This window comes from Coregonus lavaretus, assembly GCF_964263955.1.
Source record: "Coregonus lavaretus genome assembly, chromosome: 22".
Lineage (NCBI taxonomy): Eukaryota > Metazoa > Chordata > Actinopteri > Salmoniformes > Salmonidae > Coregonus > Coregonus lavaretus.
Window position 1 is genome coordinate 15,162,199 of NC_140009.1, and position 144,179 is coordinate 15,306,377.

Genomic DNA, 144,179 nt, shown 5'->3' on the forward strand with positions numbered 1-144,179 from the left:
GTCCCAACGCTCTAACCGCTAGGCTACCTGCCACAAATATAGTATAGTGATAGTACTAGTATAGTACAGAAAATCTCAGCAGTTTGCCCTTGTATAGAGACACAATGAAGATGGCAAGCTTTTTCATTTTCAGAAATCACCTAACTCAGGCTTCACTGATTTAACCTCCACGGGATCGGTGCTATCCTGTAACTGGGTAAAACATTTGCCCCATAGTCTATCTTGCCAGCATCCATTGATGTTGTCCAGTGCAGGTCAAGTCCATCCACCCACATTGTGTCCACTTGTATTGTGACTGACTACATACCATTGTCGTGACCGCCCAGGGAACAAACACAGTGATTTTCTTCTGGTCCAGAGCTCAGAGCTGGACTGTGATCTCAGCCTGGGCTGTGCCTGGCAGCCAGGCCGTCTCTGGTGTTTTAATGACCTGAGCCCATGAGCTAACTGGCTGTGGAGCTCACTAATGCCGGGGGGAGCCTGCATGGTGTCACTCTGCTCCTTGCTCCAGACCCTGGCCGCAATTAAAACCAACACCAAATGCCTCTCAAATACCCTGCTATTCCCCAAATAGTGTACTACTTTTGACCAGGGCCCTAAATGTGGCTATGGTCAATAGCAGTGCACTACTATATGGAGAATAGAGTCCGTTGTGACTTGAGACACAAAGGGAGGGATTTGAGAAGTAGGAACTGTTTAGCCTCATAATGACACAAATGAAAAGGCACACCAGGGGAGGAAATGAAGTTTTAAGTCTGCTTTTGCTCTGGAGTCGTGGTACATTCAATACAGATTATATAACACAAGACCACCTACTATTTGTGTAATGAAGTCTAACTGGACTTTTGTATTGCGAACAGACTTAAAGCAATATGTAGCCCAACCCCCTAAAGACTTCATGCTCCTTCTCCATACTTCATCAGGCAAATTACCTTTACCGGGGTGGATCCCAAAATAAATGTGTCAAGTGATAAAAACGAATTAAGTTAGTTGTGCAATACATTTTATAGATAAAAGGATAAGAAGCACATCGTTTTTAAATGTGTGCATGCTTTTCTCCTCCGACAATACAACAGTTGATTCAAAGGGGTGTGGCAGATATCAAAACTCTCCCGAGGTAGGATACACTTGTGCTTTCTCGCTAAATGGAGGCTATTGAGAAGGGGAGGACCGTCTTCCATTTGCCTACTAACGAATTGACACACTCCTCGACGCCGAGGACGGAGGAGAGCGGACAGAGGATGGACTTTTCTCCAAACAAATGTCTTTGTTGTAAATGTTTTGGTGCCAAACTGGTGGCAGTTGTGAAAAAAGTCACTAGTTGAAAGAGTTGCAGAGTTAATTGAAAATAATGCCATTGTTAATTAGATGCTTTTTAAATTAATTAAGCTATTTTCTCTTGAACCATATGGTCTATCCAGTAGAAACTAATGGACAAAATGGACACAGATATACAAAATGTATATTATATATGAAAACATTTTTTAAACGTTATATGAGTATAAATAACTAAAGTTACCATAGATTGATTACCTGTTAATTACCAAAATGACTGAAGATTCCGGACATTTAACCAAATCCTCAAAATAACCTTGACATCCTTCAGATTTATCTAAGCAAGTTTGCGACCTTTGACACATGTTACTTGTGAAAGACGTCATAATTTAACAGGTTGTGGCAAGAGAGGCAGGCTGCTCCACTGTAGTTGACCTTTGAGTGCTCGTCTGAGGCTCCCAGTGGGCGACCTGGCTGCCGTAAAGTCTCTCAGCGCAGGGTAACCTGATCTGACACAAGGCTGATTCGGGAAAGGTAATTGCACCCCGCTCTGTTGTTATTACCCAGTCATGCATGTCTGAATGGTGACTTCTGCCAATACTAATTCACCCACCCTACCGCCTTCAGTCCCTGCCTCTTAATAATCCACCTAATTGGGCCAGTTTACTCAGGGATCCCTCCGGAAACTCTCCAGCGCTTTCCACCATTACACATTTCTCAAAGAACTTTGGGAGGGGTTTATCACCTGTTTATAACAACTTTCTTCTGACCAGAGTTAGGTCATTCTCACCATGTACAGGGCAGAGCTGGGCTGGGTTGTGTAGTATCTGTATATTTACATTATTTTAATTGAAGTAGACATCATTGACTGTGACATCATTGTCTGCTAGGGGCCCCCTGAGTGCAGCAGGTGTTAATGTTATCTGCCCATTGCGAGACACAATGTGCTGACCTCCCATCTCTGTTTGAACAGGTGGAGAGGGGATCCCCAGCTGCAAGTCCACAATAGTCACATATACTGTCCGGTTGTAAGATGTCTATTGCCTCATCCTTTTAGTGTTGTCTATTATCACCTGACTGTATAGCTAATGCCACTAGGCCCTATTGAGTGTGCAGAATCTGACTCATGCATACACAGTGTTTACACTGTACTATTTTTGAAAAACACCCATGAAACAGTACAAATCATGAATATTAACATAAGTAAATGAGATAGGTACATCAAAATCCTAATACTAGTGGGCAATTTAGGCAGCCACATTGCCACACACAGCTGTAGGCTATTGGTCAATACAAATGTTAGAGTCCCTCGATCTGTTCTAACAGCCAGCCCTCCTGCCTATCAGAGAGAGAGCAGGTCTGTAGGTCAATGATGAAGTGAGGGGAGGAAGTATTTAATGCAGCCCAGCAAAGACAGAGTATTGTGGCACTGCAGGGGGCTACACAAGGGGAAATTAAGAGTGACTATAATTTACAGGATGTTACAGTTTTACAAAAGGTTTAATCTTCTAACTTAGCCCATATTAGTCTGTTTATTTCTGTCAAAAGTGACAGAAATATAAAGTGTGATATTTCATCCAGTCTTAATAGTAACAATGAATATATTTGACTGAATGGGATGAACAGAATGAAAACAGATAGAGGGCAAGATAGAGACATAGGCCTGTATTCTACACCGCATCTAATATAAACCACAATATTTTCCCAGTATTTTTTCAGTGTTTACCTCTGATACCTCTATGTGAACTACTATATCAACGCAGATGATGTCACGGATGCCGCCGAGGCTGCTCCTCCTTGCTCGGGCAGGCTTCGGCGTTCGTCGTCCCCGGAGTACTAGCTACTACCGCTCGATGTTTTCGATGTTTGTTTTGTAATGTCTAGTTGGTACACCTGTTTCGTATTCTGTATTGATTATGTTACATATACGTTCCCTTGTTTTATGTTTGCCTTAGTGTGTTATTGTCCGCGTGTCCTGTATGTATGGTTGGCATTGATCATCCTGTTTATTACGCACTCCGCGTATTATCCTCCTCTTGTGTTTTGGAGGCTTTTGTTTTGTGCGTATTTTTGGAAAGTAAAGCAGTCGTTACTGATCTTCTGTGTCCTGCGCCTGACTTCACCGCTGCATACACTTCAGCATTTTGACAGAATAACACACCACCCATGGAGTCAGCAGGAGCAGCGGCGGTGACCGAGTCACTGGAGGATCGGGTCAGCAGCCAGGACGCCATGATCCATAGACTCGGCTCCGCCATGCAAGACGTGATGGACACCCTGCGCCGATGGGAAAGAGGAGGCTTGCCCACACCTCCTCCTACATTACCACCACCATCGGCCAGCCCCATCGTACCATCTCCGGAGTCCAGTGGGATTCGGCTCTCGCTCCCGAGGGCATATGATGGCACCGCAGCCGGGTGTCAGGGGTTCCTACTTCAAGTGGAACTCTACCTGGCAACCATACACCCGGCGCCCTCGGGATACGAGAGCGTTTCCGCCCTCATGTCCTGTCTATCCGGCAAGGCGTTGGAGTGGGCCAATGCCGAATGGAGGGGAATAGACGCCGCCACCATCAGCTACGCGGAGTTCTCCCGCCGCTTCAGGGCTGTTTTCGATCATCCCCCAGAGGGTAAAGCGGCGGGGGAGCGTCTGTTCCACCTCCAACAGGGGAAGAGGATCGCACAAGAGTTCGCCCTGGACTTCCGGACTCTAGCGGCGGATGCGGGGTGGAATGAGAGGGCCCTCATCGACCACTATCGGTGCAGCCTGCGAGAGGACGTTCGACGAGAGTTGGCCTGCAGGGACACCAATCTAAACTTCGATCAGTTGGTGGACAGGTCGATTCGTCTGGATACCCTGCTGGCTACCCGCGGACGTCCGGAGTTGGGGCCGTCCATTCCATCCCCCAGCACCTCCGAGCCGAGCCCTATGGAGCTCGGGGGTGCTGGCGCTAGAGAGAGGAGGAGAGAGATCCGGAGGGAGGCCGTCCTCTGCACCAACTGTGGCCGTAGAGGACACACTGCGGTTCGGTGCTGGGGAGGGCCTCCAGGGGATCGAGGCAACAGGTCACGCACTGGGGAGTCATTCCAGGTGAGTAGGCTCCCAACTCACCCAGAGCTCTCTGTTGTTCACCTGTGTATACCAGTAATATTTCCCCAGGTTGCATCTCATTCCCAGCATAAGGCGCTAGTCGATTCAGGCGCAGCTGGGAATTTTATTGATCGTAATTTTTGTGTTAAGTTAGGGATTCCCCTCCTACCAGTAGATGTGCCCTTTCCTATTCATGCCCTAGATAGCCGTCCGTTGGGATCTAGGTTGATTAGGGAGGTCACAGCGCCACTAAAGATGAAGACGCAGGGGGGTCATGAGGAGATCATTCAGTTGTATCTGATCGACTCTCCTGCGTATCCCGTGGTGCTGGGACTTCCTTGGTTAATCTCCCATGACCCCACCATTTCGTGGCAACAGAGGGCTCTCAAGGAGTGGTCTGACCAGTGTGTCGGCGGTGTCTAGATGTTTCCGTAGGGGCGACCACGGTGGAAAGTCCGAACCAAGTGCCCGCACTGCACATTCCTCCTGAGTATGATGATTTGGCACTTGTGTTCAGCAAGACGAGGGCGACGCGATTTCCACCTCATAGACAGGGGGATTGTGCGATAGACCTCCAGGCAGGTGCTGCACTTCCGCGTAGTCATGTGTATCCTCTGTCTCAAGAGGAGACGGCGGCTATGGAGACATACATAGCCGAGTCTCTGAGACAGGGATACATACGGCCCTCCACTTCTCCTGCGTCCTCGAGTTTCTTTTTTGTGAAGAAGAAGGATGGAGGGTTGCACCCGTGTATTGATTACCGTAGTCCCATTCAGATCACTGTTAAATACAGTTATCCTCTCCCTCTGATTGCGAGTATGACGGAATCATTACACGGAGCGCGTTTCTTCACAAAACTGGATCTCAGGAGCGCCTACAACTTGGTGTGCATTAGGGAGGGAGATTAATGGAAGACAGCATTTAGTACCACCTCGGGTCACTATGAGTATCTCGTCATGCCATACGGGTTAATGAATGCTCCTTCAGTCTTCCAATCCTTTGTGGACGAGATCTTCCGGGATTTGCATGGGCAGGGTGTAGTGGTGTATATTGACGACATTCTAGTGTACTCTTCTACACGAGCCGAGCATGTAGCCCTGGTGCGTCGAGTGTTGGGTAGGCTGTTGGAGCATGACTTGTATGTCAAGGCAGAGAAATGTCTGTTTTTCCAGGAGTCCATCTCCTTCCTGGGCCATCGGTTGTCCGCGTCAGGGGTGGAGATGGAGATTGACCGCGTTTCAGCCGTGCGTAATTGGCAGACTCCAACCACGGTTAAGGAGGTGCAGCGGTTTTTGGGTTTTGCCAATTACTACCGGAGGTTTATCCGGGGTTTTGGACAGGTAGCAGCTCCCATCACCTCCCTGCTGAAGGGGGGCCCGGTGCGTTTACAGTGATCGGCTGAGGCGGACAGGGCGTTTGGACAACTGAAGGACCTGTTCACCTTGGCTCCGGTGCTGGCGCATCCGGACCCCGCTTTAGCATTCCAGGTGGAGGTGGACGCGTCAGAGGCCGGTATTGGGGCTGTACTGTCTCAACGCTCAGGCACGCCTCCTAAACTCCGGCCCTGCGCTTTTTACTCTAAGAAGCTCAGCCCGGCGGAACGTAATTATGACGTGGTGGACAGGGAGCTGCTAGCCGTGGTTCAAGCCCTAAAGGTGTGGAGGCATTGGCTTGAGGGGGCTCAACACCCTTTTCTCATTCTGACTGACCATCGTAACCTGGAGTACATCCAGGCAGCTAGGAGACTGAACCCTCGTCAGGCTAGGTGGGCCATGTTTCTGGCCCGGTTTGTTTTTAAGCTCACTTCCATCCCAGGGTCCCAGAATGTTAAGGCAGACGCCCTGTCCCGGCGATATGACACAGAGGAGAGGTCCATTGAGCCCACTCCCATACTGCCGGAGTCTTGTCTGGTGGCACCGGTGGTGTGGGAGGTCGATGCGGAAATCGAGCGGGCGTTACGTACCGACCCTACTCCTCCAGAGTGTCCAATGGGGCGGACATACGTTCCGCTCGAGATTCGTGATTGTCTCATTTATTGGGCTCATACGTCACCCTCCTCTGGACATCCTGGTATTGGCCAGACAGTGCACTGCCTTAGTGAAAAGTACTGGTGGCCAACATTGGCTAAGGACGTGAGGGTTTATGTCTCCTCCTGCTCGGTGTGCGCTCAGTGTAAGGCGCCTAGACACCTGCCCAGGGGGAAGTTACAACCCCTACCCGTTCCACAACGGCCGTGGTCTCACCTATCGGTAGACTTTGTCACGGACCTTCCCCCCTCCCAGGGGAATACCACTATTCTGGTCGTTGTGGATCGGTTCTCTAAGGCCTGTCGTCTCATCCCAATGCCGAGTCTCCCTACTGCCCTACAGACTTCTGAGGCTTTGTTTACCCACGTCTTCCGGCACTACGGGGTACCCGAGAATATAGTGTCTGATCGGGGTCCCCAATTCACCTCTAGAGTCTGGAGGGCGTTCATGGAACGCTTGGGGGTCTCGGTTAGCCTTACCTCGGGTTTCCACCCTGAGAGTAATGGGCAGGTGGAGAGAGTGAACCAGGATGTGGGTAGGTTTCTGAGATCTTATTGCCAGGACCGGCAGGAGGAGTGGTCGGGGTATATCCCCTGGGCAGAGATTGGCCAGAACTCCCTTCGCCATTCCTCTACGAATCTGACCCCTTTCCAGTGTGTGTTGGGGTATCAGCCGGTTCTGGCACCATGGCATCAGAGCCAGATCGAGGCTCCTGCGGTGGATGAGTGGTTTCGGCGCTCGGAGGAGACATGGAACGCTGCGCATGTACATCTGCAGCGGGCTATCCGTAGGCAGAAGGCGAGCGCCGATCTCCACGGCAGTGAGGGTCCAGTGTACGCACCTGGAGATCGAGTCTGGCACTCGACTCGAAACCTGCCCCTTCGCCTGCCCTGCCGGAAGCTGGGTCGGCGGTTTGTGGGGCCATTTAAAGTCCTTAGGAGATTGAACGAGGTATGTTACAGGTTACAACTGCCTAATGATTATCACATTAACCCCTCGTTCCATGTGTCTCTCCTCAGGCCGGTGGTAGCTGGTCCACTCCAGGACAATGAGATACGGGAGACTCATCGAGGGGGCTCCGGCGTACTCAGTCCGGTCCATCGTGGATTCGAGACGTTGGATGGGGGGTCTGCAGTATCTCGTGGAGTGGGAGGGGTACGGTCCGGAGGAACGGTGCTGGGTGCCTAGGAGGGACATTTTAGATCCCTCCCTCCTGACGGAGTTCCACCGGAGTCATCCCACGCGCCCTGCTCCGCGTCCTCCTGGCCGTCCCCGAGGCCGGGGTCGGCGCACGGCTGGAGCCGCGCATCAAGGGGGGGGTACTGTCACGGATGCCGCCGAGGCTGCTCCTCCTCCTTGCTCGGGCAGGCTTCGGCGTTCGTCGTCCCCGGAGTACTAGCTACTACCGCTCAATGTTTTCGATGTTTGTTTTGTAATGTCTAGTTGGTACACCTGTATTAGCGTATTAACCCCCTCTTGTGTTTTGGAGGCTTTTGTTTTGTGCGTATTTTTGGAAAGTAAAGCAGTCGTTACTGATCTTCTGTGTCCTGCGCCTGACTTCACCGCTGCATACACTTCAGCATTTTGACAGATGAAGAAATACATCTCCTGGGTTTTTAAATATGTTAAATAAACAAAAGTCAGAATATATCACACTGGGAACAGTTTTAGTGAGATTATCCGCTATTGTCCATGATTACGAGTGCATGGAGCTGCAAAATACAAACGCTTTTCAGCTATTTCCACTTAATGCCTGCACCATGGAAATAGTGAGGGAATTCAAAGCATGAAACTAAGTACATGTAAAGGGATTTAACAACTTGAATGCAGCTCTCTAAATCTATTTAACACCTTGAATGCATCTCTCTAAATCCACCTTTCTGTCCCAGAGAATCCAGCTTCACATTACAACAGCATGTGCACGGTTTTGAGCCTTGCAGTATTTGGTTTGAACGTATATGTGACAATCAAGATGTAAACTCTTTGTTGCCACAATCAGCATTTTGATGGATGTGCAATCATCTTTTATTGGCTAAAATCTATGTCATATCTAAAATCAAATCAAATTCTATTGGTCTCCTACACTTATTTTTCTGATGTTATCGCAGGTGTAGCGAAATGCTTATGTTTCTAGCTCCAACAGTGCAGTAATACCTAACAATACAAAACAATACAAACAAATCCCAAAAATAAAATGAAAGAAATTAAGAAATATCAGAACCTCTTCATTGACCATTGCCATTGGTTTATTGGTGATCGCCTATGCTACTGTAGTCCCACCTCTTTACCCTGTTTAGCTTTTCTTGGAACACACAGAATGCCTCCCTGATGCAAGACCTGATTTTACAGCATTTCAACACCTTTAATGAGGTCTACACTCTTTATTGTGCCTCACAGCTAGATGACACCAAAACGAGACTCCAAAAAACTATTTGGTTTTGCGACCAATCTAAAGCCCTCCAGTAGATTCCGACCCCTCATAACCCGGGAACGCCTTCTGAAAGTAAACAAAGCATGGTAACCAATGACAACTACCTGTTAACACCAAGAAGTGCAGGGCAGCTGTTGTGATAGGGGACACATATATTTTTATTGTCAGTTTCACACACAAGGTCCAACCGAAACATGACTTCCACTTCTAACCCCTCTGAATAGGAGAGGTGCAGGTAGCTGCCACATTGGGCACCCAGGGAGCTGTTGTTGTGGGGGTTTAACTCCCTTGCTTAAGTGCAGAAAGACAGATTGTTCACTTGTCAGCTCAGGGATTCAAACTGGCAACCTTTCGGTTACTAGCCCAAAGCTAACCACTAGGCCACCTGCCCTACCTAGACACTCTCCACAGTGCCCTATTGATGTTTTCTCTCATGGACTGACAAAGTCCTATAGGCACCCCAGCTACAAATGCCAAAAGGAGCTAAATAATCATGTAGTTACAATATCAGAATGTCCAATATGAGGGTGGGTGGCCTGTGGTTTGAGGCTGTATTAGAGAACATTTGATTTCTGCGGTGCATGTAATTTAAACAAATCCAAATATTTGTCCAAAATATAGAATTTCAATCATAGTGCTCCCAACCCACTCTCCACATTTGCCTCTGTGACAGACAACCTCTTACAGTTTACAAGACCAGCCTACATACATTTTACAGAAACTAGGAACCATGCCATTTGTAGAAGTTATACCCCCAATTCCCCTCCGAAAACGTTGGCAAAAACACAGGAAACTCATTGCTTTTTTCCTGCCATTTGAGACCTCCCCCTTTTTTTGTCCTTGGATCTAGTTCATGGCAGCTTAGTTGTGAACACTGCCAAGCAGAATGGGACTGAGGAGATCACAGGCCAATCTCTCCAAGGCAAAGAACCAGCCCCACATCACAGGCCCTATGAGTTTTTTCATGAGGTCTGTCTGGTACTCAGCTCTATTGTTGTCTAGACGTGAGGGGCAGTCCATCTTGGGAATTGCTTACAGATACACTGCATGACTTTCAGATATTGTTTTCCTGTTGCTAAGACGTTACATCAGCTGCACTGTACCAGACCTCTGCACCAAAACTGTCCACGCACACCCCTCAGAATTGTATCTTCACAAAGATGCCAAGTCAAACAAAAACAAGATGTTTTACCATCCTCTAAGGTGTCACTATACCTCTATCAACTCTTGCCATACTGTCTAGAGACCATTCAAAGTGTTCCCTATTCAGTCGGAATACACAAATATTTAGAAGCAATAAAGTCTGGTCATGATCAAAGTTATGTGCCCAAGGATACAGTCCCACAGCTGTGCTTGATTGGTGCAGTTCTCCCCTGATAGATGTAACACTTAAAGGGGCAATCTGCAGTTGCTACATCCATCTATAGACTTTTAATGATATATATATATATATATATTGATTATTCAAGAGTATAACTTATAGATGCCTCATGAACATAGTTCAACTGTCGAACTCCATCAAAACCCAAAATATAAGTTGTTTTATTTGCTATTTTCTTAGTAAACAATGCAAATTGTTTACAGTAAACACTGTATAGCCTCGAAACATGGTTAAAACTAAACATTGTATATCCATGAGTTTGAGAGTGGTTAGATTTCTCCAGCCCCATGCCTCAGCTGTTTACCAAATCAGTGGCGGGGTGTTTATTTTTTTATAGTCTGAACTGCAGATTGCCCCTTTAAGCATGCATTGGACTGGAGGATTACAATCTCACTAACCATTTTGACTGCAACGCAATGACGACACCAGGGCCAGCAGTCAGCGATGTGATCTCATTGTTAATGCTCTCTGACTACTACAATATGTCACCTTTGGCACGGCACGACATTATGTAAAACACATCAAGTCAACTGTTGCTGTTAATCACACTGTGCATCTGTCAGTGTCCAAGAAACCAGCAACACAATCTGGGCTGAATGTTGTGGTAACAGGATCAAAGAGAAAGAAGATACACTTTGGAATCAGAGGAGAAAAAGAGAGATGAATTCAGACTGAATTATAAAAATCTGGTATCAGTCCATGAGTGTTAACTCATGAAGTCATAAGCTGCATTGCCAACAAAAGAGTTCACATACAATGAACACATGTAGTATTGTGACCTTGTGATTAAGGTTAAAGACAAGAACAGTGGTCTCATCTTGGTGTATTGAGGTAACAGATATTATGATTAAGGTATGTAGTATTGTGACCTTGTGATTAAGGTTAAAGACAAGAACATTGGTCTCATCTTGGTGTATTGAGGTAACAGCTGGCTCATTGTTTATTCCCTAAGTCAAGACATTGTTTAACATGATGTCATTTTACTAAACCAGTTCTGTTTTCATCCTCTCTGTCATACTCAAGTTAATTGATGTGATAAGATACAGTCCCCTCATTTGAACTGTACCATCATCTCTTCCAGTGTCTTGTCATTTGACTGATATTCCTTGGAGAGAGCAGGTACTGTGCATGTATGATAGCATGCACAGTACCTTAGACAATTAGACACTGTGATCATGTCTCTGTTTTCGACTGTACAGCATTGCATTATCCAGCATTGCATTATCCAGCATTGCATTATCCAGCATTGCACTCCATTGCCACTGCTTATCGTTATTATTGTTATTATTTTTCTATTATTTCTCTTTTTTTCTCTCTTCATTGTTGGGAAGAGCCCGTAAGTAAGCATTTCACTGTTAGTCTACACCTGTTGTTTATGAAGCATGTGACAAATACATTTTGTATCCCTAGAATTGCTAATCTCTTGCCTCTCCTCCAATGTATAGCCCTTGGCCTGATTTGCATAAAAAAATGAGATCTCTTAATTGCGCCCCCCTAGTAAAATATAAATAAGTAAACAAACCCATAATTACTGCTGCCACACAGATTAATGTTGCCCGTGATTAGTGAGTCTGTTTTCTCCTGAGAATTAGTATTTTCTCCTTTAGGGGGTGTGGAAATGAACTGTCTATTAGATATATAGAATAGAATAGAATTGAATAGAATAGAATAGAATTGAATGGAATAGAAGAACAACAATATTTCAAAGCACCCAATTTCAGACAAAATAGTTTATAATATAATGGTATATCTCTAGATAGTATATCAACATAAAAATGTTACTCCCAAAGAGTACTGAATGACCCATTCCTGCACATTTGGAGGTTCTGAAGAACACAATTAAAATAGCTGTCAGTGACATCTAGGGGTGGAAAGGGGAGGCTTCTGAGGGGTGGACGGCTCATAATAATGGCTGGAATGGAGTCTTTAATACCATTCCATTGACTCCATTCCAGCCATTATTATGAGCCGTCCACCCCTCAGCAGCCTCCACTGTTGTGTATACTATTATCACTAACCTTGCCATGTATTTTACCAGGTCCCTGTATATAGCCTCACTATTGTTATTTATACTGCTGCTCTTTAATTATTTGTTACTTTTATTTCGTATCATTTTATATTGTATTTTTTGGTGGGATTGTTTTTGGTATTCTTTCTTAAAACAGCATTGTTGGTTAAGGGCTTGTAAGTAAGGATTTCACTGTAAGGTCTACACCTGTTGTATTCGGTGCATGTGACAAATAACATTTGATTTGATTTGATGTATCCAACTTCATGCAGTGCACCCCTTTCCACCCCTAGATGTCACTGACAGCTATTTTAAACATGTTCAATTCCATTATTATACCAATCAGCAGCCTCCACTGGTACACAAGGTACTTTACTTAAGTCTTTTTCTTCACCTTTGCCTAGTAATGAAAGGGGAAAAAGATATACTTTTTGCTATACCTTTATCCTATAACAATGACTATGCAGAGCCAAAGGTTGACTAAGATAGTTCAGTGATTATTCAAAATGACATTTTTGTACAGTGTTAGTCAGATTGCCTCTTCATGTTGGCCTCCTGTAGCTCAGTTGGTAGAGCATGGCGCTTGCAACGCCAGGGTTGTGGGTTCGATTCCCACGGGGGGCCAGTATGAAAAATGTATGCACTCACTACCTGTAAGTCGCTTTGGATAAGAGCGTCTGCTAAATGACTAAAATGTAAAAAATGTAATGTTGCATTAAGAGTGTGGACACATTCTCTTAGTTGAGGATCTAAGAAGATCAAATTTGACTTCCCTATGGGGCCATCAATGGGAATTGTCTTTCTTGGCCGTGATTCAGTTAAACTGCAGTACTGAAGCAATACTGTAGGTGCTGTCAAAAGTGTGCTTCCAGACCGGAAACCTGGCCAGGAATTGATGGACGGTCAGCTGACTGACTAGGGAGATGGAATTAAGTCAGGATGCTAGCAAAGCCGGAAGAAGAGGAATATTGGGACAGGGACACGGACACGGAAAGGTGGATTTCGGAGGAGGAATGGAAGAGGAAAAAGAGGAAGAAGAGAATGGAAGAAAAGGTTGAATCTGAATTTGATGAAGATGGTGATTAAAAGGGGAGATGGTGTGTCGAAGAAGACTGGGGTCAAGTACAAACAGAGTGAGATGTCCGCCAGACTGAGCTCTGGGGGTGAAATGGAAGTGAATGAGGGAGATTTAAGTGAGGTGGAAGGTGTGGTGAGGAGCTCAGAGCCCGAGCCTTGCATCGATGGACATGGTTATGATAAAGATGAGTTTGGCCCAGTGGGAGTGAGATTCTTGGAGAAAGTGGATCCAGGCCTTTTGGCTGATCCATATGTGGTATCAGGTTGGGTGGAAAAGATGTTGGGTACTGTTAAATGGGTGAAGGTAACCCGAAGTGGACTTGTGATGTTTGTTTGTGTTTCTTCCGCCCAGAGGGAGCAGGTGCTACGCAACTCAGGTCAAGATCTGTTTCTTGCTTTGCTCTTAGGAATAAGGCACCATTGAAAGGAGTGATTTCTCGGGTAGCGTTAAATATGAAGGTGGAGCAATTGAAGTTGAAGATTCCTAGTGTTTGTGACACCCATCGTTTGGTGTGACACATGCCAGGTGGGGAGTGTGGTGAAACAGAGGTGTGACAGTCTGTCCTTTTGAGTTCTGAATCAGTCTTTACCCGACAAAGTCGTGTTAGGATATATCAGTTATCCTGTTAGAGCTTTTGTGCCGAATCCACTGCAGTGTTTCAGGTGCCATGTTTATGGTCATGTCACAAAAGTGTATTTGGAGAGAGATTCCAAGATGTAGAAAGTGTACAGTAGGGCATGGGACAGAGGATTGTGCAGTTTCTGTGGGAAAAGTTGTGTGTGTCAACTGTAGGCGTGCCCATGTTGCTGGGGATTGGAAGTGTCCGGTGAGAGAGGCAGGTTGAGGTGGCCAGAGTCAGAGTAGTGCAGAAGGTGTTGTATGCTGAGGCAGTGAAGAATGTAGAGGAGGATGGGTCAAGGGTGAGAGATCCTCACTGGTTCCCTCTCAGGAAGTTCTTGGGTGTACGAGATTTGACTTCAGAAGAGTTACAGGGTGTGTTGAGTGCTGGTGTTCTGTCCTCCCAGGCCGTTGGCACTCTAGTCCAGTTGGGGACCACCGTTAAACCCCACCGAAGAAGCAGAAGAATTATCCCTCTTTCAACCAAACCAACATATAACCACAGAGCATCGTTCATTGACAATGAGTATTGTATGAATGCGGTGTGGCGGCCAAGGCAAAGTTATCCTTTTATATTGTTTCTAGTTACCTCCTGATTTAATAGTGCTAATTTAACCTTTATACCTTGATGTTAAGTGATTGTTTCCTCTGTTTGTTCCTAGACAAACCATCTTTCATCAGCTGTGACATTTCTCATAATTTGAAGCCTACAAAAGACCAACAAACCTGTTTCAATAAAAGGTCAAAAGGCTACACTCCCCTTGTATTCTTGCAAACATATACCTATTGTGTTACCTCCCACCCATCCTACCCAGACTTTAAGCTATTTTACAAATACTAAGTCATACATCTGACAGCGCAGCTGTTTGGTTTAAATTAAACCCAGCAGAACTTAAGGCGTCAGCATGCATCAGTTCGGCTGGCGCCTAGCCGAAGTCGGCAATTTGACATCTAACTAAGACGTTTGGAGCACTATTTCTCAATGAAAAAATGTGCATGAAAACGAGTCGTCTCTCGTTGAATGACAACAAAGACTTTATTAAAGAATCCTTACTGTTGTCCAATCACAGACGAAGCGGCGTAGACTTCGGCTACAGAAATGTAGTGTGCCCGAGCAGCCAGAAAAACCCCTTACCGAAGTCCAAAACAAACAGAAACGTCACAAAATGTCATCATAATATATGCACAAACTCTTCCGAACTGTTTCATCTGGGAAGCATGCAAAGGCCTTTAAGAGGTCTGTGTTTGATCTTCCTGAAGTACTTGCTCCAGTGGTGGCTGGTGGCACCTTAATTGGGGAGGACGGGCTAATAGTAATGGCTGGAACGTAATGAATGGAATGGTCTCCAATCTATTCACTGCATTTCCTTCATTATCTTCCCTCTCCCGTCCTGCCGCTGAAACCCTCATACATGCATTAATCTCCTCCCGTCTTGACTACTGCAACTCACTACTCTCCAGCATCAACTCAAGCTTCATCCATAAGCTCCAAATGCTTCAAAACTCTGCAGCCCGACTCCTTCAGTCCCCCCCCCCCCCCCCCTCCACATACATACAAGCAAAGAAATATACTACAAAGACAGCACCTAACCCAAACTATTACCCTACCCCTTACCTTAAATCGGGTTCGTATCCTAACCCCAATCCCGCCCCTTACCCTAAACCGGGTTCGTATCCAAACCCTACCCTCCCCATACACTGACTCATCACACTCTTTCCCTTCCTCGAGCCCACCCCTCTCTTTATTTATGTTTTGACTTTGGGTCCTTGAAAGTGCTATATAGATCCCATGTATTATTATTATTATTATTATGAGCCGTCTTCCCTTGCTCCCAGCTGATTTACTCAACTCGTCTTGTCGTAAGTGGTTGGGGCCAGCTATATAATGTTCCCATTTCAGTGTCAACCAACTCCATGGTTTAGATTGGCACCAATTAATATAAATGGGTAATCCATAGGACATGCATGCACTTAACTCAGTCCTCTGCTGGTGGTGACTGGTGAGAAACAGAGAGAGAGGCTGGTAGTTAGCGGAAGAATTGGGTTGCTGAGAATCATTTAGACCTGCGGACCTCATGAACAACAATCACATTGATGAATGGTTCACTACTCACTCACTAATGTTGTACAGTGAGCCTCAGAAGTCTGGGGTCAAAGAGAAACGGACATGAGTACAATATGTGTTTTGAAACCACACTATAATTGCTTGTATCAGTAGGACTCTATGTATCAGACTACCAGTAGTTTAATATCTTGAGATTGGCTACACAAGGGATATGGTAACCCGTCCCAGTCACACCTGTGTACATAATGGCAAGTTGTTATAACAAACATGCATAATTCACCTGATGATCAAACTGATTGAGCTCTCCCTCAATAGGCGGCTCTGCTGCATAGTCAAATCAAATTTCATTTGTCACTTGCTTCCTAGATAACAGGTGTAGACTAACAGGGAAATGCTTACTTACAGGTCAATTTCCAACATTGCTAAAGTTAAAGATAAGATAAATAATAATAAATAAAAACAATTGTGACACAGTGAATAACGAATAAAAAGACTGAGTCAAAATAACATAGCTATATACAGGGAGTAGAAAATAACATGGCTATATACAGGGAGTAGAAAATAACATGGCTATATACAGGGAGTAGAAAATAACATGGCTATATATATATGGAGTAGAAAATAACATGGTTATATACAGGGAGTAGAAAATAACATGGCTATATACAGGGAGTAGAAAATAACATGGCTATATACAGGCAGTAGAAAGTAACATGGCTATATACAGGGAGTAGAAAATAACGTGGCTATATACAGGGAGTAGAAAATAACATGGCAATATACAGGGAGTAGAAAATAACATGGCTATATACAGGGAGTAGAAAATAACGTGGCTATATACAGGGAGTAGAAAATAACATGACTATATACAGGGAGTAGAAAATAACATGGCTATATACAGGGAGTAGAAAATAACATGGCTATATATATGGAGTAGAAAATAACATGGCTATATACAGGGAGTAGAAAGTAACGTGGCTATATACAGGGAGTAGAAAATAACATGGCTATATACAGGGAATAGAAAATAACATGGCTATATACAGGGAGTAGAAAATAACATGGCTATATACAGGGAGTAGAAAATAACATGGCTATATATATGGAGTAGAAAATAACATGGCTATATACAGGGAGTAGAAAGTAACGTGGCTATATACAGGGAGTAGAAAATAACATGGCTATATACAGGGAGTAGAAAATAACATGGCTATATACAGGGAGTAGAAAATAACATGGCTATATACAGGGAGTAGAAAATAACGTGGCTATATATATATGGAGTAGAAAATAACAAAAGATAGAAAGTATGTGTCAGTGGTGATGATGATAAACGCTAGGTTGCTGCATGTTGCTGGTGGGCTAAAAGCAGAGCTCTACTGCATCTTTAAGACAAAGCGTCATCATCGCATCACATCCACTACTTTACTTTGTAAATGACGTCAACTGACTCCCAGCCAAGATGCACGCTGTAGCTCCAATTATTTGTAATGGCGGGTATTTCTACATAATTTTTGTTTAAATTACTTTTTATCCTAAACTTAGACGTTAGGGGAAGGTCTGTTGTATAATTTGTCTAAGAGCTTTGAAGGGTACTTGAATTGAAGGCGTACATTTTTAGGAACCTGCGAAATTATCATAGTAATGCGGCTGCCGCTCTCCGTTTGTGTCAGAAATTGAAACTAAGGTTACGTATCAATGGTTCGAATGTATGCTGAAGGAAATGGTTACAGTAGTCATGTTAGTTCATTGTAACGCTTAGGCTACCTCGTGGTGATCACTCAGTGTCGGAAATGTTAGGCTAATTGGGGATGAAAGAAATATACAATTATTGCACTTTAGGCTAATGGTCTATAAGCTCTAACATATTTTATTTTGCATTTTTTTCTATTGATAATAGCAGGATCTGCAATCTATCTGGCTGTCGGAAATGGCGATTTTTGCGCTGACCACACTATCAGTGTTTTTGTTCATATCAAGTTCAATTCACACCACAAGTGTCTCATCAAAGTTGAATATCCCCAAAGTGTTATTACCACTTACCCGAAGCACCAGAATAAACTTCACATTGGAGGCAACTGAAGGCTGTTACAGATGGTAAGTGAATATCTGTAAAAAGATAATATCTTTCCTAGAATTACCCGCCTGGAAACAGACAACTGTATTGCTTGGTACCCCCATGTATCCTCTTTCATATCCTAATAGAAAGTCAAGTTTTTTATTGAAGCTATAGTTTTGGGATGGATATAATCGAACACCCATGACCATGCATTGAAAATAGCCTACTTGTGATCATGCGCACCATGAGCGCCTGCCACATGCCCCCCCCCCCCCCCCCCCCAACCACATGCCCCCCATAAACTGTCCAGTGTCCAAACTTTTTCACTCAGGCCCCCCTTTCAGCATTGGGGATCATCCCGCTCCCCCCCTGCGCACGCCACATCTATTTATATGGGCACAAGCACTGTTCATGACACAAACTGTTCACACCCCTCTTGTTGGGGGAGACAATTTTGCAGGTTTAAAGCTTATTTCCTGCAATTCTACACATTTTGTCATGTGGTGCAGAGAACATTTTGCAGTTTTAAAGCTCATTTTCTTGCAATTCTATACATTTTGCCATGTCTAATGTTAAGTTGCGTCAATTCAAATCTGGTATTGGAACAAAAAGAGGTCAATACACGTCTTCTAAAATAGACTAGTATTTTAATTAATGCAAAACACTTCAATGGTAAATATGATGTTCGTATATACGGGTCCACTGAAATACCACGCAGGGCAGACAGAGAACTGGTCCATTGTTATAAGTTCTTCTTTAAATACTCTGACAGAGATAGTTCCCGCTCCCTGCTGGCCTATCAGAGTAGAGACTGAGCGTGGTTTAGACTTACTCAGCCTATCGCACAGGCTGGTCCCAGCCCCTTGGCGCTTCACTGTTGCCAGGTGTTTAGTTGTTTTGCAACTTGTCCAGAGAGTCAGCACTTTTGCAGTACACATGTCCTTGAGCGGTCTAACAAAGAGGCAGTGTGTGTGTATGTGAGACACAAGTCTTATCTCGGCCTACCCCCTAATGGTTCCTCACATTAATCACAGCTTGTTGTATTAAACAGTCTATATCAGTACAGCACAAACCTATTATGTTTAATCATGAATGTATTCTTTCTAAGCTAGGCATCACATCTAGTTATAAGAAAATAGATCCCCACAATCCCCCTTTTCACACCCACTGGGTGTGAACCCAAAATATGAAAACCCAAAATAAGAAATTTCAGGGAAATTTAGGATTCCCCCTTTTGACACCCACTAGGGTGTCACTCATTTAAAATACAATACAAACAAAAAGAATCACACTTTTATTAATAGGCAATAATGATAATAAAAAGGCCTTCAGTCCAATGGTTAACTTGATGAATAAAGCATAAAACATAAACAGGGAAGTAAACTTTGGCCCCCTTTAGACACCCACTAGGGTGTCACTCCACCACCTCACCAATAGCAAACCAAGGGTCATCCTTTGTCAACCCCATCTCAGTGTCTGCATCCCCTTCTTGAGCACCTAGGAGGGGCATCATACTAGCCGCATGCACGACATCTGTAACAGACTTTCTCAAACAAGGAATTACACAGGCAGTACAGCACATTAATATTAGAAACACAACTACTAGGGTCAGAAATCCAGTAACCACCAATGATGCGAACTTACCAAACCACTCCCCCAACCAGGAGAACAGTCCGTTTCCCTCCATTCCAGCCATGCTCTTCATTTCAGCTGATAGTTTATCTAAACCAACTAGGGCTTTAGAGATACTCCCGTCAGGACTGGTATTGTTAGGGATAAATGTACAACAATGGCTTTCCATTCTATAGACATCACCCCTTTCTGCCTGATCTAGAGCCAACCTCTTTTTTACTAAGTCATAGGAGTGAGATGGCGGATAATTGTTCAAAAGATCCCTTCCGTTGCATCCCCAGTCCAGCCAATAAATCGTTGTTGGTCGTAATAGATATAATTAATCACAATTTTGTTTATTGTCACCCACCAAAAGAACGTGGTAGTAAACCCTTCCCCTAATTGTTTCATAGCTCGGTATCCATTCGATACCTCCCTTGGTATCCCAATCGCATCCATCTAAATAGGGCTATTCTCCTTCTTGTTAAAACTCCTCCTACATCTGTTTAATCCTTGGTTCCTGGTGACTAATTCTAACTAGTTGAACCAGTATAACCCACGTATCTAGCCACCCTTTGGAATTCTCTGCCTTACACTGCCTTTACTGGCACACGCCCACCACACATTGGTTACAGGGGCTGTAAGGTTCAAAATTCTCTCCTGTGCTTCCGAACTTAAGTCCGTCACATTACTACTATCTCCAATTGATAATTGGTGATGTCTTTGTTTCTCTTTACCCCCCCATCTGGATGCCAAGCCCCCTCGGTCTCATATCCCCACCCCCAAGTGTATTTAAACACTTGAGTCTAGGAACAATCCGCCGTGGGGTCCGAACACGAATATAATAGGATTTTATAATCCCAATTTGCTTATTGACATGTACCCCACCCGTTGGCTACGTCCCTAACCCTTATTTTGAATCTGACAGTCTGCCCTTCTCTGACTCCCATTTTGTAGGCCACTCGTCCTTGACGGTCAGTATGTCGGGTCGCTTCTCTTCTCTTTTACTTCTTAACAATGGTAAGGGCATAGCATAATTGGTGGTGGATCTTGACATATCAAGACCATTACCGAGACTATGATACAACTCAAGTTATCCATATTCCCCAAAACCGCCAACCCTCTCCTGTCCTCAGACTTTCTGCTTGGTACTACCCCATACTCACACCCTGAGAACACACTACAGTGATGATAGGTCGGGGTAGGAGATCTTCGTTAACAGAGGTGATCCCCAGACCCTATTGGTCCAGTTCTTCTCTCTAACTCTGCATGTGTTCAATGGTGCTTGTATGTGTTCTTACCTTTTTGCAGTGGGTAACGTGGACCCAGGTTGCTCTTTCTGCTATTCTAATGGCAAAGGCAGTGACCAATATAACCTGATAGGGCCCTTCCCAACAGGCCTGCTTCCATGTTTTTCTTCTTTAGGGACTGGATGCTCACCAGTCACCTGGTTAGATAGTGGGTCACCTTCTCCTTTAGTTCACCTGTGGGGCACAAAACCTCTGACATACGGGTGTGGTTAATAAACTATCTTCACACATGTTCAGCTCTCAATTTCTATTTCTGACTGCATTCTCTTTCTAGACTGTATCAATTTTTTTTTTTTTTTTAAGTATTTTGACCTCTCCTTCGTATATATTTATTATTTAATCCTACCATCTCCTACCCATCTCCTACCATCCCCCTTTTGACACATGTTTTGCCCATGTGTCAATAGTACCACCTACCTAAACAATCACTTAGGTAATTGCCATCCCTTATTTTTAAATACTGCCTAACTTCACTACTGCTCCCCCTAGCCCTGGGCAACATTCCAATGAGATAAACTAATCTCTTTCTCCTGGTTATACATTTTGTTAACCTTCAATTACCATCAGTAATCTAAAGATGGTAGTACACACAAAACATGATACAGATATCCCCAGTCCTAACCCATCAATAATTGTTTGTATCAATCTAATTCCTCATAACTAATCCATAAAACCACTCAAAATTCCTCGAGTATATAATTATTATTTAATTGATTACCCTAAATCTGCTACATGTGATCTCATCTCAAATGATCCATTATCAATTATTTGATCAACCCCCTAGGAAAATCTGTCTCCCCTTCTATTGTTCCTGTCCCCCCTGTAAATGTCATATTTCATTTTTTAGCCAATACAATCACGGTTACATCAAATGTTCCCTCCTTTGGCCATTTAGTTACTATCTTTCTGGTCCTTTTTCTCATTTGTTAGAGATATTACCAATATCTTCACTATTTTCTGGGAACCTTCTCCTCATGATTGCTACTGGTGATCCTGCCATCTCTACTTCTGGTGTGGTCTAATGTCTATATTAGGGTCTAAGGTAAATTATTCCTGTTGTATTTTTCAGCTAAACGTTTTATATCCCTCAGTTAATGGTATTTTCTCCCTAATATATCTTCATACTCTTCCTCCTTCCCTAAATGAGATTTAATCCCTTGCCTTTCCTCTACTATCCTATCATTACTGGATCAATGATAATAACTGTAATAACTATTAATAATAATTGTAATAACTATTTCACATTCAATTGTGCCTTTTTCTGATAATGTTATAATTGTAGCCTATTGCATTACTTTAGTTTAAAATATAAGTTTGTTTATTTAACAAATCTAGAACCCACTATAGGTTGATGCTATTCCCTCAGCATAATAGCTAAAGCTACTTGCATCCCCTGGTCCCCGTAACGAAAATAAATTATCGTTCTAGAATTTACCAACTATTTGCATACACCACTGGTGTTAAGCAACCTATCGAATAAAGTAATAACAATTAGAATTCATCAAAGCACTGCCTTTCAGTCAAGTATTTAGACCTCTACTTGAAATCTTACAGCTCAATCTAACTCGCTTGACTGTCTATATTTTTTCTTTCGCTAACCAGAGCCATAAATTATTCTCCTTTGTCCTCAACTCAATTTTCACAGCTCTATCGCCATTTCAGTTCGCTATTCAATTTCTTTAACTGTTCTCTCTGATTAGGCCCTAATTAATTAAACAAATACTTGCTATCGTTGATAAGCATACATATAATGATATTCCTATCATTTGAACTATCTCTCACCCCTCCCCTTGCTCCTTCCTACACAACGGGGAAGGCACGGGGACCTTGTAACATATTTTCATAGACCTTTCTAAAATACTTCTACTTAAGCTATCTAATTCAACCTTTCACATTTCTCAATCCACGTAGTAATCTAGGTCTATAGCCCAATGCGAAAGCTTTACCCACTGTCCCTACCTGTGTTCGAACCAGGGACCCTCTACATACATTGCCAGTCACCCCACACATTCCGCGATGCTTTCAAAGTAAATACTTCCAGTTCATAGAGCAAGTGACGTCACCAAATGAAAACCGCACTAGCTCTCACCTCATTCAGCAACACAAAAAAAAACTCTCTCCCTTCACCCATTCCCTATTGAATAAGTGAGTCTTTCTATTTAACCCCAACCACGCTACAAATCTTCCATTCAACATCAACAAACCAAATACTCAGTAGTATCCGGTCACCACCCATACCAGCCGCCGAATTCACTCATACACACAGACCCCACCCCATGCCACCAAAATTCCCAACAAAACATAAAAGTTCAATGGAGCCCCCTATTGGCTCTCCACTATTTATACATTACTTCCATAACCACACCAGTCATGGTCCGATCACCCATCAAACCCCATCACATGATCAAACAACGGTACAACCTTAAACTCATATTCTCTACTTTCTCACCCATTACGTACGTCTACGTTCGGGTGAGCAAGTTCATATACGTATATATCGTTAGAAATGTATAGGTACCTCTCAAATAATTGCTTTGTGGTGTTTTTAGCCAATTCTTAATCGACACAAATCACTTCTTAGTCTTTCCTGACTCTCCAAAAGCCATACTCTCGCTGTCTCTAGCCCCTCCCCTCGCGGTTCTCCCTCCTGTGTCCAGTCGGAACAGGTTTTGTCTGTTTTTCGTTTTAGCATTTACAATATTCTGCCGGGCTCCCCTTCAACTGGGAGTCCATCGGGTGAATTAATACTAACGTCTTTTATCCATTTCTTATATAATTTCTCCCCCTCGTTTCCACTCCTTTCCATCTTTTCCTCCTTTTGTTTCAAGGGTGGACTTCAGTACTTTCAGCACTCGTTCCGCCTCTGTGTGTCCTGCCATATTAATGTACACAACGCTTCCTTCTTTTTATTTATATTCTAAAAGTTTTAAAATTTTAGGTTCAAGTTTCTATTTCTCACTTTTAATACGTTTTATTTTAATTTCTATTCACAATTATCATTCACAAATTATACGGTTTAAACAACCACAAACCCAATAGTTATTCACAAATTATACAGTTTGGACAGCCACAGACGTCTTTAATTCCTAATTAGTTTTCTATCAAGGTATACAGGTTTATTAATTTTAATAACCCACATTCACTCTTTTATTACACTGGGATCATTCGCACTCTCATTCATACAATCACCCTATACTCTAAAGTGTCCCTCTGATCCTAGCCGTATCTAGCCCTCTGATACGTGTCAGTAGCGTAACACCTTTAACCAATAATTCCCTACGCCTCCAGTTCTCACCACTGGTGATCCTAGCCTGGAGTCGACTAAAATGTAAGTGCCCCTATGATCCTAGCCGTATCTAGCCTTCTGATACGTGTCAGTAGCGTAACACTTTTAAACCAATAATTCCCTATATCCCACAGTTCCCACCCCTGGTGGTCCTAGCCTGGGGATTTCAGTATTTTCCCCGATCCTAGCCATACCTAGCCCTCTGGTACGTGCCGGTGGAACAATACTCTATAATACCATGGTTTAACATCACATTCACCACAGGTTTGCATGTCACAATATGGTGCTTATCTACTCATAATAATTTGTATAATAATTCATAATTTAGTTCACTTACATCAGACAGGTGTTTCACAAAATTAATTTGGATAAAGCCAATGTGCAGAACTTTAGTTATATAACAATAGGTGTCTGCTTACCTGTTTTTAGTAGTCCGGACTCTTTGTGAAACACACCGTCCAATGACAGAGATGTCCAATGGGCCGGACAATACCCAGCGAAGTCCCTCTACCAGATCACGTCGGGGTCACCAATTGTTAAGTTGCATCAATTCAAATCTGGTATTGGAACAAAAAGAGGTCAATACACGTCTTCTAAAATAGACTAGTATTTTAATTAATGCAAAACACTTCAATGGTAAATATGATGTTCGTATATACGGGTCCACTGAAATACCACGCAGGGCAGACAGAGAACTGGTCCATTGTTATAAGTTCTTCTTTAAATACTCTGACAGAGATAGTTCCCGCTCCCTGCTGGCCTATCAGAGTAGAGACTGAGCGTGGTTTAGACTTACTCAGCCTATCGTTGGCGCACAGGCTGGTCCCAGTCCCTTGGCGCTTCACTGTTGCCAGGTGTTTAGTTGTTTTGCAACTTGTCCAGAGAGTCAGCACTTTTGCAGTACACATGTCCTTGAGCGGTCTAACAAAGAGGCAGTGTGTGTGTATGTGAGACACAAGTCTTATCTCGGCCTACCCCCTAATGGTTCCTCACATTAATCACAGCTTGTTATATTAAACAGTCTATATCAGTACAGCACAAACCTATTATGTTTAATCATGAATGTATTCTTTCTAAGCTAGGCCCCACACTAATGTTTATTCATGTGATATTTGAGTGACTTAAACATTACAACAAAATCTATGGGATAAAAACCAAGCTAAAAAACGTTAGCTGACATGGGCTAGTTGATCTGGACATTTCTGACAAGTTATAAATAGCTATCTAAGGTATGCAATGACTGACATGACATGACAAGAGAAACTGATGATGCATTACCCAATTTTGAAATTGCACCTTGTGCGTTCTACTATTACAACTTTGAAGAGTAAGTTGAAAGCCGGACTGAGTTACAAACAAAAAAATGTTTGGGAACCACTGCACTAGAGTGTGATGGTCAGTGGCACTTGTTCAGCTCTGCCTAGTCTGCACAGTGCACACAAACCCCCATTCAGAGCTGACAGTACAAGTTGATAAACACTAAATCAACTTTATGCCTTTCATTTCATATACATTTCCTGTCAAAATAGATTGTATTATTTCCTGTCATTAGATAACAGCTCCCAACATGTCCTTGGGCAAAATAGGATTTATTAGACCGATTTATAGGTCTCCTGTATCTCAGTTGGTAGAGCATGGCGCTTGCAACGCCAGGGTTGTGGGTTCGTTTCCCCTGGGGGGCCAGTAGGAAAAATGTATGCACTCACTAACTGTAAGTCGCTCTGGATAAGAGCGTCTGCTAAATGACTAAAATGTAAATGTTAATGTTCACCAGGTTTTGCTGAAGAGGACAGAAAGCAACCAGATGAAAGCAAATGCGTTGGTTTTGAATAAATAAGAAGTATTTATCTATAAACTTAAATTGTCCCCAGAGTGTCTGAATACCTTTCGTACATCCAGGTCTTCCACCAGACCGGAGGTGGCCAGCATCGAGGCTATAGAGGCTGACCGCAGCAGACAGTGTTCCCAGAAAGCTGTTCTCCAGGCCCGCTCCACCCATTCCTCCAGACTCACCAGCATCATACTGGCTGAGGATGTCGGTGAGTAGAGCAGTGGTTTCCAACCAGGTGTAGTAGGAACCCTGGGGGTACTTGGCATATCCACAGGGGATACTTGAAGACTCATGAAACCACAGTCTTACTGGTAAAATGCATATGAGGGGGTACATCAGGGGTACTCCGGGCAGAGCAAACTTCAGTTGATGGTACAGTAACTGAAAAAGGTTGGGAACCACTGGAGTAGAGTACCTACTTGGATGAAGAGACAACGTCTGCTTACTTGGTGTCAATGCAAATGTCCGTTTATTGTGGCTAAACTTTTGGTCAAATAGCCTTTGTGGCCTTTTGAAGCGGCATGATATGAGGCTAACATGAACGGGTGAAATGGTACTACTTGCTCATCTACTAGTTCATGAGGGTCGAATTGAGATAAGAGCTGCATAGATTCTCTAAACTCTTAATGATAAGGACTTGTTATTGTTCAGTCTTTGGAAGTTGAGGTGATTTAGCCTAAAGGTCATCACCAGATAATCTACTCGGTGTATTGCACAAGTCGACCCTATTAACTATATGTTGAAACATTTCCCTTGATTAGCTGAATCAGGCTTGTTAGTGCTGGGTTAGAACAAAAAAGTGCATCCCTGTGGGGCTCAGTAAAAGGAATGAAGAACATTGGTTTACAGCATTGTGCAATACTGTAAACCAGCTGTTTACTCCAGTGCTATAGACGGGTTGGGTGTTTAGCAACAAAAACGACACATGCGCAACTATGGGGAAAATAGACGGGGTTGGCTTAGATTGTTGACCACATGAACTACACTGCTCAAAAAAATAAAGGGAACACTAAAATAACACATCCTAGATCTGAATGACTTTTTTCTTTACATAGTTGAATGTGCTGACAACAAAATCACACAAAAATTATCAATGGAAATCAAATGTATCAACCCATGGAGGTCTGGATTTGGAGTCACCCTCAAAATTAAAGTGGAAAACCACACTACAGGCTGATCCAACTTTGATGTAATGTCCTTAAAACAAGTCAAAATGAGGCTCAGTAGTGTGTGTGGCATCCACGTGCCTGTATGACCTCCCTACAACGCCTGGGCATGCTCCTGATGAGGTGGTGGATGGTCTCCTGAGGGATCTCCTCCCAGACCTGGACTAAAGCATCCGCCAACTCCTGGACAGTCTGTGGTGCAACGTGGCGTTGGTGGATGGAGCGAGACATGATGTCCCAGATGTGCTCAATTGGATTCAGGTCTGGGGAACGGGCGGGCCTGTCCATAGCATCAATGCCTTCCTCTTGCAGGAACTGCTGACACACTCCAGCCACATGAGGTCTAGCATTGTCTTGCATTAGGAGGAACTCAGGGCCAACCGCACCAGCATATGGTCTCACAAGGGGTCTGAAGATCTCATCTCGGTACCTAATGGCAGTCAGGCTACCTCTGGCGAGCACATGGAGGAAGAAATGCCACCCCACACCATGACGACCCACCGCCAAACCGGTCATGCTGGAGGATGTTGCAGGCAGCAGAACGTTCTCCACGGCGTCTCCAGACTCTGTCACGTCTGTCACGTGCTCAGTGTGAACCTGCTTTCATCTGTGAAGAGCACAGGGCGCCAGTGGCGAATTTGCCAATCTTGGTGTTCTCTGGCAAATGCCAAACGTCCTGCACGGTGTTGGGCTGTAAGCACAACCCCCACCTGTGGACGTCGGGCCCTCATACCACCCTCATGGAGTCTGTTTCTGACCGTTTGAGCAGACACATGCACATTTGTGGCCTGCTGGAGGTCATTTTGCAGGGCTCTGGCAGTGCTCCCCCTGCTCCTCCTTGCACAAAGGCGGAGGTAGCAGTCCTGCTGCTGGGTTGTTGCCCTCCTACGGCCTCCTCCACGTCTCCTGATGTACTGGCCTGTCTCCTGGTAGCGCCTCCATGCTCTGGACACTACGCTGACAGACACAGCAAACCTTCTTGCCACAGCTCGCATTGATGTGCCATCCTGGATGAGCTGCACTACCTGAGCCACTTGTGTGGGTTGTAGACTCCGTCTCATGCTACCACTAGAGTGAAAGCACCGCCAGCATTCAAAAGTGACCAAAACATCAGCCAGGAAGCATAGGAACTGAGAAGTGGTCTGTGGTCACCACTTGCAAAACCAGTCCTTTATTGGGGGTGTCTTGCTAATTGCCTATAATTTCCACCTGTTGTCTATTCCATTTGCACAACAGCATGTGAAATTTATTGTCAGTCAGTGTTGCTTCCTAAGTGGACAGTTTGATTTCACAGAAGTGTGATTGACTTGGAGTTACATTGTGTTGTTTAAGTGTTCCCTTTATTTTTTTGAGCAGTGTATATTTAATCTCCAATGTTTATTGAAAACATTAATACATTTGCACAATGAGCACTTGTTTATCAAATACATTGTTACAGGGAATTTTAGCCATATTATCATAGACGTGACATCAGTAAAAAAAAAATATAATTTTATTGGTTATATACACATTTAGCAGATGTTATTGCGGGTGTAGCGAAATGCTTGTGTTCCTAGCTCCAACAGTGCAGTAATATCTAACAATACACACAAATCTAAAAGTAAAAGAATGATATATAGAAATATTAGGAATAGCAATGTCGGAGTCCGGAGTGTGTATACATGACCAAAGGGATGTGGACACCAGCTCGTCGAACATCATGGGCATTAATATGGAGTTGGTCCCCCCTTTGCTGCTATAACAGCCTCCACTCTTCTGGGAAGGCTTTCCACTAGATGTTGGAACATTGCTGCGGGGACTTGTTTCCATTCAGCCACGAGCATTAGTAAGGTCGGGCACTGATGTTGGGCAATTAGGCCTGACTCACAGTCGGCGTTCCAATTCATCCCAAAGGGGTATGATGGGGTTTAGGTGAGGGCACTATGCAGGCCAGTCAAGGTCTTCCACACCGATCTCGACAAACCATTTCTGTATGGACCTCGCTTTGTGCACGGGGGCATTGTCATGCTGAAACAGGAAGGAGCCTTCCCCAAACTGTTGCCACAAAGTTGGAAGCACAGAATCGTCTAGAATGTCATTGTTTGCTGTAGCGTTCAGATTTCCCTTCACTGGAACTAAGGGGCCTAGCCCGAACCATGAAAAACAGCCCCAGACAATTATTCCTCCTCCATCAAATTTTAGTTGGTACTATGCTTTTGGGCAGGTAGCATTCTCCTGGCATCCACCAAACACAGATTCTTCCGTCGGACTGCCAGATGGTGAAAGGGTGATTCATCACTCAAGAGAACGCTTTTCCACTGCTCCAGAGTCCAATGGCGGCGAGATTTACACCACTCCAGCTGATGCTTGGCATTGTGCATGGTGATCTTAGGCTTGTGTGCGGCTGCTCAGCCATGGAAACCCATTTCATAAAGCTCCCGACTAACAGTTATTGTGCTGACGTTGCTTCCAGAGGCATTTTGGAACTCTGTAGTGAGTGTTGCAACCGAGGACAGACTATTTTTTACACGCTATGCGCTTCAGCACTCAGTGGTCCCGTTCTGTGAGCTTGTGTGGCCTACCACTTCACGGCTGAGCCGTCGTTGCTCCTAGACATTTCCACTTCACAATAACAGCACTTACAATTGACCGGGGCAGCTCTAGCAGGGCAGAAATTTGACGAACTGACTTGTTGGAAAGGTGGCATCCTATGACATTGCCACGTTGAGTCACTGAGGTCATTCAACTGCCAATGTTTGTCTATAGAGATTGCATGGTTGTGTGCTCGATTTTATACACCTGTCAGCAACAGGTGTGGCTGAAATAGCCAAATCCACTAATTTGAAGGGGTGTCCACATACCTTTGTATATATAGTGTGTGTGTTATGTATGTGTTGGGATGGGACATTATAGACAGTATGTGGATAGAATATGTAGTATAGCTGAAGAATACGTGGAAAGAATAGTATATGTAGAGCAATAGTTGAATAGGATGGCCTTGACTAGAATACAGTATATACATATGAAATGGGTAAAACCGTATGTAAACATGATTAAAGTGACCAGTGTTCCATGTCTATGTACATAGGGCAGCAGCCTCTAAGCTGCAGGGATGAGTAACCGGGTGGTAGCCGGCTAGTGATGGCTGTTTTAAGTCTGATGGCCTTGAGATGTATGCTGTTTTACAGTCTCTCGGTCCCAACTTTGATGCACCTGTACTGACCTTGCTTTCTGGATGATAGAGGGGTGAACAGGCCGTGGTTCGGGTGGCTGAGGTCCTTGATTATCTTCTTGGCCTTCCTGAGACAACGGGTGCTGTAAATGTCCTGAAGGGCAGGCAGTGTGCTCCCGGTGATGTGTTGGGCTGACCGCTCCACCCTCTGGAGAGCCCTGCTGTTGTGGGCGGTGCAGTTGCCGTACCAGGCGGTGATACAGCCCGACAGGATGCTCTCAATTGTGCATCTGTAAAAGTTTGTGAGGGTCTTAGGGGCCAAGCCGAATTTCTTCTGCCTCCTGAGGCTGAAGAGGCGCTGTTGCGCATTCTTCCCCACACTCTGTGTGGGTGGACCATTTCAGATGGTCAGTGATGGGTACACCGAGGAACTTGAAGCTTTTCACCTTCTCCACTGTGGATGGGGGTGTGCTCCCGCTGCTGTCTCCTGAAGTCCACGATCAGCTCCTTTGTTTTGTTGATGTTGAGGGAGGTTATTTTCGTGGCACCACTCCGCCAGGGCCCTCACCTCCTCCCTGTAGGCTGTCTCGTCGTTGTTGGAATCAGGCCTACCACTGTTGTGTCGTCTGAACTTGATGATTGAGTTGGAGGCATGCGTGGCCATGCCGTCATCGGTGAACAGGGAGTACAGGCGGGGGCTGAGCACGCACCCTTGTGGGGCCTCTGTGTTGAGGATCAGCGTAGTGGAGGTTTTGTTTCCTACCTTCACCACCTGGGGGCGGCCCGTCAGGAAGTCCAGGACCCAGTTGCACAGGGTGGGGTTCAGACCCAGGGCCCCAAGCTTAATGATGAGCTTGGAGGGTACTATGGTGTTGAAGGCTGAGCTGTAGTCAATGAACAGCATTCTTACACTGGTATTGCTCTTGTCCAGATGGGATAGGGCATTTTTTTACCTTTATTTAACTAGTCAAGTCAGTTAAGAACAAATTCTTATTTACAATGACGGCCTACACCGGCCAAACCCGGACGACGTTGGGCCAATTGTGCGCCGCCCTATGAGACTCCCAATCATGGCCGGTTGTGATACAGCCTGGAATCGAACCAGGGGGTCTGTAGTGACGCCTCAAGCACTGAGATGCAGTGCCTTAGACCGCTGCGCCACTCGGGAGCTCCAAGGATCTATTGAAGCGGTATGCAAATTGCAGTGTGTTTAGGATATTGGGTAAGGTGGAGGTGATATGATCCTTAGTTTGCCTCTCGAAGCACTTCATGATGACAGAAGTGAATGCTACTGGGCGATAGTAATTAAGTTCAGTTACCTTCGCTTTCTTGGGTACAGGAACAATGGTGGGCATCTTGAAACAAGTGGGGACAGCAGACTGGGATAGGGAGAGATTGATTATGTCTGTAATCACTCCAGGCAGCTCACAGAACGAGAGCTCAGTCCTCGGGAGCGGCCTGTGTCGGCGGCACTGTGTTATCCTCAAAGGGGGCGAAGAAGATGTTTAGCTTGTCCGGGAGCAACACGTCGGTGTCCGTGACGTGGCTGGTTTTCCCTTTATAATCCATGATTGTCTGGAGTCTCTGCCACATACAGTATATCTTGTCTGAACCGTTGAATTGCGACTCCACTTTGTCTCTGTACTGACGTTTTGCATGTTTGATTGCCTTACGGAGGGCATAACTGGATTGTTTGTATTCGATCATATTCCCAGTCACCTTGCCGTGGTTAAATGGGGTGGTTCGCACTTTCAGTTTTGCGTGAATGCTGCCATCTATCCACGGTTTTTGGTTTGGATAGGTTTAATTGTCACAGTGGGAACAACATCCCCTATACACTTTCTAATGAACTCAGTCACCGTGTCAGTGTATACGTCAATGTTATTCTCAGAGGCAACCCGGAACATATAACAGTCCGCGTGATCACAACAATCTTGAAGCATGGAATCCGATTGGTCAGGCCAGTGTTGAATAGACCTTAGCACGGGTACTTCCTGTTTGAATTTCTGCCTATAGGAAGGGAGAAGCAAAATGAAGTCATGATCTGATTTGCCGAAGGGAGGGCGGTGGAGGGCCTTGTAGCCATCTCAGAAGGGAGAGTAACATTGGTCGAGAGATTTTGAAGCGTGAGTACTACAGGCAATGTGTTGATAGAACTTCGGTAGCGTTTTCCCTCAGTCCCCAGCTATAATAAATGTGGCCTCAGGATATGCGGTTTCCAGTTTGCTCTAGGTCCAGTGTAGTTCCTTGAGAGCTGTCGTGGTATCAGCTTGAGGGGGAATATACACAGCTGTGACGATAACCGAAGAAAATTCTCTACGGAGATAATGCGGTCGGCATTTGATTGAGGTATTCTAGGCCGGGTGAATAAAAGGACTTGAGTTCCTGTACGTTACAACAATCACACCATGAGTAGTTAATCATGAAACATATACCTCCGCCTATCTGCACGATGTATTGAGAACGCAGCTGGCTGTATGGACGGGGACAGTATATCCGGAAAGAGCCATGATTCCGTGAAACAGAATATGTTACAGTCCCTGATGTCTCTCTGGAAGGAGACCCTCGCCCTGAGCTCGTCTACTTTATTATCCAGGGACTGAATACTAGCGAGTAATATACTTGGAAGCGGTGGATGGTGTGCACGCCTCCTGAGTCGAGCTAATAGTCCACTCCGAATACCTCTTCTCCGCTGGCAGTGTCTTGGAGCAGCCTCTAGGATAAGTTCAATCTCTTTGAAAGTTGCGAACAAAGGATCCAATTCAGGAAAGTTGTATTCCTGTTTGAAATGCTGGTGAGTTACCGCCTCTCTGATATCCAAAAGTTATTTCTGGCTGTATGTAATAATGCAAAGAACGTTCTGGGCTAATAATGTGAGAAATAACATTTAAAAAATACTGCTAAGTTGCTTAGGAGCATCTTCACCTCAAAACAAGACATGGTATCAAGAACAAGATAAAACTAGCTGAAATGAGCCACCTACAATTCCCCACATGGCAGCTTCTTATTATTGTTGCTAGCTATCTGGTCCGATCCTATATGTAGCCCATCACTCATCACAGCATGACCTATCAAAACTCAGCTGAGTTAGCCACAAACTGATTCCTGACTTTATTTGAATATACACTTCTGGTTCTGTAGAAATGTTGATACAGTACCTGTGTGTGTGACTCGTCTCCCCTCCCCTTTCCTCTCCTCAGTAACGGGACAGGTACTGCGCTGTGATGCCATCGTGGACATCATCAGTGAGATCCAGATAGTGTCCACCACCAGAGAGCTGCACCTGGAGGACTCACCACTGGAACTGAAGATCCACGCACTGGACTCTGAGGGTGAGGAGTGTTCAAGGATACAGTGTTACTCATGTGTTACTGGACAGTTTGTGTCATTGGTTCTCTTTTGGTCAACAAAGACCTGTCATCATAACACCTACCTATGTAGTAACACTGTAATTACTCTAGTAACATTGAATCACCATTGTATCATAAAGTCCTGATATTCCACTTTTTTTTAACAGTATACTTACTCAATTGCTATGTAACAACATGTTAATACAATGTTACTAGAGTAATGACAGTGTTCCTACAGAGATATAAGAACAACTGAAAAGTGCTACCCGCTTCAGTATAATGCGTGGAGAGATCCACATTGTTGTGTGCACTAGCCGGCTTAACGACTTTTCCAGTAGTGATGATTGTGATGTCCTGAGGCAGGCCTTCCCTGTCCTGAGGCAGGCCTTCCCTGTCCTGAGGCAGCAGTTAAATGTCCCTGTTTGTTCTGTCTCACTGGTTTCATTTTGGCCAGGCACAGACACTATTTTAAATGAGCTGGCGCCACAACCTGATTCTGTTTGATGACGGCCCCTAAGGCGCATTGCATTTTGGTGTTTGTTTTGGCCTTCATGTGTACTACTCTCAGATCTGTCAAATGGAATAGCTAAAATATCGTGTTGAGAGGATTATTAGTTTTGTTTGGGCTTATGTGACTGCAACCTTTAGGGACTTGTCAAACTAGTGTGCTGTATTTGCAGTCTTGTCCACAGGGTTTTCTCCTTTTATATGGGTTGAAAATGGCACTGATAAGCGCCTAAATTGGAAAGCAATTTCGATCTTGTCTCATCTCTGCCTCCGGACCCGTTGGGGATTTGCAAAGGTCAAGTCATGCGTCCTGCGAAACGTGACCTGCCAAACCTTGTCCAGCTTCTTCACCCGCAAGCTTAACCCGGAAGCCAGCCGCACCAATGTGACGGAGGAAACACCGTTCACCTGACTACCGAGGTCAGCCTGCAGGCGCCCGACCCTCCACATGGAGTCGCTAGAGCGCGATGAGTAAAGCCCCCCCGGCCAAACCCTCCCCTAACCCGGACTACGCTGGGCCAATTGTGCGCTGCCCTATGGGACTCCCGATCACGGCCGGTTGTGATACAGCCCGGGATCGGACCCGGGTCTGTAGTGATGCCTCTAGCACTGCGATGCAGTGCCTTAGACCGCTGCGCCACTCGGTAGGCCCCCATATAGGCCAATTCTTACAAGTATAAATGGTTAAGTCCTTTCAACACTTCACATCAAATTCACAAGACAATGTTTTGCATGTCACATGTAATATATATTTTTACGTTGAAATTAAATTGCCCCATCTACATTTTTATGTACATTAAATCAAATCCCAAGCAATGGGAGCATGTGTTTAGCCATGTCTCTAACCCCCAAATTGTTGATTTTGCAGGAAACACCTTCAGTACTCTAGCGAGCTTGGTGTTTGACTGGACCATAGTGAAAGATGCAGACATGGATGGATTCCCTGACTCCTACAATTCATTACGGTGAGTTCCTCCACGTTGCCATGCACTCAACCCTGGAGAAAAGAGCCTGCCTGTTGGAGTGAACGTAAAAGTAGATGGTCAACAACATAATTATAACAACAACTGGGTTAAGGATGGCAGTTCAATACAAATTCAATCTAACCTGTGATTTATCAGGTTATTTGAATACATTTGTTTATTATTTGCCTTGTGCCAGAATACCTTTTAAGGTACAGTATATGATGGACCTCAGATTATCTTATCACAAGTTGAATATATTACTTACGTCAATTGCAAGATGTCAGTTTGTCACTGTCAATAATAGGCTTGTTATGCATTTTCCGTCCCTCAAGGGTTCTTAAATTCTCTGAGTCTACGTACACCCCCTCTGGTTACATCTCTGAGATGGAGAGAGTGGGGAAACAGGGAGATATCATCTTGGTGTCAGGACTGAAAACGGGCCACGCTAAACTCAAGGCGAAAATACAAGAATCTCTGTATAAGGTATTCCGTTCATTTCATTTCCTGAATTTCTTACCTTGTTTTTGAAGTAGTCTGTAGATGGATTATCATACTATATAATTAAGAATCAAATACTGGCTCAAGGACCGCAATCAGATGTATTTTTAGGAGCGAGGGAAGGGAACATCAGAGGAGTAGAAGAACTCTAGCTCAAATTAAAATAGTTAAAATAGTTTCCTTCTATCATCTCAGCTCGTGGCAGACAGCAGCCCTCAAGGGGTATAGACAGCTATAAATAACAGGCTGACTTGCGTTACAGTGATGTCTCCTCTCCAGCCTTATCTGTGATGTCACAGCTAGTAAAGTTAGTCTAGCCATCTGGACCGTCGTCAGGCGATGACCTGTTTGCCATGAGGTCACCTGTCTGAAATGAAAAAACCTCCAGGGACATAAAATGGGCCTAATATTAGTTAGAGATTACAATACCACTGTGGGATGTAGTAGAACAGTCAATTATAGTTAGCCTAGCTGTTATTAGTGTTGGGCCAGTAACTGAAAGGTTGCTGGTTCGAATGCCCGAGCCGACTAGGTGAAAAATCTGTTGACGTGCCCTTGAGCAAGGCACTTAACCCTAATTACTACTGTAAGTTGCTACGGATAAGTGTCTGCTAAATGACTGAAATGTAAATATAATGATGCAAAATATGATTGCAAAGTTGACTAAATGAAATTGCATTTGTCACATGCTTCGTAGAAAACAGGTGAAGAGTAACAGTGAAATGCTTACTTACGGGTCAATTTCCAACGATGCAGAGTTAAAGATGAGATAACATAGAAATAGTGACACAAGGAAAAATACACAGTGAATAACGAATAAAAATAACGAGTAAAAATAACATGGCTATATACAGGGAGTAGAAAATAACGTGGCTATATACAGGGAGTAGAAAATAACGTGGCTATATACAGGGAGTAGAAAATAGCATGGCTATATACAGGGAGTAGAAAATAACGTGGCTATATACAGGCAGTAGAAAATAACGTGGCTATATACAGGGAGTAGAAAATAACGTGGCTATATACAGGGAGTATAAAATAACATAGTTATATAGAGGGAGTAGAAAATAACATGGTTATATACAGGGAGTAGAAAATAACGTGGCTATATACAGGGAGTAGAAAATAACATGGCTATATACAGGGAGTAGAAAATAACATGGTTATATACAGGGAGTAGAAAATAACGTGGCTATATACAGGGAGTAGAAAATAACGTGGCTATATACAGGGAGTAGAAAATAACATGGCTATATACAGGGAGTAGAAAATAACGTGGCTATATACAGGGAGTAGAAAATAACATGGCAATATACAGGGAGTAGAAAATAACGTGGCTATATACAGGGAGTAGAAAATAACATGGTTATATAGAGGGAGTAGAAAATAACATGGTTATATACAGGGAGTAGAAAATAACGTGGCTATATACAGGGAGTAGAAAATAACATGGTTATATAGAGGAAGTAGAAAATAACATGGTTATATAGAGGGAGTAGAAAATAACATGGTTATATAGAGGGAGTAGAAAATAACGTGGCTATATACAGGGAGTAGAAAATAACGTGGCTATATACAGGGAGTAGAAAATAATGTGGTTATATACAGGGAGTAGAAAATAACATGGTTATATAGAGGGAGTAGAAAATAACATGGTTATATAGAGGGAGTAGAAAATAACATGGCTATATACAGTGAGGGAAAAAAGTATTTGATCCCCTGCTGATTTTGTACGTTTGCCCACTGACAAAGAAATGATCAGTCTATAATTTTAATGGTAGGTTTATTTGAACCGTGAGAGACAGAATAACAACAAAAAAATCCAGAAAAAAGCATGTAAAAAATGTTATAAATTGATTTGCATTTTAATGAGGGAAATAAGTACAGTGGGGAAAAAAAGTATTTAGTCAGCCACCAATTGTGCAAGTTCTCCCACTTAAAAAGATGAGAGAGGCCTGTAATTTTCATCATAGGTACACGTCAACTATGACAGACAAAATGAGAAGAAAAAAATCCAGAAAATCATATTGTAGGATTTTTAATGAATTTATTTGCAAATTATGGTGGAAAATAAGTATTTGGTCACCTACAAACAAGCAAGATTTCTGGCTCTCACAGACCTGTAACTTCTTCTTTAAGAGGCTCCTCTGTCCTCCACTCGTTACCTGTATTAATGGCACCTGTTTTGAACTTGTTATCAGTATAAAAGACACCTGTCCACAACCTCAAACAGTCACACTCCAAACTCCACTATGGCCAACACCAAAGAGCTGTCAAAGGACACCAGAAACAAAATTGTAGACCTGCACCAGGCTGGGAAGACTGAATCTGCAATAGGTAAGCAGCTTGGTTTGAAGAAATCAACTGTGGGAGCAATTATTAGGAAATGGAAGACATACAAGACCACTGATAATCTCCCTCGATCTGGAGAGATCGCAAGATCTCACCCCGTGGGGTCAAAATGATCCCAAGAACGGTGAGCAAAAATCCCAGAACCACACGGGGAGACCTAGTGAATGACCTGCAGAGAGCTGGGACCAAAGTAACAAAGCCTACCATCAGTAACACACTACGCCGCCAGGGACTCAAATCCTGCAGTGCCAGACGTGTCCCCCTGCTTAAGCCAGTACATGTCCAGGCCCGTCTGAAGTTTGCTAGAGTGCATTTGGATGATCCAGAAGAGGATTGGGAGAATGTCATATGGTCAGATGAAACCAAAATAGAACTTTTTGGTAAAAACTCAACTCGTCGTGTTTGGAGGACAAAGAATGCTGAGTTGCATCCAAAGAACACCATACCTACTGTGAAGCATGGGGGTGGAAACATCATGCTTTGGGGCTGTTTTTCTGCAAAGGGATCAGGACGACTGATCCGTGTAAAGGAAAGAATGAATGGGGCCATGTATCGTGAGATTTTGAGTGAAAACCTCCTTCCATCAGCAAGGGCATTGAAGATGAAACGTGGCTGGGTCTTTCAGCATGACAATGATCCCAAACACACCGCCCGGGCAACGAAGGAATGGCTTCGTAAGAAGCATTTCAAGGTCCTGGAGTGGCCTAGCCAGTCTCCAGATCTCAACCCCATAGAAAATCTTTGGAGGGAGTTGAAAGTCCGTGTTGCCCAGCGACAGCCCCAAAACATCACTGCTCTAGAGGAGATCTGCAGGGAGGAATGGGCCAAAATACCAGCAACAGTGTGTGAAAACCTTGTGAAGACTTACAGAAAACGTTTGACCTGTGTCATTGCCAACAAAGGGTATATAACAAAGTATTGAGAAACTTTTGTTATTGACCAAATACTTATTTTCCATCATAATTTGCAAATAAATTCATTAAAAATCCTACAATGTGATTTTCTTTTCTCATTTTGTCTGTCATAGTTGACGTGTACCTATGATGAAAATGACAGGCCTCTCTCATCTTTTTAAGTGGGAGAACTTGCACAATTGGTGGCTGACTAAATACTTTTTTTCCCCACTGTATTTGACCCCCTCTCAATCAGAAAGATTTCTGGCTCCCAGGTGTCTTTTATACAGGTAACGAGCTGAGATTAGGAGCACACTCTTAAAGGGAGTGCTCCTAATCTCAGTTTGTTACCTGTATAAAAGACACCTGTCCACAGAAGCAATCAATCAATCAGATTCCAAACTCTCCACCATGGCCAAGACCAAAGAGCTATCCAAGGATGTCAGGGACAAGATTGTAGACCTACACAAGGCTGGAATGGGCTACAAGACCATCGCCAAGCAGCTTGGTGAGAAGGTGACAACAGTTGGTGCGATTATTCTCAAATGGAAGAAACACAAAAGAACTGTCAATCTCCCTCGGCCTGGGGCTCCATGCAAGAGCTCACCTCGTGGAGTTGCAAAGATCATGAGAATGGTGAGGAATCAGCCCAGAACTACACGGGAGGATCTTGTCAATGATCTCAAGGCAGCTGGGACCATAGTCACCAAGAAAACAATTGGTAACACACTATGCCGTGAAGGACTGAAATCCTGCAGCGCCCGCAAGGTCCCTCTGCTCAAGAAAGCACATATACATGCCCGTCTGAAGTTTGCCAATGAACATCTGATTGATTCAGAGGAGAACTGGGTGAAAGTGTTGTGGTCAGATGAGACCAAAATGGAGCTCTTTGGCATCAACTCAACTCGCCGTGTTTGGAGGAGGAGGAATGCTGCCTATGACCCGAAGAACACCATCCCCACCGTCAAACAGGGGTGTTTTTCTGCTAAGGGGACAGGACAACTTCACCGCATCAAAGGGATGATGGACGGGGCCATGTATCGTCAAATCTTGGGTGAGAACCTCCTTCCCTCAGCCAGGGCATTGAAAATGGGTCGTGGATGGGTATTCCAGCATGACAATGACCCAAAACACACGGCCAAGGCAACAAAGGAGTGGCTCAAGAAGAAGCACATTAAGGTCCTGGAGTGGTCTCCAGACCTTAATCCCATAGAGAATCTGTGGAGGGAGCTGAAGGTTAGAGTTGCCAAACGTCAGCCTTGAAACCTTAATGACTTGGAGAAGATCTGCAAAGAGGAGTGGGACAAATTCCCTCCTGAGATGTGTGCAAACCTGGTGGCCAACTACAAGAAACGTCTGACCTCTGTGATTGCCAACAAGGGTTTTGCCACCAAGTACTAAGTCATGTTTTGCAGAGGGGTCAAATACTTATTTCCCTCATTAAAATGCAAATCTTTTTATAACATTTTTGACATGCGTTTTTCTGGATTTTTTTGTTTCTTATTCTGTCTCTCACTGTTCAAATAAACCTACCATTAAAATTATAGACTGATAATTTCTTTGTCTATGAAAATAATGTGGCTATATACAAGGAGTAGAAAATAACATGGATATATACAGGGAGTAGAAAGTAACGTGGATATATACAGGGAGTAGAAAGTAACGTGACTATATACAGGGAGTAGAAAGTAACGTGGCTATATACAGGGAGTAGAAAGTAACGTGGCTATATACAGGGAGTAGAAAGTAACGTGGCTATATACAGGGAGTAGAAAGTAACGTGGCTATATACAGGGAGTAGAAAGTAACGTGGCTATATACAGGGAGTAGAAAATAACGTGGCTATATACAGGGAGTAGAAAGTAACGTGGCTATATACAGGGAGTAGAAAGTAACGTGGCTATATACAGGGAGTAGAAAGTAACGTGGCTATATACAGGGAGTAGAAAGTAACGTGGCTATATACAGGGAGTAGAAAGTAACGTGGCTATATACAGGGAGTAGAAAATAACGTGGCTATATACAGGGAGTAGAAAATAACATGGCTATATACAGTACCAAGTCGATGTGCAGGGGTACGAGGTAGCTATGTACTATACATATAGGTAGTGGTAAAGTGACTAGGCAACAGGATAGATAAGACAGTAGCAGTTATGTGTGGGTGTATGCAGTGTGTTTGTTGGGGTGTCAGTGTAAGTATATGTGGGTAGAGTCCACGGTCAATGCAGGTAGTCCGGGTGGCCATTTGATTAGCTATTTAGCAGTCTTGTTTAGTAGTCTGATGGCTTGGGGGTAGAAGCTGTTCAGGGTCCTGTTGGTTCCAGACTTGGTGCATTGGCACCGCTTGCTGTGCAGTAGCAGAGCGAACAGTCTGTGGCTTTTTTTGGCCTTCCGCTGACACTGCCTGAGCAATCGGGGGAGAAGGGCCTTGGTCAGGGAGGTGACCAACAACCCGATAGTCACTCTGACAGAGCTCCTGAGTTCCTCTGTGGAGATGGGAGAACCTTCCAGAAGGACAACCATCTCTGCAGCCCTCCACCAATCAGGCCTTTATGGTAGAGTGGCCATACGGAAGCCACTCCTCAGTAAAAGGCACATGACAGCCCGCTTGGCACCTAAAGGACTCAGACCATGAGAAATGATTATCTGGTCTGATGAAATCAAGATTGAAGTCTTTGGCCTGAATGCCAAGCGTCACGTCTGGAGGAAACCTGGCACCATCCCTACGGTGAAGTATGGTGGTGGCAGCATCATGCTGTGGGGATGTTTTTCAGCGGCAGGGACTGGGAGACTAGTCAGGATCGAGGGAAAGGTGAACGGAGCCAAGTACAGAGAGATCCTTGATGAAAACCTGCTGCAGAGCACTCAGGACCTCAGACTGGGGCAAAGGTTAACCTTCCAACACGACAACGACCCTAAGTACACAGCCGAGACAACGCAGGAGTGGATTCAGGACAAGTCTCTGTATGTCCTTGAGTGGCCCAGACAGAGCCCGGACTTGAACATCTCTGGAGAGACCTGAAAATAGTTGTGCAGCGACGCTCTCCATCCAACCGACAGAGCTTGAGAGGATCTGCAGAGAAGAATGAGAGAAACTCCCCAAATACAGGTGTGCCAAGTTTGTAGTGTCATACCCAAGAAGACTCTAGGCTGTAATCGGTGCCAAAGGTCCTTCAACAATGTAAAGGGTCTGAATACTTATGTAAATGTGATATTTCATTATTTTTTTAGAAGGACGTTTTTAAAAACCTGTTTTTGCTTTGTCAAATGGGGTATTGTGTGTAGATTGATAAGAAGAGATAAAAAAAAAAAAAAGGCTGTAAAGTAACAAAATGTGGGTAAAGGGGTCTGAATACTTTCCGCATGCACTGTATAGATAGATAGATAGAGATATCTATCTCGTTTATCGCCCATAAATTAGATTTTTAAGCCATATCGCCCAGCCTTAGGACTATGGTTGTCTGCTTGAAACATGTAGGTAATACAGACTGGGTCAGGGAGAGGTTGAAAATGTCAGTGAAGACACTTGCCAGATGGTCAGCGCATGCTCTGAATACGCATCCTGGTAATCCAGCTGGCCCTGTGGCCTTGTGAATGTTAACCTGTTTAAAGCTCGTACTCACACCGGCTTTCTTATAAGTGTCTGGGGTAGTGTCCCGCTCCTTGAAAGTGGCAGCTCTAGCCTTTAGCCCAGTGCGGATGTTGCCTGTAATCCATGGCTTCTGGTTGGGATATGTATGTACAGTCACTGTGGGGACATCGTCGTCGATGCACTTATTAATGAAGCCGGTGACTGATGTGGTAAACTCCTTAATGCCATCGGATGAATCCCAGAACATATTCCAGTCTGTGCAAGCAAAACAGTCCTGTATCTTAGCATCCGCTTAATTGGACCACTTCCGAATTGAGCGTGTCACTGGTTCTTCCTGTTTGAGTTTTTGCTTGTAAGCAAGAATCAGGAAGATGGAGTTTGGTCAGATTTGCCAAATGGAGGGCGAGGGAGAGCTTTGTATGCATCTCTGTGTGGAGTAAATGTGTTTGTACGCCGTGCCTTAACTATGGTATCTACCCTTCACACAGGATGTGGGTGCAGCAGAGGTGAAACTGCTGATTCTGGACAACATCCTGCTGAGCCCTGCACGTGATGTCTACCTGCTGGTGGGCACATCCATCCAATACAAGGTCCAGAAGATCAGACAGGGAAAGATCACAGGTGGGTCTGGACTTACACTATACAGTATATCATTCTATGCAATTACAAATCCAATGATGTAACGACAATAGTTGACACAAAAAAGTGGGTCTAGAAAAGTATTGAATTGTGTCATTGGATACAGCATTGTAGTATCAAGAATGATTAGATGGTATTCGTATCACAGTTCAGGGTGTATACTGTCCATCCCATCTATGTACGAAATAGTTAATGAAGACAAATCATGAAGATCTAACCCAGGGTAATGTTGTGTTCCAGAGTTATCCATGCCCTGTGATCAATATGAGCTGCACGTCCAGAACAGTGTGGCTGGTGCTGATGGAAACACTGACCTGGCTGTGGCTAGTCTGGATCAGAGCACCTCCACTGTCAACGCCCTGCAGCTGGGACACGTCAACGTGGTGCTGGATCACAAGAGTATCCTTTTAAGACAACATACACTTCATATGATCTTGATTAGTTTAGGTCTGAGACTACTCTACAGTGTTATAACATTAGTTGGTAGTTAGCAGCAACTAAAACAAATATATTTTTTTAATTGGGTAGTGCATCAACAGTTTTCCTCTTGTCATTGCAGACCTTGGAGAGCTATTTATAAGAAATATTCAAAGAAATGTTCAGATCAACTAGCCCATGTCAGCTAATGTTATTTAGCTAGGGTTTTTAGCCCATTGATTTTGTTGTAATGTTTGAGTCACTCAGATGTCACATGAACACACAAGACATGGCTAAATGTGTCAAAAATGCAAGAAATGAGCTTTAAAACTTCTACATTTTCTCTCCACCCCATGGCAAAATTTGTATAATTGCAGGAAATTAGCTTTTTAAATAGCAAAAAATAAATGTGCGCTGGATGTTCCCCAATGATGGAAGGGGGACCCGTCTGAAAAAGTTTGGGAACCACTGGTTTATGTTAATGTAATGACATGCAATGGTGTGTACCATGAATGGTGTGTATGTAGTTATTAATGATAAATTGAGTGTTCCGTTCTCTCTCATATCATTCTCAGTGGATTGCAGAGACAGGCAGTAATATAACAGGACTTGACAGTCTGGGGGGGAACATGTCTAGCTAAAGCTCACTACTTAAGACTAATCCCAGCAGGTTGTATTGTGCATTTGACAAACACAAGATTTAAACTGTGTTTAAAATGGTCCCTGTATGCCTCTTTTTGTATACCAAACTTTATTATCCTTAACAATTGCTCAGGCCTTCGCATGCAAGGGGTGTCTCGCATGCCCAACGGGACTCTGTATGTTGTGGAACCGGGATACTTGGGTATGTTTGCATGTGTTTTGTTCATCCTTGTGCATTAGTGAAGCATTTAAAGTAAACCATTGTCAGTTTTTGAGTAATTTCTGAACTACATATCCAGTTCAAATTATAACTTATTTTGCTTTTCTCTTTTACTACCAGGATTTAAGATGAATCCTGTAGAGAGCTGGGTTCTAGTAACAGGACGAGTGTATGATATCCTTATCGAAGTGTTTGACAAGTCAAGCAATAGGATTTACTTATCTGATGTAAGTAAGCTCAGCCTAAGTTGTCTTAATTCTACACACCATTGTTTGTTATATTTGTCAAAACACTGTCGTTCTCCCTAGTCTTCTCCCTCTTATAAAATGGAAACTAGATTTCTTAGCAAAATAGTTTGGCATATCCCTTTTGATGTTTAATCAACTGCAGACTGAAATACAGCTGGGAGACATTCAAATACTGGAAAGGAAGATTTTGAAGATATTTTATGGAGTTTCTATCTTATCATCTTAGCCAGATTGTGTGCACTGTCCTCTCTTTAATGGTTATGTTTTTTCCACACTTTAAAGGTCCAGTGCAGCTGTTTTTATCTCAATATCAAATCATTTCTGGGTAACAATTAGATACCATACTGTGATTATTTTCAATTAAAATAGTCAAAAATATACAAAAATAGCTTCATAGCAATGAGCAATTTCTCAAGCAAGAATTTTGCTAGGACTGTCTGGGAGTGGTCTGAGTTTGAATGACCTTTTATTGGCAGAGCGCTTTCTTATTGGTCTATTAACAAATTTACTGCCTGGTGATGTTCCCAGACAGGCCAAAACTCCACAAATTCAGGCGCTCTTTTCAAACAGCTCTTACACTAAAAGGGCGTTATCATAATTTTCACAGTATTATTCCAACTTAATAGTGTGGAAATATATATAAATCGTAGGAAAATTACGTTTTTAGACTGCACTGGGCCTTTAAAACAGTTATTCACGGTCTCATTCCCCTCTGTATTTTTAAGTGCTACTATCTTGATTGTTTGTGCTTGCAGAACATTCGAATCGAAGCTGTGTTCCCAGATGAGTACTTTGAGATTCTAGAGTCCTCCCTGAATGGGTCTTACCACCGTGTCAAGGCTTTGAACAACGGGCTAACACTAATTGATGCTACACTCAAATCTGTAGTGGATCAAGTGAGTTTTGTAGTAACCTTGAATTAGTTTCTTTGCAGAATTTTGAGTAGGCGTTAGCATAAAGTATTAAAGTAAGATATCTTATAGAAGTGAGAGAGATCATGATCATTAGTTAGAAATAGCCTGTCTATTTTTTAACAAGGTTGTTTTTGTGTTCTAGGATGGAGGAGTCCATGAGCTGGCAAACCCAGTCCACAATGAACAGGATGTAGAAATATACGATCCCATTGTCCTCAGTCCCAGTATCCTCACATTTCCATGGCAGCCTAAGGTTGGAGCCTACCAGTACACAATACAGGTATTTGTCCCTGTTTAATACAACATATGTTCACTGTTCTTTCTGTTGGAACCCATGCTGAAGAATCTCTTAACATCAGCCACAATGAATTACACTTCACTTGCATCAAGTTCTTTGTTTGTGTATCATTTATATTTATACATTTATTTTGTGAATCTTCTTTCATTACTTCTTATAACTATCTTCTAATTTGTATAAGGCCAGACTGGCTCAGAATGACAGATACAAGTTAGTGTCTCTCGATTTTGGTGAATAGCAGATGCTCTGTGTCAATATTGCATTATGTCCCAGGCAGCTGGAGGCAGTGGCAATTTCAGCTGGTCCTCCTCTAACCTAGCCGTTGCCACGGTGACCGTGAAAGGAGTGATGACGACCGTCAGTGAGATTGGCGTCAGTGTGGTATACGCCCATGATGTACGCAACCCAATGCACTATGGAACGATGAAGGTGAGACCGTATAGCCCTCCCCTAACTCATTTTACAGGATGTGAAGGATTAATGGTCAATGCACTGAATAGCATAATTACAGTTGAAGTCAGAAGTTTACATACACTTAGGATGGAGTCATTAAAACTTGTTTTTCAACCACTCCATTTTTAACAAACTATAGTTTTGGCAAGTCGGTTAGGACATCTACTTTGTGCATGACACAAGTACTTTTTCCAGCAATTGTTTACAGACAGATTATTTCACTTATAATTCACTGCTACACAATTCCAGTGGGTCAGAAGTTTACATAAACTAAGTTGACTGCCTTTAAACAGCTTGGAAAATTCCAGAAAATGATGTCATGGCTTTAGAAGCTTTTGATAGGCTAATTGACATCATTTGAATCAATTGGAGGTGTACCTGTGGATGTATTTCAAGGCCTACCTTCAAACTCAGTGCCTCTTTGCTTGACATCATGGGAAAATCTAAAGAAATCAGCCAAGACCTCAGAAAAAATATTGTAGACCTCCACAAGTCTGGTTCATCCTTGGGAGCAATTTCCAAACGCCTGAAGGTACCACGTTCACCTGTACAAACAATAGTACGCAAGTATAAACACCATGGGATCACGCAGCTGTCATACTGCTCAGGAAGGAGACGCGTTCTGTCTCCTAGAGATGAATGTACTTTGGTGCGAAAAGTGCAAATCAATCCCAGAACAACAGCAAAGGACATTGTGAAGATGCTGGAGGAAACAGGTATAAAAGTATCTATATCCACAGTAAAACGAGTCCTATATCGACATAACCTGAAAGGCCGCTCAGCAAGGAAGAAGCCACTGCTCCAAAACCGCCATAAAAAAGCCAGACTATGGTTTGCAACTGCACATGGGGACAAAGATTGTACTTTTTGGAGAAATGTCCTCTGGTCTGATGAAACAAAAATAGAACTGTTTGGCCATAATGACCATCGTTATGTTTGGAGGAAAAAGGGGGTTGCTTGCAAGCTGAAGAACACCATCCCAACCGTGACGCACAGGGGTGGCAGCATCATGCTGTGGGGGTGCTTTGCTGCAGGAGGGACTGGTGCACTTCACAAAATAAATGGCATCATGAGGAAGGAAAATGATGTGGATATATTGAAGCAACATCTCAAGACATCAGTCAGGAAGTTAAAGCTTGGTCGCAAATGGGTCTTCCAAATGGACAATGACCCCAAGCATACTTCCAAAGTTGTGGCAAAATGGCTTAAGGACAACAAAGTCAAGGAATTGGAGTGGCCATCACAAAGCCCTGACCTCAGTCCTATAGAAAATGTGTGGGCAGAACTGAAAAAGCGTGTGTGAGCATGGAGGCCTACAAACCTGACTCAGTTACACCAGCTCTGTCAGGAGGAATGGGCCAAAATTCACCCAACTTATTGTGGGAAGCTTGTGGAAGGCTACCCGAAACGTTTGACCCAAGTTAAACAATTTAAAGGCAATGCTACCAAATACTAAATGAGTGTATGTAAACTTCTGACCCACTGGGAATGTGATGAAATAAATAAAAGCTGAAATAAATCATTCTCTCTACTATTATTCTGACATTTCACATTCTTAAAATAAAGTGGTGATCCTAACTGACCTAAGACAGGGATTCTTACTAGGATTAAATGTCAGGAATTGTGAAAAACTTAGTTTAAGTGTATTTGGCTAAGGTGTATGTATACTTCCGACTTCAACTGTACATATCATACGTCTTTATGAACTGATATTACAACTGTACTAGTTAGTCGATGTTAACATTCTTCAAAACATTATACGTCAATTAAAATAATTAAACAAATCCATAGAAAATTAAACAAGAACATTGTCTGGACCTAAGCTGTTTCTTCTGACCTGTCTCACTATCCTAACCCCAACCCCCAGGTGTATGTGGTGGAGCCCGTGGGGATGGATTTCTCTCCCTGCCCGGTGGAGGCCCGCGTGGGCCTGGTGCTGGAGCTGCCCCTCCGGATCTTTGGCCTGCTAGGGGAGGGGGGAGGAGAGGAGCGGGTGATGCTGAGCGACTGCAGCCACTTTGACCTGCTGGTGGAGGAGGAGAACCAGGGGGTGTTCCAGCTGCTGGAGGGTGAGAAACACCCCCACACTCGGGTCATAAAAACCTGCAGTAAAAATCCTGACAGTACTGTACCTGTGGCGGCAGGTAGGCTAACAGTTAAGAGCGTTGGGCCTGTAACCGAAAAAAGTTACGAGCCGACTAGGTGAAAAATCTGTCTGTACCCTTGAGCAAGGCACTTAACCCTAATTGCTCCTGTAAGTCGCTCTGGATAAGAGCGTCTGCTAAATGATAAATGTATACACTGCTCAAAAAAATTAAGGGAACACTTAAACAACACAATGTAACTCCAAGTCAATCACACTTCTGTGAAATCAAACTGTCCACTTAGGAAGCAACACTGATTGACAATACATTTCACATGCTGTTGTGCAAATGGAATAGACAACAGGTGGAAATTATAGGCAATTAGCAAGACACCCCCAATAAAGAAGTGGTTCTGCAGGTGGTGACCACAGACCACTTCTCAGTTCCTATGCTTCCTGGCTGATGTTTTGGTCACTTTTGAATGCTGGTGGTGCTTTCACTCTAGTGGTAGCATGAGACGGAGTCTACAACCCACACAAGTGGCTCAGGTAGTGCAGCTCATCCAGGATGGCACATCAATGCGAGCTGTGGCAAGAAGGTTTGCTGTGTCTGTCAGCGTAGTGTCCAGAGCATGGAGGCGCTACCAGGAGACAGGCCAGTACATCAGGAGACGTGGAGGAGACCGTAGGAGGGCAACAACCCAGCAGCAGGACCGCTACCTCCGCCTTTGTGCAAGGAGGAGCAGGAGGAGCACTGCCAGAGCCCTGCAAAATGACCACCAGCAGGCCACAAATGTGCATGTGTCTGCTCAAACGGTCAGAAACAGACTCCATGAGGGTGGTATGAGGGCCCGACGTCCACAGGTGGGGGTTGTGCTTACAGCCCAACACCGTGCAGGACGTTTGGCAGTTGCCAGAGAACACCAAAATTGGCAAATTCGCCACTGGCGCCCTGTGCTCTTCACAGATGAAAGCAGGTTCACACTGAGCACGTGACAGACGTGACAGAGTCTGGAGACGCCGTGGAGAACGTTCTGCTGCCTGCAACATCCTCCAGCATGACCGGTTTGGCGGTGGGTCAGTCATGGTGTGGGGTGGCATTTCTTTGGGGGGCCGCACAGCCCTCCATGTGCTCGCCAGAGGTAGCCTGACTGCCATTCGGTACCGAGATGAGCTCCTCAGACCCCTTGTGAGACCATATGCTGGTGCGGTTGACCCTGGGTTCCTCCTAATGCAAGACAATGCTAGACCTCATGTGGCTGGAGTGTGTCAGCAGTTCCTGCAAGAGGAAGGCATTGATGCTATGGACTGGCCCGCCCGTTCCCCAGACCTGAATCCAATTGAGCACATCTGGGACATCATGTCTCGCTCCATCCACCAACGCCACGTTGCACCACAGACTGTCCAGGAGTTGGCGGGTGCTTTAGTCCAGGTCTGGGAGGAGATCCCTCAGGAGACCATCCACCACCTCATCAGGAGCATGCCCAGGTGTTGTAGGGAGGTCATACAGGCACGTGGAGGCCACACACACTACTGAGCCTCATTTTGACTTGTTTTAAGGACATTACATAAAAGTTGGATCAGCCTGTAGTGTGGTTTTCCACTTTTAATTTTGAGGGTGACTCCAAATCCAGACCTCCATGGGTTGATACATTTGATTTCCATTGATAATTTTTGTGTGATTTTGTCAGCACATTCAACTATGTACAGAAAAAAGTATTTAATAAGATTATTTCATTCATTCAGATCTAGGATGTGTTGTTTATGTGTTCCCTTTATTTTTTTGAGCAGTGTATTTCCCTTTAAGCTTTCTTGATCCACAGAGGAACATAAGATCTACCGCTTCAATCGCCTCGCTTCATACATTTTATTGCTTGCCTGGGACATCTTATTGTTGTATGTCTGTGTTTGATGAGAGATGTGTAGGAAAGATGGCAGACTTTGGTCCTCTAGGACTGGGATTGCAGCCATATGACTCTCTTTCTCCCCCTCCCTCCTTCCTTCCCTACAGGTAGATTGGCTCCAGGGCAGGACCACTGCAGTGGGGTAATGGCCCAGGCTCTAGCCCCAGGATACACGGCCCTAACGGTCAGCTACACCCACGGCAATGTCTACCTCAGTGCCAAGATCACCATCGCTGCCTACCCACTACTCAAAGTGAGTCTATGCCCCCCTACCTGTACCTGCTGGCATGGCCTATTCACACACATTTATTTCATATTGGTCTACTTCCCCTATCAAAGCACACAAAGAAACTCAAGCTTAAAGGGATAATCCATCCCCAGAAATAAAAGTCATGAAACTCCTGTCAATTTGGTGAAAGCTTATGTACTGTCAGTGGGTAAAATAAAACATTTCCCCATGATTTAACTTCTAAGTGGTCCATCTGTGAAAATCTGAAAATCGTGTAGGAACGCGTCATAGCTACATAATTCACATCGCTGGAGATAAAGCACATCACATTTCATAACGCTTTTAAAACGATAACCTGCACTCCAGATTGCCAAATCAACCAATAGATGGTATGGGCATACTTCTCTAGAACACATCCATGCATTTATATCGTCATGAAAAAGTATATATTTCTCTTAGATGTGCTCAATCTTCCTCCTTCAAGTACCATGTCGCTATGCGCCCTGTGTCTGTGGGAAACGGAGATATTACAGAAAGGAGGAGATAGGAATCTCATTGGGCAATGAATGGAGAAACGCCCCACCCAACTGACTGTTGACCCATCGCATTGACCTTGTCATGCAGCGTCACGCGGTTGCTAAACTAATCGTCATACAATCCCTTCTCAAAGTCAGGGTATACATTTACATTTACATTTTAGTCATTTAGCAGACGCTCTTAACCAGAGCGACTTACAGGAGCAATTAGGGTTAAGTGCCTTGCTCAAGGGCACATTAACGTCATTTAGCAGACGCTCTTAGCCAGAGCGACTCACAAATTGGTGCGTTCACCCTATAGCCAGTGGGATAACCACTTTACAATTTGGGGGGGGGGGGTTAGAAGGAATACTTTATCCTATCCCAGGTATTCCTTAAAGAGGTGGGGTTTCAAATGTCTCCGGAAGGTGGTGAGTGACTCCGCTGTCCTGGCGTCGTGAGGGAGCTTGTTCCACCACTGGGGTGCCAGAGCAGCGAACAGTTTTGACTGGGCTGAGCGGGAGCTATGCTTCCGCAGAGGAAGGGGAGCCAGCAGGCCAGAGGTGGATGAACGCAATGTCCTCGTTTGGGTGTAGGGACTGATCAGAGCCTGAAGGTACAGAGGTGCCGTTCCCCTCACTGCTCCATAGGCAAGCACCATGGTCTTGTAGCGGATGCGAGCTTCAACTGGAAGCCAGTGGAGTGTGCGGAGGAGGGGGGTGACGTGAGAGAACTTGGGAAGGTTGAACACCAGACGGGCTGCGGCATTCTGGATGAGTTGTAGGGGTTTAATGGCACAGGCAGGGAGCCCAGCCAACAGCGAGTTGCAGTAGTCCAGACGGGAGATGACAAGTGCCTGGACCAGGACCTGCGCCGCTTCCTGTGTAAGGCAGGGTCGCACTCTCCGAATGTTGTAGAGCATGAACCTGCAGGAGCGGGTCACCGCCTTGATGTTGGCGGAGAACGACAGGGTGTTGTCCAGGGTCACGCCTAGGCTCTTCGCACTCTGGGAGGAGGACACAGCGGAGTTGTCAACCGTGATGGCGAGATCATGGAACGGGCAGTCCTTCCCCGGGAGGAAGAGCAGCTCCGTCTTGCCAGGGTTCAGCTTGAGGTGGTGATCCGTCATCCATACTGATATGTCTGCCAGACATGCAGAGATGCGATTCGCCACCTGGTTATCAGAAGGGGGAAAGGAGAAGATTAGTTGTGTATCATCAGCGTAGCAATGATAGGAAAGGCCATGTGAGGATATGACAGAGCCAAGTGACTTGGTGTATAGGGAGAAAAGGAGAGGGCCCAGAACCGATCCCTGGGGGACACCAGTGGTGAGAGCACGTGGTGCGGAGACAGCTTCCCGCCACGCCACTTGGTAGGAGCGACCGGTCAGGTAGGACGCAATCCAGGAGTGAGCCGCGCCGGAGATGCCCATCTCGGAGAGGGTGGAGAGGAGGATCTGATGGTTCACAGTATCAAAGGCAGCAGACAGGTCTAGAAGGACAAGAGCAGAGGAGAGAGAGTTAGCTTTAGCAGTGCGGAGAGTCTCCGTGACACAGAGAAGAGCAGTCTCAGTTGAATGACCAGTCCTGAAACCTGATTGGTTTGGATCAAGAAGGTCATTCTGAGAGAGATAGCAGGAGAGTTGGCTAAAGACGGCACGCTCAATAGTTTTGGAAAGAAAAGAAAGAAGGGATACTGGTCTGTAGTTGTTGACATCAGTGGGGTCGAGTGTTGGTTTTTTGAGAAGGGGAGTAACTCTCGCTCTCTTGAAGACGGAAGGGACATGGCCAGCGGTCAAGGATGAGTTGATCAGCGAGGTGAGGTAGGGGAGAAGGTCACCGGAGATGGTCTGGAGAAGGGAGGAGGGGATGGGGTCAAGCGGGCAGGTTGTTGGGCGGCCTGCAGTCACAAGTCGCAGGATTTTATCTGGAGAGAGAGTGGAGAAAGAAGTCAAAGCATAGGGTAGGGCAGTGTGAGCAGGACCAGCAGTGTCATTAGACTTAACAAACGAGGATCGGATGTCGTCAACCTTCTTTTCAAAGTGGTTGACGAAGTCATCCACAGAGGGGGGGGGGGGGGGATTCAGGAGGGAGGAAAATGTGGCAAAGAGCTTCCTAGGGTTAGAGGCAGATGCTTGGAATTTAGAGTGGTAGAAGGTGGCCTTAGCAGCAGAAACAGATGAAGAAAATGTAGAGAGGAGGGAGTGAAAAGATGCCAGGTCGGCAGGGAGTTTAGTTTTCTTCCATTTCCGCTCCGCTGCCCGGAGCTCTGTTCTGTGAGCTCGCAATGAGTCATCAAGCCACGGAGCTGGAGGGGAGGACCGAGCCGGCCGGGAGGATAGGGGACACAGAGAGTCAAAGGATGCAGAAAGGGAGGAGAGGAGGGTTGAGGAGGCAGAATCAGGAGATTGGAGGGAGAAGGATTGAGCAGAGGGAAGAGATGATAGGATGGAAGAGGAGAGAGTAGTGGGAGAGGGAGAGCGAAGGTTGCGGCGGCGCATTACCATCTGTGTAGGGGCAGAGTGAGTAGTGTGGGAGGAGAGTGAGAGAGAAAAGGAAACAAAGTAGTGGTCGGAGACTTGGAGGGGAGTTGCAGTGAGATTAGTAGAGGAGCAGCATCTAGTGAAGATGAGGTCAAGCGTATTGCCTGCCTTGTGAGTAGGGGGGGACGGTGAGAGGGTGAGGGCAAAAGAGGAGAGGAGTGGAAAGAAGGAGGCAGAGAGAAATGAGTCAAATGTGGACATAGGGAGGTTGAAATCCCCCAAAACTGTGAGGGGTGAGCCATCCTCAGGGAAGGAACTTATCAAGGCGTCAAGCTCATTGATGAACTCTCCAAGGGAACCTGGAGGGCGATAGATGACAAGGATATTAAGCTTAAATGGGCTAGTGACTGTGACAGCATGGAATTCAAATGAGGAGATAGACAGATGGGTTAGGGGAAAAATTGAGAATGTCCACTTGGGAGAGATGAGGATTCCTGTACCACCACCCCTCTGACCAGATGCTCTCGGGGTATGCGAGAACACATGGTCAGACGAGGAGAGAGCAGTAGGAGTAGCGGTGTTTTCAGTGGTGATCCATGTTTCCGTCAGCGCCAGGAAGTCGAGGGACTGGAGGTTGGCATAGGCTGGGATGAAGTCAGCTTTGTTGGCAGCAGAACGGCAGTATGAGTTGAGAAACCTGCCTATTTTCCTCAAAAGTACCTAATGTCACGATTCTGAAGCTATACAATATTACAGAAAACAAGTTAATTATCTCACATCTTGGAAAATATTTGCAATGTTGTACATCTTGTTCACGAAATTCCTGCTAATGTTCGGTTTTTAAGCTAGCGCCCAATTGACTCCCCTTCACTCCTTGAAGGAGAGCTCTCCTTGTCCCAGAATCACCCAGAATGCACCGTGCTACCCCATTGATGACTTATGGGCAACGTACACGATGGGCGTTAATATGATTCTAAAGGAGTTTCCCATCTCCTCAAAAGTATCTCTGTGGGAAAGCAACGTTACTCTGCTCTCGCACTGGGCAGAGACGCCGTTTATAGCTCAGTAGCAGAGACGAACTGCAAGTTGAAGTCAGTGAGTAAGATTCCTAAATTGATAGTGCAGTTTGTTTAGGCGATTTTACAGCTAGCTAGCTACTTCACTTGCTGATATTGACTTTGGTATTATTGTGTGTAGCTATCTTTTCTAGCTAGCTTGCAGCCAGCCCAGAGAGAGAGCATTGCATTGTGGGTTTTGTAGTAGACTTGAGCTGCACCAGATTTCCAAAAACTATTTTCACATGTTTCTACTTACCTTGTTATAATGACAAAAAGAAACATTTGTTCACAAAAATTGTTTTCACATATTAGTGTTATTTGAAGGAAAATTCCAACCAAAAACTATATTTTGGTATTTGTTTCATTAGTCCATTGTTCACATAGTCTCAATGTTTTGCTTGTCAGCAATCAAGTTTTCAAGATATTTAACTTTCAAAATACAGAAATCATCCCCGTATGATGTATTCCTACTTTTTTATTTATAAATATTGTAGAGCTTGTTTTTAACCCCAGCACCTACACACCCTGATGAGTGGTCCTTTACCTGTGCTCTGTGTTGTGAATTATCCTGTCTAAAGTCTGCCCAGTGATCTTCACTCTACTCTCCTTGCCAACTCTCCCCGGAGCAGCAATTAGCCTTTCTCTTAATCAGCACAAGATTGGGACACACACACACACACCTTTCCACGCTTACACACACTTTCACAACACACACACACACAATTTCTCTCTCTCTGCAATCAGTACAGAAAGTACAAGGATGAGCTAGTGTTACATTACCTCTTCCTGGGTTTCCTCAGTGTTCTGTGCATTTTAATTATGCCCTCATGCACTGGATACACTTATTTAGTTTTCTCTCCCGCTGCTTTGTCTCAAGTATTGCACTGTAATGGAATTGTTGTCAACTCGGTCCATAGAATGGACAATTTATGTCAAGCTAAGCGTCATTATGGAGAGCGGCATCTCCATTCCCATGCATGAATAATTTAGTCATGCATGCTCTATTCCATGGCCATGGGTTTTCATCCCATTAACCTGAGTGCATGCTAAGACAGTGCTCAGTACACTAACTCTAACAGGAAATGGTTTTATTTTGGGATGTAAAGAGAAGCAAGTTGGGCAGACTTGTCATTACTCTTACTCCGAGAGCTACAGCTCGGCTCTGGCAGTTCACGCTCCCTTCAAATAAATATTGTAGCATTTACCAACCTTTTACCATGTGTCTACCTCCTTGACCCAGTTTGGCTGTCTGACTTGAACACATTCATCCACTGTCCCCAGAGAGGCTTGAAAAGCCTCCCTGGAGTTGAATCATTTAGGATTGGCAGTGACCTCAGGGCTTTATCCGAAAGACATCTAACAAATGTGGAGGCGGACCAGCAAAAAATAAGCAATAAATGTGCTTCTCTATGAAATATACCACTTCTCCATTCACTAACCTGTGATTTACCTGTTGTCGTGTCCAGGCTGTGGACCCTGCCTCTGTTGCCTTGGTGACCCTGGGTTCCTCTAAGGTCATGCTGTTTGAGGGCGGCCCCAAGCCATGGGTTCTAGAACCCTCCAAGTTCTTCCGGAACCTGAAGGCTGAGGATGAGAATGGTGTTAGCCTGGCTCTGACCAGGCCCACCTCCCGTAGCTACCTCCGACACTGGGTCAGAGCCACCTGTAGAGCCCTAGGAGAACAGGTGAGGGAATGGGCTTTTCCTTGTTCGGTGCCTACTTGATACCTACTTGTTCAGTACCCTGGGCTTTAAACAGACTTTCTAGCTCTTTAAGATACACTGTAGATGAAATGATGTGACAAACAAGTAATGTGTGTTATGAACAGGTAATAAGCGTGTTATAACCATCTCTCCAGGTATTGGCTGTAACCGTGGGGAACCAGCCCAGTCTGACCAATCCCTATCCTGCGGTGGAGCCGGCGGTGGTGAAGTTTGTGTGCGCCCCTCCCTCTCGCCTCACCTTGGTGCCTGTGTACACCAGTCCCCAGCTGGACCTCACCTGCCCTCTGCTGCAACAGAACAAACAACTGGTGAGAAAAAGAGAGCGAAAAAGGCAGTGTTTGCACAGCACACATACAAACACATTTGGCGCAGGAGCTAGCGAGACAAAAAAAAACTAAAGACCGAAGGTCAAGTTTGTCTTTCTGCCTTTCTTAATTGCTCCTGAGGGGATAAATAAAGTGTATTAAATTGAATGTCTGCCTTACTGACCGTACATTTTACACAGTGCTTCTATGTTTACTGTAACTTAGAAAGAAATACAATGGAAAAAATGAAAACTACATTGGAACATTATTTGTTGCAGGTGCCTGTCTCAAACTACCGCAACCCTGTGCTTGACCTGGCTGCCTTTGACCAGCAAGGCAGAAAGTTTGATAACTTCAGCTCTCTGAGTATCGTCTGGGAGTCAACCAAGGTATCCCTGGCCAGCATCGAGCCCACCATGCCTATGGAACTGGAACTACTAGAGGACAGCAACAAACAGAAGAAACTTCATGGTACGGCTTTGATCATGCTCATGATGGTATCCTTGTTTGCTTTTGTCGTTATTCTTTCATCCAGGTGAAATCAGGTAAAATACCAGGTTTTTGCAGGCTATTTCAATAGTTTTGACCAACAGAAATGTCCTCTTATCTGTCAGGTCGTCAGGCGTTCCTTGTCCACCACCGGTCTGGGATTACTGCTATAACAGTAACAGCTCTGGGTTACCAGGTCCCCCACCTTGAGGCTGCTAAGGTTCTCAGTCCGGTAAGACAGAAACACAACCTTTAGCAGAGAAACAGCACCTTTATCTTATGTGGTTAGACAAGCAATTACTTTGAGAGCCATTGTGAACATTTTGAGGCTTTTTCACTTCCTCCTGTGACTGGCAAGCAGGAAGGATGCCATTGGCTGAATGAGACTGTCTCTGTGACCACAGAAAATAAACATTTTAATCAGCTTAGAGGTTGCTATAAAAACACAAGACATGAGAGGCAAAAGTCAGATCTTCAAAGAACTGTACAAATATTAAATTACAGCATTTCATTTAGCCGTTTACACTAAGACGTCTCCTCCTATGGAGACTTATGATTTCACTTGACTTTAACCACAGAACTCAACTTTGTAAGAACACCGTCATGTAGGGTAATCTCATCTTTTTGTCACTCTGTTGGCATGACATTTACACCTGTAACCATGGCACCCGTCCTGTTTTTATCTCTCCCTCTTCCTGGCAGTTTGACCCTCTGACCCCTGTCTCAGCCACTCTGGAGCTCCTATTGGTGGAGGACTTGACAGTCAGTCCTGAAGCCATCACCATATACAACCACCCTGACGTGCGGGTAAGAACTGGGGCCTGTGTGAAATGTTCAGAAGTGTTGCAGATAGAAATGTAAGTTATAGAGCTGACAGAATACAATGTGACCCATCCCATCCGTCACTGTCAAAGGTGATATCTGCTCCATGTATCCCATTTCAATGGTCCTCCACTCTTCCCTCACTGGGCCCCGCTACTATCTTAATCCTGTCTGACCTTTGACCCGTCTCACGCTCTGTAATCCTCTTACTGAGGTCACTACCTGCCATGTAAACCCCTCATTCAGTCTCCATCCATATCACTGACTGCTCACAGATACCATCTAGCTGATAGCACTGGATTATGACGCCTTAAAATATTACACACAGCTGGCCCTTCATCACAAGGTTTTATCAGCATGGCTTATCTCACTATTATGATGTGAAAAACATGTGCATGTGAACCTCAATGTATTGATGTTACACTTCATGGCCTACAGTACATTTCAGCTGATATTGTGATGGGCCTTGGGCTGCTTGTCCATTGTGGTATCACTCTTTCATCTACGGCTTCTCCTCCTTCCGTGTGTCCTGCAGGCTGACCTGGCCCTGAGGGAGGGATCTGGGTATTTCTTTGTCAACACCAGTGTTGGAGGGATAGCAGACGTGGTGTACCAAGAGGCCCAGCGATCTGCTGAGGTGAGGAGAAACATGGAACACTCAGAATGACAATGCTGCTGAACATACCACTCTGTTTCTGAATGGACTTCTTTAGGATTAGCATACCATGGTTACAACTGCCTTCCTAGATCCTACACCTCTTTTGGCCCCTTAACATCTTACTTTCTAACAATATTGTAAATGACGTGATACTCTGAATGAATGCAGCATTGATGAAAGCACCAGAACATCCTTGTGCCTTTGTTTTAACACAAAGACATGTTCAGTGAAAACATGTCATATAAAACCTTTCATCACTGTGGTCTCTCCAGGTGCTTCCAGTCCAGCCGGGGACGGTGCAGGTGATGGTTCATGACCTCTGCCTGGCCTTCCCAGCCCCTGCTACGGCTACGGTCCACATCTCAGACGCCCTGGAGGTTTATGTCCGAGTGGTTGACAAGGTCAGTGGTCAGCCTCAATACTTTATCCTGCAGGGCAGACACCCAGCTTGACTGTTATCCCTGTTATCGCTCACACATTCCTCTGGTCTTAACTGGCCATTATAAATAAATAGTGTCATGCTAAAATTCACTGGTTTGCCATGGAACAGGAAAGACTTGTTTTCTGTGAAGTGTGTATTCAGGAAATGGAAATAGAATTAAGATGCTGTGAATGTTGGTTGATCCTTTCATGCTAATTAAACTAATTTGAATTTGAGTGTAGCTGCTTATATACTTAGTAAAAAACCCACATTGTTTTATGCAAGTTACTAATTAAATTAGAGCCCCAAATAGTGCTTTTCATATTAACACAACATTGACTGGTTTCTTGCAGGTGGAGATTGGTAAATCTGTACGAGCCCATGTCAGGGTTCTGGATGACCACAAGAAGCCCTTCCTGGCCAAATATTTCCGCTTTATGAATTTGAAACTCAGTGCAGCGTCTGCCATCGTCTCTCTGCAGTAAGTTACCATTACATGATTCAATCATATAAGTATAAAGTTATTTTCTGTTCTTAGAGCAAATATTATTACAAACACACACCATCACATTGCCTCTGTCTGTGCAACTGGTAATGGAAAAACAGATTAAAATTACTCCTGCATCCACCTCGGCACGTATATTATGACTAGGTTTCTGTGAAGTTGACATCGAGTTCACCATTCATGTTGTGTTTACCCCAGAGCACTGTCAGATCTCTCAGAGAAGGACACAGCCACCTTCCTGGTCAAAGGCTTAGCTATTGGACAGACCAGTGTTTCTGCAATGCTAGTAGACAAAACTGGAAGGAAGATTGCATCTGCTCCTCAGCAAATAGAGGTAGGGGGTTTTCATAAGTACGTAACTCAAACATGTTGTCCAATCGTGTTGTGTGTTGACAGTCATTTTTGTTTTGATCTTTCTAGGTGTTTCCACCATTCAAACTGATCCCCAGGAAAATGACTCTGATAATCGGAGCAATGATCCAGGTAAATTGGATTGTACAGTTATATGGATTCTTGTGGAAAAACCCTGGCCTCTGCAAAAAACCTTATCCTGTCTGGATAATTTCCTGTTGGGAAGATGATTTGTATCACCACATGCTTTCAAATAGGTATTTCTAGCTTACCTGTTGAACAAATTATAATAAATAAAAAAAACATATTGTAAAGTGGTTATCCCACTGGCTATAAGGTGAATGCACCAATTTGTAAGTCGCTCTGGATAAGAGCGTCAGCTAAATGACGTAAATGTAAGTTCCTTTGAACAGGGTATGGTAGTAGATGCCAGGTTTGTGTCAAGAAATGCAATGCTGCTGGGTTTTTCACGCTCAACAGTTTCCCGTGTGTATCAAGAATGGTCCACCACCCAAAGGACATCCAGACAACTTGACACAACTGTGGGAAGCATTGGAGCCAACATGGGCCAGCATCCCTGTGGAACGCTTTCAACACCTTGTAGAGTAGAGTCCATGTCCCAACGAATTGAGGCACAACTCAATATTAGGAAGGTGTTCATAATGTTTGGTATACTGAGTGTACAAACCCTGTGAGTGACATGTTGATTTAATCTCCAGTGTTGATTATTCTAACAGACCATGGATGATTTGATTGACTTGAGCAATTTAAAGACCTCACATTGACAAGCGTTAAGGAACACGCTGTCAGTATCCTCAAGGCTAGTCATGTGAAACTGATAGTCTGCATATTTATGACAGACACACAGCCACACACACCACCCCTTACCTCATCTCTCCATGTTGTAGATCACATCCGAGGGAGGCCCCCAGCCCCAGTCCAACATCCTCTTCTCCATGGCCAATGAGGAGATAGCGTCTGTTAACGGCATAGGTCACGTCAGGGGCGTCGCCATTGGCAACGTCACCGTGACAGGACTGGTTCAAGCTGTCGATGCCGAGACTGGGAAGCTTGTCGTTGTCTCTCAGGTAAAATATCTGTACATCATCATCAGGTGAAACCCAATGGGTTTTTAATCCTGTTTTTCACCAATTGAAACTGATGTAATTCTATGCTGGTGTTTTCTATGAACAGGATCAAGTAGAGGTTGAAGTTGTACAGTTGAGGGCCATTCGCATCCGAGCCCCTATTACCAGAATGAAGACTGGTACACAGGTAACTCATGATAAATTAACTGTAATCTCAAATTGTCTCTGACAGTGTCCACAAGATATTCTTCAATCCAAGTAAGATGCATTACATTGTGAATATTAGGACTTGTATAAGAGATGTGTGACCTGCTCTTGAGTTGACTCATCCTATCCCCTCTCCTAGATGCCAGTATATGTCATAGGGCTCACCAGCAGTCAGACCCCCTTCTCCTTCGGCAACGCCCTGCCTGGCCTCACCTTCCATTGGTCCACCACCAAGAGAGACGTCCTGGAATTCCAATCACGACACGCTGAGGTGGGAACCACTTTTCTTTTTTTTTTCTAGAGTTTAGAGTTTTTCTCCTTGATGAGTGGCAAAAGGGCCCCTGAAGTTACATTCGGGTCCACAAACACCATCGTTTTCAACTGAAGCCATAAATAGTGTAATGGAAAAACTGGTATGATTACAATTATAGATGAGTCAGATAAGACGTCTTGGTTTTGAGCTCCTCTCATCCTTTGTATCAGACTGAATTAGGACAAAATGTTGCTCCACCTTCACTAGAGAAACAACATCTGATATTTCTACTGTCTCATTTCTAACTCTATTTCTGCTTTCATTCACTGATAAAACACCTGTCTCTCTTCAGGCCTCTGTCCAGCTCCAGCCAGAGCATAACTTTGCGATGAGTGTGACAGGGAAGACTAAAGGAAGAACAGGCCTCAAGGTGGTGCTAAAGGTCACTGACCCAAAGGCTGGACAATTGGAGGGGAACCTACTGGAGCTCATTGATGAACTCCAGATCCAGGTACTATACTTATGCAGATACCTATAATATGCCAGAGGAACTCAAATACCAGGTCAGGCGTACTGCTGGTTTTCTTTTCTCCCTGGTACTTATTTGACTGATTGGCCAGAGATCCCAAGCTCCTGTTGGCCTAGGTCTGAGTCAGTCCCTGATTACAGGGGAAGAATACAAGTCAGCAGTACTGCTAGCCTAGAGGTCTGGATTTAGGGTTCAGCTCAGGACACCGCATTGTGATGGGTCACTCTGTGTGGCTGGATCACATCGTCTCAGAAATATATGACACGACGACTCAAGATGCTTTATAGTGCTTGTTTATGGACCTCCGCTTGTCCTTGCGTTCCCTTCCACCTAAAAACAAACTGAACATGAACCAACATCGCAAGAGAGAACATGCTGAGAAGTCCGACTGTAAATCATTGAAGTTGAGTGTGGTCCTTCAGTCTCTCTGTGGTAGTTAACTTTGTAAAGTGATAAGAAGGACAGATTAGCCTGTGATGAGTGGTGCATCCCGCTTCAAACTGCATTAGACTATGTGTCACGAAAACCCAAACATCAAAGGATGGGGAAAAATCTCTGTTCATTAGACTCTCAACTCTTCCCTTTGATCAAGGTTTATGACAAGTTGCACATGCTTAACCCAGCCATGGAGGCTGAGGAGATACTGATGGCTCCCAACTCTGGGCTCAAACTCCAGACTAGCAGGTAACGTTAGAGAGGCCTACCAACACCCTTTTGACTTAACCGAAGACACTTTGAACACAACATTTTCCATTGAACACTGAACATTACACATGAACTCTTAGGTTCCATCTCAAATTACACCTTATCCTCTTTATAGTGCTCTACTCTTGACTATTGAAAAAAACCGTTTGAGTTGTCTCCAGAAGATAGTAGTCTACTAACTGGTGTGTTCTTCCATGGTGTGTGTGAACAGGGACGGTGTGGGTGCTCTGTCCTACCGGGTGCTGGATTGTCCCAACCAGGCTACCATTGTCCAGGTGGATGAGAAGGGCCTCCTGTCCTCTGGGTCTCTCACTGGCTCCTCCTCCCTGCTGGTGACCTCACAGGAGACCTTCGGTGTCAATCAAACCCTGGTCCTCGCAGTGAAGGTGAGACCCAGTGGCTCCTTAATTCAATTCTATTGATCTTTGTCCCTATGGGAAATAAACACAGTGCAAGGAATGAGAAATAACAGTGCACTATAATCCATGAATAAATCAATAGACATTCGTACATGTCAAGTTTTTCTTTCACAATTTCTGGATTAAGTTGGCTTTATTTTGTTTAAAAAATATAAGTTCTATCCATATCATCTTAAATTGACCGTATCTCATAAATGTTGGCACTGTCGTCTTACTTCATGCCATTATAAAGTCATGACAAATGGCATCACATTTTAAGACTATTAAACGAGAGATGGAGTGCTTTGTATTTGACTTATCATTGGTTGAAGCATATTCTCTTATGTTGCTCTCTATAGCTAGGTTTCCATCCAATTGGTGACAGATTTTCATGCGAATATTAAAAAATCTGCATAAAAACAATATGCTAATTTTCCCACCAGAGATGTGTTTCCATCAAATGGACTTGTTGCAGATAAAAGGCTGTGCATGATGATGTAGTGAACATAAAAATACCTTTTTGCGGTTAAATTCCCATGTACCCAATAAAAAACAAACAATTAAATGAGTTTCCATTGCATTTTAAACTCTAGTGATGGTTTTCTCACCAAAAATATTTTGTTATATAGCGAGTGTTGGCATGTGCGCTCTAGCCAACAACGCTATCTGCGCGCTGTTGGCTAGAGCGCACGTATAGCCTACATGATAAGATTATTAGCATGGACAAACGGCAGCCAAGCATCGATTATCATGTCACCAGAATAAGACCATCAATATTTATTGGAAAGGAGCATCAAGCTCATCACCTTGCACTTTCATCACCCTCTGAAGTTGATCTTATTTAATCTGTAGCCTAATAAACTGCATGGTTTCCCGAGTTGTAGTGGGAGGGCTACGCCACATGCCATCGCGTGACTCCAAGTTTACTTCGATATAATGGTTATTCTATCAATATTTGCCCATAAAAGCATTTCCACTGACATTTCTCGTATAATTCATTTTACAGACACAAAAAGATCCCACCTTGTCTAGCGTATTTTGTTTTGTCGACATTTGTAAAGTTTACGGAAAAATGTTCTGTTTCCATCAGGCCGGTGATGACATTGTTTTTATCCAACATGTACTTTACTCGCATAAAAAAGGTTTGATGAAAACCTGGTTTATGGCAGTCTCCCTCTCTGTGGTTTCTCAGGTGGCCCCAGTGTCGTACCTGCGTTTCAGCACCAGTCCAATTCTACACAGAGACAGCCTGTCTGCTATTCCTCTGGGCATGGTCCTTACTTTCACTGTTCACCTCCATGCTAACACTGGAGAGGTCCTTCACAGTCACAACTCCCTGCTCACATTCACCACCAACAGGTAAGTTCACACATGTTAGTTCTGGTTAATTATGGTTGCTTTCTGTGTATTTCCCTATGAGTATTCATTTTCAGGTTACAAAGGACCCCACAATAATACTATTTTGGGCAGATTTGAAAGTCAAATGATTTTACCACTTTTGGGGTAATAAAGATAACTTGTACTTGAGATATGAAAGTACAGGATTCAGAATGTGTACAAATTGGGGAAGAAAATAAGAACAGGAAAGGGAAAAGCAGCAAGACAGACGATTGAGATGGGATGGTGGGGTTCAAGGGATGTCTGTTTGGTTGTTAGCTGTGTGGACCAAGGCTGTGGAGCCATCATTTTGTCATTGTGAGCTGGAAAAGAAGTGCCAAGGCTGCTCTCGGAGTGATCTGTTGGTACAAACTCTTCCAGCTTTCCTCAAGCTAATGTCTCTCACACTCCACTCCAAACTGTTCTGCCTTTACCAGTGGAACAGAACATTTAATTTAGCACTTCAATCTCTCAGAATACATTTATTCAATCAGTTCTTGTAGCCCTCGCAGCAAAGTAAACATTGTAAATAGTGACTCCCTGCCTAGTATTGATTTTCTGAATTAAATTCGAATGCTCTGTATGGGGTGTACTTTTTATGATATTGACCTGTACAAGATATGTACCGGACATTGAGATCTGTAGAAGTGGAAGCACTGGTTCTTCTGTGTTTTGCTGTTTGAGTACAACACAAAGTATGTGTATGTGATTATGACTGCACGTTGCACAGCCCCAGTCTGTTTATCTGGAAGCTGCAGCAGTACAACTACAGCAAATGAGTGCACCCATAAGAGTCTAAGCCGGGGTGGGGGGGAGATACTACTAAGCTATATGGAATTGTTTTAAGGTCATACCAAGGATCATTTTGCTATTAGATTTTGAATTTTAAGACCCCTTGAAGTATGAAAAAAATTGATATAAATATTATTTGATGACAATAACAATTGGGCCTGACTGCTATTAGCTCATACAACCGCATTGAATAACAGATTCACTACATGGAACAACAGATGTATTTAACGGCTTATTTTTGGCACTAAACAGTCTCCATATATACTTCCATAAAAAATGTTGACTGGTACCAGGGGGACCTTCAGACAAGTCTTGTGAGGCCTGTGGGCGTCCTAGAGCAAAACAACTGACGCACGTGTTTGTGAGAGTCTCACCTTTACACAGAGGGGTCATTAGTGTGTAGCCCAAACTGTTCGGACGCTACAGACAGAAGTTGGCAGATCGGCTATACCGACTTCAGACGAGTCCCAAGACGCTTGTGGGGGTTGTAGAGCAAAACGGAAAACACCCTTGTGTTCCATAGATGGGTCCTAATAGTTTGTAGGCCACGATTTTGTGAGGACTGATTTTTGGGACGTTTCATGGTCTGACAAACACCGCTCTAGCTCTGTCACCTTTCACCGCAGATGCAGAAGTGTTACTTGGGCGGATGCGGTCGATTGAGACGCATCCAATGCAAAAAAAAAACTTATCTCTAGCTTAAACTGGCAGATTTTTATGGGGATTGGTTTTATTGTGCTAATTAGATTTCCACGGGGGCGCAGATATCGACCTTTGTTTTTGTTTTTTAAGCCAGCGCGTCTCTCCCAAGGTTCACAACATTAATTTAGCTGGCTGTTGCTTCCTTCCCATTTCAGAGTGAGTTGTTTCCACTTGAGTGAGCTAAATGAATGGGTGAGGGTGACGAGGGGAGGCTGTGCTACTCAATCCTGCTTGTAACTCCTTCATTCGCCTGCGCAAAAAATGTATTCCATTATTTTGTTCTCAAGTTGCTGACAGACTTCTTTAGAAGAGATGTGTCCAAATAAGAGTAAGTAAGATGGTGGGGTAGTAAGGGGCTCTGGCTGTGATGGGGCCCTATAGCGCCACAGGAGAGTCACTTCTGGTCTTGTGTCCAGGCAGAGGTAGTTGATTACTGGTTATGCAAGGAAAGCCATTGGGAATTAGTACCAACCAAACTCATGTTGACCATTTCCTGTCTGTCTGTAGGGATGACCTGGTGCAGATTGGCCGAGGCCCAGGTAACAACAGCCTGACGGTGCGGACAGTCAACGTGGGTCTCACCCTGCTGGCCGTGTGGAGCGAGGAGCATACAAGGATGGCTGACTACCTGGCGCTGCCAGTCCAGCACGCCATCCACCCAGAGGATGCCACGATGCTGGTGGTGGGAGACGTGGTTTGCCTGAGCGCCCAGCTCCTCAGCCCCCAAGGTGAGAGGTCAGAGGGTTTAATGTGGTGTTGTAAAATAACAGGTCCACTGTCACTAGTAGTACAACCAAGATGTTCAGACAATTTTGGAGTGAAATGTATGTTTCATTGGATCGAATGGTTCTTTGATGTTACATCTTTAATACGTTAACTATGAGATATTGATAATTTTTGCAATTTCCTTGTTTGTGTTTATGTACTTCTGAATGGAGTCATTTTTCTGCTAATTTATTTTTAGCTTTTTTTCAAAGCTAGAAATAAGACTGTTTTTAAATTGGAGATTTGCAAACATTACCATTGTCAGCCCTGCATGAAGCAGTGTGAAGTGTAAGACAGTCTTCCAGTAAATGAAGTGTGAATTTTCTAGTTGAGAGCATTGAGCTTTGTGTAATGTTTCAGCTCTTCTCTCTTCCCTACAGGTGTCCTGGGTACCTGGAGCTCCTCATCCACTGGCGTGCTGCAGGTGGACTCTAAAACGGGCGTGGCCGTGGCCAGAGATGCAGGCACCGCCACTGTCTACTATGAGATCCCTGGCCTGCTGAAGACCTACAGAGAGGTACTATACTTGTTTCATACAATAGCTATGGAGATCAGATGATATCTCCATCAAATCTGACTCCATGTGGATGCATCACAAATACTTATCTCATCATCACCATCATGATCCCCTGTAGCTCAGTTGGTAGAGCATGGCGCTTGCAACGCCAGGGTTGTGGGTTCGATTCCCACGGGGGGCCAGTATGAAAATGTATACACTCACTAACTGTAAGTCGCTCTGGATAAGAGCGTCTGCTAAATGACTAAAAAATTATCACTAGTGTAGATGATGATCATAGTTGTCTCAGTGTAATGTGTGTGACGCCCGCCCCTCCCCTTCTGTGGCGATTCTCCACAGAGCGACATGATGCAGGCAGCATGGAAAGGATTCATTACTAGCCCAGCCTTCCTCTCTGAGATTGAGCTCTCTCACTTACACACACAGAAAGAGAGTCTGTCTGTCTCTTCCAGGCAGCTCCCTCCTTCCGGCTACTACAGGCCTTTCGTGTATTTACATATTCATCTTTCCCAATTAGCTTGGAGTGAATGGCTGAGGAGGATCCGTGTGGAGTGGATTAGATGAATGCTATCTGGTTCAGTAGATAATGCAGTAACGACACATCTTAAAGCAGAATGACTCTGAATGGAGATGTTAACAGATACTCAAAGAAGCCTTCAACTATAAGGTGCTTTTTTTTTAGCTACTAGCTGTGGCGTTGAGGAACTACAGCAAGCACACTTATAGTTTTTTTGTTTGGAATACAACCCTGCATCCCCGCCATCACACAATTACTGTTTACGCAATTGAAAAACAGCCCATTTAAATCACAATCTGGGTGAGGTGGGCATCATTTGAAAGCCTATTCATGACTAGCTAAGTTTTAAAATACAATCTTAGTGTTAGGCTTTTACAAGGCAATTCAGAGAAACCGATCTTTCTATGCGCACCAAAATGAAGGAGTCATGAGTCCATTCAGGTGCATGTTCCGCTGCAAATTTTCTTCACAATGGACAAATAGGCTCATTCTGTTCAGAACAACCCAGGGTATGACGCCATGTCATCTTGTAACTGTACTTCAAACATAGTGATCATAAACGTTGACACTGTATATGAGATGAGTTTTATTATATGGAAATGTGAAGTGCACATTTGGACTCATGGCTTTGGCTTGCTTGTATGACATCAGAGTGTTATTTACTCTATTATAATCCTACACGTCTCATCTTTCAAAATACATCAAGTCCTCTTCATTTACAGCAAGCCTCACTCGGACAACAACAAATGTGCAAAAGTTGCCCAATTAGCTGGAGGGATGGGAGAAACTTGTTGTCGTGCTGAAGTTCAGAACGTCTGTCAGTCAAAACCCATACAGCGCTGTGAAGTGCAGAGCCTGAGCGCTGACGTCATGGATAGCATGTTACTGTACAGCCACTGTGTTCCAATTTAGGCACCTATCAGTGTTCAAATCTGCAATTTTTTACTTGTATACTGGTACGAGTGTAAAGGGCTACATCACAAGATAGGTGATGCAATGTGGTGGGGCAACCCCTGGAATCGCTTTTACCAGTCCTGTTCCTTTATCATTGCATTGAGATGCACCCCAAGAGATACCAGTGTTGTGCCTCCCTGTGTGTGTTTGTGCCAGGTGGTGGTGGAGGGGGCCACCAGGACAGCGGTGATAGCTCACTCTGCAGCGGTGAGGGGGGACAAGGACACCAGGGTGCTGCTCACCACCAGAGAGACAGGAACCAACCTCATAGGCTCCTGTTCCTTGGCCCAGACTGCGTCTATCGCCCTGCTGCACCCAGAGAGCTCCGTCAGCTGCCTTCTGAGCTTCACCAGTGACGTTGTCGAGTTCTCCGCACACGACGTCTACCTCACAAACACCAGCTTCGATCCCAGCACTGGTAGGACCTGTTAGGGCTCAAGAATGATGATGTGGTGAATGTTGGCCAATATGTTTACTGGATGGTCTTTGCTCCAAGTTTCAGTTTACTTATGTATAATGGATATGACCTTCACATCATTAACCACCCATTAGATCCAATGAAAATGCATGCAGCAGAAGGGATTGACTAAACCCACAGTGGGCCTGCTGGTGTGTGTGCAGTGCACCAGGGGCTGTTGTGGTAAAGAGAGCAAGGAAGTAGTGTTTATGAGGGAATAATCAATACCTGTAACTCTCATGAAATGAATTCACTGAAGGCCATAAACAGTGTAGGGGTGATATAGTCAGCTGAATGGGCTCCCTTCCTCCGAACACCTGATAGCAGAGAGAGGCCTAATTGTGTTAGAGTTTGGGGCTCCCCTCCCTCCTGCCCCGGCCCAGCGCAGGCTTATCTCTCAGGGAACAACCACGAGGGGGGTGCCCCAACCAGTCAACTGAAGCTCACTGAGACTAATGGGCCTGTATGATTGTGAGATGACTCTGTAGCGGGGAGGGAGGAGAAGGTAAACAGACTAAACACTAACGAAGAGGCTGTTAGTGCGGAAATCACGTTTTAAGCATCTGGGAACATGTTGTGGTTGTAGAGGACAAGCATACTCTTTAAAAAGTAAGCATCCATGAGTATTAGTCTTGAAATGAGACTGTTGATGTCACTTTCTCTTTAGACCATTAGACTTGTGTACACATTAGACCGGTTTGTAATGATATATCTCCCCCTTCCAGGCTTCTACTCCTGCTCTCTGACCCTGCAGCCTCTGAGTGACCAGCAGACCCGGGTGCTGAGCCTGTCCATGGCCTACCTGTTGGTGAGGGCTGGGGTGAAGGGCAGTGCTTTCTCTGGGGAGCAGGTCAGTGCCAGGCTGCCTGTGGAGACAGGCCTGTATTCTGACCAGACAGAGCTTCTGCTCAGCAACCTGCAGCCCAACGCAGAGCTCACAGTCTACGGCCCCACCGCAGCACTCGGCAGTCTGAAGGTCTGTCTGTCAATCAACTTTATTTTAAAGTGCCTTTGACATGGGTCTCATCACACTTTAGAGAAGGAGATAAAAATGGAGAAGGGAAATGAATGATGATGGACAATGAGGGATGTAAAACATTTGGCACTGGATGTTACTTCTCCATAACCCCACTGATTCACCCACCATCTCCTCCTGTCCGTTAGGTATCGTCCAGCTCTCCGTCCGTCTCGGTCCAGGAGAGCGAGGTGTCCCACGGCTTCCTCAGTTTCTCGAAGTACATGGTCAGTGCCGTGGACCCCCAGGTTGCAGCCTCCACCTCCGTCTCCATAACCAGCTCATCCACTGGCCAGACCCTCGTCATCCCAGTCACCCTCATCCACGTGGCTGACCCCAGCACCACCATGCAAGGTCAGCAACGTCATCTCTGAGTGGAACAGGGTTGACGATATGTTAATAGTTTAACGCTGTGATGGTGCAGGGTAGCATGATACAGTGTAAAAGGGGAAAGGTATCAACACACTTACACTTCCCAACATCTCATCTTAGAGCTGTATTATTACTGCATCAGTAGGAAAGCAGGAGACTGCAGTGTGAACCCTGCATCCTCTGACCAGCCATCCATAAAGCCATTAGGTGTTAATTGGCTGGAGAAATGGAGCACATTAGGATTTCTCTGCAGTGCCAACTAGCACCATACCATTGTCGTTGCTGTATCAAAACATTCAACAGGGATTCTGTTTTACAAAGAACAAGTTCATAACGGCTAGAAAGGAGCATTGAGCAGTGACAGGGCCTCACCCACCCCTCTGTCCTCCTCCAGCTGTTGCTCCCGTGGTTACCATGGAGGGGGCCCATTTCCTGCAGGGCTTCACAGACTCCTACCAGATGATGTTCTTCACCATCTTCGCTCTACTGGCTGGCACGGCCATCATCATCATCGGTGAGTTGCCACTTCCCCTACGAGGCTTGTCACCTCTACTGTGTTAGCAGGTCTGCATTATGAGTCGATACAATGAAAATCACGTGGCTTAGATAGGGCTGGGCGATATGGCCAAAATATCATATCTAATGTTTGACGGTATTGCAGTATTTTATGTTTCTGAATAATACAAGTATATTATGAGTAGTGCATGACCCTAAGATGACAACAAGTGATTTGGTTTTAATGCGCTTTCTCCACTCTGATTGTTTTATACTCAGCCAAACTAGGACAAAACTGACGGTGAAGTAGTCCAATTCGTAGAACTTTGCATTTATTTAGCACTGTGTAAAAATATTATTATAGAAATCCATACCAGTATGTGGATCCAAACCGGTATACCTTAAAATACGATATATCACCCAGCCCTAGGCGGGGAAAGTGAATGTCTTGATAATGATACTGCAGATCTTCAGGAACCATGAAGACATTTGACCAGCTAACATGTGATGTTAATGCTCTCTTCCCATCAAGTGTGTCATGCACTGTTCTCTCAGAGGGACTTAGCACCTCACCCAGCCTTCATTCAGAGAACACCGCCCCCTTCAGGTAGAGACCTGTCATTTTTTTACTATGTCTGCTTTTAAATAGTTTTTATTTTTATTTTTGTATTACCAATGTACAAATACAAATACAATAAGGCATGACATACATTCAAATATAATCAGTACAACATAACTAAATAAACAAACCAAAATACAAAAACAAATAAATAATAAGTAAATAAAATATAAGCTACAAATAAGGCCTAATTTAAGCTATGGGGTCTTCTAATAACTCAAATTCATTCATCAATTTCTGGAGTCTTTTTGCCAACTTTTTCCCCCTTATACATTTCAATGAATCAAAGTAATTAAAACAATATTTCTGGAAAACAATAAGCAAAGGCTGTCTCTAGTAAACTGGGTTATTGGAAAGATTGTTGTTTCTAACCAGTCATACATATCACTCCAGAATGTGTTGCTATAAGCACAAAGGAAAAACAAATGGTCTGTTTCAATTTCTGTGTCACAAAATACAGTTATTGTGGTCAAAATTGAATCTACAGTCGTGGTCAAAAGTTTTGAGAATGACACAAATACTAATTTTCACAAAGTCTGCTGCCTCAGTTTTCATGATGCAATTTGCATATACTCCAGAATGTCATGAAGAGTGATCAGATGAATTGCAATTCATTGCAAAGTCCCTCTTTGCCATGAAAATGAACTTAATCCCCAAAAAACATTTCCACTGCATTTCAGCCCTGCCACAAAAGGACCAGCTGCCATCATGTCAGTGATTTTCTCGTTAACACAGGTGAGAGTGTTGACGAGGACAGGGCTGGAGATCACTCTGCCATGCTGATTGAGTTAGAATAACAGACTGGAAGCTTTAAAAGGAGGGTGGTGCTTGAAATCCATTGTTCTTCCTCTGTTAACCATGGTAACCTGCAAGGAAACATGTGCCGTCGTCATTGCTTTGCACAAAAAGGGCTTCACAGGCAAGGATATTGCTGCTAGTAAGATTGCACCTAAATCAACCATTTATCGGATCATCAAGAACTTCAAGGAGAAAGGTTCAATTGTTGTGAAGAAGGCGTCAGGGCGCCCAAGAAAGTCCAGCAAGCGCCAGGACCGTCTAAAGTTGATTCAGCTGCGGAATCGGGGCACCACCAGTGCAGAGCTTGCTCAGGAATGGCAGCAGGCAGATGTGAGTGCATCTGCACGCACAGTGAGGCGAAGACTTTTGGAGGATGGCCTGGTGTCAAGAAGGGCCGCAAAGAAGCCACTTCTCTCCAGGAAAAACATCAGGGACAGACTGATATTCTGCAAAAGGTACAGGGATTGGACTGCTGAGGACTGGGGTAAAGTAATTTTCTCTGAATCCCCTTTCCGATTGTTTGGGGCATCCGAAAAACACCTTGTCCGGAGACGACAAGGTGAGCGCTACCATCAGTCCTGTGTCATGCCAACAGTAAAGCATCCTGAGACCATTCATGTGTGATAACTAAGTGGCTCGGGGAACAGAACATCGACATTTTGGGTCCATGGCCAGGAAACTCCCCAGACCTTAATCCCATTGAGAACTTGTGGTCGATCCTCAAGAGGCAGGTGGACAAACAAAAACCCACAAATTAACTCCAAGCATTGATTATGCAAGAATGGGCTGCCATCAGTTTAGGATGTGGCCCAAAAGTTAATTGACAGCATGCCAGGGCGGATTGCAGAGGTCTTGAAAAAGAAGGGTCAACACTGCAAATATTGACTCTTTGCATAAACTTAATGTAATTGTCAATAAAAGCCTTTGACACTTATGGAATGCTTGTAATTATACTTCAGTATACCATAGTAACATCTGACAAAAATATCTCATAACACTGAAGCAGCGAACTTTGTGAAGACCAATACTTGTGTCATTCTCAAAACTTTTGACCACGACTGTATGCCTAAGGAATTTTCCCAAAGGATATACAGTGGCTTGCGAAAGTATTCACCCCCTTGGCATTTTTCCTATTTTGTTGCCTTACAACCTGGAATTAAAATGGATTTTTTGGGGGTTTTGTATCATTTGATTTACTGTGAAACAAACAAGAAATAAGACAAAAAAACAGACCCACCACTGTCACCTGTACGCTCTTGTTGGCTGGTCCTCACTACATATTCGTCACCAAATCCACTGGCTCCAGGCCATCTATAAATCACTGCTAGGTAAATCCCCGCCTTATCATTTACATTTTAGTCATTTAGCTCATTGGTCACCATAGCAACACCCACCCGTAGTATGCGCTCCAGCAGGTATATCTCACTGGTCATCCCCAAAGCCAACACCTCCTTTGGCCGCCATTCCTTCCAGTTCTCTGCTGCCAATGACTGGAACGAATTGCAAAAATCTCTGAAGCTGGAGACTCTTATCTCCCTCACTAACTTTAAGCATCAAATGTCAGAGCACCTTACCGATCACTGCACCTGTACACAGCCCATCTGAAATTAGCCCACCCAACTACCTCATCCCCATATTGTTATTTATTTTGCTCATTTGCACCCCAGTATCTCTATTTGCACATCATCTCTTGCACATCTATCATTCCAGTGTTAATACTAATTGTAATTATTTTGCACTATAGCCTATTTATTGCCTTACCTCCATAACTTGCTACATTTGCATTTGACTTTGTTTTGTTTTACCCCATATGTAACTCTGTTGTTGTTTTTATCGCACTGCTTTGCTTTATCTTGGCCAGGTCACAGTTGTAAATGAGAACTTGTTCTCAACTGGCTTACCTGGTTAAATAAAGGTGAAATAAAATAAATAAAAAAAACAGTTGGATGGGTTCTACAACAATCTTTAAGTCATACCACAGATTCTCAATTGGATTGAGGTCTGGGCTTTGACAATTTTTTTTAGAACCCAACCCTGATCTGTACTTCTCCACAACTTTGTCCCTGACCTGTTTGGAGAGCTCCTTGGTCTTCATGGTGCCACTTGCTTGGTGGTGCCCCTTGCTTAGTGGTGCTGCAGACTCTGGGGCCTTTCAGAACAGGTGTATATGTGTGTATGTGTATATGTATGTATGTGTGTATATATGTAAATGTATGTATGTATGTGTGTGTGTGTGTATGTATAAATATACAGTGGGGAGAACATGTATTTGATACACTGCCGATTTTGCAGGTTTTCCTACTTACAAAGGATGTAGAGGTCTGTAATTGTTATCATAGGTACACTTCAACGGTGAGAGACGGAATCTAAAACAAAAATCCAGAAAATCACATTGTATGATTTTTAAGTAATTAATTTGCATTTTATTGCATGACATAAGTATTTGATTCATCAGAAAAGCAGAACTTAATATTTGGTACAGAAACCTTTGTTTGCAATTACAGAGATCATATGTTTCCTGTAGGTCTTGACCAGGTTTGCACACACTGCAGCAGGGATTTTGGCCCACTCCTCCATACAGACCTTCTCCAGATCCTTCAGGTTTCGGGGCTGTCGCTGGGCAATACAGACTTTCAGCTCCCTCCAAAGATTTTCTATTGGGTTCAGGTCTGGAGACTGGCTAGGCCACTCCAGGACCTTGAGATGCTTCTTACGGAGCCACTCCTTAGTTGCCCTGGCTGTGTGTTTCGGGTCGTTGTCATGCTGGAAGACCCAGCCACGACCCATCTTCAATGCTCTTACTGAGGGAAGGAGGTTGTTGGCCAAGATCTCGCGATACATGGCCCCATCCATCCTCCCCTCAATGCGGTGCAGTCGTCCTGTCCCCTTTGCAGAAAAGCATCCCCAAAGAATGATGTTTCCACCTCCATGCTTCACGGTTGGGATGGTGTTCTTGGGGTTGTACTCATCCTTCTTCTTCCTCCAAACACGGCGAGTGGAGTTTAGACCAAAAAGCTCAATTTTTGTCTCATCAGACCACATGACCTTCTCCCATTCCTCCTCTGGATCATCCAGATGGCCATTGGCAAACTTCAGACGGGCCTGGACATGCGCTGGCTTGAGCAGGGGGACCTTGCGTGCGCTGCAGGATTTTAATCCATGATGGCGTAGTGTGTTACTAATGGTTTTCTTTGAGACTGTGGTCCCAGCTCTCTTCAGGTCATTGACCAGGTCCTGCCGTGTAGTTCTGGGCTGATCCCTCACCTTCCTCATGATCATTGATGCCCCACGAGGTGAGATCTTGCATGGAGCCCCAGACCGAGGGTGATTGACCGTCATCTTGAACTTCTTCCATTTTCTAATAATTGCGCCAACAGTTGTTGCCTTCACACCAAGCTGCTTGCCTATTGTCCTGTAGCCCATCCCAGCCTTGTGCAGGTCTACAATTTTATCCCTGATGTCCTTACACAGCTCTCTGATCTTGGCCATTGTGGAGAGGTTAGTCTGTTTGATTGAGTGTGTGGACAGGTGTCTTTTATACAGGTAACAAGTTCAAACAGGTGCAGTTAATACAGGTAATGAGTGGAGAACAGGAGGGCTTCTTAAAGAAAAACTAACAGGTCTGTGAGAGCCGGAATTCTTACTGGTTGGAAGGTGATCAAATACTTATGTCATGCAATAAAATGCAAATTAATTACTTAAAGATCATACAATGTGATTTTCTGGATTTTTGTTTTAGATTCCGTCTCTCACAGTTGAAGTGTACCTATGATAAAAATTACAGACCTCTACATGCTTTGTAAGTAGGAAAACCTGCAAAATCGGCAGTGTATCAAATACTTGTTCTCCCCACTGTATATATATATGCACACAGGTGGACTTTATTTAACTAATTATGTGACTTCTGAAGGTAATTAGTTGCACTAGATCTTATTTAGGGGCTTCATAGCAAAGGGGGTGAATACATATGCACACACCACTTTTCAGTAATTTATTTTTTAGAATTTTTTGAAACAAGTTCTTTTTTTCATTCCACTTCACCAATTTGGACAATTTTGTGTATGTCCATTACATGAAATCCAAATAAATATCCATTTAAATTACAGGTTGTAATGCAACAAAATAGGAAAAACGCCAAGGGGGATGAATACTTTTGCAAGGCACTGTAGATCATTAAATATTTTGAAGTGCAATTCCTTCGCTTTAGGCCGTACAGGAAAAGACAAGTAATTAGTACGAAATGTCCTAATAATGGGCTTAGTATAAATTTGAGATGGAATTTCTGCTGAATTGTATAGGAAATAACTCTTTAGTTAACCCTCCCGTTGTCCTAGGGTCAAAATGACCCGCCACTGTGTTGAACCAACTTTATTTAATTTTTATTTTTTGGATCATTTGTGAGAAGGAGGCAGTGATACTTTCTTTAAAGTCTCACAGTGGCGGGTCATTTTGACCCTAGGACAACGGGAGGGTTAAGAGATGATGGATTACTTTGTTTGGCAATTTATCCGCTTTTAAATAGTGTTTTGGCTTCAGTTTGCCACTTTCTAATAGGCTCTATACCTACAGTTTGAACCCCTGCTGTCTCTGGCTCCACACCCACCCCGCCCGGCCATCTAGATGTGTGAAAGTTAGTGTATAAGCTAATGATCCATCATGTATGACATTCCTGGGAGTGTGTAAACTTACATTTTGTATTACCATATCATTTTTGTATGTTCTCTATAGTTATATACTTGAAAATGTATCAATTGACCAATTCGGCACATTTGGGCAGACTTGATACAAAATAGTCCAGCATTGCAATGCTTCACTGGATCGATCTGACACTTTGCACACACACTGCTCCCATTTAGTGGCCAAAATCTAAATTGCGCCTAAACTGCAATATTATATTGTGGCCTTTCTCTTGCATTTCAAAGATGATGGAACAAAAAAATAAATAGAAAAAGTTTTATTGTTTGTATTGTCTTTTACCAGATCTAATGTGTTATATTCTCCTACATTAATTTCACATTTCCACAAACTTGGTATCAAGAATATGCATATCCTTGCTTCAGGTCCTGAGCTACAGGCAGTTAGATTTGGGTATGTCATTTTAGGCGAAAATGGGGAAAAAAGGGTCCGATCCTTAAGAGGTTAATAGACATTGTGGTTTAATAGCTGCTTGGAGACATTGATTACAGCTGTTCATTGCTCTCATATACTCTCTGCTCCACTGAAGATGCTTGAGTTTCAGTACTGTTCCATTTTTTTTGCCAGCTGTGCCTCACTCACACCTCTGTTTCAGGTTTCACCTCAAACTCCTTCGTCCACAAGATGACCTCCCCGGACCTATTGAGCAGCCCCAAACCACGACTCTTCTCCCCAGACTATTATTCCCGGTAGAGATCCCTACAGTACCCACCCCAGCCTCTGACAACATCTCCGGCTTTAACTCTACATGGGATTGGGAAGTGGTGCTTTTGTCACTCAGGAGAATGTCAGAGGATCTTAGTTCTGTCAGATGTATGGTGTTCAAAAGTATTTGCGGTTTGTTTAAAAAGGGGCAAACTCCGACAGTCGAATTTTCATTTAGTCATGTGACTGACAATTTTTCTTAAATGTAAGGATTTGCTCCAGAGTCAGTAGGGCTGTGTGTGTGTCCTCTCCTCGACTCCTCCGTCCTCTCATACGTGACCCGGAAACCGATAAGTGGTCGCCGTATGTAGGACAGTGTCAATTCGTTAATAGGTGAACGGAGGAGTTTGCTCCTCTCTTCGATACGCTACTCATCAATAAAATGTCTGGCACAACAGGCAACATTTCTTACCACTTAACACACATATTTTGTAAATGTAATTTGCCTTATGACACGCGAGTGGAGGAGAGTCTCATTTCATACAAGCCCATTTGTTTCCACGTTTCCTCCCCACGATTACCTCTGACCTTTTTTAAAAGGAGGAGAGGACACGAGGAGTCTAATCTCCCTGTGTGTTTGAAGCACAGCACGGACCATCCCTGCCCCTACTGCAACAAGATTTGCAGGTCACAGATTGGCCTGATCAGCCATCTCCGGACCCATGGCCAGCCAGACCGTGTGTGTGCACGAAGCATGGTACATTATACAAGGTCTGATTTTTTTATTTTATTTTTGTAGTTGATTTCAGACTAATACTTCATTTTGAGAGGCTGCAACAGTGAACTAATTTATACTGCTATTTCGCTTTGTAGTTTTCCTTTTTAAATACAGTATGTATTTCTGGCGTGAAGATTGGTGTTGTTAATCAATGATTTATGTTTTTTAACTCAGGAATTTGACAAACTACACTCCTGGATGGCCTAGTTGTCAGCTATTGTTAACACAAAGATGTCTATTTCAATGAAGGTTATATCCAAAAATTATTTTGGGGAAATGTAGCATATTGATTGTGTGAGAAGTATGACCACTGATATAATGCGCACTGTGTTCAAAATCAGGATATGGTCAGCCAGAGCATTCACTTTGATGGTGTTCTTGTTTTGCAACTCTGTTGTATTTAACCATTTCTAAATACCTTGGTCCTCTGTAGCTCAATTGGTAGAGCATGGCGCTTGTAACGCCAGGGTAGTGTGTTCGATCCCCGGGACCACCCATACGTAAAAATGTATGCACGCGTGACTGTAAGTCGCTTTGGATAAAAGCATCTGCTAAATGGCATATTATATTATTACAGTACTTATTGAGCCTAAAGACAGGCAGCTCTTCTGTGTATCACAAATGTGAAATAGTTGAATGTGAACCTTCTTTCAGTTTTTCACTATACAATCCTTTCAGTACCTCCGCAACCAAAGTTAACTGGCAATGTTATTGTAAATGACCTGTGTATAAAGAGGCATGTTCATGTATGTATGCACTGAAGGCCTTGAAACTTCAAGCTCTGACTGCACTTCATTTTTTGGCAGAATAATCACTTGTTGTATTTAGAGAAAGAAGGACATTTATGTTGAATGCGTTCAGTTTTAATGTGCAGACAGAGGATATTATTCCCCTGCTTGATCACCTAATGGTTCCAATGTTACTCTCATCTCTGTTGCACTGGCAGCATAAAGTATAAATACCAGAATTACCGTCCGGCTTGAGTGATTGTGTGAGATCAAATATCATTGCTGAATAATAAAGTTTTTACTTTTCAAATGCCTCTTTGATTAATTAATTCATTACGCTGATTCGTTTTACAACAGAAAACGTTTACACCAAACACTTGAGTTACGTTTTTGTTCTTAAATGGAAGTTGTAGTTCAGTTGTCTCTTTTCAAAGAAAATAAGCGGCTGGAAGGAACCCCATGGACTTCATTCCACTTTAGTGCACAAAATAATTGATCGTTTATAGATGTGCAGCTTGTGCCAAACACTTCACAGACTATTCAAATTAGAACGGCAACGTGTGGAAACCATACAATTACAATGAACTACAACTTCTGTTTAAGAACCTGCTTTTACATCACGTTGAAGAGTGTTTGGAGTGAACTGTTTCTGTTGCAAAACGTTTTGTAACAGCATTGGCGTAATGGATACACCCCTGTAGTTATGGCTTGTCTCTTGATTGGAATTAATTACTCCCCCACAGGGAGAACAGAACACATGTACATTTGAATGGAAGGGGGTGTCTAGCTAGAACAATCACATTGATTGGAACGGAGGCTACTGTATACTTAAGGCATTCAACAATTGCAGCACATTTCATAAGCCCATTCCTCTGTGGTGGTGTGTTGGGGAATGAATAATACCATATCCCTTCTGATACACAAGTTTGTTTCCACCTTCATTTCCTTCCTGTGTTTGCGCTGTAGGAGCAGGTCCTATGTGCATCACAGCTAACTGATTTCCCATCTGTTCCTAAGCCCAGTGATACTTTCACACACCACGCTCCCTCCGCCCCGCTCCGCCACAGACAGGGGGGATTAGGGGAGTGTCATCCTCTCAGGGTCTCTGGAGACATGTTAAAGGTCTGGGACTGCTGATTAAACACCTCTTGTCCTCCCGCCTGCCTGCGTCAGTGGCCTGGCCTAGTGGGGCTCAGTCAGTCGCACACATCTCATCTGTATGCCTGCTCTGGCACAGTGAATGCCAATAACTGCTCGGCAGCCATTAGTGAGTGTGGAGAAGTGCATGATGGGGTGCCGGATGCTGTGAGACAAATTGGCTAGCTGTGGAGCCCATTAATGAGTTCTCCAATCTGGGAAACGTTAATGTTATTTTTGTTGATAGCACGACATATACGTTGAGCACTTGAATGTCATAAAATCTTTACAGTAAGCAGATCAAGAGCGTCTGCTAAATGACGTAAATGTAAATGTGCAGGTATACCAATTCAAACGTATTGCAGAGATAAAGTACACAAAAACAATAGAGATATGTAAACACATGCATATACTTGCTCCAGTGATTGGGATGTGCATTACAGGTCTTTAGTATTTGGCAATGTATTTCACACGCTAGTAAAGAGATGCTCTAAAGACTGAGCAAGCGCTTGAACGTTGTGTGGCTGTTTGAATAGAGAGCCAGCTGCTTAGCTCAGGCCAAAGCCAACACAGTGGTTCAACGGGCACATTTTAGAGCCAGGCCTAGGCATGCTTAGAAAGAGATGAGAGGCCTAGTGTTGTGTGACCACAGAAACCTCATTGATGGGTTATCCATAGCAACGGAAGATTCTATAACATGGACAAAATGACAGAAATGCACTGCTTTCGTACCAGGGTGATCTTAATCAAGATGAATTTATTTTTTATTATACAATGGTCATTTCATGCCGAATCGGACATGCACTGTGCATACTGCCGTTATACAGGCAGGACTGTATCTGAGGTCAATCATGCATGCTAAACTAAAGTAGCCTAAACAGTCCATTTATTTTCGCCATTAGTGTGTGATAGTTGTGAAAACCCACCTGCCAACCTGTCTACCAAGGAGTTATTTTTTTAAAATTATTATTATTTTTGGAGGGGGGGGGATCAGCTTTAATATTGTAGATAGATTGTAACTTCCATCAATGTAATTGATCAAGACCCTGTCATGGCCAGCCCAATCTCCAGACCTGAACCCCATTGAAAACTTCTGGAATGTGATCAAGAGGAAGATGGATGGTCACAAGCCATCAAACAAAGCCGAGCTGCTAGAATTTTAGCGCCAGGAGTGGCATAAAGTCACCTAACATCAATGTGAAAGACTGGTGGAGAGCATGAAAGCTGTGATTGAAAATCAGGGTTATTCCACCAAATATTGATTTCTAAACTCTTCCTAAGTTAAAACATTACTATTGTGTTGTTTAAAAATGAACATGAACTTATTTTCTTTGCATTATTCGAGGTCTGACAACACTGCATCTTTTTTGTTATTTTGACCAGTTGTCATTTTCTGCAAATAAATGCTCTAAATGACAATATTTTTATTTGGAATTTGGGAGAAATGTTGTCAGTAGTTTATAGAATAAAACAAAAATGTTATTTTTACCCAAACACATACCTATAAATAGTAAAACCAGAGAAAATGATAATTTTGCAGTGGTCTCTTAATTCTTTCCGCAGCTGTATATATATATACATATATATATATATATATATATATATATATATACACACACACACAGTGGGGAAAAAAAGTATTTAGTCAGCCACCAATTGTGCAAGTTCTCCCACTTAAAAAGATGAGGCCTGTAATTTTCATCATAGGTACACGTCAACTATGACAGACAAATTAAGAAAAAAAAATCCAGAAAATCTCATTGTAGGATTTTTAATGAATTTATTTGCAAATTATGGTGGAAAATAAGTATTTGGTCACCTACAAACAAGCAAGATTTCTGGCTCTCACAGACCTGTAACTTCTTCTTCAAGAGGCTCCTCTGTCCTCCACCCGTTACCTGTATTAATGGCACCTGTTTGAACTTGTTATCAGTATAAAAGACACCTGTCCACAACCTCAAACAGTCACACTCCAAACTCCACTATGGCCAAGACCAAAAAGCTGTCAAAGGACACCAGAAACAAAATTGTAGACCTGCACCAGGCTGGGAAGACTGAATCTGCAATAGGTAAGCAGCTTGGTTTGAAGAAATCAACTGTGGGAGCAATTATTAGGAAATGGAAGACATACAAGACCACTGATAATCTCCCTCGATCTGGGGCTCCACGCAAGATCTCACCCCGTGGGGTCAAAATGATCACAAGAACGGTGAGCAAAAATCCCAGAACCACACAGGGGGACCTAGTGAATGACCTGCAGAGAGCTGGGACCAAAGTAACAAAGCCTACCATCAGTAACACACTACGCCGCCAGGGACTCAAATCCTGCAGTGCCAGACGTGTCCCCCTGCTTAAGCCAGTACATGTCCAGGCCCGTCTGAAGTTTGCTAGAGTGCATTTGGATGATCCAGAAGAGGATTGGGAGAATGTCATATGGTCAGATGAAACCAAAATAGAACTTTTTGGTAAAAACTCAACTCGTCGTGTTTGGAGGACAAAGAATGCTGAGTTGCATCCAAAGAACACCATACCTACTGTGAAGCATGGGGGTGGAAACATCATGCTTTGGGGCTGTTTTTCTGCAAAGGGACCAGGACGACTGATCCGTGTAAAGGAAAGAATGAATGGGGCCATGTATCGTGAGATTTTAAGTGAAAACCTCCTTCCATCAGCAAGGGCATTGAAGATGAAACGTGGCTGGGTCTTTCAGCATGACAATGATCCCAAACACACTGCCCGGGCAACGAAGGAGTGGCTTCGTAAGAAGCATTTCAAGGTCCTGGAGTGGCCTAGCCAGTCTCCAGATCTCAACCCTGTAGAAAATCTTTGGAGGGAGTTGAAAGTCCGTGTTGCCCAGCGACAGCCCCAAAACATCACTGCTCTAGAGGAGATCTGCATGGAGGAATGGGCCAAAATACCAGCAACAGTGTGTGAAAACCTTGTGAAGACTTACAGAAAACGTTTGACCTGTGTCATTGCCAACAAAGAGTATATAACAAAGTATTGAGAAACTTTTGTTATTGACCAAATACTTATTTTCCACCATAATTTGCAAATAAATTCATTAAAAATCCTACAATGTGATTTTCTGGATTTTTTTCCCTCATTTTGTCTGTCATAGTTGGTGTGTACCTATGATGAAAATTACAGGCCTCTCTCATCTTTTTAAGTGGGAGAACTTGCACAATTGGTGGCTGACTAAATACTTTTTTCCCCCACTGTATATATATATATACATACATACATAAAAATACATATACATACATATCCTTTAAAAATATATATTTCCCTTTATTACTTTCCAACCCCACCACCCCTTCCCTAATTGGAGTAAACTAGTAAACAACAACGCTTAGGCCTCTACTTCCAGCTTATACATACTATATACATTTTATGGACACAGTCAATTTGACAATAATTCTATTTTGTTTGTTTTTACTCTTGAAATTCCTCTACCCTCAACATCTCCGATCATTTTCATGATGTCCATCCGGTTTGCTTCTAAATGCCATATCTTTCTAACTGCTCTTTCACAAAAGCTCTCAACCAATAACCTATATACTTATTATGGACACAGTATGCTTTACATTAGTTATCTTGCTATTAGTTGTTGTTATTAGTCCCATCCTTCAGCTCTATTCAACACCTCCCATCTATCTCTTAACAACATCCATATTGGATTTCTATTTGCCATATATTTTTGAACTGTAATGTGATGTTTCACAAAAGTAATGAACCCTTCTATTCTCATTGTTTCTACAGATTGTGAATTGAAAATAAACATTTTTGCTAAAAGTATTATTATATTATTGATTGATTGACTATGACTTTTCAGATCACCCAGTAGTGCTATCTGCAGGGTCAGCTCCAGGTAAATATTGCAATCCTTCAGCCATTCCTGGACCTGTGACCAAAAACAAGCTACAAATGGACAGTACCAAAACAAATGATCTAATGATTCTGTCTCTTCGCAGCAAAATCTGCAGAGCTGGGAAGATTGTATCCCCCATATAAATAACATTCTATAGGTTGCAAGAATTTTGTATAATAATTTAAATTGAAAAATTATAAGTTTTGAATCCGGCGTCGTTTTGTGTATCAGTTCATAAACACTATGCCATGGAATCGGTACGTCAAAAATCTCTTCCCAACTATGCAATCTATATGGGACGGCTGTCAATCCTTTGGTCCTTAAATGAAACTGGTATATTTTTTATTTATCAAAATTTTCTTTAACCAATTATGTTCTTTAATGCAGGACCGACAGACAAGTTCCTTACTTTTTCCCCTTCCACTTTCCTCTTCCATTTTTGCGGTAATGCTGCAATCATTTGGTTGTAATTTTAGGTAGAGCAGACATTTCCATATGTTTTTGTTAGCTGCATGTGCGACATAACTTCACCAATCCTACCTATGATATCATTTACGAAGATTATACCTTTTTTTTAAATTATTATTCAATTTATTTTTATTTTTTATCAATTAGTATATTTGAGTTTAACCACAATATTTGTTGCATTATTTATTCTGTTGTTTCTGGAGGATTCAATTGAAATTGCAACCAACTTTCTATGGCTTGTTTTAGAAATAGTTATATTTGGGAGATGATTTCCTTTACAAATAACTGAAAGTGAGAGGTTTTAATCTGAATAAAGGGAAAAAGGCCATTCTTAAACATGGGGTGAGAAAATATAATTAATTTGCTAGAGAACCAGTTCGGATTTAAGTGTCACTTTTGTATGACTGAAGCTTTTAGTGATAGGTCTAATGCTTTAATATTTAATCATTTCTGTCCTCCGAATTCATATTCATTATATAAATAGGCCTGTTTAATTTTGTCTGGCTTGCCGTTACAAATAAAATGGAATATTCTCATATAATTTAAAAAACTGTTCGCTAGGTGTTGGCAAGACCATAAGCAAATAGGTAAACTGGATAATACTAAAGAGTTAATCAGGGTGATTTTTCCACAAATAGACAGGTGTTTACCTTTCCATGGTAGCAAGATCTTATCTATTTTTGCTAACTTTCTATTACATTTATTGGAGTGAGATCATTTATTTCATTTGGGATATGTATTCCAAGTATATCCACAACCCCAATCAGACCATTTTATTTGTAAACTACATGGTCATGTAAAAACTGTATTTTTTAGTGATCCAATACGTAATATAGTACATTTATCATAATTTGGTTGTAATCCAGAGAGGTTAGAAAATCTATCTAGATCCTCTATGAAGCTGTGGAGGGATTCAAGTTGTGGATTTAAAAGAAAACATTAATCATCAGCATACAATGACACCTTTGTTTTTAAGCCCTGGATTTCTAATCCCTTGATATTATTGTTGGATCTGATTTTAACAGCTAACATTTCGATGGCCATAATAAATAGATATGCCGGTAGTGGACAACCTTGTTTTACTCCTCTTGACAGTTTAAAACTTTCTGAGAAATAGCCATTATTTACGATTTTACACCTAGGGTTACTATACATGATTTTAACTCATTTTATAAGAGATTCTCCAAAATTGAAATGCTCCAGGCATTTATATATAAACTCCAGTTGTACTTTATCAAATGCCTTTTCAAAGTATGCTATGAATAGCAGGCTTGGTTTCCAAGATGTTTCATAGTGTTCAATTGTTTCCAGGACTTGCCATATATTATCTCCAATGTATCGTCCATGTAAAAAACATGTCTGATTAGAATGAATAATGTCTGACAATACCTTTTTAATTCTATGCGCTATACATTTTGCTAGAATTTTTGCATCACAACACTGAAGTGTAAGGGTCCTCCAATTTTTTAGATGGACTGGATCTTTATATTTCCCACTTGTATCCTGTTTCAGTAATAATGAAATCAGACCTTCTTCTTGAGTGTCTGATAATCTACCATTTACATAGGAGTGGTTAAAACATGCTAATAACGGTCCTCTGAGTATATCAAAAAAGGTTTGGTATACCTCGACTGGTATGCCATCCAACCCTGGAGTTTTCCCGGACGTAAAGTCTTAATTGCATCCAGAAGTTCTTCCTCTGTAATTTCACCTTCACATGAGTCTTTATATATGGCTGTTAATTTTACATTATCAATAGAACAAAAATCTCCACAATTAGCTTCAGTTAGAGGAGATAGAGGCGACTGAAATGAAAACATATGCTTAAAGTACATTGCTTCCTCCTTCAAAATATAATTTGGTGAATCATGGGTGACTCCGTCATTTGTAACCAGTTTCAGTAAATTATTTTTGGTAGCATTTATATGTGGAAGATAAAAAAATAATTTGGTGCATTTTTCACCATATTCCATCCAGTTTGCCTTATTTTTTATAATATACAGTGGGGAGAACAAGTATTTGATACACTGCCGATTTTGCAGGTTTTCCTACTTACAAAGCATGTAGAGGTCTGTAAGTTTTATCATAGGTACACTTCAACTGTGAGAGACGGAATCTAAAATCCAGAAAATCACATTGTATGATTTTTAAGTAATTAATTTGCATTTTATTGCATGACATAAGTATTTGATCACCTACCAACCAGTAAGAATTCCAGCTCTCACAGACATGTTAGTTTTTCTTTAAGAAGCCCTCCTGTTCTCCACTCATTACCTGTATTAACTGCACCTGTTTGAACTCGTTACCTGTATAAAAGACACCTGTCCACACACTCAATCAAACAGACTCCAACCTCTCCACAATGGCCAAGACCAGAGAGCTGTGTAAGGACATCAGGGATAAAATTGTAGACCTGCACAAGGCTGGGATGGGCTACAGGACAATAGGCAAGCAGCTTGGTGAGAAGGCAACAACTGTTGGCGCAATTATTAGAAAATGGAAGAAGTTCAAGATGACAGTCAATCACCCTCGGTCTGGGGCTCCATGCAAGATCTCACCTCGTGGGGCATCAATGATCATGAGGAAGGTGAGGGATCAGCCCAGAACTACACGGCAGGACCTGGTCAATGACCTGAAGAGAGCTGGGACCACAGTCTCAAAGAAAACCATTAGTAACACACTACGCCGTCATGGATTAAAATCCTGCAGCGCACGCAAGGTCCCCCTGCTCAAGCCAGCGCATGTCCAGGCCCGTCTGAAGTTTGCCAATGACCATCTGGATGATCCAGAGGAGGAATGGGAGAAGGTCATGTGGTCTGATGAGACAAAAATATAGCTTTTTGGTCTAAACTCCACTCGCCGTGTTTGGAGGAAGAAGAAGGATGAGTACAACCCCAAGAACACCATCCCAACCGTGAAGCATGGAGGTGGAAACATCATTCTTTGGGGATGCTTTTCTGCAAAGGGGACAGGACGACTGCACCGTATTGAGGGGAGGATGGATGGGGCCATGTATCGCGAGATCTTGGCCAACAACCTCCTTCCCTCAGTAAGAGCATTGAAGATTGGTCGTGGCTGGGTCTTCCAGCATGACAACGACCCGAAACACACAGCCAGGGCAACTAAGGAGTGGCTCCGTAAGAAGCATCTCAAGGTCCTGGAGTGGCCTAGCCAGTCTCCAGACCTGAACCCAATAGAAAATCTTTGGAGGGAGCTGAAAGTCCGTATTGCCCAGCGACAGCCCCGAAACCTGAAGGATCTGGAGAAGGTCTGTATGGAGGAGTGGGCCAAAATCCCTGCTGCAATGTGTGCAAACCTGGTCAAGAACTACAGGAAACGTATGATCTCTGTAATTGCAAACAAAGGTTTCTGTACCAAATATTAAGTTCTGCTTTTCTGATGTATCAAATACTTATGTCATGCAATAAAATGCAAATTAATTACTTAAAAATCATACAATGTGATTTTCTGGATTTTTGTTTTAGATTCCGTCTCTCACAGTTGAAGTGTACCTATGATAAAAATTACAGACCTCTACATGCTTTGTAAGTAGGAAAACCTGCAAAATCGGCAGTGTATCCAATAGTTGTTCTCCCCACTGTATAACACTTGATCTTTCTTGAATAAGTTTCTCCATTTCTTTTAGTTTTTCCTCTAATTTATTCTGAGCCTTTATGTTAAAGTTTTTATTGCTATCTATCTGTTCTGGTAGACCTTCTATTTCCTTTGTTATAATGGACTCTTGACCTAAATTGCTTTTGTTTTCGAGATGAGTACTGAATTGCATGGCCTCTAAAGGCACATTTAAAAGTGTCCCATACAATAAGGGGATTTACTGTACCTATGTTATGTTGGAAAAAATCAGTTATAAATTCCTCTGTCCTAGTTAAAAACAAGTTATCATCCAATAGGCTTTGATTAAATTTCCAATATCCTCGCCCACGTGGAAATTCAGTAAGAGTAATGTATATGCCAATTATATGATGGTCCGACCCCATTCTGTCCCCTATTAACACTTTTTAAACGTTTGGTGCCAACGAGAATGACATAAGAAAGAAGTCAAGACGACTAGCTTGATTGAGTCTCCGCCATGTATATCTCACTAGATCCGGATATTTAAGCCTCCATATATCTACTAGTTCTAATGTATCCATGACATTCATGATTTCCTTAAGAGCATGAGGGTGATAGTTTGTAGTGTGATTTCCTTTACGGTCCATTGACCTATTTAAAACAGTATTATAATCTCCCACTCTTGTATTGCTTGCAGTGTTGATAATTTATCATATATATTGTCAAAGAAGTGTGGATCATCATTATTTGGTCCGTAAAGGTTAATGAGCCATATCTGTTTATGGTCCAATAACATATTTAAAATCATCCATCTACCTTGCAGATCTGACAATTTGCACATTCGGATCGAAATTACTGTTAATTAATATCATCACCCCTTTTGAGTTTCTTTGCCCATGGGGGAAATATATTTCGCCCCCCCCCCCAGTCCTTTTTCCACACAACTTCATCTAGAATTGTTGAATGAGTTTCCTGTAAACAGTAGATATTATATTCCTTCTCTTTGAGCCATGTAATATTGTTATTCTTTTGTTATTATCTGCTAAGCCATTACAATTATAACTGGCTATATTATTTCACCACTTACCATAATGAGATACAAGTTTCAAATCTATTTATCATAATATATGTTTGTAAATTTACCAATAGAAAATACCATAATGATTGACTGTCCATATACTGTAGCTGTACCATGATATTTGCATTGCTACTAAGTAACCCTCCAATTGTTCTCCACTATTCCCCCCACTAAAGCCCCTCCCCATCCCAAGTTGGTTCGTCATCCCAGTGATCGGCATACCACCCCCGTCACCCCGAGAGGCCAGGACCCATCATTCGAAAACGGCACACAGTGCCAACCACAAAACAGAAGCAGGTCAACCGCCAAAAGCATTTCCAATGCTCTCACCTCAATATATAGCTATTGAAAATATACACTAATGTTCAAAAGTTTGGGGTCACTTAGAAATTACCTTGTTTTCGAAAGAAAAGCAAAAAAAAATCTCCATTAAAATAACATCAAATTGATCAGAAATACAGTGTAGACATTGTTAATGTTATAAATGGCTATTGTAGCTGGAAACAGCAGATTTTTTATGGAATATCTACATAGGCGTACAAAGGCCCATTATCAGCAACCATCAGTCCTGTGTTCCAATGTCACGTTGTGTTTGCTAATCCAAGTTTATCATTTTAAAAGGCTAATTGATCATTAGAAAACACTTTTGCAATTATGTTAGCATGGCTGAAAACTGTTGTGCTGATTAAAGAAGCAATAAAACTGGCCTTCTTGAGACTAGTTGGTTATCTGGAGCAACAGCAATTGTGGGTTCGATTACAGGCTCAAAATGGCCAGAAACAAATAACTTTCTTCTGAAACTCGTCAGTCTATTCTTGTTCTGAGAAATGAAGGCTATTCCATGCGAGAAATTGCCAAGAAACTGAAGGTCTTGTACAACGCTGTGTACTACTCCCTTCACAGAACAGCGCAAACTGGCTCTAACCAGAATAGAAAGAGGAGTGGGAGGCCCCGGTGCACAACTGAGCAAGAGGAAAAATACATTAGTGTCAAGTTTGAGAAACAGACGCCTCACAGGTCCTTAATTGGCAGCTTCATTAAATAGTACCCGCAAAACTGGCCAATAAAAATAAAAGATGGGCAAAAGAACACAGACACTGGACTTTTTTTTTGCAACTCTGCCTAGAAGGTCAGCATCCCGGAGTCGCCTCTTCACTGTTGACGTTGGGACTGGTGTTTTGCGGGTACTATTTAATGAAGCTGCCAGTTGAGGACCTGTGAGGCGTCTGTTTCCCCAGTCTTAGGTCAGTTAGGATCACCACTTTATTTTAAGAATGTGAAATGTCTGAATAATAGTAGAGAGAATTATTTATTTAAGCTTTTATTTCTTTCATCACATTCCCAGTGGGTCAGAAGTTTACATACACTCAATTAGTATTTGGTAGCATTACCTTTAAATTGTTTAACTTGGGTCAAACGTTTCGGGTAGCCTTCCACAAGCTTCCCACAATACGTTGGGTGAATTTTGGCCCATTCCTCCTGACAGAGCTGGTGTAACTGAGTCAGGTTTGTAGGCCTCCTTGCTCGCACACGCTTTTTCAGTTCTGCGCACACATTTTCTATAGGATTGAGGTCAGGGTTTTGTGATGGCCACTCCAAAACCTTGACTTTGTTGTCCTTAAGCCATTTTGCCACAACTTTGGAAGTATGCTTGGGGTCATTGTCCATTTGGAAGACCCATTATGCGACCAAGCTTGAACTTCCTGACGGATGTCCACATAATTTTCCTTCCTCATGATGCCATCTATTTTGTGAAGTGCACCAGTCCCTCCTGCAGCAAAGCACCCCTACAGCATGATGCTGCCACCCCCATGCTTCACGGTTGGGATGGTGTTCTTCGGCTTGCAAGTAACCCCCTTTTTCCTCCAAACATAACGATGGTCATTATGGCCAAACAGTTATATTTTTGTTTCATCAGACCAGAACACATTTCTGTGGATATAGATACTTTTGTACCTGTTTCCTCCAGAATCTTCACAAGGTCCTTTGCTGTTGTTCTGGGATTGATTTGCACTTTTCGCACCAAAGTACGTTAATCTCTAGGAGACAGAATGCGTCTCCTTCCTGAGCGGTACGACGGCTGCGTGGTCCCATGGTGTTTATACTTGCGTACTATTGTTTGTACAGATGAACGTGGTACCTTCAGGCGTTTGGAAATTGCTCCCAAGAATGAACCAGACTTGTGGAGGTCTACAATATTTTTTCTGAGGTCTTGGCTGATTTCTTTTGATTTTTCCCATGATGTCAAGCAAAGAGGCACTGAGTTTGAAGGTAGGCCTTGAAATACATCCACAGGTACACCTCCAATTGACTCAAATGATGTCAATTAGCCTATCAGAAGCTTCTAAAGCCATGACATAATTTTCTGGAATTTTCCAAGCTGTTCAAAGGCACAGTCAACTTAGTGTATGTAAACTTCTGACCCACTGGAATTGTGATACAGTAATTTATAAGTGGAATAGTCTGTCTGTAAACAGTTGTTGGAAAAATTACTTGTGTCATGCACAAAGTATATGTCCTAACTGACTTGCCAAAACTATAGTTTGTTAACAAGACATTTTTGGAGTGGTTGAAAAACCACTAAGTGTATGTAAACTTCTGACTTCAACTGTAGCTCCGTACCAGCACCTGACACCAGCTACTGGTGAATGCTGCGCTGCATGCCCATCTGGATGCTATGTGCCAGAGCCTGGGTTAGCTCAGGCATCAGCAGGCCCGCCTGCTCCTTGGCTCCCTTCCATGGAGATTAGGGAGCTGCAGCAAAAACCCTAATACGCTACATCTGGACTGTATATTCTTAAAACGGCCTGCCTCTCAGCACTCTGCTGCACAGCCACACTGTCTGCTTTTACAAGGGAATAAGTTATCTCTCTAACTGCAAGTACTGTACTGTACAGCCCTTCCTTGCTCATTCTGGACTGATATAGTGGAAGTGAAGCAAGCCCCTCGGTTATATGGACAACATGTTTGTCCAAATGCAGTGTAACAGCATCCAAGGATACAGCATTTCGCTCGTTCATTGAAATATTGATCAAAGGGAAAGAGAAAGTGTGAAGACTAAAGAGAGATATAGAAATAGAGAGTGTGAAGGGAGATGGGTCTGAACATGGTTGCTGTGTGCATCTCTCTCTGTCATCTCCCCCTGGCTTTGATAACAGAACCACTAACAGGGAGAAGATAATCAGCTAGTAGAGTGAATAACGCACTTCTCCGGTCCCATTCCTCAGTCTCATTTAATGCATCATTTACCTCCAAACATTTCTGGATGGAAGTGATATGGTGACATACAGTAGCATGGAGATGGCTTAAGGCAGGGGACAGGGCGGTATAATGGAGAAAGAGCAGTTCTCATTAAGGGGCAAAAAATGTATGGATTAGAGACAAAAGTATCAATGTACGCAAAAATGTATGGATTAGAGACAAAAGTATCAATGTACGCAAAAATGTATGGATTAGAGACAAAAGTATCAATGTACGCAAAAATGTATGGATTAGAGACAAAAGTATCAATGTCCTCAATCTTCAAACTTGAAGGGCCTTATTGAGGACCTGGATAATTCTCCAGTTTCTCTGGACTAAAACCCAACTATGATAAGTGTACTATATAATGGATTGGGTCTTTAAAAATATAAACTTTAAATTGCCATGTGTTCTCCCGATTAAGTGGGCGGATGGTGAAGTTGACCCAAGTTAAACATATCCGGGAAAAGTTGAGTGATCTTGCAACTATTACCTTTGATAGAAAACGTAGCAAAATAGATAGATCCATCCTAGATCCAAGATCCTATGTAGATGCAGTCCGGGATCTTAAGCATAACAAATTCGTAATATATTGTACGAATTGGATTCGTAACATATCATACGAATTGCATTAAAAAAACCATCACATATCATACAAAATGGATAACGTAGTACACAATTGGATGACGTAGTACACAAAAAACGGGGACCCGATTTGGCTCGTGAGCACCACTTTCAAAACTACTGGCTGATATTATACAAAAGTTCCGGAGCACTATACCGAAATAATATCTAAATCCAAACTGGTTTTCAAGCAAGCTTCTAGAGACACATCCAATGTTCAAAAGGGGGCTTTTTGCCTTTATACAGATTAAAACCAACCATTTCCAGTGAATTGACAATGGAACCCTGTTTATAACACTTACATTTACATTTACGTCATTTAGCAGACGCTCTTATCCAGAGCGACTTACAAATTGGTGCATTCACCTTATAGCCAGTGGGATAACCACTTTACAATATGTTTTTTTTTTTGTTGGTAAGGGGGGGGGTAGAAGGATTACTTTATCCTATCCCAGGTATTCCTTAAAGAGGTGGGGTTTCAAGTGTCTCCGGAAGGTGGTGAGTGACTCCGCTGTCCTGGCGTCGTGAGGGAGCTTGTTCCACCATTGGGGTGCCAGAGCAGCGAACAGTTTTGAATGGGCTGAGCGGGAACGGTGCTTCCGCAGAGGTAGGGGGGCCAGCAGGCCAGAGGTGGATGAACGCAATGCCCTCGTTTGGGTGTAGGGACTGATCAGAGCCTGAAGGTACGGAGGTGCCATTCCCCTCACAGCTCCGTAGGCAAGCACCATGGTCTTGTAGCAGATGCGAGCTTCAACTGAAAGCCAGTGGAGTGTGCGGAGGAGCGGGGTGACGTGAGAGAACATGGGAAGGTTGAACACCAGACGGGCTGCGGCATTCTGGATGAGTTGTAGGGGTTTAATGGCACAAGCAGGGAGCCCAGCCAACAGCGAGTTGCAGTAATCCAGACGGGAGATGACAAGTGCCTGGATTAGGACCTGTGCCGCTTCCTGTGTAAGGCAGGGTCGTACTCTCCGAATGTTGTAGAGCATGAACCTACAGGATCGGGTCACCGCCTTGATGTTAACGGAGAACGACAGGGTGTTGTCCAGGGTCATGCCAAGGCTCTTTGCACTCTGGGAGGAGGACACAACGGAGTTGTCAACCGTGATGGCGAGATCATGGAACGGGCAGTCCTTCCCCGGGAGGAAGAGCAGCTCCGTCTTGCCGAGGTTCAGCTTGAGGTGGTGATCTGTCATCCACACTGATATGTCTGCCAGACATGCAGAGATTCGATTCGCCACCTGGTTATCAGAAGGGGGAAAGGAGAAGATTAGTTGTGTGTCGTCTGCGTAGCAATGATAGGAGAGGCCATGTGAGGATATGACAGAGCCAAGTGACTTGGTGTATAGCGAGAATAGGAGAGGGCCTAGAACTGAGCCCTGGGGGACACCAGTGGTGAGAGCACGTGGTGCGGAGACAGATTCTCGCCACGCCACTTGGTAGGAGCGACCTGTATAAGTATCCTCTTTGTTAAATGAAGCCATACAGAGCTGGTTACAATTCCCAATTTCATCCGCCAGGAGAGGCAGAACAAATATTACAGCAAATATGGCGAAACTCTAATGTACTGATAGACAAAAGACCAAATTTCTTGAAAAAAATGTATAAGGTATCATGTTTATGAATTACATTGTAAATAAGGTTGGTAAAATTATGTCACACAAGCAATTAACAAAGGTGTATGAAGATGTATGCTCAATACAAAAGTATAACCAACTCGTCACAGCTCTGCCACAAAAATGGAAGACGCGTTTACTCAAAATAGAAAGGAATGAATTGGTTTGTCTGCTTAATCATCATTTGATTCTCTCTGGGTGGTAGAGATGGTCAATAGGATTTAAAACAAGTTTCAAATGTTTGTTGCCAATATTGCCAATCCTCATATTGGTGTAAGGAAATGTGATACCCTGTTGCGCAATGAATCTGAATAGATCAACACACCTGTGCAAACGCGCACACACACACACAAATACCTTGATGCCACATGTTTATAGGGGTAGTATATTCCACTAGCACAGGCTGGCCTCCCAGTTCATCAGCCTGGTCTTATAGACTAGACATAACATAGTAAATGTAAATGTAAATGTGGTCCTCTGTAGCTCAGCTGGTAGAGCACAGCGCTTGTAATGCCAAGGTAGTGGGTTCGATCCCCGGGACCACCCATACACAAAAATGTATGCACGCATGACTGTAAGTCGCTTTGGATAAAAGCGTCTGCTAAATGGCATATTATTATTTTATTATTTAAATCAGGGACAATCAAATTAGTAAGATATGTTATGTTTGGTATGGTTACATAAGACAGAAGGTTACTTAAGGTAAAAATGTGTTCGAATCTCATCATGGACAACTTTCGCATTTTAGCAACTACTTACTACTTTGCAACTTCTTAGCACTTAGCATACATACACATACATATACATACATACGGTGAGGGAAAAAAGTATTTGATCCCCTGCTGATTTTGTACATTTGCCCACTGACAAAGAAATGATCAGTCTATAATTTTAATGGTAGGTTTATTTGAACAGTGAGAGACAGAATAACAACAAAAAAATCCAGAAAAACGCATGTCAAAAATGTTATAAATTGATTTGCATTTTAATGAGGGAAATAAGTATTTGATCCCTCTGCAAAACATGACTTAGTACTTGGTGGCAAAACCCTTGTTGGCAATCACAAAGGTCAGACGTTTCTTGTAGTTGGCCACCAGGATTGCACACATCTCAGGAGGGATTTTGTCCCACTCCTCTTTGCAGATCTCCAAGTCATTAAGGTTGAGGCTGACGTTTGGCAACTCGAACCTTCAGCTCCCTCCACAGATTTTCTATGGGATTAAGATCTGGAGACTGGCTAGGCCACTCCAGGACCTTAATGTGCTTCTTCTTGAGCCACTCCTTTGTTGCCTTGGCCGTGTGTTTTGGGTCATTGTCATGCTGGAATACCCATCCACGACCCATTTTCAATGCCCTGGCTGAGGGAAGGAGGTTCTCACCCAAGATTTGACGGTACATGGCCCCGTCCATCGTCCCTTTGATGCGGTGAAGTTGTCCTGTCCCCTTAGCAGAAAAACACCCCCAAAGCATAATGTTTCCACCTCCATGTTTGACGGTGGGGATGGTGTTCTTGGGGTCATAGGCAGCATTCCTCCTCCAAACACGGTGAGTTGAGTTGATGCCAAAGAGCTCCATTTTGGTCTCGTCTGACCACAACACTTTTACCCAGTTCTCCTCTGAATCATTCAGATGTTCATTGGCAAACTTCAGATGGGCCTGTATATGTGCTTTCTTGAGCAGGGGGACCTTGCGGGCGCTGCAGGATTTCAGTCCTTCACGGCGTAGTGTGTTACCAATTGTTTTCTTGGTGACTATGGTCCCAGCTGCCTTGAGATCATTGACAAGATCCTCCCGTGTAGTTCTGGGCTAATTCCTCACCGTTCTCATGATCCTTGCAACTCCACGAGGTGAGCTCTTGCATGGAGCCCCAGGCCGAGGGAGATTGACAGTTATTTTGTGTTTCTTCCATTTGCGAATAATTGCACCAACTGTTGTCACCTTCTTACCAAGCTGCTTGGCGATGGTCTTGTAGCCCATTCCAGCCTTGTGTAGGTCTACAATCTTGTCCGAGATCCTTGGAGAGCTCTTTGGTCTTGGCCATGGTGAAGAGTTTGGAATCTGATTGATTGATTGCTTCTGTGGACAGGTGTCTTTTATACAGGTAACAAACTGAGATTAGGAGCACTCCCTTTAAGAGTGTGCTCCTAATCTCAGCTCGTTACCTGTGTAAAAGACACCTGGGAGCCAGAAATCTTTCTGATTGAGAGGGGGTCAAATACTTATTTCCCTCATTAAAATGCAAATCAATTTATAACATTTTTGACATGCGTTTTTCTGGATTTTTCTGTTGTTATTCTGTCTCTCACTGTTCAAATAAACCTACCATTAAAATTATAGACTGATCATTTCTTTGTCAGTGGGCAAACGTACAAAATCAGCAGGGGATCAAATATAAACCTCATTGTACATACTATATACATTTTATGGACACAGTCAATAATTATATTTTGTTTGTTTTTACTCCTGAACTTCCTCCGATCATTTTCATGATGTCCATCTGGTATGCTTCTATATGCCATATCTTTCTAACTGTGCTCTTTCACAAAAGCTCACAATATATAATATACTTATTATGGACACAGCATGTCTTACACTAGTTATCTTGTTGTTATTAGTTGTTGTTATTAGTCCCATCCTTCAGCTCCATTCAACACCTCCCATCTATCTCTTAACACCATCCATATTGGATTTCTATTTGCCATATATTTATCTATTTTTTTACTTAACATTTATTTTTCTTAAAACTGCATTGTTGGTTAAGGGCTTGTAAGTAAGCATTTCACTGTAAGGTCTACACCTGTTGTATTCGGCGCATGTGACAAATACAATTTGATTTGATTTAACCCTAACCTTAACCCCTTGCCTAGCTAAAGTTAGCCACCTAGCTAACGTTAGCAAGCTAGCTACCTAGCTAACATTAGCCACAACAAATTGGGATTCGTAACATATATGTATTGCAAATTCGTAACATATTGCATGAATTGCAATTCATAACATATCATACTAATTTAATTCGTAACATAACATACTAATTATAATTCGTAACATACCATGCGAAATGGATGATGGCCATCCACAAACGAATACAGTACATACCATTCGAAACGTAGCCTACATAATAATACGAAATGCTCTGAGACCATGAGTTGATCAACCCTTCAGATGAGGAGGGGAACAGACGTTTATGGTGCGCTATGTCACGTTTGGGCATTTTGTTACCTATTGGAAATCATCTTACCTCCGTGCCTATCTATCACATTCCTTGCCTGTGGCTGTGAGACACGGTACCCGTTGGAGTTGACACACTTATAGACAAATTCCAAATCAAACGACCGACATTGAAACAATTCAAACCATGCAATAGCTTTTCTCTGTCAAGTTTGAGCCCCTGATAGGATTTCCAAATGTTCCATTGCGAATAGATTGACACTGGCATTGAAGGCCAGTAAAAGCTTTTTAAACAGATGTAGTATTCAACAACAAGATTCCATCCAGTGTCTCTAAACTGCAGCAGCTTTGATAGCACCCTGTAAATGCAGATTCATAAAACTTGAAAACCCCGCCTACTTGACAACCATCGTCTGTTTACGAAAAGTCACGGGTACAACTTGGACCGGAGGGTGATAACGAGACATTCTACAGTGGTTCGGAAAACTCTACAGGGGATCCGTGTCAGACAGTCTCGTCTATATGTTTAGAATAAGTTGCCAAACTAGAAGGATATGATACAGCTGGGTCGACGTCCTTTGAAGGGTTAAAACTTGTATTTATTTATTTCCTAACTGGAGTGGTTTTCGGAGGTTAGTTATGGTGTAGGCTAACCGCCGGAACGCGCTTTTCATTGGGCACCATTCGTCACACTTCATTCTCAATAATTCAACCAGCACCACATGAAAACAATGGCGAGGCGCAAAAAGGCACATCGGGTTGGAATTTAACTGCACGTAGCCATAGCACAGGTTGAAAACGGGCTCCGAGAAAACTGAGATCCGGGGCAACCCGAGTCGAATCGAGATGGAAAGCCCGACCGAAACCCCAACCAGGGCTGCAGAGTATCTGAAGGAGCTTAATAACATAATCGAGACCCAACAGGAGTTACTGGAGAGGCAGAAGAAAAGGATAGAGGAGCTGGAGCATCAAGTGTCCGACTTGTGTTCAGAAAACGCCTGTTTGAAAGACCTGTACCAGCGGCACCTGGCTACGTGTAGGCTGCTGCAACAGGGCAACAGCCACGCAACGTTGGGTGACATAAAGGAAAACATCACCCAAGAAAAGTAAGAATTTATTGCACGCACAGCACTATTGAAAGACATTGATAGATGTCGCAAATAATCCCCCATAGTTCCCAAAATCCTTGACAGGAATCAGCTCTTAAAACCCCAGATAAACGCACACCACCAACATAGGCCTACACTTTGTAAAATGTTCTAGATGTACAAAGTCTCTATAGGCGTATTTGATCTAACGTTATAGCCTAATAGGTGATGATATAGCCTAAAGTAAAGGTTTGCATCAAAACTTATTTTCCTAAGAGACCAGATTGGCCACTTCGCACAAGACCGTTTTCATTGTATTACAGCCAAGCCAACAGGCTTCTTGAAACGCCACGATATAACTGAACACTAATAGGCCCAACAGCACATTGCAAGCCATAATAGAACTGTCCATCAATAGGCTACAGTCTGCTACCTCCCCGCGGGTCTTAAGCGGTTGGACACTTTAATGGTTAGCTTTACGCACAGTGCGATTAAAGATAAATGTTGCCATATGGAGCTTGGAATATGATCATTGACCATATATGGAAACCTTTGCGACTCCAGGTGTGTTTCATTCAAGCGCCTGGAAGTTATTGTGCAGAGGAATACGTTTTTAATGGGGCTCAAAGATTTCATATGAATGAATTATCCTTTAAATCAATCTAGGCTATTCTATTTTTAGTCAGTCTTTTTCATTTGACTGCGTTTATCCCTTTTGTTCAGGACTTGATGGGCTCTGTTTTCATTGCATCTGTTTTGTGATAACCATGTTATCTATAAAGTAGTGAGCTATTATGTCATCTAATTGAGTAAATCAAGTTTTATCTTGAATCCAGTTGGTGAGCATTAAACCCAAATAGATTTGTAGTATGACTGTCTGAAGGTTATATAATTTGCTTTGTCGTCAATGACTGTTTTTCAATACAAACAACTGCCATGGCTTTCCTCCAATGTCCTCCCTATTACTGTAGCCTATAACCAGAATGGAATGAATTGGAGGAGGTCCAGTGCCAGTGGGCAGTAATCTTGCTTCCCAGTGACCAGACAGAGACTCCAGTCTGTCAGGTTCACTACTGTCATGGAGTCTTTTGATTCATGTTTGGTAACCTCAGTTGGCTGAGGGCTCTCCCATGCCAGACTAGCTCAGCCTCAGTGTGCTAGTCTTTTAAGTGGATTTCATGTGTCGGGCAGGGACAAATCCGGGATATTTATGGAATGCGCGCGGTACAAGCTCTGGGAAAAGGAGCTGAGCTGGGATAGATCAATTCTGCAATCACTTCCATATGTTTCAGTTTTATGTAGGAGGAGGGCAGTCTGGGCGGCTCTCGTCTGGGAGGGACTGGAGGTTTAGCCGCGGAAGGCTAGGCAGGGCAGGGTGATGGAGCATATATCACAGACAGACAGTGACACGCAAGCTGTCAGGAATTACTCTCACACACATCAGCACTGTGTTTAAAGTCCACTCCATGCAGTTATTACCTCACTAACATACAGACACTTACCTCAGCTTCAACAGTCAGCAGGATCTTGAAACCTCCGGCGACCGTTGTCTTAGAGGGAGGGCGTGTTTGTGTCCTGATGAGTTGTGGCAGCCAATCAATATGTACATGGATGACTCGTGGACAGTGTGTATTTGCTGTGGGATCAGCTCGACATATGAGATCAGGACATACTCGCCTTTGACCGTTAGCTGGGGCCTTTAATAAATATCACCTCCAAAGCCACATATGATTTGATGTCTTTGGAAAAGCTCACTATATCGTCCCTTCTCGCTCATCCCCCCACTGTCAGTATCTGAGCACCAGCCTGTGTTGGGTGATAGCGCTGTCTGGGAGACAGGCTTGGGCAGTGTACCTTTATAAATGTATTTTAAAATACAGATGGTATGATTTTTAATTTTGGAGGTTTGGGACCCCCTAAAGCTTGTGGGGGTGCGTGCTACGCCAATGCTTTTAAGTAAGCTATCTAAGATGTGCCAAATAAATTATCTCCAGCTCAGGGCTCCAGCTATTCATTTGGTTTGCTAACTTGCTAGCTAAGTGGCTAGCTTGCAAGATCAAGCTTCTTGATTACAGAAGACACAATCAATTCCCTCCTGGGTCAAGATCCCTGCCAAGATCCCTGCCTAAATCTGTTTTGTGCAGTAAAAAAAGTTGTAAAAAAAAAAGTTTGGAAAGAAATATCACCCCTTGTGTGCACTGCCGGTAATACCGTATACCCCGGGATGGTACATGAACGGTATGAAAATCTGGATACCGCCCAACCTTAGGAGACGGTACTGGAGAACTAGGCTGGTTACTTAGCAGTCTGTGCTCTTCCTCTATGATCCTGATGAAATATGACAGAGATTATTAACGTAAAGTGAGTTTTATGGCTGGTTACTGAAATCTTAATGGCATACAAGTGTGGTGGGCAATTCTAAACCAACAGTATAAAAAGCAAGACTGCCGGAGAACTGTAAATCTAATTTCAGTAGGAGAAAATGTGATTTAAATGGTGCATGTACATGACACTTAAACTGAGACTGATCATTTTCCAGATCATTATCACGAGATGGGCGGAAACAAGAAATGTTTGGGACCATATTCTGTAATTTAGGTCTTCTCACGTGCTGCTGTTCGTCCTTATTTTATAATGACTATTGAATATTTTACTGCATGCTTTTAAAGCAGTGTGGATAGGCCTTCTGTCATTGTCTTAACTTCAGACGCTAGAGACTCATCAGCCTTTGGTGGCATTGATGAGACCGCATAGTCTAAATTCTCATTTATTGCTTTTATCTTGAGCTATTCTTAAGTACTTAGAACTTGAAAGTTATTTCTAACCTACTGTTTTGACTCAAACAGCCTTAATAATTGTATCTCAGTCTTGGTGATATTTGTATCACCTAGGGTCTATTTATAGCAAGGGCAGAAAAAATTAGTCAGTAAGCTGCTGGATGTGACATCACTTTTTATGGCATGGACACCCTGGTAGCGTTTGCCGGCCGAGAGTACTTAGCACCTCTGAACAGAGTGCTGTCTGTAATTTGCAAACTGAGTGCAAATCGATTCTACGTAGAATCGTGCGAAAATGTCGGCTGTCAGATGTCTACCAGTGGGTGGTCCCTAAAACACGCCACGCCGAACAAACAGCATGTGTAGTCCCTTACACCAGGGTTTCCCAAAGTCGGTCCTGGGCCCCCCCCCGGGTGCACACTTTTAACTACATAGCTGATTCAAATAATCAAAGCTTGATGATGAGTTGGTTATTTTGGGGGTGTAGCGAAATGTTATTGCTGGTGTAGCGAAATGCTTGTGTTCCTAGTTCCAATAGTGCAGTAGTATCTAACAATTCACATCAATACACACAAATCTAAAAGTAAAATAATGGAATTAAGAAATATATAAATAGTGGGACGAGCAATGTCGGAGTGGCATTGACTAAAATACAGTAGAATACAGTATATACATATGAAATTAGTAAAACAGTATGTAAACATTATTAAAGTGACTAGTGTTCCATTATTAAAGTGACCAGTGATTCCATGTCTATGTACATGCAGCCTCTAAGGTGCAGGGTTGAGTAACCGGGTGATGGCTATTTAACAGTCTGATGGCCTTGAGATAGAAGCTGTTTTTCAGTCTCTCGGTCCCAGCTTTGATGCACCTGTACTGGCCTCGCCTTCTGGATGATAGTGGGGTGAACAGGCCATGGCTCGGGTGGTTGATGTCCTTGATGATCTTTTTGGCCTTCCTGTGACATCTGGTGCTGTACAGTGAGGGAAAAAAGTATTTGATCCCCTGCTGATTTTGTATGTTTGCCCACTGACAAAGAAATGATCAGTCTATAATTTTAATGGTAGGTTTATTTGAATAGTGAGAGACAGAATAACAACAAAAAAATCCAGAAAACCACATGTCAAAAATGTTATAAATTGATTTGCATTTTAATGAGGGAAATAAGTATTTGACCCTCTCTCAATCAGAAAGATTTCTGGCTCCCAGGTGTCTTTTATACAGGTAATGAGCTGAGATTAGGAGCACACTCTTAAAGGGAGTGCTCCTAATCTCAGCTTGTTACCTGTATAAAAGACACCTGTCCACAGAAGCAATCAATCAATCAGATTCCAAACTCTCCACCATGGCCAAGACCAAAGAGTTCTCAGAGGATGTCAGGGACAAGATTGTAGACCTACACAAGGCTGGAATGGGCTACAAGACCATTGCCAAGCAGCTTGCTGAGAAGGTGATAACAGTTGGTGCGATTACTCTCAAATGGAAGAAACACAAAATACCTGTCAATCTCCCTCGGCCTGGGGCTCCATGCAAGATCTCACCACGTGGAGTTGCAATGATCATGAGAACGGTGAGGAATCAGCCCAGAACTACACGGGAGGATCTTGTCAATGATCTCAAGGCAGCTGGGCCCATAGTCACCAAGAAAACAATTGGTAACACACTACGCCGTGAAGGACTGAAATCCTGCAGCGCCCGCAAGGTCCCCCTGTCCCACTCCTCTTTGCAGATCTTCTCCAAGTCATTAAGGTTTCGAGGCTGACGTTTGGCAACTCGAACCTTCAGCTCCCTCCACAGATTTTCTATGGGATTATGGTCTCTAGACTGGCTAGGCCACTCCAGGACCTTAATGTGCTTCTTCTTGAGCCACTCCTTTGTTGCCTTGGCTGTGTGTTTTGGGTCATTGTCATGCTGGAATACACATCCACGACCCATTTTCAATGCCCTGGCTGAGGGAAGGAGGTTCTCACCCAAGATTTGACGGAACATGGCCCCGTCCATCGTCCCTTTGATGCGGTGAAGTTGTCCTGTCCCCTTAGCAGAAAAACACCCCCAAAGCATAATGTTTCCACTTCCATGTTTGACGGTGGGGATGGTGTTCTTGGGGTCATAGGCAGCATTCCTCCTCCTCCAAACACGGCGAGTTGAGTTGATGCCAAAGAGCTCGATTTTGGTCTCATCTGACCACAACACTTTCACCCAGTTCTCCTCTGAATCATTCAGATGTTCATTGGCAAACTTAAGACGGGCCTGTATATGTGCTTTCTTGAGCAGGGGGACCTTGCGGGCGCTGCAGGATTTCAGTCCTTCATGGCGTAGTGTGTTACCAATTGTTTTCTTGGTGACTATGGGCCCAGCTGCCTTGAGATCATTGACAAGATCCTCCCGTGTAGTTCTGGGCTGATTCCTCACCGTTCTCATGATCATTGCAACTCCACGAGGTGAGCTCTTGCATGGAGCCCCAGGCCGAGGGAGATTGACAGGTCTTTTATGTTTCTTCCATTTGAGAATAATCGCACCAACTGTTGTCACCTTCTCACCAAGCTGCTTGGCAATGGTCTTGTAGCCCATTCCAGCCTTGTGTAGGTCTACAATCTTGTCCCTGACATCCTTGGAGAGCTCTTTGGTCTTGGCCATGGTGGAGAGTTTGGAATCTGATTGATTGATTGCTTCTGTGGACAGGTGTCTTTTATACAGGTAACAAGCTGAGATTAGGAGCACTCCCTTTAAGAGTGTGCTCCTAATCTCAGCTCATTACCTGTATAAAAGACACCTGGGAGCCAGAAATCTTTCTGATTGAGAGAGGGTCAAATACTTATTTCCCTCATTTAAAATGCAAATCAATTTATAACATTTTCGACGTGTTTTTCTGGATTTTTTTGTTGTTATTCTGTCTCTCACTGTTCAAATAAACCTACCATTAAAATTATAGACTGATCATTTCTTTGTCAGTGGGCAAACGAACAAAATCAGCAGGGGATCAAATACTTTTTTCCCTCACTGTAGGTGTCCCGGAGGGCAGGCAGTGTGCCCCCGGTGATGCTTTGGGCAGACCACACCACCCTCTGGAGAGCCCTGCGGTTGCGGGCAGTGCAGTTGCCGTACCAGGCAGTGATACAGCCTGACAGGATGCTCTCAATTGCGCGTCTGTAAAAGTTTGTGAGGGTCTTAGGGGCCAAGCAAAATTTATTCAGCCTCCTGATGCGCTGTTGCGCCTTCTTCACCACACTGTCTGTGTGGGTGGACCATTTCAGATTGTCAGTGATGTGTACGCCGAGGAACTTGAAGCTTCTCACCTTCTCCACTGTGGTCCCATCAATGTGGATAGGGGCGTGCTCCCTCTGCTGTCTCCTGAAGTCCACGATCAGCTCCTTTGTTTTGTTGACGTTGAGGGAGAGGTTATTTTCCTGGCGTAGTGGAGGTGTTGTTTCACCACCTGGGGGCGGCCCGTCAGGAAGTCCAGGACCCAGTTGCACAGGGCGGCGTTCAGACACAAGGCCCGAAGCTTAATGATGAGCTTGGAGGGTACGATGGTGTTGAAGGCTGAGCTATAGTCAATGAACAGCATTCTTACATAGGTATTCCTTTTGTCCAGATGGGATAGGGCAGTGTGCAGTGCGATGGCGATTGCATCGTCTGTGGATGTATTGGGATATGCAAATTGAAGTGGGTCTAGAGTGTCAGGTAAGGTGGAGATGATATGATCCTTAACTAGCCTCTCAAAGCACTTCATGATGACAGAAGTGAGTGCTACAGGGCAATAGTAATTTAGTTCAGTTACCTTTGCTTACTTGGGTACAGGAACAATGGTGGACATCTTGAAGCAAGTGGGGACAGCAGACTGGGATAGGGAGAGATTGAATATGTCCGTAAACACTCCAGGCAGCTGGTCTGTGCATGCTCTGAGGACGCGGCTAGGGATGCCGTCTGGGCCGGCAGCCTTGCAAGGGTTAACACGCTTAAATGTCTTACTCACGTCGGCCCCAGAGAACGAGAGCCCACAGTCCTTGGGAGCGGACCGGGTCGGTGGCACTGTGTTAACCTCAAAGCAGGCGAAGGCGTTTAGCTTGTCCGGGAGCAAGACGTCGGTGTCCGCGGCGTGGCTAGTTTTCCATTTGTAATCCATGATTGTCTGTAGACCCTGCCACATATGTCTCATGTCTAAGCCATTGAATTGCGACTTCCCTTTGTCTCTGTACTGATGTTTTGCCTGTTTGATTGATTGGCTTTACGGAGGGAATAACTACACTGTTTGTATTCGACCACATTCGCAGTCACCTTGCCGTGGTTAAATGCGGTGGTTTGTGCTTTGAGTTTTGCGCGAATGCTGTCATCTATCCACGGTTTTTGGTTTGGGTAGGTTTTAATAGTCACAGTGGGAACAACATCCCCTATACACTTCCTGATGAACTCTGTCACCGTGTCCATGTATATGTACATCAATGTTATTCTCAGAGGCAACCCGGAACATATAACAGTCCGCGTGATCAAAACAATCTTGAAGCATGGAATCCGATTGGTCAGACCAGCGTTGAATAGAACTTTGCACGGGTACTTCCTGTTTGAGTTTCTGCCTATAGGAAGGGAGGAGCAGAATGGAGTCGTGATCTGATTTGCCGAAGGGATGGCGGGGGATGGCCTTGTAGCCATCCCGGAAGGGTGAGTAACAATGGTCGGGAGTTTTTGAAGCGCGAGTACTACAGGCAAGGTGTTGATAGAACTTTGGTAGCGTTTTCCTCAAATGTACTTTGTTAAAGTCCCCAGCTACAATAAATACGGCCTTAGGATATGTGGTTTCCAGTTTGCACAAAGTCCAGTGTAGTTCCTTGAGGGCCGTCATGGTATCGGCTTGAGGGGGAATATACATGGCTGTGACTATTACCAAAGATAATTCTCTTTGGAGGTAATTCGGTCTGCATTTAATTGTGAGGTAATCTTGGTCGGGTGAACAAAAGGATTTGAGTTCCTGTACGTTATCACAATCACACCTCTTCTCTGCTGGCGGCGTCTTGGAGGAGCCTCTGGGATAAGTTCAATTTCCGGCTGTATGTAATAACACACAACTTTCTGGCCTAATAATGTAAGAAATAACTCACAAAAAAACAAAATACTGCAAAGTTGCTTAGGAGCTGCCATGTCTGTCGGCGCCATCTTTAGCTCTCTCTTTCCCCACCATCTCTTTTTCAAATCACAGGCCAGTGGAGAGAGCATCACAGGGACCCCTGATAATGGGCCTTGTGTTGCCAAGTCAACAGATGTCTCCTCTGATATTTCTGCACTACAAGGCGAGACCCCTGGGCAGCGCTCTGTGTCAGGTTCTGAGAGAGGAAAGAGGGCCACTGCTCAAGTATTGGAAATCATTCCAGCAGCCACTGACCCTGCACAGGAACCATAGACCCTATAGCACCACTAAATGAGCATATAGCCTATCCCCTAGGTTAGGGTGGTCAGGCAGGGCTAGGCAGCGGTTGATTTGATTTGACTGCCTATATAAGTTTGAAATCCCAAGTTGACTCCTACTGGAGTAAAGCTGGATCAGGTTGAGTAAAGCTGGCTAAATCTCACTAAAGCCTTCTATCCAGTTCTTTCTTACCCCTACCCCCACCACGCACGCACACACAAACACATGAAAACACACATCCTTTCTTCAAAATAAGGGAAGAGGAGGGAGCAGTTAGATAGTTTGAGAGTCAGACGGAGAGAGGAGTCAGACAGGGAGAGGAGTCAGCCGGAGAGAGGAGTCAGACAGGGAGAGGAGTCAGCCGGAGAGAGGAGTCAGACAGGGAGAGGAGTCAGCCGGAGAGAGGAGTCAGACAGGGAGAGGCTCCTGCTCTTTCCTAAACAGTCTGCCTTGTCAGCTCTCTGTTGTCTGAGTGTTTGTGCTGACCATATGCACGTGTGTTTCCATAATAGTCAGCTCTTGTTAAAGAACAGACATCCACTCTGCATCTTCCCAAGACTCTGGGCTCTATTTTCGTCTGGCGTTAAGGCGGCGCTAGTGTCAAATGCACGGTAGTTCCGTCATGTAAAAACTGGCACACTGGCATTTTCCAGCCTTAACGCCAGGTTCGGCAATTTACCTGTCTTATATCAGCTCGCTTGCACTCAGATGGGCGGGGTGGAAATATTTGAGGTGTGTTCTTAACATGATCCACAGTGCTAATTTCCGGCAGAGCTGATAGGGAAATTTAAGACCAACCAAAAGCTGGTTTTAGCGGTAACGCAGTTGGTTATAGTATGAATTTTGACAGCGGAAACGCAGCCTATCCAGCCGTAACGCACACTGCCCATATGCGCATGGAACAAGAGTAGCTCCTGAGACTGCTTGGAAATAAATCTTAATCACCAAAGCTTTATTAAAATATCAAGTTTGAGAGGAGTAAAACAGTGATCTGACATTCCCTTTTTATCTATGCATTGTAGGCAGGCCCACATTATTTTAGCCATGCATGTCCGTTTTGGACGTTCGTAAAACCCTCTCCAAGATGTAGGCTACGTGTCCATGCCCATCATGAAAGGAGAGATGAGAACCTTGGTGAATACCGGTGAACTTCGTATTTAGAAGTTATCTGTAACCTGTAAAAATGTCTTGTTTTCCATTTCATAAAGAATGTTAAAAATCCAAACCCTCCCCTAGGCCTATAATAACAAATTCTGGTTCAACAGCAATGCCGGTCTTTTTTATCTTGGCAATTTTATGATATCATTACATTTTACATGTATTTTATTGTTGTTATTTAAAAAAAACTGATTGCTTGTTTTTCGTTACATTTTATTACAACCAAACTTATTAGAATGATTCACCTTCCTGGTGTTATGGTGACAACGGCTGTGGCACTCTTGCAATGCAGCTTCTGGAGATGTGTGAATGCGATCTGATCTGTAAGATGGTTCTGATTATGTTCATAAAACATAGGCCTATTTGGGAGCAGTATAACGGTGAGGGGACATTCTCCCTTTCTATTTATTCTGGATCTTAGTCCAACTACCTTGAAAAGTTTGGATGTGCGTAAAACCCTCCATAGTCTGCATTGTTTAATATTTTATATGCCCACAGGGAGAAATTATGGTGCCTGTAAGTGTGACATAGCCTATTTAAAACAAGTTGTTTTGTTTAGAATTTGATCAGAATTATTCGTTCTATTTTTAGGCCTTATCAATAATTAATTTAATCTTGCTTATTGACAATGTTTGGCATGTCCATGCTCAGCCATAATGCAATTTACACTAGGCCTAGCCCCTATATCAGTGTGAATGCTGTTGAAGCCATGCAATTACTTAGAACAATGTGGACTGCAAATGGCCTCAAGTGAACGTATTTAGCAAAGATAGGTCTACAATTTGTTATTTCGTTTCTGTAAGCCATTTAACAAACTATAACGGACTAACATTTGAATTGGAGTTGATTCCAAGGCAATACATAAGACTGTAAATACACAACTTGAAGCAACCACATATTTCGCCATGGAACACGTTCTGATTGGCCAGTGAGGGGCCAAGCCTCGACACACCCACAACTTGTTTATTCATCAAAACCCAGCCCTTTCACGCCAATGCCAGCAAGTGCGCCGATAATTGTGATAGTGAAAATAGCAACCCAGAAAACATAGCGCTGTCGCCTGTGCTTAGATTTACCATTGCGTTAGGTTTGTTAAAATAGAACCCTCTGAATGACAGGCAGACAAACGTACAGTACATCATTCAATTGTTAAGTAATTGTACGTCAGGTCAGGAGGTACAGTAAGTAAACAGGAAATAAAGATAAGCTTCAGCCTCATTGTCATACAGTACAGCACGTCGTAGTCTAATCCTGTGTCAACTGAATGCCAAAACACGGACTGGCACAAACAGTCACCAGTACTTACTTATTCAGGCTAGATCTCCACAAACTTCACAAATCTTCAGTCATACAGAGTAAAAAGTAACCTGAGGAAACTAAACAGGTGAGGTTCTGTCCTTGAGCAGAATGGATGTGTGTGTAGCGTGGTATTTGATGTGGCCTGATCCTGTCTTCTTATTGCATGATGCATTAGAAGGCTGCAAGAAGTTTAATCAGAGTGGCTCCTCTCTGATCCCAACCGGTCCTCTGGGGCCTGGGAGGAATGATGTTTGCAAGCACTTTCATTTCTTATCTCGCTAGATGCATCTGCAAACTCTCATTTTGCATTCTAGCCCAGTTCCCAGCCCCGAATGGCCAAAATGCTGTAAACAATATTTGGGATTCTGACCCATCTTCGCAGAGATAGTTTCTCGAACCGCAAGATGTCAAAGAAGTGATGTTACCAAAAATATGTATATTTTTGTAGGTATTTTAGGAAGTACAACTCCAGGAAATGTAAACAACTTAATCAAACCAGGTCCTCGATTTAAAGACATTTTAAAGAAACCCACTGAGTGATCTGCAAAAAAGCACTTGGATAATTAAGTAATGTTATGCACAAGACAGTTGGATATCCATGACCGGTTTTGAAATGGAGCATAGACATAACCATGGGCCATTGCACAGCCCACTGTGGTCTGCGTTACTTAATCCTATGTTTAAGTTTTTTAAATGACACACTATGCCCAATATAAGGCACTACTTTTGATCAGAAGTGCACTATATAGGGAATAGTGTGTATATGATCTATAGTCTATGAGCGAGAGGCTGGGGTGGTGTTAAACGGGGTATGTATGTGCGACACCAACAGAAATGCTCCAGCATGACCCAGAGGTGGCCTTGTCAGGCTGCCATTTGAATGCAGGATGAAACGGGGCCTAGAGTAAACAAACATGAAAAGCATTCTTGCCTGATGAAATATTGATGGACAGAGTGACAAATCATGTGCAGCTCCAAACCTCTCCTCAGTAGTAATGGAGCTCATGTGAACATTAGCCAATGCTGATGGAGGGGCTGAGAGGGAACCAGGCCTGTCTGTTGTTGGTGCTGTCGCAGTACATACAGTAAGTAAAGGATATGTGCCAGAACAGGCTTGTTCTATCACTTTGACTTGGTTGTAAGAAATGACATATCCGACCGTGCTATGGAGATGGATTGATAATAGTGGCCAAGTTTTCCCATAGGCTTTTAAAAATGTTCCCTGGTTTTCTAGTTTCCACTGAAATGAAATATGTCCTCTACAGGGTAGATTGATAGGGTCTATCACACGGTTAATAATCATGTTTTTTAAACGAATTAATCTGGCCTTGATTATCCAATAAGTCAGTAGGTTATGTTTTCAGATATAGAAGTTGGAAATGGCTGCGTTTATCCACAGCTTTCTCTGAAAATATGTTTTAAATGTTTGGTTGATCAAACAGCTGGTTGATCAATTCAATCCATGTTCAACTTTAAGCGGAAAATGTACATGTTATGGAAACCGCGTGTTCGGTTAAGATGCTGTTAGACATTTTAAATTTCCCCAGACTAACTTGGCTTTGAACTAATGCATTGATGATGAAGGTCTTATGTATTCATGTTCTTGTTAACACGCTGTGTACAGTGAGGACGTATGGGGGTGCCACAGGGTTCAATTCTTGGGCTGACTCTTTTCTCCGTCTATAGCAATGATGTCGCTCTTGCTGCTGGTGACTCTCAGATCCACCTCTACGCAGACGACACCATTTTGTATACAGCTGGCCCTTCATTGGACACTGTGTTAACAAACCTCCAAACGAGCTTCAATGCCATACAACACTCCTTCCGTAGCCTCCAACTGCTCTTAAACACTAGTAAAACTAAATGCATGCTCTTCAATCGAACGCTGCTGGCACCCGCCCACCCAACTAGAATCACTACTCTCGACGGATCTGACCTAGAGTATGTGGACAACTACAAATACCTATGTGTCTGGTTAGACTGTAAACTCTCCACATTAAGCATCTCCAATCCAAAGTTAAATCTAGAATCGGCTTCCTATTTCGCAACAAAGCCTCCTTCACTCATGCTGCCAAACATGCCCTCGTAAAACTGACTATCCTACCGATCCTTGACTTCGTAGCCGAAGTCTACGCCTCTTCGTCGGTGATTGGTCAACAGTAGGGATTCTTCAATTAAGTCTTTGTTGTCATTCAACGAGAGACGACTCGTTTTCATGCAAATCTTTTCTTTGAGAAATACTGCACCAAACATCTTCGTTGGATGGAAAATTCCGCGACTAAGATCTTTCTCGGCAAAAACGTCAATTAATGACAGATTTCTTGAGTTCTCTTAGATTGACTAAGATAGACTTGATTATTTTGAGGACTGGCTATGGCGTCTCAAAATGGACAAACAGCACTTTCAACTGAAGGTATTTTAAGGGAGTATAACTGAAGCATGCTGACACCTTGAGGCCTCAGACACACTAATAGTGTTTGCTGGCCGATAGTACATAGCACCTCTGAATGGAATTTGCGAACTGAGTTTGCACCGATTTTAATTTTTTTGGCAGTCAGACGTCTACAACGGGTGGTCCCTAAAACACAGTGCACTGAACGATCAGTAGACGAACGCTAGATGGCACAATTATTGTATAATCGTGTAACCGACAATTATGGACAACCCCCCAACAAATCTTAATAATTGTCTTAATGCGTTCATTTTAGAAGAAGGGAATATTCAGCTTTATATTCAAGTAGGTACAGTGACTTCAGAAATTATTCATACCCCTTGACTTATTCCACATTTTGTTGTTACAGCCTGAATTCACAATGGATTAAATAGATTTCTCTCTCACCCATCTACACACAATACCTTATAATGACAAAGTGAAAACATGTTTTTAGAGATTTTTAAAAATGTATTGAAAATGAAATACAGAAATATCACATTTACATAAATATTCACACCCCCGAGTCAATACATGTTAGAATCACCTTTGGCAGTGATTACAGCTGTGCGTCTTTCTGGGTAAGTCTCTAAGAGCTTTGCACACCTGAATTGTACAATATTTATACATTATTCTTTAAATAATTCTTCAAGCTCTGTCAAGTTGGTTGTTGATCATTGCTGGACAGCCATTTTTAAGTCTTGCCATAGATTTTCAAACTGATTTAAGTCAAAAATGTAACTAGGCCACTCTGGAACATTCAATGTAATCTTGGTAAACAACTTCAGTATAGATTTGGCCTTGTGTTTTAGGTTATTGTCCTGCTGAAAGGTGAATTCATCTCCCAGTGTCTGTTGGAAAGCTTAACCAGGTTTTCCTCTAGGATTTTGCCTGTGCTTAGCACCATTCTGTTTATTATTATTATTTTTTATTTTTTTTGAAAAACTCCCCAGTCCTTAATGATTACCAGCATACCCATAACATGATGCAGCCACCACTATGCTTGAAAATATGGAGAGTGGTACTTAGTAATGTGTTGTATTGGATTTGCCCCAAACATAGCACTTTGTATTCAGGACAAATAGTTAATTGCTTTTCCACATTTTTTGCAGTATATATATTTTTGGGGCTAAGATCAGCTTTAATATTGCAGATAGATTCTGGCTTCTATCAATGTAACTGTCTGCATCATTTCCAATCCCCCATATACAGTGGGGAAAAACAGTATTTAGTCAGCCAACAATTGTGCAAGTTCTCCCACTTAAAAAGATGAGAGGCCTGTAATTTTCATCATAGGTACACGTCAACTATGACAGACAAATTGAGAAATTATTAATGGCACCTGTTTGAACTTGTTATCAGTATAAAAGACCCCTGTCCACAACCTCAAACAGTCACACTCCAAACTCCACTATGGCCAAGACCAAAGAGCTGTCAAAGGACACCAGAAACAAAATTTTAGACCTGCACCAGGCTGGGAAGACTGAATCTGCAATAGGTAAGCAGCTTGGTTTGAAGAAATCAACTGTGGGAGCAATTATTAGGAAATGGAAGACATACAAGACCACTGATAATCTCCCTCGATCTGGGGCTCCACACAAGATCACACCCCGTGGGGTCAAAATGATCACAAGAACGGTGAGCAAAAATCCCAGAACCACACGGGGGGACCTAGTGAATGACCTGCAGAGAGCTGGGACCAAAGTAACAAAGCCTACCATCAGTAACACACTACGACGCCAGGGACTCAAATCCTGCAGTGCCAGACGTGTCCCCCTACTTAAGCCAGTACATGTCCAGGCCCGTCTGAAGTTTGCTAGATTTGGATGATCCAGAAGAGGATTGGGAGAATGTCAGATGAAACCAAAATATAACTTTTTGGTAAAAACTCAACTCTTCGTGTTTGGAGGACAAAGAATGCTGAGTTGCATCCAAATAACACCATACCTACTGTGAAGCATGGGGGTGGAAACATCATGCTTTGGGGCTGTTTTTCTGCAAAGGGACCAGGACGACTGATCAGTGTAAAGGAAAGAATGAATGGGGCCATGTATCGTGAGATTTTGAGTGAAAACCTCCTTCCATCAGCAAGGGCATTGAAGATGAAACGTGGCTGGGTCTTTCAGCATGACAATGATCCCAAACACACCGCCCGGGCAACGAAGGAGTGGCTTCGTAAGAAGCATTTCAAGGTCCTGGAGTGGCCTAGCCAGTCTCCAGATCTCAACCCCATAGAAAATCTTTGGAGGGAGTTGAAAGTCCGTGTTGCCCAGCGACAGCCCCAAAACATCACTGCTCTAGAGGAGATCTGCATGGAGGAATGGGCCAAAATACCAGCAACAGTGTGTGAAAACCTTGTGAAGACTTACAGAAAACGTTTGACCTGTGTCATTGCCAACAAAGGGTATATAACAAAGTATTGAGAAACTTTTGTTATTGACCAAATACTTATTTTCCACCATAATTTGCAAATAAATGCATAAAAAATCCTACAATGTGATTTTCTGGAGAAAAAAATTCTCAATTTGTCTGTCATAGTTGAAGTGTACCTATGATGAAAATTACAGGCCTCTCTCATCTTTTTAAGTGGGAGAACTTGCACAATTGGTGGCTGACTAAATACTTTTTTTCCCCATTGTATATTTATTTTTAACTATATACAGTGGGGAGAACAAGTATTTGATACACTACCGATTTTGCATATGTATTCACCCCCTTTGCTATGAAGCCCCTAAATAAGATCTAGTGCAACTAATTACCTTCAGAAGTCACATAATTAGTTAAATAAAGTCCACCTGTGTGCATATGTATATATATATATATACATACAGTGGGGAGAACAAGTATTTGATACACTGCCGATTTTGCAGGTTTTCCTACTTACAAAGCATGTAGAGGTCTGTAATTTTTATCATAGTTACACTTCAACTGTGAGAGACGGAATCTAAAACAAAAATCCAGAAAATCACATTGTATGATTTTTAAGTAATTAATTTGCATTTTATTGCATGACATAAGTATTTGATCACCTAACAACCAGTAAGAATTCCGGCTCTCACAGACCTGTTAGTTTTTCTTTAAGAAGCCCTCCTGTTCTCCACTCATTACCTGTATTAACTGCACCTGTTTGAACTCGTTACCTGTATAAAAGACACCTGTCCACACACTCAATCAAACAGATTCCAACCTCTCCACAATGGCCAAGACCAGAGAGCTGTGTAAGGACATCAGGGATAAAATTGTAGACCTGCACAAGGCTGGGATGGGCTACAGGACAATAGGCAAGCAGCTTGGTGAGAAGGCAACAACTGTTGGCGCAATTATTAGAAAATGGAAGAAGTTCAAGATGACGGTCAATCACCCTCGGTCTAGGGCTCCATGCAAGATCTCACCTCGTGGGGCATCAATGATCATGAGGAAGGTGAGGGATCAGCCCAGAACTACACGGCAGGACCTGGTCAATGACCTGAAGAGAGCTGGGACCACAGTCTCAAAGAAAACCATTAGTAACACACTATGCCGTCATGGATTAAAATCCTGCAGCGCACGCAAGGTCCCCCTGCTCAAGCCAGCGCATGTCCAGCCCTGTCTGAAGTTTGCCAATGACCATCTGGATGATCCAGAGGAGGAATGGGAGAAGGTCATGTGGTCTGATGAGACACAAATAGAGCTTTGTGGTCTAAACTCCACTCGCCGTGTTTGGAGAAAGAAGAAGGATGAGTACAACCCCAAGAACACCATCCCAACCGTGAAGCATGGAGGTGGAAACATCATTCTTTGGGGATGCTTTTCTGCATAGGGGACAGGACGACTGCACCGTATTGAGGGGAGGATGGATGGGGCCATGTATCGCGAGATCTTGGCCAACAACCTCCTTCCCTCAGCAAGGGCATTGAAGATGAAACGTGGCTGGGTCTTTCAGCATGACAATGATCCCAAACACACCGCCCGGGCAACGAAGGAGTGGCTTCGTAAGAAGCATCTCAAGGTCCTGGAGTGGCCTAGCCAGTCTCCAGACCTGAACTCAGTAGAAAATCTTTGGAGGGAGCTGAAAGTCCGTATTGCCCAGCGACAGCCCCGAAACCTGAAGGATCTGGAGAAAGTCTGTATGGAGGAGTGGGCCAAAATCCCTGCTGCAGTGTGTGCAAACCTGGTCAAGACCTACAGGAAACGTATGATCTCTGTAATTGCAAACAAAGGTTTCTGTACCAAATATTAAGTTCTGCTTTTCTGATGTATCAAATACTTATGTCATGCAATAAAATGCAAATAAATTACTTAAAAATCATACAATGTGATTTTCTGGATTTTTGTTTTAGATTCCGTCTCTCACAGTTTGTGTGTACCTATGATAAAAATTACAGACCTCTACATGCTTTGTAAGTAGGAAAAACCTGCAAAATCGGCAGTGTATCAAATACTTGTTCTCCCCACTGTATATTCTTTTAAATACATTTTCCCCTAACCCTACCACCTCTCCCCTAATTGGAGTAAACTAATGGACAACAGTACATAGGCTTCTACTTCCAGTTTATAAATACTATATATATTTTATGGACAGTATATTTAGTTATCTTTTCTTAGTTTTTAGTCCCAGCCTTCAACAGTATTACTTTAGTGCCTTGTTGCAAACAGGGGGCATGTTTTGAAATATTTTTATTCTGTACAGGCTTCCTTCTTTACACTCTGTCAATTAGGTTAATATTGTGGAGTAACTACAATGTTGTTGATCCATCCTCAGTTTTCCCCTATCAAATCAAATCAAATTGTATTTGTCACATGTGCCGAATACAATAGGTGTTGTCCTTAACGTGAAATGCTTACTTACAAGCCCTTAACCAACAATGCAGTTTTAAGAAAATATAGTTAAGAAAATATTTACTAGGGTTTCCTGGATGATGGTGTTGATGTGAGCCATGACCAGCCTTTCAAAGCACTTCATGGTTACTGACGTGAGTGCTATGGGCGGTAGTCATTTAGACAGGTTACCTTCGCTTTGTTGGGCACAGGGACTATGGTGGTCTGCTTGAAACATGTAGGTATTACAGACTCGGTCAGGGAGAGGTTGAAAATGTCAGTGAAGACACTTGCCAGTTGGTCCGTGCATGCTCTGAGTACATGTCCTGGTAATCCATCTGGTCCCGCGGCTTTGTGAATGTTGACCTGTTTAAAGGTCTTGCTCACATCGGCTACGGAGAGCGTGATCACACAGTCGTCTGGAACAGCTGGTGCTCTCATGCATGCGTCAGTGTTGCTTGCCTCGAAGCGAGCATAAATGGGTATTTAGCCCGTCTGGTAAGCTCGCATCACTGGGCAGCTCGCAGCTGGGTTTCCCTTTTGTAGTCCCTTTGCAGCCATTCAACTCTGTAACTGAATACTTTCTTAAGGTGCAAAAAATGTAAAGTTTACCCAATAGCAGTTTTGACTTTTTAAATGAAGTCACCGTTGGCCTCATGGTGAAATCCCTGAGTGGTTTCGTTCCTCTCCGGCAACTGATGTAGGAAGGACGTCTGTATCTTTGTAGTGACTAAGTGTAATTAGTAACTTCACCATGCTCAAAGGGATATTTAATGTCTGCTTTTTTTTATTTTTACCATCTACCAATAGGTGCCCTTCTTTGCAAGGCATTGGAAAACCTCCCTGGTCTTTGTGGTTGAATATGTGTTTTAAATTCACTGCTCGACTGAGGGACCTTACAATTATCGGTGTGTGTGGGATACAGAGATGGAAAAATCATAAAAAAATCATAAAAAAATCATGTTAATCACTATTATTGCACACAGATCGAGTCCATGCAACTTATTATGTGACTTAAGCAAATTGTATTTAGGCTTGCCATAACAAAGGGGTTGAATACTTTTCAGCAGACATTTCAGCTTTAGATTTTTAATTTGTTTGTAAACATTTATAGGAACATTTATAGGAACATGATTCCACTTTGACATTATGGGGTATTGTGTGTAGGCCAGTGATATCTCAATTCAATCAATTTAAAATTTAGGCTTTTAAATTTAGGCTGTAACACAACAAAATATGGAAAAAGTCAAGCGATGTGAATACTTTCTGAAGGCACTGTATAGTTTACTCAGTAGCAGTTTATTTATTTTTTTACAGGAGGTGGGTAAAGTTTGTATTAATTGCAAAACGGCACGGTTGGTAGGAGATGCTTAATTTCCAAAAGTTCCAAGCGGTCAAAACCATTCGTTTTGAGGTAGGGGTGTCACCAAAGCTGTGTTGTATTCAATAGGTTTTTCAAAGATTCATTATTAAGCATTATAAGCTCAAAACATTTTTCAGCAAAAATGACAATTATGACAATAACCCTGGCCATTTGCATGATAATGAATCGTTACCCAAAATTCCATAATTGTCACAGCCCTACGCTGGATCCACATCCGGTGCGATTTGTGCGAGCCTTCTTTAGTGATCTTTAAATCATCTAAATAGGCCAGCCAAGTAAACAACCCGCGGAGGTGTTTATCCAGGTGATAAACAGGTCAGAGGAATTTGCACAGTGTTTTGCCATTTGAAATGTCCTTATTTAGGCTGTTCATTTTGTCCATAAGCTTTTCTACAAAGAATTGTAAACGCAGTCAGTTTTCATATAGCACTGTATATATCCCCATCTTTATTCTTGGCGTCATTTACGGTAATTCATTTACTGTAATTACCTGGGAAACAAACCAAGTCTCAGCTATCCTTAACCCTAGCCCTCTGAAGAACATCTACTGAAGCCTGAAGATTGGGAGGTTCATAAATAGTTTGCCCACCCAACCCCTTCCCCCCAGTCCTAACAGTGTTAGCATGTGTTTAGGGACCCCTCAGCAGGAAATGGCATGATAGAGAAAGCTGCTTCCTGTGGCTGCCGGTGTACACTCATTCACCCGGCGTTCTGCTGATCAATCAGTGTGCCAGCCAGGCCAAATTTACGGTCGCCTGAACCTCTCTCAGGTGAAAACCGTTAATGAAATACCCCCGCTAGATTAATGTCTACGCAGGGATGATTTACATTCAGACTCACATATAAATCTCTGACAATGGCCGAAGACAATTTTGTGGCTGGGGCTCACATAAACACATATTCCCCCAGAGCAGCATGCATCCTTTAATTAAGTGCAGTTCTACAAACACTCTAAAGATCACACCCCAACATCTCTTAGTGGGCCGAGTCGTGCTGCTGGAAGGACGCCAGGCTGCGCTGACCTCTGCTCCCTCCAATCAGGACTATTAAGATGGCCTTAATGTTTCGCTTTTGTCCTTTGATGTAGCCGGGGGCCACCCCCCATGAGGATGGCTAATGATGGCCTTAATGAGATCTCTAAGCTGTATCTGATGGTGGTTCTGGTAAAGGGGGGTGGGACGGTGGTGGGAGGGAGCACACACACTACTCTGGGGCCTGACTCTTGTCTTGCCAGGAGCTTCCCTTTAATTTGACTTTGAATAGAGTGGTGGGCTGGAAATGTTCTGTTCTTCATTCCCTATGACATTTGAGAACACACTTTTTGAATTACACCGCAGGGTTAGATGCATGGTGTATAATGCAACTTCATTTCAGGCATCTATTTCAAAGACCATTGAGCTCACGATTGTAATCTCTCGCACATAGACGTGTCTGGTAGAATCACAATGGAAGCAGGTCTGAGATCCGGTCCTTAGACCTCCTTCTTCCTCATGTATTCTGTCTGCATTCTGTGTGAAAATGAAATGCCTCTCCAGCCTCCCTTCCTCCTGGCTCTGCTGACTGACAGATATGCCTTTAATAATATGATTAGCTTGATTCTCATTATGGAGGGCTTAATAATGTACAATTTAATTGGACTCTAATGAAGATGGGGATTTGTTCCCTCTCATATCTCTGCTCAGCTATTGGCACTCAGAATGGTGATTCTCAGAAACTTCCATCCTGAGAAAGCATTTTGCTCCATTGATCCGGTTCACAAGGGTTTTAGTATCACACCATTACTAGATATGGTTATTTTTATTGCTTTGTGTTTCTCTCAATAATAACAACGAGCTAACAATAACAAAGATATGGAGAAAACAAGAAAGCACATAAGGCGCATATCAACACTCTTCTACTCCGAGGTTCCTTGGCATGGAGTCCTACATCTTTACTTTACTGCTACTATCAACTGCTCCATCAGTCCAAGATTGTTGACAGATGTACAAATGCTCCAGAATCTCTACCAGTAGCCATCTGTATCAGGATACAACATGGTTACTGTTTGAAGCACTTGCCCAGATACATGTTAGTTGTGTACTGTAATTCTGTACTGTATTCAACACCTATTCTGCATAATGTGTAAAATACGCATTCATATGTTCTGCATCCACTTGGTTTGCATTTCTGCTGCTGACAAATATGTTTCCATAAAATCCTGTGATCCCGTGTCTGGCAGAGAGAGAATTCATAATCTGAATGTTATTTGTAGCTCTATTTGTCTTTCATTTCCTCCCAATCCATTACCCCTCTACCAGCTCTCACAACAAGCTGATGCAGCTGATTCCTAAGCTTTATGTAATACTTGTAGAATGCTGTTTGAACTGTTGTTGCTCGTGCTGTTGCCAAGTGTTAATGTGGTGTGTGTGTCTGTGTGGCTCTTGGCTGTGGAGGTGAATCCTGATTCAACAACTAAACAGCTAAACACAGCCCCATGAACCCTTAGTTCATCACCCTTTGTCATCATCAAGAGATGTCAGAGGAGGTCTCAAAGAACACTAGAAAGTGTCTGGGATCTTGACTAGTTAATACGTGAACCCAGATCTCTATCAGTAATGTTGATTTCTTGCTACACTGTGAGCAGAGATGATTTGGGGTTGTAGTATAAGTTTAGTTTTTTTGTCCTCAGTTTCAGTTGCAATATATGGGGGAACTGAACTGACAAAACATCACGATGAGATCTGTGCTTCCTCTTTGTTTGTTTTCTGTGTTTGCATGCTGACTTTCTAGAAAACCTACATCTACCCTTTAGCCACCAGTCTGAAAATGCATCAATATGAAACTACCTGGCAGTGTGATAAGAGTTAACTGAAATCATTCACAGGCAACCCCTTTCTTTCCAGTGCCTTCATAAAGTATTTACACCGCTTGATCTTTCTTATTTTGCTGTGTTACAGCCTGAATTTAAATTTATGAAATTTTGATTTTGTGTCACTGGCCTACACACAATACCCCATAATGTCAAAGTGGAATGATGTTTTAATTTTGTTTTACAAATTAATTTAAAATGAAAAGCTGAAATGTCTTGAGTCAATAAGTATTCAATCCCTTTTTTTGGCAAGCCTAAATAAGTTCAGGAGTATAAATGTGCTTCAGTTACTTGCATGGACTCACTCTGTGTACAATAATAGCGTTTAACATGATTTTTCAATGACTACCTCTTTTTACCCCACACATACAATTGTCTGTAAGGTCCCTCAGTCGAGCAGTGAATTTCAAACACAGATTATACCACAAAGATCAGGGAGGTTTTCCAATGCCTCGCAAAGAAGGGTACCTATTTGTAGATGGACACATATTTAAAAAAAAGCAGACATTGAATATCCCTTTGAGCATGGGGAAGTTATTCATTACACTTTGGATGATGTATACACCCAGTCACTACAAAGATACAGGCGTCCTAACTAACTAACTCAGTTCCCGGAGTGGAAGGAAACCGCTCAGGGATGTCACCATGAGCCAATGGTGACTTTGAAACAGTTAGAGTTTAATGGCTGTGATAGGAGAAAACTGAGGATTGATCAACAACATTGCAGGTACTCCACAATACTAACCTAAATGACAGAGTGAAAAGAAGGAATATAAAAAAATATTCCAAAACATAACATCCTGTTTGCAATAAGGCACTAAAGAAAAACTGCAAGAAATGTGGCAAATAAATTAACTTTATGTCCTGAATACAAAGCGTTTTGTTTGGGGCAAATCCATCACAGCACATCACTGAGTACCACTCTTCATATTTTCAAGCATGGTGGTGGCTGCATCATGTTATGGGTATGCTTGTCATCGGCAAGGACTAAGGAGTTTTTAGGATAAAAATAAACGGAATAGTGCTAAGCACAGGCAAAATCCTAGAGGAAAACCTGATTCAGTCTGCTTCCAACAGACACTGGGAGACAAATTCACCTTTCAGCAGGACAACAACCTAAAACACAAGGCCACATCTTCTCAGGAGTTGTTTACGAAGACAACATTGAATGTTCCTGAGTTGCCTAGTTACAGTTTCAACTTAAATCGGCTTGAAAATCTATGGCAAGACTTGAAAATGGCTGTCCAGCAATGATCAACAACCAACTTGACAGAGCTTGAAAAATGTAAAAAAGAATAATGTACAAATATTGTACAATCCAGGTGTGCAAAGCTTTTAGAGATTTACCCAGAAAAGACTCACAGCTGTAATCGCTGCCAAAGGTGATTCTAACATGTATTGACTCAGGGGTGTGAATAATGATCTAATCAAGATATATTAGTGTTTTATTTTTCATATCTTCCATTTTGACATTACACAGTATTTTGTGTAGATTGTTGACAAAAATGACAATAAAATAAATGTTAATCCCACCTTGTAACACACCAAAATGTGGAAAAGGTAAAGGGGTGTGAATGCTTTCTGAAGGCACTGTATCTGCAAGCTATGCTTTCTGTTTCACCTTGGCCCAAGCAATATATTCTGGAATGCAGTTGGAATGAAATAGAAATCTCTTAGTTTCTGTGTATTCTGTCTTTGTTAGGACAGCTGCTAGTCTTCCGTTTCTGTTGGGAGAGGAGGAATCTACCCTCTGTACAGACAGTAGTCTACACATGCCAACCTATACAGTCACTGATGCCGACAATCTAGGATTTTACTTGGGGAGAGAAATAGAGAGATCTTTATTTGACTATCTTTACTTTTAACATTTGTTTGAAAAAAGCCGAAAGGTGCTCAGTATGTGATCTGAGTCTCAACTGTAGCAGTAGCTGCCACCGGTAGACACCAGGCTAAGTAGAGCAAATAGACAGATGAAACATCCTGCAGCAGTCCGTCTATGAATGCATGGCTGCTCGCTTGACAACTATACTGATGACTGACAGTGTGTATCAACCCTTAAAGGTCTGCACCACCAGCCACTCCACTGATGCCATCCACCACTTGCCTAAATAACTTATTGTCCACTGTGGTGCAATCACTGGAAATAGATGGAGAGAAAATAAATGTGGATGAATGAGGCACTTCTCATCTGTGCTTGTGTGTGTGTGTGCGTGCATGCATGTGCATATGTGTGTACTTGTGACAGTTTTCACAAGTATGCATGTGTACATACTGTACGTGTGCACCTGTCTCTCAGAGTTTGAACTACTAGGAGCAGGACTTGAAAGGAGAACGCACTCAGCCCTGCTGTGGGGGTGGGGTCATGCTACATTACACCCCCCCAATGAGAAACATAGCACACCAGATGATCAGACAGACTCATTATAACTGGTTAGCCAGACACCTCTCTGTGTAATTAATAGTTGATTTAATACATGTCATTTGGATTTCAGTAATTGGGTAACTATGTAGACCTCACAACTGTGTGTTGCACTGGGGTCTGCTTTATGATGAATGGTCTTCATTTACACAGTAGATTGAGCTCTGCAAGGAGCAGGAGCACATGTAAACACACACACCAAATCACCAACATTTTCTGCTGAAAGGCTGCATTCTGGGTAAAGTGTTACGTGTCAGGGAAATAGACGTTAGGAATGGTCTGAGAAGTAGAAGTTCTAGAGAACTGGATGAGGTTAAAAATGTTTGCTTTCAGGAGACCCAATATGAGTGAGCTGCTGCTGTTGCTGAACAGAAGTTCAAGCCATTGATCATTTGGTGACATTGTTGTGATGTGAAGCAAGAACCACAAAATTGGAAAAGTGCCTCCCTGTTTTCTATTAACAGTTCTGCGAAATCCCGCATTGTTTTTGACACGATTACATTCTTTTTCATTAGGCCTACAGCTTGCAGGAATTTGTTTGTTCACCACAGCTTGAAGGGTTTCATATCTGTCCCTGCACCAATCAATCTGAAAATGAAACCTGTTTGATGAATCAAAATACTTGAGGGCAAAACAATATAGTTTAGTAGGTGGTATACAGTGGGGAAAAAAGTATTTAGTCAGCCACCAATTGTGCAAGTTCTCCCACTTAAAAAGATGAGAGAGGCCTGTAATTTTCATCATAGGTACACGTCAACTATGACAGACAAATTGAGATAATTTTTTCCAGAAAATCACATTGTAGGATTTTTTATGAATTTATTTGCAAATTATGGTGGAAAATAAGTATTTGGTCACCTACAAACAAGCAAGATTTCTGGCTCTCACAGACCTGTAACTTCTTCTTTAAGAGGCTCCTCTGTCCTCCACTCGTTACCTGTATTAATGGCACCTGTTTGAACTTGTTATCAGTATAAAAGACACCTGTCCACAACCTCAAACAGTCACACTCCAAACTCCACTATGGCCAAGACAAAAGAGCTGTCAAAGGACACCAGAAACAAAATTGTAGACCTGAACCAGGCTGTGAAGACTGAATCTGCAATAGGTAAGCAGCTTGGTTTGAAGAAATCAACTGTGGGAGCAATTATTAGGAAATGGAAGACATACAAGACCACTGATAATCTCCCTCGATCTGGGGCTCCACGCAAGATCTCACCCCGTGGGGTCAAAATGATCACAAGAACGGTGAGCAAAAATCCCAGAACCACACGGGGGGACCTAGTGAATGACCTGCAGAGAGCTGGGACCAAAGTAACAAAGCCTACCATCAGTAACACACTACGCCGCCAGGGACTCAAATCCTGCAGTACCAGACGTGTCCCCCTGCTTAAGCCAGTACATGTCCAGGCCCGTCTGAAGTTTGCTAGAGTGCATTTGGATGATCCAGAAGAGGATTGGGAGAATGTCATATGGTCAGATGAAACCAAAATAGAACTTTTTGGTAAAAACTCAACTCGTCGTGTTTGGAGGACAAAGAATGCTGAGTTGCATCCAAAGAACACCATACCTAATGTGAAGCATGGGGGTGGAAACATCATGCTTTGGGGCTGTTTTTCTGCAAAGGGACCAGGACGACTGATCCGTGTAAAGGAAAGAATGAATGGGGCCATGTATTGTGACATTTTGAGTGAAAACCTCCTTCCATCAGCAAGGGCATTGAAGATGAAACGTGGCTGGGTCTTTCAGCATGACAATGATCCCAAACACACCGCCCGGGCAACGAAGGAGTGGCTTCGTAAGAAGCATTTCAAGGTCCTGGAGTGGCCTAGCCAGTCTCCAGATCTCAACACCATAGAAAATCTTTGGAGGGAGTTGAAAGTCCGTGTTGCCCAGCGACAGCCCCAAAACATCACTGCTCTAGAGGAGATCTGCATGGAGGAATGGGCCAAAATACCAGCAACAGTGTGTGAAAACCTTGTGAAGACTTACAGAAAACGTTTGACCTGTGTCATTGCCAACAAAGGGTATATAACAAAGTATTGAGAAACTTTTGTTATTGACCAAATACTTATTTTCCACCATAATCTGCAAATAAATTCATTAAAAATCCTACAATGTGATTTTCTGGATTTTTTTTTCTTCTCATTTTGTCTGTCATAGTTGACGTGTACCTATGATGAAAATGACAGGCCTCTCATCTTTTTAAGTGGGAGAACTTGCACAATTGGTGGCTGACTAAATACTTTTTTCCCCACTGTATATGAGAAGGTGTTTTCATGAACACCAATATCCATACTCTTCCCAAGTAGGACTATAAAAAAGGCTTTCATTTCTATTATTTGGTTTAATGCTCATTGTGTATGACACACACACACACACACACACACACACACACACACACACACACACACACACACACACACACACACACACACACACACAAAACAACTCTACCTGGGGAAACTAATCAGGCACCTTGGCCAAACGGTAGTTACTCATGTTTTCTGTACCCAGAGAGAAAGAGGAAGTAGCCACATGCGTACTTTCTCTATCATCACAGCTTTTCCCCTTTTTAGAATGTATCTAAAAAAAAAAGCTGGAAGGCATGTTTGGCCTTCAAGCATTAACCTCAGTAAATAATTTACTGTGGAATAACAAATAATGCAACAAATAATACTGTAGGCCAGGTCAGCCCTGAAACAAGCCAAGGAAGAACAAATAGCTAGGGGGGGAAATGTCTCTTCTTAGCTAGATATTATAAGATGGCGTAGTAGTGCAGTTCTGTTTTTGTCGTGTGTCTGTAAATAGCCTGTAAATACCCTGTTTTTTTGTATTTTTCGTACATATTTCCCTATCAGACTTTTCATCCTTCTACAAAATATACTTTCCTGCAACCCGCCTCACTCAATGTGGAACGGATTATATTATTGACTTACCTTTATCTAGAATCTCCAGTTGAAACTAGCTAGCCAGCTAACTAGCTACTTGCTATTAGCCACAGCTAGCGGTATTTCACCCAGAACATTGGATTTTTTTTCTGCGGGATTCATTTTAATCACTGGACATTAATCACCGGATATTCGGCCAGTCTGCACAGCGCGTTATCGACCCAGAACATATCAGTTTTTCCGCCGGAATCACTGAATCACTGGACCTTTAACTCCGGATTCATCGCTACCAGCTAGCTGCAACAAAATGGACGCTGTGGTCTGGCTAATCATCCTGAGCTAGGCCCATCTCCCGGCTATCTACTTCTCTGTCAACCGGACGGGACCACCTAGTGTTGACACGGAGCCCCGCCGATCCTACACGACTGGTCTGCCGACGAAATCGTCTGATGTGGTTACGACGTTAACCACGAAGATTCCATCTGCTAGCCCCGGCCCTCTAGCACACGCTAGCCGTGGCCTCTTACGCGCTAGTGCTTTAGCAGCCTCCGAACTATCCTATTGCTGTTCACCGGACCTTATGATAACTCAGCTATACAGCTGATGTCTGCTGGACTGTTCCTTTTTACGGTACTACATCCTGTTTATGTTTAGCCTCAGCCCAAACATGGTTAGCTTATTGTTGTTTCGGTTATTTCTAATTGTACTATTTCACTGTAGACCCCCCAGCCCAGCTAAACCTGCCTTAGATAGCTCCTTTGTCCCACCCCCTATACACGCGGAGACCGACTCAATTGATGCCTCCAGCGATGCTATCTCTTTCATTGTTACCCAATGCTTAGGTTTACCTCCACTTTACTCATATCCTTCCATATCCTTGTCTGTACATAATGCCCTGAATCTATTCTACAACGCCCGGAAATCTGCCCCCTTTATTCTATGTACCCAACGCACTAGAAGACCAGTTCTTAAAGCCTTTAGCCGTATCCTTATTCTAGTCCTCCTCTGTTCCTCTGGTGATGTAGAGGCTAACCCAGGCCCTGCAGCCCTCAGTATCACTCCTACTCCCCAGGCGCTATCATTTGCTGACTTCTGTAATCGCAAATGTCTTGGTTTCTTGCACATAAATAGCAGAAGTCTACTTCCTAAGTTTGAGTTATTCACTGCGTTAGCACACTCCGCCAACCCTGATGTTCTAGCAGTGTCTGAATCCTGGCTCAGGAAGGCCACCAAAAATTCTGAAATTTCCATCCCCAACTATAACATTTTCCGTCTAGATAGAACTGCCAAAGGGGGTGGAGTTGCAATCTACTGTAGAGATAGCCTGCAGAGCTCTATCATACTATCCAGGTCTGTACCCAAACAGTTTGAGCTTCTACTTCTAAAAATCCACCTTTCCAGAAATAAGTCTCTCACTGTTGCCGCTTGCTACAGACCCCCCTCAGCCCCCAGCTGTGCCCTGGACACCATATGTGAATTGATTGCCCCCCATTTATCCTCAGAGTTCGTACTGCTTGGTGACCTAAATTGGGATATGCTTAATACCCCAGCCATCCTACAATCCAAACTAGATGCCCTCAACCTCACGCAAATTATCAACGAACCTACCAGGTACAACCCTAAATCCGTAAACATGGGTACCCTCATAGATATCATCCTGACTAACATACCCTCTAAATACACCTCAGCTGTCTTCAACCAGGATCTCAGTGATCACTGCCTTATTGCCTGCGTCCGTAACGGGTCCGCGGTCAAACGACCACCCCTCATTTCTGTCAAACGCTCCCTAAAACACTTTAGCGAGCAGGCCTTCCTAATTGACCTGGCCCAGGTATCCTGGATGGATATAGATCTCATTCCGTCAGTAGAGGATGCCTGGTTGTTTCTTAAAAGTAATTTCCTCTCAATCTTAAATAAACATGCCCCATTCAAAAAAATACAGAACTAAGAACCGATATAGCCCCTGGTTCTCCTCAGACTTGACTGCCCTTGACCAGCACAAAAACATCCTGTGGCGTACAGCATTAGCATCAAATAGCCCCCGCGATATGCAACTTTTCAGGGAAGTTAGGAACCAATATACACAAGCAGTCAGGAAAGCAAAGGCTAACTTTTTCAAACAGAAATGTGCATCCTGTAGCACTAACTCCAAAAAGTTTTGGGACACTGTAAAGTCCATGGAGAATAAGAGCACTTCCTCCCAGCTGCCCACTGCACTGAGGCTAGGAAACACTATCACCACCGATAAATCTACAATAATCGAGAATTTCAACAAGCATTTTGCTACAGCTGGCCATGCTTTCCATCTGGCTACCACTACCCCGGCCACCAACTCTGCACCCTCTGCTGCAACTTGCCCATGCCCCCCCCGCTTCTCCTTCACACAAATTCAGACAGCTGATGTTTTGAAAGCGCTGCAAAATCTGGACCCCTACAAATCAGCTGGGCTAGACAATCTGGACCCTTTCTTTCTAAAACTAGCCGCCGAAATTGTCGCAACCCCTATTACTAGTCTGTTCAACCTCTCTTTCATAACGTCTGAGATCCCCAGAGATTGGAAAGCTGCCGCGGTCATCCCCCTCTTCAAAGGGGGTGACACTCTAGATCCAAACTGCTACAGACCTATATCCATCCTGCCCTGCCTTTCGAAAGTATTTGAAAGCCAAGTTAACAAACAGATCACCGACCATTTCGAATACCACCGTACCTTCTCCGCTATGCAATCCGGTTTCCGAGCTGGTCATGGGTGCACTTCAGCCACGCTCAAGGTCCTAAACGATATTATAACCGCGATTGATAATAGACAGTACTGTGCAGCCGTCTTCATCGACCTGGCCAAGGCTTTCGACTCTGTCAACCACAGCATTCTTATTGGCAGACTAAATAGCCTTGGTTTCTCAAATGACTGCCTCGCCTGGTTCACCAACTACTTCTCAGATAGAGTTCAGTGTGTCAAATCGGAGGGCCTGTTGTCTGGACCTATGGCAGTCTCTATGGGGGTGCCACAGGGTTCAATTCTTGGGCCGACACTTTTCTCCGTGTATATCAATGATGTCGCTCTTGCTGCTGGTGACTCTCAGATCCACCTCTACGCAGACGACACCATTTTGTATACATCTGGCCCTTCATTGGACACTGTGTTAACAAACCTCCAAACGAGCTTCAATGCCATACAACACTCCTTCAGTAGCCTCCAACTGCTCTTAAACACTAGTAAAACTAAATGCATGCTTTTCAATCGAACGCTGCTGGCACCCGCCCACCCGACTAGAATCACCACTCTCGACGGGTCTGACAACTATGTGTATGTGGACAACTACAAATACCTAGGTGTCTGGTTAGACTGTAAACTCAACTTCCAGACTCACATAAAGAATCTCCAATCCAAAGTTAAATCTAGAATCGGCTTCCTATTTCGCAACAAAGCCTCCTTCACTCATGCTGCCAAACATGCCCTCGTAAAACTGACTATCCTACCGATCCTTGACTTCGGCGATGTCATTTACAAAATAGCCTCCAACACTCTACTCAGCAAATTGGATGTAGTCTATCACAGTGCCATCCGTTTTGTCTCCAAAGCCCCATACACTACCCACCACTGTGACCTGTACGCTCTTGTTGGCTGGTCCTCACTACATGTTCGTCGTCAAACCCACTGGCTCCAGGCCATCTATAAATCACTGCTAGGCAAATCCCCGCCTTATCTTAGCTCATTGGTCACCATAGCAGCACCCACCCCTAGTCTGCGCTCCAGCAGGTATATCTCACTGGTCATTCCCAAAGCCAACACCTCCTTTGGCCGCCATTCCTTCCAGTTCTCTGCTGCCAATGACTGGAACGAATTGCAAAAATCTCTGAAGCTGGAGACTCTTATCTCCCTCAATAACTTTAAGCATCAGTTGTCAGAGCACCTTACCGATCATTGCACCTGTACACAGCCCATCTGAAATTAGCCCACCCAACTACCTCATCCCTATATTGTTATTTATTTTGCACCCCAGTATCTCTATTTGCACATAATCTCTTGCACATCTAGCATTCCAGTGTTAATACTATTGTAATTATTTTGCACTATAGCCTATTTATTGCCTTACCTCCATAACTTGCTACATTTGCACACACTGTATATACATTTTCTGTTGTATTTTTGACTTTATGTTTTGTTTACCCCATATGTAACTCTGTGTTGTTGTTTTTATCGCACTGCTTTGCTTTATCTTGGCCAGGACGCAGTTGTAAATGAGAACCTGTTCTCAACTGGCTTACCTGGTTAAATAAAGGTGAAATAAAATAAATAAATAAAATAAGGTGTGTTTGAAGGCATTCAGCGCAAGTAAATAGTGTCATAGTACAAATAAATGTTTTATATGAAATATCATTTTTTTTCTCACAGATATAATTTATTAGTTGATATTAATTATGATTTCGTTGTTGTATTGTGAGAGGTGGCTCGGAGGCCTGTTGTGGATGTCCAGCAGCACATAAAGACAGCGTGCCAATATAAGTAAATGAAGCAAAGCAGGAAGCCATTATCAAAAGAGCCATCCAGTGCACTTCTGCAGTCATGTCCAGTTGCGCTTACTGATGCAGAAAGGCAGATTGATAAAGGCTGAGTCAGCAGTTTGAGCCCTATGGTGGTGTGATGTGGTGGTGTACACCCTCCTGTCCTGTCCTTCCTTACCCTTACTCTCTAACAGTAAGTACACTGTCCTCCCACAGTGCGACTGTCTCCTGGCTGGCTCACCTTTGACACAGCCAGGGCAGAGGAGAGGACGGGGTGAAGCTGTCAGAGAGAGAGTGAGAGACAGAGGAGAGAGGGAGGGAAAGAGAAGGAATGAGAGCATGACAGTAGTGATAGGAAACTGAGATTAGGTTTCCAGGAAGCAGCTGGATTGAAATCTTCAACGTGCCACAGGAGATTAGGGCTCTTTATGAGAAGGAATATGGGTCCCACCAATCAGGGAGCCTGTAAAGATCTTCCTGTAGAATGATACCTCCAATGGGATCTGGCACTTCATGCATTATTGAAAGGGCTGCTGGAATACACCTCTGCAGCTGTTCTGTGAGGCCTAATGCGGAAGGAAAGAGTGTAAATCGCGTTCTGTTGCAAAGTGCCAGCCCGATTAGCATACTCCTCAAACCATGATAGATTCTGCTTAGAGTTAGTTCCGAACATTCCCGTGATGAATTCATGTCATAAGCCGAGCACGCCCCCATCCACATCCTGCTTCCAGTTCCTCTGTGTCCTCATCACTAAGGATTTTTTTATGGTCCAAACACAACACAGTGGTGAAGAGGGCACGACAACGCCTCTTCCCCCTCAGGAAGCTGAAAATATTTGGCTTGGGCCCTCAGATCCTCAGAACGCTCTACAGCTTGCTGATTTAAAACTTGTGCTTAATACGGGCAAAACTAAATACATGTTGTTTTTAAACTCTTGTTTCAGATTAACTACATGTTCACTCATTAGATGGTTCTCCAATCGAACGTGTTGCCCAGTATAAATACTTAGGCATTTGGATTGATATGGATTTGACTTTTAAAAAACATATACAGTGGGGAGAACAAGTATTTGATACACTGCCGATTTTGCAGGTTTTCCCACTTACAAAGCATGTAGAGGTCTGTAATGTGTATCATAGGTACACTTCAACTGTGAGAGACGGAATCTAAAACAAAAATCCAGAAAATCACATTGTATGATTTTTAAGTAATTAATTTGCATTTTATTGCATGACATAAGTATTTGATACATCAGAAAAGCAGAACTTAATATTTGGTACAGAAACCTTTGTTTGCAATTACAGAGATCATACAGTTCCTGTAGGTCTTGACCAGGTTTGCACACACTGCAGCAGGGATTTTGGCCCACTCCTCCATACAGACCTTTTCCAGATCCGTCAGGTTTCGGGGCTGTCGCTGGGCAATACAGACTTTCAGCTCCCTCCAAAGATTTTCTATTGGGTTCAGGTCTGGAGACTGGCTAGGCCACTCCAGGACCTCGAGATGCTTCTTACGGAGCCACTCCTTAGTTGCCCTGGCTGTGTGTTTCGGGTCGTTGTCATGCTGGAAGACCCAGCCACGACCCATCTTCAATGCTCTTACTGAGGGAAGGAGGTTGTTGGCCAAGATCTCGCGATACATGGCCCCATCCATCCTCCCCTCAATACGGTGCAGTCGTCCTGTCCCCTTTGCAGAAAAGCATCCCCAAAGATGATGTTTCCACCTCCATGCTTCACGGTTGGGATGGTGTTCTTGGTGTTGTACTCATCCTTCTTCTTCCTCCAAACACGGCGAGTGGAGTTTAGACCAAAAAGCCATATTTTTGTCTCATCAGACCACATGACCTTCTCCCATTCCTCCTCTGGATCATCCAGATGGTCATTGGCAAACTTCAGACGGGCCTGGACATGAGCTGGCTTGAGCAGGGGGACCTTGCGTGCGCTGCAGGATTTTAATCCATGACGGCGTAGTGTGTTAGTAATGGTTTTCTTTGAGACTGTGGTCCCAGCTCTCTTCAGGTCATTGACCAGGTCCTGCCGTGTAGTTCTGGGCTGATCCCTCACCTTCCTCATGATCATTGATGCCACACGAGATGAGATCTTGCATGGAGCCCCAGACCGAGGGTGATTGACCGTCATCTTGAACTTCTTCCATTTTCTAATAATTGCGCCAACAGTTGTTGCCTTCTCACCAAGCTGCTTGCCTATTGTCCTGTAGCCCATCCCAGCCTTGTGCAGGTCTACAATTTTATCCCTGATGTCCTTACACAGCTCTCTGGTCTTGGCCATTGTGGAGAGGTTGGAGTCTGTTTGATTGAGTGTGTGGACAGGTGTCTTTTTATACAGGTAACGAGTTCAAACAGGTGCAGTTAATACAGGTAATGAGTGGAGAACAGGAGGGCTTCTTAAAGAAAAACTAACAGGTCTGTGAGAGCCGGAATTCTTACTGGTTGGTAGGTGATCAAATACTTATGTCATGCAATAAAATGCATATTAATTACTTAAAAATCATACAATGTGATTTTCTGGATTTTTGTTTTAGATTCCGTCTCTCACAGTTGAAGTGTACCTATGATAAAAATTACAGACCTCTACATACTTTGTAAGTAGGAAAACCTGCAAAATCAGCAGTGTATCAAATACTTGTTCTCCCCACTGTAGATGAGCTGGTTAAGAAGCTAAGATTGAAAGTTGGCTTTTTATACAGAAACATTTCGTGCCTTTCTCTGAGCAGTAGGAGTAAGATTATTCAGTCAACCTTTTTATCTGTTCTTGATTATGGTTATATTATTTATCAAAGTGCAGCTGCTACTACTCTTAAACCTTTGGATGCCATCTACCATAGTGTCCTTCGTTTTGTTACAGGCGACAGTTTTGATACTCATCAATGTATCCTGTATAAAAAGGTGGGCTGGACTTTGCTAAACACCCGTAGATCTCTACTTTACTCCCTTTTTGTTTACAAGGCCCTACCTCATAAACTTCTGTCTTATCTAACTTTGCTGTTGAAGTATAGACACCTGAGTTGCCAAACCCGTTCACAGGATTCGTTAACTCTTGAGGTTCCTTGGGTCTCCACCAAGCTAGGTAAATCTGCTTTTAGTTTTATTGCATGGTATTGCTGGGACATTCGCTACAGAGGGTAGTGTGGACGGCCCAGTATATCACTGGTGCCGAGCTCCCTGCCATCCAGGACCTCTATACCAGGCGGTGTCAGAGGAAGGCCCTAAAAATTGTTAAAGACTCCGGCCACCCAAGTCATAGACTCTTCTCTCTGCTACCGCACGGCAAGTGGTACCAATGCACCAAGTCTGGAACCAACAGGAGCCTTAACAGCTTCTACCCCTAAGCCATAAGACTGCTAAATAGTTAGTCCGGGTAGCTACTGGGTTAACTAATTTACTATCTGCATTGACCCTTTTTGCACTAACTTTTTTAACTCAACATATACGCTGCTGCTACTGTTTACTATCTGTCACTTTATTCCTAGATACAGTGGCAATTTTGACATGTAAATCTTGGTGGGGCAAACTCAACCAATTTTTTTTAGATGCATACCAGCAAAGCCACTACACAACACAACACTAAACAATACATTAATTGCCCTATAACGGAGGCAAACGGTGCCCAGAAACTGTTAGGGCCTGCATAAAGCTGTCCCAACAGCAGAGCTTTCCTGTCAGCACCCTGGAGTGAATCCTTACCACCACTACACCTGGCTAGCAGCGGAGTCTCATCTGGCAGTGAAAAATGTACTGCCTTTTTAAAAACCATAACTTGCTTAAATAAATATGGTTTCTACTGACTCCTTGTGGATTTGTGTAACTCGATAGAAAACACATTCTCCTTCAGTAATAATGAATGCCGGCATGAGTTTTGAGTTTTGAACCATACACAAACATAGTTACGTTTATGTTCAGTAAATTCATAATGTTTGTTCTTATATCATTGACACTTAGCTCTAAGTATAAGCAAGTGCAAGCAAATGAGCTGCGACGAGGTAGCCCTTCGTTCAGCTCTTTCAAAATGGACACCGACAGTAATTCAGATAAATTCAGCAAGATGTTGAGGTCTAAACTTTACTCTTCTTTAAGGAGAGAGAGAGAGAGACACGTGGTTAACCTACCATTTTGAAATATTTTATTAAGCCTACGTGGTCTAAAAAGGAAAGAAAATACAATCACAAAGATCCACTTTTATAAACAATAGGCCTATACTGATGCACAGACAGGACATTGCACAAAACAACCCTCGCAATATCAACTGGAATTACATGGGTCTATTACTCAACTTTCACTGGAAAACATGGTTACAGACCCAACAACATTATCCTCGTAGAGAAATTATAATACACAAAGTAAGCAAAACAAAGAAATGCATCATTCCAACATTGCCTAAAATTATGAAAAGATACTACATTTTACATTTACATTTTAGTCATTTAGCAGACGCTCTTATCCAGAGCGACTTACAGTTAGTGAGTGCATACATTTTTCATACTGGCCCCCCGTGGGAATCAAACCCACAACGCTGGCGTTGCAAGCGCCATGCTCTACCAACTGAGCTACAGGTGGCCTAATGAGATAGACCTATATAAGCAATATAACAATTGAGATGTACAAACTATGGCATAAGGGAACGATAAGCGGATAAGAGGCAAGCCGTAATTTAGATTAAGACATTAATGAGCGAGCTAAGATGGACGATATGCCTATTTGTTCAGCACTTTTGAAATGGACAGAATTAAGATCATGGGCCATTCTTACAGTATTCTCCCTGTACACCAAGTCAGAAACGTAGGATAAATAACGGGGGCATACAAGCAGACAATGAAAGCTTTTACAATATTCAATGACATTTCTCTAAAACTGGCTATAGGCTAGATGTGCACCACCAAGTCAGAACAGTAGGCTAGGTTCTGAGGGGGAGAGAGACCAAATTCTTAGGGTGAGACACACAGCTTACTACACAACATACACTTAGTATTACTTTCTTAGCTATAGTATACATATCTCTCTGGTATATTACATCATTTATGCAGCAGCATACAAGACATAGGCCTATTTTTGGACTCACTTTTGTTGTGCTCACTTGAACAGGAAGGTGGCGCGGCGGTCCTTTTTGTGGGCAAACTTTGTCATCACACTTTGTCATCAAAGTCTGGAATTCTCTGGATTTATGGTGCTTTCAAGACAACTGGGAACTCTGGGGAAAAAAACGAGGTCGAATCATGACGTCAGTGATCTTCAGGTCGGAAAGTCGGCGCTCTAGAATGAGATCCGAGTTCCCGACTTTGAATTCCGAGTTGGTGGACCGTTCAAAACTTATTTTCCCAGTCGGAGTTCCCAGTTGTCTTGAACGCACCGAAGTCAGCGAGTTCCCAGTTGTTTTGATTGTGGCAGAAGTCATGCTGGATTGACAACATGGCCAATGTATTCAACCTTTTCTGGCCCATGGTGTTCATCCTTTTAAGCTTGGAAGACAGACCCTTTCAGACAGATGTTTTAAATCCTTCAATCCAGAATTGGACCACACATCCTCTCCACCGAATAGCAGGCAGGGGAAGCAAAATAGTGATTGCTTTGCATCGCAGTAGGCAACTGATTTCTTCCAAACCACTTATTGTTGAATTTGCGAATTCCGACTTGTTGTGTAATGTTTATATCCAATGGCATAATTTCTCTTCATATGACAACGATTGAAAAGGATTTGCCAGTAGATTGTCAACGTGTTTCATGATGTTGACTGCTTATCTAGCTAGATGGTTAAGATTTTGAAAGTATAATGTTGACATGATCAGTCCAATCAAAGCTACGATAGATATAACGTGATTTCATGTCATTTTATCTGTGGCCAATGATCTTGAGTCTTCTTGGATGGGCACTTTTAATGTACCCAAGGGGGCTTGAACTGCCTAGCCCCATGAGTGACAGAACACTGAGCCAATCACAGCGCAACTAGAGAACATTACCAACGTCTACGCTCTGTGCTTTCGCTGGCTGCCCCTCCACCACAGAAAGCACTGAGCAAGGCTGAAACACCTGCATTTTGGAGCTGCCTTACTCAAGAGACCGTATTTGTATGCAGCTTTATTAACTCAATGATTTATAAACATTTTTAAGTTGTTTGCAAGCTGATATGTAACATGAATTAATGCTGAAATAACATGCAAAACAGGCCATTTATAAAACTAATAAAATGATATATTTATATATAAAAAAATATATATACAGTACCAGTCAAGTTTGGACACACCTACTCATTCAAGGGTTTTTCTTTATTTTTACTATTTTCTACATTGTAGAATAATAGTGAAGACATCAAAACGATGAAATAACACATGGAAAGAGTGATTCTTCAAAGTAGCCACCCTTTGCCTTGATGACAGCTTTGCACACTCTTGGCATTCTCTCAACCAGCTTCACCTGGAATGCTTTTCCAACAGTCTTGAAGGAGTTCCCACATATGCTGAGCACTTGTTGGCTGCTTTTCTTTCACTCTGCCGTCCGACTCATCCCAAACCATCTCAATTGGGTTAAGGTTGGGGGATTGTGGAGGCCAGGTCATCTGATGCAGCACTCCATCACTCTCCTTCTTGGTAAAATAGCCCTTACACAGCTTGGAGGTGAGTTGGGTCATTGTCCTGTTGAAAAACGAATGATAGTCCCACTAAGCCCAAACCAGATGGGATGGCGTATCGCTGCAGAATGCTGTGGTAGCCATGCTGGTTAAGTGTGCCTTGAATTCTAAATAAATCACAGACAGTGTCACCAGCAAAGCACCCCCACACCATAACACCTCCTCCTCCATGCTTTACTGTGGGAACTACACATGCAGAGATAATCTGTTCACCCTCATTGCGTCTCACAAAGACACAGCGGTTGGAACCAAAAATCTCCAATTTGGACTCCAGACCAAAGGACACATTTCCACCGGTCTAATGTCCATTGCTTGTGTTGCTTGGCCCAAGCAGGTCTCTCTTTCTTATTGGTGTCCTTTAGTAGTGGTTTCTTTGCAGCAATTCGACCATGAAGGCCTGATTCACGCAGTCTCCTCTGAACAGTTGATGTTGAGATGTGTCTGTGACTTGAACTCTTTCAAGCATTTATTTGGGCTAGAATTATCCTCTGCAGCAGAGGTAAATCTGGGTCTTCCATTCCTGTGACAGGCCTCATGAGAGCCTGTTTCATCATAGCGCTTGATGGTTTTTGCAATTGCAATTGAAGAAACGTTCAAAGTTCTTGAAATGTTTCAGTATTAACTGACCTTCATGTCTTCGAGTAATGATGGACTGTCGTTTCTCTCTGCTTTTTTGAGCTGTTCTTGCCATAAAATGGACTGTCTTTTACCAAATAGGGCTATCTTCTGTATACCCCCCTACCTTGTCACAACACAACTGATTGGCTCAAACATATTAAGAAGGAAATAAATTCCACAAATTAACATTTAAGAAGGCACACCTGTTAATTGAAATGCATTCCAGGTGACTACCTCATGAAGCTGGTTGAGAGAATGCCAAGAGTGTGCAAAGCTGTCATCAAGGCAAAGGGTTGCTATTTGTTTAACACTTTTTTGGTTAGTACATGATTCCATATGTGTTATTTCATAGTTTTGATGTCTTCACTATTATTCTACAATGTAGAAAATAGTAAAATAAAGAAAAACCCTTGACTAAAGTATGGCCCCGTGTAGCTCAGTTGGTAGAGCATGGCGTTTGCAACACCAGGGTTGTGGGTTCGTTTCCCACGGGGGGCCAGTATGAAAAATGTATGCACTCACTAACTGTAAGTCGCTCTGGATAAGAGTGTCTGCTAAATGACTAAAATATAAAAATGAGTAGGTGTATCCAAACTTTTGACTGGTAGTGCGTGCGTGCGTGCGTGTGTGTGATATATATACAGTGAGGGAAAAAAGTATTTAATCCCCTGATGATTTTGTACGTTTGCCCACTGACAAAGAAATGATCAGTCTATAATTTTAATGGTAGGTTTATTTGAACAGTGAGAGACAGAATAACAACAACAAAATCCAGAAAAACGCATGTCAAAAATGTTATAAATTGATTTGCATTTTAATGAGGGAAATAAGTATTTGACCCCCTCTCAATCAGAAAGATTTCTGGCTCCCATGTGTCTTTTTATACAGGTAACGAGCTGAGATTAGGAGCACATTCTTAAAGGGAGTACACCTAATCTCAGTTTGTTACCGGTATAAAAGACACCTGTCCACAGAAGCAATCAATCAATCAGATTCCAAACTCTCCACCATGGCCAAGACCAAAGAGCTCTCCAAGGACGTCAGGGACAAGATTGTAGACCTAAACAAGGCTGGAATGGGCTACAAGACCATCGCCAAGCAGCTTGGTGAGAAGGTGACAACAGTTGGTGCGTTTATTCGCAAATGGAAGATACACAAAATAACTGTCAATCTCCCTCGGCCTGGGGCTCCATGCAAGATCTCACCTCATGGAGTTGCAATGATCATGAGAACGGTGAGGAATCAGCCCAGAACTACACGGGAGATCTTGTCAATGATCTCAAGGCAGCTGGGACCATAGTCACCAAGAAAACAATTGGTAACACACTACGCTGTGAACGACTGAAATCCTGCAGTGCCTGCAAGGTCCCCCTGCTCAAGAAAGCACATATACATGCCCGTCTGAAGTTTGCCAATGAACATATGAATGATTCAGAGGAGAACTGGGTGAAAGTGTTGTGGTCAGATGAGACCAAAATGGAGCTCTTTGGCATCAACTCAACTCGCCGTGTTTGGAGGAGGAGGAATGCTGCCTATGACCCCAAGAACACCATCCCCACCGTCAAACATGGAGGTGGAAACATTATGCTTTGGGGGTGATTTTCTGCTAAGGGGACAGGACAACTTCACCGCATCAAAGGGACGATGGACAGGGCCATGTACCGTCAAATCTTGGGTGAGAACCTCCTTCCCTCAGCCAGGGCATTGAAAATGGGTCGTGGATGGGTATTCCAGCATGACAATGACCCAAAACACATGGCCAAGGCAACAAAATATTGGCTCAAGAAGAAGCACATTAAGGTCCTGGAGTGTCCTAGCCAGTCTCCAGACCTTAATCCCATAGAAAATCTGTGGAGGGAGCTGAAGTTTCGAGTTGCCAAACGTCAGCCTCGAAACCTTAATGACTTGGAGAAGATCTGCATAGAGGAGTGAGACAAAATCCCTCCTGAGATGTGTGCAAACCTGGTGGCCAACTACAAGAAACGTCTGACCTCTGTGATTGCCAACAAGGGTTTTGCCACCAAGTACTAAGTCAGTTTTGCAGAGGGGTCAAATACTTATTTCCCTCATTAAAATGCAAATCAATTAATAAAAATGTTGACATCTGTTTTTCTGGATTTTTATGTTGTTATTCTGTCTCTCACTGTTCAAATAAACCTACCATTAAAATTATAGACTGATCATTTCTTTGTCAGTGGGCAAACGTACAAAATCAGCAGGGGATCAAATACTTTTTTCCCTCACTGTATATATATACGCACGCACTACCAGTCAAAAGTTTGGACACACCTACTCCTTTTTACATTTTAGTCATTTAGCAGACGCTCTTATCCAGAGCGATATATATACAGTGGGAAGAACAAGTATTTGATACACTGCCGATTTTGCAGGTTTTCCTACTTACAAAGCATGTAGAGGTCTGTAATTTTTATCATAGGTACACTTCAACTGTGAGAGATGGAGTCTAAAACAAAAATATAGAAAATCACATTGTATGATTTTTAAGTAATTAACTTGCATTTTATTGCATGACATAAGTATTTGATCACCTACCAACCAGTAAGAATTCCGGCTCTCACAGACCTGTTAGTTTTTCTTTAAGAAGCCCTCCTGTTCTCCACTCATTACCTGTATTAACTGCACCTGTTTGAACTCGTTACCTGTATAAAAGACACCTGTCCACACACTCAATCAAACAGACTCCAACCTCTCCACAATGTCCAAGACCAGAGAGCTGTGTAAGGACATCAGGGATAAAATTGTAGACCTGCACAAGGCTGGGATGGGCTACAGGACAATAGGCAAACAGCTTGGTGAGAAGGCAACAACTGTTGGCGCAATTATTAGAAAATGGAAGAAGTTCAAGATGACGGTCAATCACCCTTGGTCTGGGGCTCCATACAAGATCTCACCTCGTGGGGCGTCAATGATCATGAGGAAGGTGAGGGATCAGCCCAGAACTACATGGCAGGACCTGGTCAATGACCTGAAGAGAGCTGGGACCACAGTCTCAAAGAAAACCATTAGTAACACACTACGCCGTCATGGATTAAAATCCTGCAGCGCACGCAAGGTCCCCCTGCTCAAGCCAGCTCATGTCCAGGCCCGTCTGAAGTTTGCCAATGACCATCTGGATGATCCATGAGGTCTGATGAGACAAAAATAGAGCTTTTTGGTCTCAACTCCACTTGCCGTGTTTGCAGGAAGCAGAAGGATGAGTACAACCCCAAGAACACCATCCCAACCGTGAAGCATGGAGGTGTAAAAATCATTCTTTGGGGATGCTTCTCTGCAAAGGGGACAGGACGACTGCACCGTACTGAGGGGAGGATGGATGGGGCCATGTATCGCGAGATCTTGGCCAACAACCTCCTTCCCTCAGTAAGAGCATTGAAGATGGGTCGTGGCTGGGTCTTCCAGCATGACAACGACCTGAAACACACAGCCAGGGCAACTAAGGAGTGGCTCCGTAAGAAGCATCTCAAGGTCCTGGAGTGGCCTAGCCAGTCTCCAGACCTGAACCCAATAGAAAATATTTGGAGGGAGCTGAAAGTCCGAATTGCCCAGCAAAAGCCCCGAAACCTGAAGGATCTGGAGAAGGTCTGAATGGAGGAGTGGGCCAAAATCCCTGCTGCAGTGTGTGCAAACCTGGTCAAGACCTACAGGAAACGTATGATCTCTGTAATTGCAAACAAAGGTTTCTGTACCAAATATTAAGTTCTGCTTTTCTGATGTATCAAATACTTATGTCATGCAATAAAATGCAAATTAATTACTTAAAAATCATACAATGTGATTTTCTGGATTTTTGTTTTAGATTCCGTCTCTCACAGTTGAAGTGTACCTATGATAAAAATTACAGACCTCTACATGCTTTGTAAGTAGGAAAACCTGCAAAATCGGCAGTGTATCAAATACTTGTTCTCCCCACTGTATATATACACTACCGTTCAAAAGTTTGGGGTCACTTAGAAATGTCCTTGTTTTTGAAAGAAAAGCAATTTTCCCCCCCATGAAAATAACATCAAATTGTTCAGAAATACAGTGTAGACATTGTTAATGTTGTAAATGGCTATTGTAGCTGGAAACGGCTTAATTTTTTTATGGAATATCTACAGAGGCCCATTATCAGCAACCATCAGTCCTGTGTTCCAATGGCACGTTGTTTGCTAATCGAAGTTTATCATTTAAAAAGGCTCATTGATCATTAGAAAACCCTTTTGCAATTATAGAATAGAAAGAGGAGTGGGAGGCACCAGTGCACAACTGAGCAAGAGGACAAATACATTAGTGTCAAGTTTGAGAAACAGACGCCTCACAGGTCCTCAACTGGCAGCTTCATTAAATAGTACCCGCAAAACACCAGTCTCAACGTCAACAGTGAAGAGGCGACTCCGGGATGCTGACCTTCTAGGCAGAGTTGCAAAAGCTAATTGATCAATAGAAAACCCTTTTGCAATTATGTTAGCACAGCTGAAAACTGTTGTGCTGATTAAAGAAGCAATAAAACTGGCCTTCTTGAGACTAGTTGAGTATCTGGAGCATCAGCAATTGTGGGTTCGATTACAGGCTCAAAATGGCCAGAAACAAAGAACTTTCTTCTGAAACTCGTCAGTCTATTCTTGTTCTGAGTAATGAAGGCTATTCCATGCGAGAAATTGCCAAGAAACTGAAGATCTCTTACAACGCTGTGTACTACTCCCTTCACAGAACAGCGCAAACTGGCTCTAACCAGAATAGAAAGAGGAGTGGGAGGCCCCGGTGCACAACTGAGCAAGAGGAAAAATACATTAGTGTCAAGTTTGAGAAACAGACGCCTCACAGGTCCTCAATTGGCAGCTTCATTAAATAGTACCCGCAAAACTGGCCAATAAAAATACAAGAATAAGATGGGCAAAAGAACACAGACACTGGACTTTTTCTTTGCAACTCTGCCTAGAAGGTCAGCATCCCGGAGTCGCCTCTTCACTGTTGACGTTGAGACTGGTGTTTTGCGGGTACTATTTAATGAAGCTGCCAGTTGAGGACCTGTGAGGCGTCTGTTTCTCAAACTTGACACTAATGTATTTGTCCTCTTGCTCAGTTGTGCACTGGTGCCTCCCACTCCTCTTTCTATTCTATAATTGCAAAAGGGTTTTCTAATGATCAATTAGCCTTTTAAAATGATAAACTTGGATTAGCAAACACAACGTGCCATTGGAACACAGGACTAATGGTTGCTGATAATGGGCCTCTGTATGCCTATGTAGATATTCCATAAAAAATCAGCCGTTTCCGGCTACAATAGCCATTTACAACATTAACAATGTCTACACTATATTTTCTTTTCTGATCAATTTGATGTTATTTTAATGGACAAAAAATTTGCTTTTATTTCAAAAACAAGGACATTTCTAAGTGACGCCAAACATTTGAACGGTAGTGTATATCTATTCAAATATCTTGCATATCTTAATTTCCATCATTATCAATTAATATGCGTAAACAGGTCGTCACAGGTCCTCAACTGGTAGACCCCAAACTTTTGAACGGTAGTATATATCTATACAGTGGGGAGAACAAGTATTTGATACACTGCCGATTTTGCAGGTTTTCCTACTTACAAAGCATGTAGAGGTCTGTAATTTTTATCATAGGTACACTTCAACTGTGAGAGACGGAATAAAAAAAATCCAGAAAATCACATTGTATGATTTTTAAGTAATTAATTTGCATTTTATTGCATGACATAAGTATTTGATACATCAGAAAAGCAGAACTTAATATTTGGTACAGAAACTTTTGTTTGCAATTACAGAGATCATACGTTTCCTGTAGGTCTTGAC

At 43.2% G+C, this 144,179-nt stretch overlaps 1 protein-coding gene across 1 annotated transcript; it reads left to right on the top strand.

Moving 5' to 3' along the window:
• Positions 1-17,903: 17,903 nt before the first annotated feature.
• On the top strand, positions 17,904-78,019 carry LOC311149724 (nuclear pore membrane glycoprotein 210-like; the record flags this gene model as incomplete). The annotated part of the gene is made up of 39 exons (XM_084186933.1): positions 17,904-18,070; positions 26,139-26,278; positions 33,588-33,719; positions 35,113-35,209; positions 35,542-35,692; positions 43,033-43,165; positions 43,424-43,582; positions 44,376-44,444; positions 44,583-44,689; positions 45,466-45,606; positions 45,767-45,904; positions 46,196-46,351; positions 48,243-48,444; positions 50,470-50,615; positions 56,113-56,331; positions 56,505-56,678; positions 56,954-57,146; positions 57,290-57,396; positions 57,867-57,971; positions 58,522-58,623; positions 58,917-59,045; positions 59,419-59,546; positions 59,769-59,904; positions 59,991-60,053; positions 60,830-61,009; positions 61,116-61,196; positions 61,356-61,487; positions 61,822-61,980; positions 62,591-62,682; positions 62,915-63,089; positions 64,294-64,460; positions 66,480-66,700; positions 67,118-67,254; positions 68,882-69,143; positions 69,908-70,158; positions 70,347-70,551; positions 70,964-71,083; positions 71,597-71,671; positions 77,772-78,019. The coding sequence occupies 39 exons, from the start codon at positions 17,904-17,906 to the stop codon at positions 77,867-77,869; spliced, it is 5,649 nt and encodes a 1,882-aa protein (XP_084043059.1). The 3' UTR covers positions 77,870-78,019.
• Positions 78,020-144,179: the final 66,160 nt, after the last annotated feature.